The following is a 140,555-nucleotide window of genomic DNA, read 5'->3' as shown; positions in this document are numbered from 1 at the left end:
AGCATACCTATCGTTTAGCTCAAACCTGGGCAAATTACGGCCTGCGGGCCATATCCGGCCCTTTGTGCGTCCCTGTCCGGCCCGCAGGAGGCCAATCATAATTTTAAAAAAAAATAAAATTGTGTTGTGCATACAATACAACTGTTTCGCTTTTATTTTGAAAGGCGTCTCACTTCCGTGTAGCGTGCATGCATGTGAGCTGTGCGTGTAGGTGAAAAGCGCAAAGTAATGCTGCCCTCAAAATGTGTGCTAACGCGAAGAAAAGAAAAGTTGACAAGGAGCGCCATGTTTTCAACAAGACATGGACTGCCAAGTATTTCTTTACAGAAATGAAAGGTAAAGCCATGTGCCTGATTTGTGGTACACAGGTCGCTGTGTTTAAAGAATATAATTTGAGTCGCCATTACACGACCAAGCATGAAAAAAATACATGTCTGATAAACAGGGCGCATCACAGGCTAATGCATTGCTAGCAAAACTGCAAGCCCAACAAGGACTTTTTAATCAAACTTCACACCCAGAGATGGAGCGGCTTTGTCATTTGAGGAAAAGTTAAAGAAGTTAATAATAAATTGTACTGATTAATAATTGTTTTTTTATTTGACCTTTACACCACAATGTCACATAGCTTAATATAAATATAAACAGAATAATTGTATTCTTCTAATTACCAGTACCAACTATTTAAAATAAATAATTTAGTGCATTTTACAATGGAAGAAAATTGAGCAGGTTTAAGTTATCGCCCTCTCACACAACTCAGGTTTTTCATGTGGCCCCTTGTAAAAATTAATTGCCCACCCCTGGTTTAGCCTGTTGTTGCTCGTTCATGTCTGTTCTTGGTGTTGGATTTTGTCTAATAAATTTACCCTAAAATGCGACTTATACTCCGGAGCGATTTATATATCGTAATTTTCAGACTATAAGCCGCGACCTTTTTCCAAAATTTTGGACCCTGCGGCTTATAGTCAGGTGCGGCTTATAAGATTTTTTTCGTGATTTTTGTGATGACTTGATCACTTTTGCTCTTAGCACTATTATATACAGTAAAAGCTACAAAACAAACTGACAAATAACTCGTTTTCAAATCAGACGAGTAAAAACTGGTCAAATATTTAAAAAAAAAAGATATTAAAAGTGAAGACATTTTGCAATTCTAGTAATGACACACCAATTTGATGCACTATTTGTCTTCGCGGGCCACATAAAATGAATGATGTGGCGGGCCGTATCTGGCCACCGGGCCTTGAGTTTGACACCTGTGCTCTAAACCCTTTCTCTTACTCTGCCATGTCACTCAAAAACCCAATCAGCATTTAAATTCAATTCTTCTGACATTTTGCTCACCAAAAACAAGTTGTAATGAATGTGAACTTTTAATGCATTTTATTCAGAAGGTTACTTTGAACCTTAAACGGCGGCGTGGCGTACTTATGGATTTTTACGGCCTCCGGCCTCCAGGGGGCGCTCTAGCAGGAAGCAAGAGCGAGACAGGCGAAGAAGAGATAATGCGCCTAAGAAGACGTGCTAGTTTGTGTTTACATTTCGCACATCACGCAGAACGCGATCAAGACGGACATTACTGAAAGGAAGCCTTTATACACAAACCGTCATCATGGGGGACAAAAGAAATACGTATGATGCCGCTTTGAAGCCAAAGGCAGTCGATGTTGCTGACATTATCTTGCGTCTACTCTGGAGCGTACTTATGGATTTTTACGGCCTCCGGTCTCCAGGGGGCGCTCTAGCAGGAAGCAAGAGCGAGACAGACGAAGAAGAGATAATGCGCCGAAGAAGACGTGCTAGTTTGTGTTTACATTTCGTGCATCACGCACACACCCGTATTCACACAAAGACAGGAAGCTTTTATACACAAACCGTCATTATGGGGGACAAAAGAAATGCATATGATGCCGCTTTTAAGCTATACGTGTCGCTCGCTAGTTTAATGTAATTTAGCGGTTGGTGCATGAATAAGATTAGCTTGAACAGACCCTCTTCACACTCGAAGAAATGCATAAAACCGACAACGAAAGAGAGACTGAGAAAGTGTGAGGCGAAGGATATCTAACGCTATTCCAATCGGACACTAAGGAGGAAGACTTCGATGTTTTCAGTGCACAGGAAGAAGATGAAGACGGCTCTTTTTTCACTTTTACTGGTATGTTTTTTTTAACCAGCTGTGTTGCTGCTGTGTTACCGCCGCGTCTCAGTGACTTTGCTGTGTTACTTCCGTGTTGCTGCGGTATTACTGCCGCGTCACAGGCAGTGTTTGGAAAGAAATGTTAAGGTGTGTTATTAAAGCTTTACAAAAAACTTTCTGTGTCCAGTCTTTCTTTGCTAATAACTCACGTGCACACTTCCGCGTTGCTGCGGTACTACTGCTGCGTCACAGGCAATGTTTAGAAAGACATGTTCAAGTATGTTATTAAAACGTTAAAAAGGCTTTCTATGTACTGTCTTTCTTTGTAAAAAAAAAAAAACTCGTGTGCACGTGTGGCTTATGTAAGAAAAAAACTGAAATATCCCTGAATTTTAGCTGGTGCGTCTTATAATCCGGTGCGGTTTATAATTCGGCAATTACGGTATGTTTCTTTTCACGTTATTGTGCATTTTATGGCTAATGCGACCTATATTCCGGAGCGACTTTTAGTCCGAAAAATACGGTAATTTTTTTCACATTAAACTTAATTTGAGTCAGGCAAATTTTGTCTCTCTAGTCTTCTTGGTCCTGGACGACTTTAATTAGGGGGGCCCCTTGACATATTTTTGCCTAGGCCAAATGGAGGTCTGAACCGGCTCTGGGAATAAGGCCAAAGTGCTTCAGGGCTCAAATGGAACGGCAACGGGACTGTCGGCCTGCAATTTCTTCCCATGGCACTAGAGGGGGCCGCATTTATACAACCACTCAACTTCTAACCTTGGCTTTTGTTCTCTCCAAGCTAACGCTGCACAAGCAGGACGAGTGGGGGTCCACATACCTGCCAAGGATCTCCAGCAACTCTGCCACCCCGTTGAAATGCTCCGTCTCATAAACAAAACTGCAGGCGTCGGCATGAGAAGACAAGCAAAGAGAAACAAGGCAAAACCTTTGCAAATTGATCAATCACAAAATCAGGAGCATGCAAACGGGCAAACAAGACAAAAGTGTGCGCTGACCGTAGAAAAATATTATTGATCTGTTTTCGTATAAAAGCCCTCAGTCCCAGGAATTTGCCGTAGATTCTATGCAGAACCGTCTTCAGGTAGTCTCGCTCCCGAGGGTCCTCGCTGTCAAACAGCTCCAGGAGCTGGCGGGACACGGCAGAGGCAAACATTAGGCCGCCACCTGGCGAGTTGTCCGCCACTTGTGTGAGTGACATTTTGGCGACCCCGGCTCCCCATCGGGTCACACAAATGTGAAGCTTTTGTTTTTTGGATTGTGTGGATGTCAACGCGTGGCAGTGTGGATGTGGCTGGGCGCACCTGCAGGACAAACTTCTGGTCTATGTACTTTTTGGCAATGCTGGGCTGGAACTCCTGGCTCTCCAAGAAGCGGATGAAGAATTCGTAGACCAGCTGAGGACAAGGAAGACAAGGGCCGTCAGTGGCACAGACCTTGATGTAACGGAGCAGGCAGACCAAAAGCCGAGAGGCGCAGCAGGCGGAGCGAGGCCCAAAGCCAAGAGGCACAGTGGGCGAACAGGCACTCGCTCACTCACCTGTAAGTGAGGCCAGGACGCCTCCAGCGTGGGCTCGTCCTCTTCGGGGTCAAACTCATTACTGTCGCTGGGCGGGAGGGTCCGGAATATATTGTTAGACACCTGGAAGCAAAAGGGGGCCAGGTGAGGACGGGGGATGGCGCTGGCGCCGGCACTGACGGTGCTGGCTCACCATTTTCACCACTTCGGGGTAGGCCTGCTCGGTCAGGTAGCCGCGGCTGACGGTGACGTAGTCCACCAGCTCGTTGAGCGTGGAGCGCTTGTACTCCTTCATCTTCAGGTCTGACAGCGTGTCCATGAAGTCAAAGACGGTACAGCACTGCTGCAGCTTCTTCAGGAACAGCTCTGGCTGCTCCGGCGCCGGCACGTCTGCGGACGGCCAGACACACAGACAAATGTCAATCAATCAACGGGTATGCTCTTCCCAAGCGGCCACGTCGCTTCCCGACAGACAAACGGCAATTGAGCGATGGCATTCTTTATCGGGGATGCTTTCCCAAGCGGGCTTAGAGCCACGGGGAAGCCTGCATGCCGGATGTCGCTAACAGGTGTTTTAAAATGGGGGGTCGCGCCCCTTCTGGCAGGAGTGGCCTTTCCCGGTTGGCAAGCGCAGAGTGGCATAACTTTGGGGAGGCGTTGCCGCGTACGGTGCTCAGAGGATGGTAAACCACACAAGTCCATGTGCTTGACTCGCAAGCGGACCGTTCGCAAAGACATCAAGGTCGCGCCACAAAATGTCCCTTGCACAATGAGCGCAAGCCGAGCTGCGCTTTCGCCTCACTCACGGGATGAACGTTCCACTGACTGCGTCAGAAGTTCTCTTTTCCATTGAGACAGCAGCCGGGGCCATTTCAAGGTTCGGAGTGACGGGCGGGCCTGGCAGGCCGGGCTAACTTTAACACCAGGGACACCCACCTGGAGCCCCGACGCCATCGCTCCCTCGGCAGCGGCGAAATGCGGTGGTGAACGTGGCTTGGCTGCCAACATGTGGACGACAAGTTTGGCGGCGCGCCTCTTGTGGCTTGCTTGGAGCAAGTGTTGCCACCGGGGAAATGTAAAGGGAGACCCCGTGGCTCGGGTTTCTCTCGGGGGGGGGGGGGGGGGGGGGGGTCATGATGGTTGGCGGTCTCGGGCTGTCAAATGGGGCAGGTGGCCTCGCGCGTACGTCTCAATGCAGCTATTTTGAGGCCCTCTTCTTGAACCTGATGACCAAGAAGCTCAGACGGACATGGACAGGCATGGACACGTCGTGCCAAAATGTAGCCGGTGGGAAAAGGAAGATTCCCTGCAAAGTTGACAATAGAGCAGTGACTGACAGCCTCAGTCTAAGATCAAAGGTTCAAAGGTTTCTGGATGGCGAGGATCCATTCCGGACCATTGTGTGCCAAAGTCAGCGATGTTTGGATGGAGCGCTCGCAAACAGTTTTTTATAGGAGAGAGAAACGTGTTATTTGCAGAGATGACAAATGTTTTCAATACAGGCAACAAGGGTTACTGACATTAGTCCACTATGACAAAAGGAACAGTGGACAAGATTTGCGTGTGCATTTATGCGGCACTTTGCCTCTCCTGGCTGCCCAGCTGGCCATCAAGCTTTCGTGCTGATAAAAAGCGTTTGCAAAGAACATATAGAAAAAATGTTCATCATGGGAGTATGGATGAATGGATGGGGCCATCCGGGGCAACTTTGAGTGCGCTCGTAAAACCACTTTGCTGTCCCAAGAAGGCATCCGAGTCAATGAACGCAACACGCAGTCGTCTTCATCCAGATTGTCTTTGGAGTAAAATCAAAGTAAATCTTGAAGCAGTGCTCAATCATCAGCATGAAAAATGGAGAATGTTTCATATCAAGCCAGCCATACGCAGCGGCAATGTCAACGTGATGACGTGTCTTTCAGGCTCTGTTGCCATGACAACTGAGCAACGAGCGCCCTCGCTGCAAACGTCTTCAACTGCGGCACAAAAATTTAAAAGCTCTCCGGGAGCGATCCCGCTGCCGTACGGACAATCTGTTTGCAATCGCCAGGGGCCGAAAGCTTCAGAGTCATCACGCCTCGCTGGCCCCTCCAGGCAACTTCACCCTCGGCCGTTTTCCTCCTCGAGAACAGCCCAGTGGCCACATAAGGTGCCGAATCCGGCTTCATTGTGCCCTTCCCTTCCGCTATCAATACAATTGCGATGTTTTAAAAAATGACATTTTCATGCTCTACTGCAGGGGTGTCAAACTCATTTTTTTCGCGGGCCACATTGTCGTCATAGCTTCTTTCGGAGGGCCATTATGACAACCCAAATAAATGTATGAGCACCTCATATTATATACAGTAAAAGCTACAAAACAAACTGACAAATAACTTGTTTTCAAATCAGATGAGTAAAAACTGGTCAAATATATAAAAAAAAAAAAGACAATTAAAAGTGAAGACAAATGCAATTCGAGTAATGACACGAATTTGATGCACAATTTGTCTTCGCGGGCCACATAAGATGATGCGGCGGGCCGTATCTGGCCCCTTGAGTTTGACACCTGTGCTCCACTGCAAGAATTGCAATTTCCACGGCAAAATAAGCAAGCGCGACATATTCTCGGCCAGAGACGCCGTTTCACTATTTGCGTTGGACTGCGCCAATTCAGTTCAAAGTAAGCAGCCCAGGGCACGTCTTTGCGGGATGCCTCTCGCGAGACTATGTTTTGCCGACCATTTGAGTCAGTTTAATGCCTGTTTAATGCCTGTTATTTCTGCGACCGCTGCGGCTTTGCTTTACATGAACAGATAGATGGGTGCCCACCTTTTTGGGTGCTACGATGTAGCAAGATGGCGCCCTAGCAACGTCATGTCGTTGCGAGCTGGGGGCGGCCGCAACTCGGTTCGTGGGGAAAAGCTTTAGGCGAATCGATGAGCAGAACAATAAAGAGTTTGAGATTAAGAAGGCCTGAGCAGCAAGACTTGGTACGCACGTAGGTACGCATGCACGTAGGCACACGCGGCGGCGGCAGCAGCGGAGGCTTACCCTTGAGCAGCGGCAACGGCGTGAGCTCGATGGGTTTGCCCTGGGAGCGGAACTGGGACGAGCTCTGTGAGCGCTTCTGCTTGGCCTTCCTGACAGACTTGCGGGAAAAGCCATCCACTTTGTCCACCGATGGAGGCGTGGTAGCTGCCGAGGACATCGCCCTGCTAGGGAACAAGCGCGGCCACATGGATTATTGAAAGCGCACAAAAAGGACAAGCTGCGCTACGTTGAGGAGGCGTGGTGCGCTTCGACCTCAAAGTCGGCCGACAGGTTGCAAGCGCAGAGGCAATGCCGACATTGGCTCGCAAGGAGCTTCAAACGGGCCGGGACCTCAGCAAAGTGCAGCAAGGTGCGCTGACTTGCCACAGCCGCCGAGCCGTGACTTCCCCTTATTTGCATTAAAGCCCCAGACGGCAACGCAACAAGGCCTGGTCCCTTATGATATTACAACACCATCTAACACGCACTGCCAAAAAAACAGCTGCTGCTTAATCTTGAAGGACCCCCCTTCAATCCATTTTAGGGAGTGTGAGATAGCACTTTTTACCCAGACCGATAGAACGAGGACTTGAACCTTTACTAATCACCGATACCAAGTGCCCATACCATGAGTGTTTTGAACCCCCGCTAAAAAAGTGACAGATCATTTTAAATAAATACCAATATATCCAACAGCAATTTACCTTCAAATTTAAATCCTGATTGTAAATGACCACATGAGCTCAGAACTCGGAATAAACCCGGCATCTGTGCCGATACCCAATTTGATCCTTTGAAATTGTTCATACAAATCACGCAAGGAAAAAGTGTTAGGGATCCAATCCAACTGAATTTCTATTGCGCATTTTACAAACGCCACAGCTATATCAAAGCGCTTCACATTTAGCAACGGGTCAATCACTGCACACACGTGTTGATGAAACCAGGCGGCGGCGTGGAGCCCAGGAGGACGGCGCCTGAGTGTGTGACGTCACCAAAAATCTGGGATTAGCTCACAAGGCTAAGAAGGGCACCTCGCTGACGTCTTCCCAATCAAAGAGCCAAACATAGCGGCCGTCCGATGCGCCGCTAATCGGCACACGCTGTGCGTCGCCGCGGCAACAACAGGCCTTTCCTACCAGGACTGCCGCTCTGAAAAAAGACAACACCATTATCGATCCTAAAAAGATGCTGACTCATCACGCCTTGACCGTGTGGTAAATGAGACATGTACCAACGAACATCAATGCTGTGCGGCGGCAGCCATTTTGATGATATTTGCCGCCCATAGCAAAACACCGGAAGCCAATCGACAAGCTCCAATAAACTCGTGCACGCAAACTCATCATCCCGATCAAACAAACGCCCTTCGTGGCCTCACCTGTGCGGCGGAGGGGCGGCGCCCTCCCCGTGCACTACCATCCGTCCCTCGCTGTCTCCCTGACAAAAACAACTACGGTCACCGCGAGAAGCGCACAACGGCAAAATCAAGGAGAAGCAGAGGAAGGAGGAGGGGAAGCACGCAGGACGATGCGAGAGACTTTGGCTCTGGCTCTTACATAAGCAGCCTGAAAGGGGGGGGGGGGGGGCTTACAGCGGGAAAAGAAGGGGGGGCAGAGGCCCGGACGCAGAAAGACCAGAGACACAAAGAAGGGAAGAGAGGGCGAGAGAGAAGGACAGACAGAAAAGAGAGCGAGGGAGAGAAAGCAAGAGGAAGGCCTGCTCTAACAGGAAGTCACACACTCACACGCGCATGCACAGACGCGCGCGAGCCTTATTAAAGCTGCAACTCATGATTATTTGAATGACGGATTCCTGCGTCAATTGTGTTCATCGTCGATGAATGGGACAAAAAAAACTCAACTACCTTTTCAGAAATGTGTCCATTCTTTCTTTAACTTCATTTTTCATTCATTTTGTGCTTTCCTTCTCTTGATGGAGGAATAACATCAAGCAGAGTGCAGAAAAGGCACCAACGTGGCATTTTTTTTTCCAGTCTTTGCTTTCCAAGGCAAAGCGGTCGTTTGCAAATGTCCTACTTCGGCCGACAATTATTAGCACTTTTGTTTTGCTTTGTTTTCCCAGAGTGTCAAGCAAATTGTTATTCTCCCATGTCGGGCCCTAAAAATGCCAAGCAGGCAAGTGGTCTTGCAATGTTCAACTCATCACGGGGCTGTTCCTCAGCCAACCATACAAAAGTCAACATGCGCGTGCATGCAGACACACATTAGCGCGCGCGCACGCACGCACGCACGCACGCACGCACGCACGCACGCACGCACGCACGCACGCACGCACGCACGCACGCACGCACGCACGCACGCACGCACGCACGCACGCACGCACACACACACACACACACACACACACACACACACACACACACACACACACACACACACACACACACACACACACACACACACACGTTTTCCCACAGGACATGCTTCCTTTGAGCAGAGGTGGGCCACCACGCCATGTGACTGCAATGCAGGCAGGCCTGGCCCGAGAACCAATTTTTATGGATGCCCTATTTTATCGAGGGCGAAACAGTAGGAGAAGAGAAGCTGACACGGAGAACCACGTTAGGGCTGCACTACATTGAAAAAATATTGCTGCGGTGATTATTGGCCCATGCAATACGCATACTGCAAAGACAAAAGTTTCTTATGGAATCGTTTGCTTTTGTCCAAGTCGGACCGGTCAATTGTGTTCGCCGTCCAAGCGAGCGGCGTAGCCGCGGCCCGAGACAGGCGGAGGTCGATGCAGGCTAAGACACCATCATCAACGAAAACTAGGAGCTGTCCAGCCAGCGAGCGAGCGCTTTCCAACATGCAGTCACGGTTTCATGTTCAGAGGGCAGAGTGGGTGGAGCCTGCTATTTTTACAAGGATCCAACTATGCTTTGGCCATACAGAGGCCCGTTTCCTCAAAGAGGAACGTCATGCCAAGCAAACATCGGCCTGGGGGGGGCACAACCACCACAAACAGCAGAGTCGTTGCAACAGAGTCCATCTTTGAGCAAAAATCACTCGAGGACATCCTTTGACAGCGAAGTTAGCTATCAATTCTCAAACAGATTGAACATTTGCATGGAAAACAGGCGTCAAGTCAAGGCCAGAAGAATCAAACACTGCCACAATTTCAGCTTCGGCAGAGGGAAGGAGGTATTTCTTAAAAATGAGCCGCCATTGGTTGTTGGCTTTTTGGGGTGGAATGTGACGGGCAACAAACAGAAATACATTCATCTGACAGAAACACATTCATCTGACACAATACATCGTCGTGGCTGCCTGCAAATAGGTCAGCTTTGGGATCACTTGAACCTGGCCGGATCTCGCTCGGACTAAGTGAGGCGAGCTCACCGTTGCAAGACGCTACTCGGCTCCCGTCTGCGCTCAAGAACAAAACGTGAAACGAGTTCCTCGAGATTGTACGCCCTTTCCTTTGGTGCCCATGGGCTTTCCAATGGCGGCGTGAAGATTGTGAAACCCCGCCCATTCCATCCATCCATCCATCCATCCATCCATCCATCTTCTATACCGCTTGTCCCCACGGGGGTCGCAGGCTGTCCCAGCAGTCATCGGGCAGTAGGCGGGGGCCACCCTGACCTGGTTGCCAGGCACACACAGAGACTAATAACCATCCGCACGCGGACCCACACCTAGGGGCAATTTGGAGTGCTCAATCGGCCTACCAAGCAGTTTTTGGGATGTGCGAGGAAACCGGAGTGCCCGAAGAAAACCCACGCGAGCAGGGGGAGAACATGCAAACTCGACACAGGGAGGGCTGGAGGTGGAATCGAACCCACACCTTCTTAACTGTGGGGTGAACGTGCCACCTATCATGAAAGCCCGATTCAAGCAGAATACAGTCACACCCCAAACCTTGACACCAAGTGACTTTGCATTAAGACAACAGCCCGGAATCGGAGCATTTTCACAGGTAGCATTGGCAGGCGCACGGCCGGGACAAGGCGTTCTTCTTGGCTTTGGCGAGATGACACCGGATAGACTCGTGCCTCCCAATACGTGCTTTGGGGTGGCTGGTGATGGACATAATTTTAATGTTTGTGGAGACATTGCTGGCACGCAAAAGGGTTGCACGCATGCCTGACATTTGTTGCTGTCGGACTCTGTAAGTGTCCAAACAAAAAATTTATTTATTTATTTCCAATATTAAAATCATCTCTACATGTATACCAGGCCTAAGTGTTTGGAGATATAGTGGTAATTTCCCCTACCAGCAATCTTCAACCTGATGACTTTTAAGTCTTCTTACTCGTGCTGCATTCCAGACCAAGTAGCAAACTTGCGTGCATTTGTCTTTAACAACATGAGTCAGTGACGTCCCATCGCAACTGAAACCAAGGGCCCGCCTGAGCGTGACAACTGTTGACGGATCGTGTACACGTTTTCGTGACAATATCGGGAATTGTTGTAGTGGAGCTTTCCACAAGGTTAAGCAAACTGACTGCAACCGGGCTCCTTGAGGCTCTCTTTCCAGCTCCTTTCTGGCCTACCGAGCTCCAGCCTTCCAAACTTGACAGCTAGCACTTAGCCACTTGACACGGTAACCTCCCGTTTGGCTCCTTGATTGACCTGGTTGCCGTTGGCCGCAGTTTGCCGGACGCTCGATTTCCACGCGCACGCGAGACATCTGAGGGGCGTCAGGCAACTTTGATTACTTAGAGTTACCCCAAATATGGAAATGCTGCTGCTGTCTCGCAGCTAGGCGAAGCTAAGATGAGGTGAGCCGAGTGGCTAACGAGTTGGCTAGCTAGCTAGCTGTTATCGCGCTAGCACGTCGTCGTTCCCGACCAAGCATAAGACAACATCATCAGGACACGAACGAACACATGAAACACAAATCAAGTCAGTAAGGTTCTGCTGAGCCGAAACACTTTACCTGGGCGGGTTCGGACGGTCACCCATCATCCCAGACGTAAAAACCGAGGCGGAGCTAATGCTGCTAGCGATAGCTGACACACTGACGGAGGGGAGGGGGGCACTGAAGCCCAGGCTGGACGCGCCGTCCCGAGTCCCGACAAGCCGCTGTTAGCTCCACTTGGGGGCGGAGGAGAAGGAGATGGTGTGGGGGTGGGGGAGTACTTTACCTTGATCGTCTGCGCTTCGCAACGGAGACGGTGGCGAGGATTTATCCTATGTTTGGGAATCTAGCGGGGTGGGGCGGGGGGTGGGGGGGGGAGAGCGGCTAAATTGCGGGGCTACCTCCAGCTCGGTGCAGGCAGCCTTTCCCAAGCGGCGGCGGCGGCAGCGGAGTAGGAGAAGGAGTTGGAGGAGGAATGAGGCAGATTGTCGGCCTGCGGCGGGTCTCCTGCCGAGCGAACAACCCTCAAACTGCCATGGAGAAAGCCAAAGATGGCTTTTACATTCCCAGTCCTTCCGCTTTGCGTCCTGCTGCTGATGATGATTATGATGATGCTGACGCTCGCGTCCGGCTGCGAGGGTCCTTCTCCTCTCGAGTCGGAATCTGTGTTGCTGCTTTTCGGCACCTATTGTCAACACCACCGCACACACTACGCAAAGCACACGAACATGCTCGGTATCTTCCGTCGCGCCCATTGGTCACCCTGGGCGACAACCGCCATTGCAATTGGAAGACGAATGCGTCAGTCATTGGGCGGAGCGGGGCTAGGTTGTGACGTTGCGGGTCCGGCAGAGGAGGAGCCCGCAGCAAACAAGGAAAGAATAAAAGGCACTGACGCAGGCTGGGAGAGAAGGAGCTTTAAGCTCGACGTTAGTTGGCTCGGAATGAGGACAAACCTGTCCACAGCGGCCCTGCCCCTGCTGCCACCATTCTCATTCTTCAGCGCTACGAGCATTAGGCGCCAGATTAAAGCTAGCAACACGGTGACACCACTCACCACATTTGAATTTTTTTTTTTTTTTTTTTAAATGCTTTGGAAGTCACTATCGCTGGACGTGGACTTGACTTGGCAGGTTTGCCACGGTCGTGGGCGTTCACACTGGGGTCTTGACCCGGTAAATCCTGACTGGGCAAAAGGCGGGATACACCCCAGACCGGTCGCCACCCAATGTCCCGCTTACATAAGTAACGTACTGATGAGCTGAAAGCCAGGGGTGGTGAAAAATCTTGAAATGTAGTGTTAATGCATTTGAAAAATTCCACAATCAGTTCAAGATCAAATACTTTATTTTGTTGAGACTTATTGGTTCACTTTGTCAACGGTTTTCAAAGAGAAAAAACATTAAGTCAGTCAGATGCAATGGAAGTAGCATGAGGAGTTCACCACAGCCCGATATTCACTTTGTAGCTAAATCACGTCAGGTATGTGTCGCCTTGTAGAACGTTTTCTCCTGAGTTAAAAAAAGTTGTTTTTTGGGATTTTGATGCAAGTAATCCCAGGTTAAAATACAATTTAAAGATAAGTACATGTATTTTGTTATTACAGTGGCCTATTTTTGGATTTCCACTATTACGTGCGGACTCCATTTGAGTTTAAAGGCAGAAGAATTCTCGTTGTCCTCGCCTCCCCCCGGTTTCCATCGCAACAGCCGGGCATCCTCCCCACCGGTGATCAGCATCCCCCTGGCCTCGTCCCACGCGAAACACCTGACAGTGGCAGCGTGTCCCCCGCGGAGGCTCGCAAGAAGATGCAGCCCGTCGCCGTCGCACTCCATCAGGCAGATGTCGCCGCCCTTGTCCCCGCCCACCACCAGCAACTTGCCTGGTCCTTCCAGCCAAGCCCCGCCCACCAGGTAGTCCAGGCGCCGCCCGCCCGGCACCAGTTCCAGGCGGCACACGTCCGGGCAATTATAGACAGCAAGGGGTCGGTCAGTGTCCAGCTGGCGCAGGTCCCACAGGCGCAGTCCCTCGTCGGGGCTGAGGCACAGCAGGTGGCTGCCGTCAGCCTTCGCCCAGCACACGGACACCGCCGCCGAGTCGTCCTTGCATGTGCAGAGCAGCGCTTCCTCTTCTGAGCCGCGTCGCAGGTCGAACACGTTCACCAGGCCATCGGAGGAGCCCGATGCCAGCCGGTCCTTGTCGTGCGGATGGAAGCGCACCTGCGTGATGTCATCGCTGTGCGACTCAGAGTACACGCCCAGTGGGGCCGTGTTGGGCTTCCTGCTGTCCCAGAACATCAACAGGCTGTCTTCGTCCACCAGCTGAGCCACGCAAAAGACAAGGAGAAAAATCAACCGGAGACACACAAAGCTCTGACATGCTTTGCCAACCAAAACTTTCTTCTGCACATTCCCCCTTTTGGGGTGGATGGCCCCAAGACAAACTCATGTGATGAGACCAGTCCTTGAGTAATTGGAGTCATGCGCGAGGAATCTTTGATTTGATGGCCACTGTCAGGAAGACCAGCCGCAGTAACTACGGTTGCATGCTCTGCGGGACCAAGGTGATGAGAAGGCCCAATTCAGAAAAAAATCTTTGCAAAGATTACAGTCCATGAAGACTGATGCCTTGGAAGTGGTTTCTGGCAGGGCGCGGCGGCTCAATGGACCCGTCTTGCCGTCTGGTGGATACCTTGTTCATACGAGTTCAAAACCAGCAGAGAGCTTGGCTTTGTTGTTTTCCTGCTGGTCTTGCTCAAGACTCAAACCGCCAAAACGAAAATGCTGTTGGCAACAGGCAGCGAGCCAGTTTGAATTCAGGGGTGACCAACTCAAATGGAGCGCAAACTCAAAGTGGGTCCTGTGGTTCTGGCATCACTCGCTTGTGCTTAGGCAAAAAAAAAGCGAGAAATGAAAACCCACAGGCCGTTCATTTCATTCAGTGAAGCGTCTTGCTTTCTTTTGTCGTTTGTGAGGGGCAGCCCCAGAGCGGCAACTCATGACAAATGAAATGCAAACTTTCTTTCAGTTGCTTTCCCAGCATCATCTGACTGGTTGTCCACCTTTGGGCTGGTGACCAGTCCACCTTTCATCTCTGTAAGTGCCCTGGCATGAACTCACGACCATTCCATCACGTGCAAGTCCAACGTAATGCTGAGTGGCAACAGGTCTGTCCTTTGCATGCTTGTGCCCTAATATTGAGTGCGCGGTGACCAGTCCCCCTTGTTCTTATATTTTTTGCCTTTACCTGCACTCTTAATCTGTCCTATGTCCTGAACCTATGCCCCACGAGTCACCTCCTTTGTGCTCTCACGGCACGAGATGGCCCGGTCCAAGACGACGGGGTATACTGACCGAAGTGCCGGCGCAGAGCAGCACGTCGCCACAGCTAAGGTCAAAGCTACAGAAGCTGTGGGTCCGGTCGCCACGGAACACCTGGGCTGCGGCACCGCCGGGGCGGCGGACGTCCCAGGCCCGGACCGTCCCATCCTCGGACGCCGAGTAGAGGAGGTCGTGCCCCGCATGAGCAAAGGTCAGCCCGCACACACGGCCGATGTGCCCACGACACTCGCCCACCGGTCGTAGCGTGGCCTGGTCGTAAAGCCGCAGCGCCAGGTCGGAACACGATGCGGCCGAGGCGGCACCGGCCGGGTGCAGCGCCATGTCCAGGAGGTAGATGGGTTCGTCGGAAACGCACGCGAACTTCTTTGGCCACCAGGCCTCCATGCTCGCCTTGCGGCTCCGGAGAAGCACCGCGTCAAAGCGTAGGCCCACTTCACAGCTAACTGGTAGCTTGCTTGTTGCCGGATTCAAAAGAGATTATGGCCCACAAAGGGAGAACAATGGCCAAAACCTGAAACAAACAGTCGACAAAAGACACACAAATAATGCAAAAAAAGACAACAAATTTTGGATCGATTTAAAAATAGATGAAAACTACACTGACTTTTCTACATACAAACATATATATATCCATGATTTTATGTCTGTACATAAATTGTAATTTGTTAACTTGGAAGAAAACCACAAAATTCTTTAGTTTTTAGATCTGACGAAAATAGAGACGTTGAATACCACCGTGAATACCAGAACCAGTACTTAACTATTAAGTAATTTATATACCACCAAGTTGTCCTGACATAAAATGTTCCCCCAAAAACAAATTGTGGAAATTGTATGCATCAAAAGTATGAGCGGGAGCAATAACGTGGACAATTATTAGAAAATTCATTGAAATAACACTCAGTGGTGAAATAAAAAATAGTCTACAATATTAGCTGAAAATATAATAAATACGAAAAGATTAGAAATTGAGAACGCACATTTTCTTTAGCTGCAAATACAAAGAAAGTTGCAGAATGCATTTCTTTAATTAGAAAGACATAAAACAATTTGGAAAAAATTGTAAATCGCTCATTGTAAAGCGTAAGATAATAAGTGGGGGTGGTTAAATGTAAAGCTAAGTAAGCTAAGCTAGGGTACTAATAAACACGCGCAAACACACAGTCGTGCCCAGTTTGGCAGTCGTTCATCATTTCGTCCGTCAAAACTTCAACAGTCGTAACGTCCAAACATTCACACAATGAAGAACTTACTTCGAGGACTTTAGACTCGTTTCCACTCGCAGGACGACGCAAGAATGACGACTCGAACAACACACGAATCCACCAGAGATAGTGCACGCGGACGACTGTGTCACGCCGACCGGAAGCCCGGAAGCCCAAACGAACAAGGTTTCCGCTTCGCGAAAACGGCCGAAGATGATTATGATTTTTTAAAATTATGAATACTACTTGGGAATTCTACGTGGAGATTCAGTCGGACCTTAGGTCACTTCAGTTGCGCGTTCGTTTGTAAATCGTTTTCAAGTTAAGAGTTCAAGAGTTTTTTATTCGCCACGTTTGAGCGTGCCAAACAAGGAATTTGACTTCGGTAAATCACAGCCTCTGTTCAACATTTAGGTGACTAACAACAACACTCAGGACATGTGAAGAACGAAAGATATTCTCAAACATCCCCTGATCTTAAACTCCCAAGAGGGCAAGGAAAAACTCAAAACTCCAGCTAGGGGAAATGAGAAACCTTGAGAAAAGACCACAGATGGGAGGGTCCCTCTTCTAGGAGACCAGGCTGCAATGGATGCAGAGAGGACACATAGTACAAACAGTGTAGACAAAAAAGGCGTGGAAAGCAGGATGTTATTGCACAGTAATGACTTTGAGACTCTAAGAGTGGTGTGAGTTCATCAGAGCGACAGCCTGGGGGAAGAAGCTGTCTCTGTGTCTGCTGGTTTTAGTGTACAGAGCTCTATAACGGCGTCCGGAGGGGAGTAGTTCAAACAGGCTGCAACCTGGGTGCGAAGGGTCTGTTGAGATGTTACTTGCACGTTTCCTGGTCCTGGACAGGTACAAGTCTTGGATAGATGGGAGGTTGATTCCAATTATCTTTTCTGCAGTCCTTATTGTCCGTTGCAGTCTGTGCTTGTCTTGTTTGGAGGCCGATCCAAACCAGACAGTGATGGAGGTGCAGAGGACAGACTGGATGATGGCAGTGTAGAAGGTCTTCAGCAGCTCCCGCGGCAGGTTGAACTTCTTGAACTGTCTCAGGAAGTACAGCCTCTGCTGGGCCTTCTTCCGGACAGAGTCTATGTGGCCGGTCCATTTCAGGTCCCGAGAGATTGTGGTTCCCAGGAACTTGAAGGTGTCTGATGAGAGAATAGTATTACTGCGGATAGTGAGGGGTGAAGGCCCTCGCCTGAAGTCCACTGTCATCTCCACGGTCTTGAGCGGGTTCAGGTCCAGGTGGTTTTGGTTGCACCAGTGGACCAGCCGCTCCACCTCCTGACTGTACGCAGTCTCATCACCGTTCTGGATCAGTCCGATGAGAGTGGTGTCGTCTGCATACTTCAGGAGCTTCACAGAAGAGTCACTTGCGAAGAAATCGTTGGTGTAGAGGGAGAAGAGCAGTGGGGAGAGGACGCACCCCTGAGGGGCTCCAGTGTTGGTGGTCAGGGTGTCAGATGTGATGCTCCCCAGCCTCACACGCTGTCTCCTGTTGGTCAGGAAGCTGGTGATCCACTGACAGGTGGAGGCAGGCACCGCGAGCTGAATGAGCTTCTGTTGGAGGATGTCAGGAGCGATGGTGTTGAACGCCGAGCTGAAGTCCACAAACAGGATCCTGGCGTAACGCAAACGCAAATTCTGAGGTTGTGTGTGGAGAATCCAGGCGACCTCAATGTAATGGATTGTACGATTTAATTCCAACACGTGGATAAATTGGGTTGAGGTGGGTTGCGGCAGCGCCGCCGTTGTGGCGGACATCCTAGGCCCGGACCAAACATTTATGTGGACCACTGTACACTCTACTGTACAACTGGGGCAGCTAGCATGCAATCGAGCAGACCGGGCCATTGTAAAGGGTGGAAAATCACAAGGAGGAGGAATCTGTGTTTACATCTGTGACGAATGGTGTCGGGACACTGTAGTAGTATTCAAACACTGCTCGCCACTGGCGGAGTTTATGATCATAAAGTGCCGTCCTTTTTACCTGCCAAGGGAAGTTACTGCGAATCTGCTAGTCGCAATATACATCCCGCCTTCCAACATTAACAGCGACAGGAACACGGCTCTTAGTGAACTGTACCAGGCTGTCAGTGAACAACAGACGGCACATCCTGACGGTTTCACCATCTTCGCTGGGGATTTTAACCATGCAGACTGCTGGATTCTGTCCACAATTTAGGGAGCGCGTTATCTGCGCCTCACGGCAAAAGCCATTGCCAATCACCTGTTATCCAATTTGCTCACTGCGTGCTCGTTTGATTTCTTCAGATTTAGGAAAATGCTAAGACACTGAAGCACAAATTAGACTTACACAGGTTGGTTGAGTTCAATCACAATTCTTGTTCAGACAGCTCTGTTTTCAGGAAAGTACAATACAGCGCTGGGCCCTTCAAGAGCGGAAAGTCTCCATTCAGAAAAGGCAACGTCCAAGTTTCTCTGGTTAGCTTATATCAGCTGCACATGCCAGTGTGGGCCGAGTTTGATGGGTGATGAATCTTTGGGGTGGGGCAAGTTCGCCATGGGAGTGGGTGCTGGTTATGGGCGATTCGGTGTGTATGGGGGCTGTTGTCTTCCATCCCGTCTTTCGGCTTTGGCGATTATCTTTGGCCGAGTCCTTGGCTGGCTCCCTCTGGCACCTGCTGGTTTTATCTCCACGTGACCTTCCTGTGAACATTCTTCTCCAATCTTGGACATGCACTGTCGTACCTCATTCTTTCAATTTTGTCATTTTGTACGAAATTATGTTAGCTTTTGGTTGTGACATCATTAATCTATTGCTGTTCTTTTGATACATCATGTCTTTGCTTATTCTTAGTTTAATCATGCTTCCAACCGTATCTTTTCTTTGTTAGGCAAACTATTTCCCTCTGTGCAGAGCGTTCAGTAGTAATCAAAAACTGGCGTCTAGCATTAGTCAAAACATAAGATACAATCAAGTACTGAACGGTCAAGACGATTCTGGCCGTGTCCATGATTTAGAGAAAAAACATCAGGCATGCATTACACAGTTCCTTAAGGGTCATTAAGCTATTTAGGCAATATATCAAAAGTCATTTGTTATTTCAAAGTGCTCAGAAATATATATCAGATCATAAAGTTATAAAAACCTTTGCAGGAAATGGGGTCAAAATACAAAAAGTCCTGCCTAGCTACAAAAACAGATATGCTCAAACCTCATTGAATAAAGTACATAAGCAGACAAGTATATTCACATATTAAATAAATAAAAGAAACATTTTAAGCATATAATTATACCTACACACCAAATCAATAAAGAAGACATAACTAGACATTTTTGATAAGTGGTGATGAGAAAGGTTTTTATAACTTTATGATCTGATATATTTCTGAGCACCTTGAAATAACAAATGACTTTTGCCTATTTTTTTTTTTTTTTTGCCTAAATAGCTTAATGACCCTTAAGGAACTTTGTAATGCATGCCTGATGTTTTTTCTCTGAATCATGGACACGGCCAGAGTCGTCTTGACCATTCAGTACTTGATTGTATCTTATGTTTTGACTAATGCTAGACGCCAGTTTTTGATTACTACTGAACGCTCTGCACAGAGGGAAATAGTTTGCCTAACAAAGAAAAGATACGGTTGGAAGCATGATTAAACTAAGAATAAGCAAAGACATGATGTATCAAAAGAACAGCAATAGATTAATGATGTCACAGCCAAAAGCTAACATAATTTCGTACAAAATGACAAAATTAAAAGAATGAGGTACGACAGTGTATGTCCAAGATTGGAGAAGAATGTTCACAGGAAGGTCACGTGGAGATAAAACGAGCAGGTGCCAGAAGGAGCCACCCAAAGACTCGGCCAAAGATGATCGCCAAGGCCGAAAGACGGGAGGGAAGACATCAGCCCCCACCCGAGAACTCGGCCAAAGATAATCGCCAAGGCCGAAAGACGGGATGGAAGACAACAGCCCCCCTCCACACACACACACCAACAGCCCCCCACCTACACACCGATTCGCCCATAACCAGCACCACTCCCATGGAAGCAAACTCTCCTTCGAACTTGCCCCACCCCGAAGACTCATCACCCATCAATCTCGGCCCACAATGTGCTACTGAATATAAAACTGATTTAACAACCTTGGACTTGGCCTTTTCTGAATAGAGACTTTCCGCTCTTGAAGGGCCCAGTGCTGTATTGTACTTTCCTGAAAACAGAGCTTTTTTGAACAAGAATTGTGATTGAACTCAACCAATCTGTGTAAGTCTAATTTCTGCTTCAATGTCTTTGCATTTTCCTAAATCTGAAGAAATCAAACAAGCACGCAGTGAGTAAATTGGATAACAGGTGATTGGCAAAGGCTTTTGCCGTGAGGCGCAGATAACGCCCTCCCTAAATTGTGGAAAGAATCCAGCACCTTTCTCATCACCACTTATCAAAAATGTCTAGTTATGTCTTCTTTATTGATTTGGTGTGTAGGTATAATTATATGCTTAGAATGTTTCTTTTATTTATTTAATATGTGAATATACTTGTCTGCTTATGTACTTTATTCAATGAGGTTTGAGCATATCTGTTTTTGTAGCTAGGCAGGACTTTTTGTATTTCAACCTCATTCCTTCAAGACCTAAAGACTGTTTTTCCTAAGCTACACCAGCAAGTTGATTTTCCAACAAGAGGAGACAGCATCCTGGACCTGGTCTACACCACACATAAAAGAGCTTACAAAGCCACCACCCCTCCCCCACATTGGACTTTCTGACCATATCACTGATATGCTAATACCCGCATACAGACAAAGAGTGAAAGCATCCAGGCCGGTTCGCAAGCAGGTAAGAGTGTGGCCTGAGGGAGCCTCTGATGCTCTTCGAGACTGCTTTGACACAACAGACTGGGAAATGTTTAAGCAGGCAGCCACAGTCATAGAGTATGCTCTTACATCACGAAGTGCATTGTTGATGTAACCTACACACAAAATACATACCGTAATTTCCGGACTATAAGTCGCGGTTTTTTTTCCATAGTTTGGGTGGGGGGGGGCGACTTATACTCAGGAGCGAGTTATATATGTTTTTTTTCACAAATTTTTACTTGATCATTAAGACATCACTTACTTACAAGTATAGTTGACCACTTCCCATGTTATTTTTAGTATAGTTGATCAATTCACATGCTTTTATATCTTTATCTTGAACATATTCAAAACATAAAAAATAGAGAAAACATCAAATAAAGCAATTAACACTTTAAAGCACCATATCCAAGTCCACTGTCTGCTGTATGCACACTTGCTCCATTTTTGCTCCTCTTATATTTATTATTATTATTCATTATTATTTGTTTATTTATCATTTATTCAACACTCTTATTTATTCATTGTTTGTGCCTTCTTGGTTTTTTTTGTGTTGCTTGTATGCATATGTGTACGATCTCACCGAGGGATAGTGGGAACGTAATTTCAATCTCTTTGTGTGTCTTAGTATATGAAAAAAAAATCGACGATAAAGCAGACTTTGACTTTGGTAAAACAACCAAATAAACAAAACAAAAAACTACATCTGAAAAAAATTATATTTTCAGACGAAACTGGATGAGGGCGCTCTAAATTTCACCGTTGGCCGTGACTCATCAACTGGGTGGGCTGAAGAAAAATGGCACCAAAAAGAAACTCATATTTTGCAGGTTACAAACTTCAAGTTGTAAAATATGCAGCTGAAAACAGTAATCGAGAAGCAGAAAGAAAGTTTGGAGAACCGTGATGTGCCAATGGATGACGTCAGTGGCACGGCGCGGCGCGGCGGTTGTTTACATAAAGGACAAACGTACCCACGTAAGGACTACCAGCATCATTAGTGGTGATCATTTCTAAGTGACACGGAGGACAAAGAGTTTGAAGGAATTAAGGATTTGGAGTGACATAGAAGGTTTGAAAAACTAATATGGCTTTTACGCACGCCCGGTCCTACTCTACTGAGTCGGGGGCCGGCGCTCGGCCGAGTGGCTGTCCGCGAACGGTGCGTGGGGCTCGGACATGGCCATTACGCACGCCCGGTCCTATGCCATGGAGCTCTCGTGTCTGGAAGTCCACGCCGCCACACGCTTGGAAGTTTGTTTTGTTTAATAAAGAGCCATTTACCAAACCCACGTCTATCCTTGTACTTTGTTAACGCTACAATATAGTTATATACTAGATCTGTGGAATAAAGACGAGGCTGACGTCAGGGCGCACGCGCGGCGATGTTGACAATGGACGAGGAATTTGATCGATGGATTTAATGGATTTAAAGTGCACGGATGGTTTGATAATATTATTGGCTTATATTATAGTTATTTGAAATATAGTTTATCTATCGTTATATGAGCCTGTGGAATATTTTGAAGTGCAAGCGCCCTCAGCCGCGCGCACCCATTGTTGACAAAGAACGATCGATGGATTTAATGAATTGGAGTGACACCGATGGTTTTATAAACATGTTGTTCATGTAATTGTTGTCCTTAATCACTCTATATGTTACGTCACGCCCGTTCTCAGCTCTTTGTTTGTGTTTGTGACGTTAGCATATCTATCGTTTAGCCTGTTGTTGCTATTTAATGAATTGGAGTGACACCGATGGTTTTATAAACATGTTATTCATGTAATAGTTGTCCTTAATCACTCTATATGTTACGTCAGGCCTGTTCTCAGCTCTTTGTTTGAGTTTGTCACGTTAGCATACCTATCGTTTAGCCTGTTGCTATTTAATGAATTGGCGTGACACCGATGGTTTTATAAACATGTTATTCATGTAATAGTTGTCCTTAATCACTCTATATGTTACGTCAGGCCCGTTCTCAGCTCTTTGTTTGTGTTTGTCACGTTAGCATACCTATCGTTTAGCCTGTTGTTGCTATCGTTTAGCCTGTTGTTGCTCGTTCATGACTGTTTTTGGTGTGGGATTTTGTCGAATAAATTGCCCCCAAAATGCGACTTATACTCCGGAGCGACTTATATATGTTTTTTTTCACTTTTTGGGGCATTTTATGGCTGGTGCGACTTATACTCCGGAGCGATTTATAGTCCGGAAAATACGGTAATCACTCGGGCTAACTGGAAGCCATGGATGACAGGGGATATCCTCAGGCTGCTGAGGGCCAGAGACAAAGCCTACAGAGCTGGGGATGAAGCTGGCATGAGAACAGCGAGGGCCAACCTGTCCCGTAGCATCAAGGAGGTGAAAAAGGAATTAACTTGCAAGATAACCACCCACTTCAAAGACAGCAGGAACGCACGAAGCCTCTGGCAGTGTATTCAGGCCATCACGGACTACAAGCCCGCGCCACAGAGCTGTGAGAGCAACATCCCTCTGCTCAACGATCTGAAACGCTTCTTTGCTCGCTTTGATGCTCAAAACAGCACTTACCCACAGAAGACCCCTGTCCCTCCACACGAGCAGCACCTGTGCCTCTCTGCCCATAGCGTGACGAGGACACTTGCTGCTATCAACACCCGTAAGGCAGAAGGCCCAGACAACATCCCAGGTCGAGCGCTGAAGGACTGCGCTGAGGAGCTTAAGGGTGTCTTCACAGACATCTTTAACACTTCCCTGAAGCAAGCCATTGTCCCATCATGTTTCAAGGCTGCCACCATCATACCTGTGCCGAAGAAAACACCCATCATCATATCATCATGAAGTGCTTTGAGCAGCTTGTCATGACACACATCAGATCTGTTCTCCCCCCCACCTCCCCTTCCAGTTTGCATACCAAGCCAAACGGTCCACAGAGGATGCAATTTGCTCTGCCCTCCACTCAGCCCTCACCCACCTGGAAAAAAGAGACTCGTATGTGAGATTGCTGTTTGTAGACTTCAGTTCTGCATTCAACACCATTGTACCGCAACAACTCATCTGCAAACTCGACAAACTGGGACTCAGTACCTACCTCTGCAACTGGCTCCTGGACTTCCTCTGTCAGAGGCCTCAAGTAGTACGTGTTGGCGACAATATCTCAAGCAGCATCACGCTGAGCACGGGGGCCCCCCAAGGCTGCGTGCTCAGTCCGCTGCTCTTCACCCTGCGGACGCATGACAGCACTGCAACCTACAGCAAAAACCGCATAGTGAAATTTGCTGATGACACGATTCTGGTGGGTCTCATCACCAAGGGCGACGAGACTCAATACAGGTTGGAGGTCGACCTTCTGACCACGTGGTGCAGGGACAACAACCTCCTGCTGAACGTCAGCAAGACCAAGGAGATTGTTGTTGACTTCCGGAAGGGTCACACCCAACACCTGCCACTGACCACGGTGCTGTGGTGGGGAGAGTGAGCAGCACCAAATTCCTGGGGGTGCACATCAGTGAAGACCTCACCTGGACCACCAACACTGCATCACTGGCGAAGAAAGCTCAGCGTCACCTGTACTTCCTGCGGAAACTCAGGCAAGCAAGTGCTCCACCAGCCATCATGACCACGAGGCACCATTGAGAGCATCCTCACCAGCTGTGCGGGGTGGAGGCTGCACTGAATACAACAGGAAAGCCCTGCAGCGCATAGTGAACACAGCTGGAAGGATTATTGGTGCTTCACTCCCCTCCCTGGACATTTACACCTCCCACCTCACCCGCAAAGTGTCCACAATTGTGAGTGATGTGAATCACCCCGCTCACAGTTTGTTTGATCTACTGCCCTCTGGTAAGAGGTACAGAAGCCTGTGTTCCCGCACCACCAGACTCACCAACAGCTTCATACACCATGCTGTTAGGATCCTGAACTCTCTCCACCCTCGGCTGCATAACATCCTGGCCTTTTGGACCACGATGGCTGCCTTGCACTACTCCACTTGCACTACTCCACTTGTACTTTTGCGCTATTATACTGACTGTCTGCTGTATGCACAATTACACAATTTCAACCAAGTTGCCCTCATTTATTCATTGTATGTGCCTTCTTATTTTTACTTTTTATATTGTTTACTTGAATGTTTTGTTTGTCTGTGGACCGATTGGGTGTAATATGTCTTGTCTCCACCGTGGGATAGTAGGAAAGGCAATTTCGATCTCTTTGTATGTCTTGACGTGAAGAAATTGACAATAAAGCAGACTATACAAATCGGACCCATTGCCTCCCTGCTTGGCAAGGGTTGGAATTGGGAGGTCAGATCACCAAAGGATTCCCGAGCGCGATACCAGTTCTCACTGCTCCCCTAGGGGATGGGTTAAATGCCGAGGACAAATTTCACCACACCCAGATGTGGGTGTGACAATCACTGGGTCTTTACTTTTACCTTTATGTCAATCTTCTCAGGTGGTTTGGAAGAAGGGAACTTCTTTTAAATTGTTTTGGAGCAAGCAATTGGGCCATTTGAAAGCCGCCCGTCATCCACAGTGTGTGCGCACGCCACAAGGAAAAGGGTTAACAAGATATGGGCTTTTTTTTTTTTTATTTAAGTACGACACAACACAAAGACTACATTCACGTCGCCGTTTTGAATCAAAAACCCTCAAAAAAGGCTTTGGCAATTGCTTTTAGCAGTGGCCAGCAACAAGAAAAACGCTCGCAATGGCTCAGCATTGTCACAGGTGAAAGGCCGTAGCAATATTTGGACCTGTGGAGATGTAACCAAAGTAGTGGGATGGTTGTCTGTCGTCAAGCGGCGATCTCCTCCAGCCTCTGAACGACAGCGCTCGCCAGCTTCAAGTAGGACAGCGCCTGGAGCGAATGCAAACACAAAGATGGACAGGAAAGAATCGAGAAGCATCCCGCAGAGGAGGAGGAGAATCAAGAGAAGGAGGAGGGGAAGCACCTCGGGGCTGCCAGGCGAGGACACGACGACAGGCTCCCCTCTGTCGGCCGTCTGTCTGATGTGGACATGTAGAGGAATGTCACCTGAGAGCAGACACCCAATCAGGACATGGAAGGACAAGCCCAACGGGGTATCGGCCGCTTGCGACACATCGGTGCCTTGACCGACCGCCCCTATCGCTTTCCTGTGTGAAATTGAGGCTCGACCATTCATCAAATTAATCAATTATGATTTTTGGTCATCGTCCAGAGCTCGTTGAACTGGCACTTTCCCGTCCTGCGCACTGAGAATGTCTTTTTTTCCCAAATGTGATATTTGCAAGAGAAACATGGACACGCTTGCAGGTTGTCTGACATAACAAACCAGCAAGAGACTCATAATCAACACACGTTTGCACGGTTTCTGCACCCTCAACTTGAATGGGCGTGCGTTTTGGCAATAGGGCTGATTGACTCGATGATTGACCAAAGAACTGAGAGGTGAATCCATCGTTAAAGGCGTGGTGACAAGACACAAGTGGTGACACAAAAACAGAACCATGACTGTTCGTAGAGACACGCGAAGACAAAAGGCATTTGATACGGACAGAAGGCACGATGGCTAGAGAACGCTGTACCTAATAAAGCGACTCCCAGCGAGTTGGCCAGCTGCCGGGCACCGTCGGAGCCAAAGATGGCCGTCCGCTGGTGGCACCTAGGGCACTCGAATGTGCTCATGTTCTGTACCAGGCCCAGAACCTGCGGGCAGGCAGGCACACACAGGCACGTTAAGCCACGATGGTGCACAAAACGCTTTTCAGGCGACTGCCTTTTACCGGCACGTTGACTTTGCGAAACATCTGGGCTCCTCTGCGGGCATCCAGCAGGGCCACGTCCTGCGGCGTCGACACAATCACAGCGCCTGCACGCATGCACACAACGTGTGGCTCACCGGAGTGCCTCATATCAAAAGTCCACACACCCCATTGCAATTTGGCGCCACTGGTCAAAACAGGCCCCGAATAAAGTTGGGCTGTTGTTGCGAGCTGGTTTGCGGTTTCCGGATAGCCCACACGCGAGGTGACGATGATGATGATACCCCCAGCATGCTTGGGTGGAGCTCTCCTCCAAGATCAAGCACATGAGGAAGTATCTCCTCCCTCTCAAGGGATAGGAAGAGATTTTTTTCACATTTGCTTTGTGATTCGCCACCCAACCCAGTACGCCTGAAAAAGTCACACGCGCTTAAATGCAACTTTTTTTTCTCAGGGATTTTGGGCGCCTTGGACATGCTTTGGTGCCCCAATCCTCACGATGTCAGTGGAAGCCCACTAGAAGTTCACAACTTTATTCGTAGTTAGATCATCAGAGGCACTTGTGTGCGCCAAGGCATTTGAATGTGATTGTTGAATTGCAAAGGCAGGTGCAGAGACAAGGGTGTGCACACTTATGCAACCTTGTTTTGGGTGTCAGCCACATTAATGCTGGAAGATGGTTGGAAGGATCATTTTGGTGTGTTGTATTTTGGCCTTTTAATAATTATAATTGCGGAGGTGCTAACCTGCTATGGGGATGCTCTGCGTGATGGTCAGCTGTACGTCACCTGTCCCAGGAGGCATGTCAATCACCAGATAGTCCAGAGAGCCCCACTCCACCTACACACACTCACGCGCGCACGCACGCACGCACGCACGCACGCACGCACGCACGCACGCACGCACGCACGCACTCTCACACACACACACACACACACACACACACACACACACACACACACACACACACACACACACACACACACACACACACACACACACACACACACACACACACACACACACACACACACACACACACACACACACACACACACACACACACGTGTGGATATCCTGAAGACAAATCTTGGTGCACACGCAGGCAGGATGCGGGAACCTGTCTGAGCAGCTTGTCTAGAGCAGACATGACCATGAGGCCCCTCCACACGATGGGGGCATCCTCGTCCACCAGGAATCCCATCGACATGCTGACAGGAGGATGGACAGAATAGCACATGAAGCCCAACACTGCTGCCAACACTGCTGCCAACGCTGCTGCCAACGCTCTCGCCAACGTTGCTGCCAAAGCTAACATGTGGACCTTTGCCCCCCCTCCCCCCTTCTGTGGAAAGCCAAGGTCAACGCGTCCACCTAATCAGTCTTGCTTGGGACCTCTGAACCAAGCCACGGCCGTCGACTGGTAAGGGCTTCAAGCAGCCGCCAAAGGTGCACATTGAAGGCGTATGAACGGGCCAGACGGACGCATTTGGATTCCCTCATAGACTCACCAAGGAACACCGTAGTTGGTCAGCGGGAGCATGCGATTGTCTGAAGAAACCAAAACAAAATCTCTTTGAGAACATTTGTGCAAAAATATTTTGAAAATTTGAAATGAAATTCTCTCTTTCCTGCCGTGTGTGTGTTTGTGTGCGTGTGTGTGCGTGTGTGCAGCACAAGTGCGCACACCCCTTCTCTCTACGGTTTGCAAAGTTTGGCCTTACTGTCAGTGAGCTGCGGGTTTCCCTTCAGGTTCATCATCTTGGGAACAGACGGCCCATAGACGTCGGCGTCCAGCAGACCCACCGACTTGGACTGGAAGGACACATTTGATGGAGATCTACAGGCTACAAAGTGCAAAATGCGGCAGGTGTGTCCGTGACTCTTGGCCACCTGTGTGACGGGTACTTCGCTCGTGAGGACGAATGTGTTTTCACACAAAACGCAAACCCTAAGCCCGCCACCCCACCCCCGACCCCGTGTGTCTCGCCCGGTTGGTTGAGTGCCATCAGTCAAAGCAGGTCGATGCCATCAGACAGTAGAGCGTCCTCACCGGCTGGTTGGCCATCAATGCCAGCGCCAGGTTGACTGCGGAAGAAGAAGAGAGCGGTTGTACAAAAGCTGGCACGGCGGAGATGTGATGCGCTGTACCCGCAGTCGTGGACTTTCCCACGCCGCCTTTCCCGGAAGCCACGAGCAGCACCTGGCGTACTCCGGCGATGGCCTTCCGCTCGGGGAGGCTCCGAGCCATCTGCCGCTTTCGACGCTCCGCCAAGGCCTCAGCATCTGCCGACCTCTACGACGGCAACAGAAGCAGCATAGAACCTCCTCGGGTGACTCACTTCTCGCCAATGACTCCAGCGCTGTTAGATACCGGTTTAATTTGTTCCAGGAAGGACCAGATAAATATCTAAATCTTACACATTTTTTATATTCCACATTTAAGCAATGCCGTTGCCCGTTTACATTGTAAAATGACGAGTCGGTCAGTGAGCTCGCGTCGTTCAGGCATCTTGTAACACAGCGGGTCAGGCAAACGAGAATCAGGTGGCAGGCGTGGGTGCCAAAACACACAAAACTGTGAGGACTGACGATTAGCAGTTCCGTATTGGCAATGCGCGCCTCAGAGGTCTAGCACAGGGGGTGTGTGAGCGGAGACGTGACACAGCCACGCACGAAGGAAAAATGCACCGCCGTGCAGAAACAGTTAGGACAACAGCAGTGAGCATAATCGCGCACGTAGGAAAAAAGCACTGCCGTCCAAGATTTGGGACAGCGGCCGTCAATGAGCACTAAGCGCAGGACATGCCTCTGAACAATGTGTGGATGCCCTCGTGCTGGGCTGCCGGGCTGCGTCAGCCGGTCAGCACCGCAAGAGCAAAGCGGAGCCGTGACACATTTACATTTACTTTAAAATGTTTAAATGTTTAAAAATACAATAAATTATTTATGAATAAAATGAGTCTTGTGCGGATGCGCTGGGCTGCGGGGGCGCATCAATCGGCCAGCGTGCAAGAGCAGAGAGGACCCGTGACACTTCAAAATGTTTTGAAAAATGCTAAAAATACAATAACGTATTTAAAAGCACAATACAGTGTAGAAAATAAAATTATAAAAGTCTTGGGCGGATGCGCTCGCGCTGGGCCGCGTCAGTCGGGCCCGCACACGAGCAGAGGAGCCAGACACGTTTACGCTTCAAAAAAGGTTCACAAAAGTCTTGTGTGGATATTGTAACAATATATTTACTCATATCTATTTTCTTATTTAAATACATAAGAATGTTTCTGCAAGTCAGTTTGACTTGAAAACATTTACAAGTGTTTAAAAATACAAAAAGTGTTTAAAAAACAAAGTGTATAAATGTCTTGTGTGGATATTGTATATACCGTATTTGCCGGTGTATAGGTCGACTCGGTGTATAAGTCGACCCCCTAAAATTCGACGGAAATTTACGATTTTATGATATATCCTTTGTATAAGTCGAGCTCAATTGTTGCATTGTATTAAACTTCAAAATTCAATCAGAAATATGCGAAATTTATTGACGAAATGTGTTCAAATTCCGGGAGGCCGTGCGCATGCGCAGTGGCCGGAAATAACTCCAGCCGAGCGGATCGGCTGTTTATAAGCACCGCGGAGGAGATCGCGGAGCCTCATTCGACTTCCAGCGGCTGGCGAGCTCGCGCACGCCGCCCGGCACCAACGGGAGGCCGGAAATAGCTCCAAGCCGAGCGGATCGGCACTTTATAAGCACCGCGGAGGAGATCGCGGAGCCTCATTCGACTTCCAGCGGCCAGCGCACTCGCGCACGCCGCCCGGCACATCCGGGAGGCCGTGCGCACGCGCCAAGTGGCCGAAAATAGCCCCCGCCGAGCGGATCGGCTGTTTATAAGCACCGCGGAGGAGATCGCGGAGCCTCATTCGACTTCCAGCGGCCGGCGAGCTCGCGCACCCGCCCGGCACATCCGGGAGGCCGTGCGCACGCGCCAAGTGGCCGAAAATAGCCCCCGCCGAGCGGATCGGCTGTTTATAAGCACCGTGGAGGAGATCGCGGCGCCTCATTCGACTTCCAGCGGGCCGCGCACTTGCGCACGCCGCCCGGTTCAAATTTTCTAAGTGCAACGCACAATGAGATGCATGAGAAACGGCCTTGGTTACCATCACATTTGAAGCGATGAATACGAAGTTAAATTTTATGACTCGGTGTATAAGTCGAGGTCGATTTTTTTCGGTCGATTTTGGATCGAAAAAGGTCGACCAATACACCGGCAAATACGGTATTTACTCTTGTTTATTTTCTTTATTTTCCTATTTATTTAAATAAATATTTTTTTATGAAAATCAGTTTGACTTTAAAATGTTTACTAAAGTGTATAAGAAGACAAAAGACATTTTAAAGTACAATATACCGTGTTTAAAAATAGAGTAAAATACAATAAAGGTTCATAAAAGAATTTTGTGGATATTTTCACCTATCGCGGGTGGTCTTGGAACCAATTGTCCGCAATAAACGAGGGATTAACATCGTATGTTAACTTGAATTCTATCGTGACACTTCCTTTGCCATCGCTGACGAAACGTAGAGGACTTGACGTCGCCCAGCCATCTTAGCACAAAATAAATAGCGTCTGGAGAAAGTCTCAAAATACTTACGTGCCAGCGTATAAAGTGTAAATAGCAGGCAAACGCGGCTTTTTTTTGTGGTGCAGCTCGTACAACCAACGATTTGTTGGCGTGTGTGCTCATGAAAGACAAAAGTCTGCCGTAAGTGAACTGCGCCATGTTTGAGCTGCTCAAGTTGATCACTTGAAGGGCGTCAATGTTGCGCAAAATACAGATTTCAGAACATTTTCAACAAAACGACAACACGTGGTTTGTTTAGGAATTATCACGATTAAAGAATCATCTAAATGGGTGTTTTAGTACTGTATTGATTTTTCATGTGGCAAAATGATTGACAGCGATTGAAATGCGCAACTTTGAGCTTCTTAGAACAGCCGGTGTTACATGTCAAGTTGCTCCCATGTTATCTTGCACCCCGTCTCGATAAAAACGCTGAACGAAAAGTCTCGTTTGCATTTCCGACTGGCTGCAACACATAGCAAACAAAAAATATATATATAAAAGTCATAAGCGGGATTTGAACCCGAGACGCAAATATATAAAGTGCAGCGTACTAAGCACTGCCTCAAACGCTGTGCTGGCGTGATACACAGTGAATACAATAGATCATTTTTAATATAGCCAAAACTAAAATACCCGGCGAGGGTACGCGTTGATCTGATACCTTGTGTATACCCGTCCATGTTAACTGGCTCATCGAAACCAACTTGACATGGTCGCTTTCCAAAGCTTCACGCCAACCTTGCAGCAGGGCATCATGCATTTATGACATGGTCAACTTTCTAGACACATAAGGAAGTGGTTCAAGTACTAAAGCAGCGGAGTTATATTGTTCGGGTTTGCGTATTATTAGGAGTGTGGAGAGAACAGAATTTCACTAATTGTTGTCTGTTATGAGACGCGCGGAGGGTGAGCGGTGGGATATACAAAAGTAAAATTCACCTTTATTGACTTTACAGTTGTTTGTCTCTAATTATTCATCACATTTCAACGGTGCTTACACTACTATTTCAAAATCCATGCATTGACATTATGGTGGTGCAAACAAACATGAACATTGGGTGCGCGTGTATTCAGATGCTCCTAAGGACTTTTGAATGTCAACATTGTGTAAAGAGTGCTCCGATATCAAAGATAACAGAACAATAATTAATCCTTGGCCGGGGGGCTGTGCAAGTGTACCACCTTTTCAGCGGTGAACTTTCGTTCACCCTCAACGCGTCGCATGACAGACAACCATTTGTGATATTTGTTCTCTCCACATTCCTATTAATACGCAAAGCCGATAAATATAACACCGCTGCTTTAGTACTACTTGGACCCATTGCTTATGTGTCTTGAAAGTTAATCATGTCATAAATGCATGATGCCCTGCTGCGAGGTTCGCGTGAAGTTTTGGAACGCGACCATGTCAAGTTGGTTCCGATGAGCCAGTTAACATGGACGGGTATACACAAAGCATCAGATCAACGCGTACCTTCACCGGGTAATTTAGTTTTGGCTATATTAAAACTTATCTATGATGTTTAGTGTGTACCACGATAGTACAGCGGTTAAGGGGATGCCCAGTAAGCTGTGCTTTACTTCTTTGCGTCACGGGTTCCAATCCCGTTTATGATTTTTCTATTATTTATTTATATATATATATATATATATATATATATATATATATATATATATATATATATATATATATATTATTCTTTGCTATGTGTTGCAGCCAGTCAGAAATGCAAATGAGACGTTTCGTTCAGCGTTTTTATTGAGTATTTGAACAGTTTTGCAGTCAGGCAAGTTCCAAGTCGCTTGTGACGAATCTCCAGTCGCGAAACACAAAATCGCTTTACCATAACAGTCGTAACTCGAGACAGGGAGCAAGATAACATGGGAGCAACTTGACATGTAACACCGTGTGACATAACCCGGAAGTGTGCTTCAACTTTGTCAATTCCTGCTTTTCCAAACTACATCCATACACTTTGTTGAGCTAAGTGGAATGGCTGACAGGAGCGGTTGTGCGACCCCGGTGGTCCGCACAATTCTACAGCAATGTTTGCAAGCGAGGCTGCAGGTGAAGCCGCAGGACGAGCAACAACCGGCTCAATGGGTTCAGGTCAGTACAACATGCGCAGCTTCTATCCTAACGCCTGCGTCCACGCACACAAAATCATTGCTAAAGTGGCCTCGTTTTGTTTCATCAAATGGAAAAGTGAAAGCAGCTGACGGAACGGTGAATATATTTATAGTTCGAAATCAGAAACGCCCAGGTCCTCGAGAGCCCCTCTGCTATCTGTTTTGGATGTTTCTCTGCTCCAAAACACGCGACTCAAACGATGGGTGGCAAGGATGCCAGGAGCCTAAGGATCCTGGTCATTCGTCTCTAAAACAGCCTGGAGACCGGAGTGTGAAATACAGGCATTCGCACAGCCAAACACTTGCTATTTGTCTTGTTATAAACAATATAGTCAAAGTCAAAGTCAGCTTTATATGTCGCTGTGAGCTATCAGGCTCTGGGTTATCAACCACATGCATCCAAATGTATTTGCTGGCCGCCATTTGGGCGGCTGCAACATGGCTCTCTTTTAAGTTGAGCAATGCAAACCCAAGAGGACCGTACGTAGCCTTCAATGCGCAAGGGTGAACCTGACGCAAGGCAGTTAACCCGGAGCGGACTCGGAAATGAGCCGTATCACGCACTCTGGTGTCAAACGGCACTGTGATGTCTGTGTCCTTGCAGATTGAAAGAGGCATGGTGGTCTACGTTTGTTTTTTGAAAGGCGCAACAGAAGACATCCTTCCCAAGATGGGTGAGTCGCCTCCGAACCTTGCGATGGGCCGCCACCTCCGCGCCTTGCGTTCGCCCGCTGCTCACCTCGCTAAAAGTACAACGCAATTCTTCGGAAAGGATGTACATCAAACGCCATTTCATTCGACACTCAAAAATACGTGACGTATTGGCCAGCTCCTGCTTTGCTTTATTTGGGAACAACTCATTTCAGAGGGAGAGCCTGATTGGCCGTACAAGTCGAGCGACAAGTATGGTCACGTGAACTCGCTGGCCCGCCAGAGAGTTCCGGTCTCTCGGCCCCGTTGTGCAACTGTACCAAAATCCACCACACATCAACTCTGTCAGGAGACAGCAGTCACTAATTAAATTAAACTGGGGAGTCCGCATTGGGATCTGAGACATTAATTTTCCCACGCAATGTCTTCTTGCTGATGTAGTTTCCACGCTGCTCAATGTGCGCGTCTGCGAGTCGCCATCAGGGAAGATGGTTTCGCTGGCAGAGCTCCCGGGTAGCCTCCTGCTGGTCCCTCAGGCCACGCTGGGAGGCAAAGCCAAAGGCAGGACAGTGCAGTACCACGACAACATAGCCAAGGAGGACGGACTGCGGCTCTACTCCTGCTTGGAGGCTCTGTGCCGCCAGGAGGTGACGGCGCCTGGCCTGAGCGTGCAGCACGGGACGTACGGGAATAGACAGGTTCTGCACATCCAGACCGATGGACCTCACGCGCACCTGCTGGAATTCTGAGAAAGGCTCTTCATCTGTTTTGAGTTGGCTCCTCTTTTTGTCCCAAGATTAAAATTTTAAAGTAAATCAGTCGCTTGTCACACTTTCTTTGACCATAACCGTGCATCACCCACCAGGCCCAGGAGAGCCCGTACCGGATGATGGCGTCTGACGCCACCATTGATGAACGGAGGGGTGCAGTCCGTTCTTTTCTTTCAGAGGTCTTTTCTTCAGTTTGTGCCACGTGGTATATGTGGTTTGCTCGATGTTCCTGACTCTGTGCATTGCGGCAACTTGATTTGTTGACCAAGTCAATACTTATTGACTAGGAGCAGGCGGGATTGGGAGAGGGGGCTTGGGAAGATTAGTCTTGATTTTAGGTAGGAAGACAGATATGGATTTTCAGCGAGGCATTGCTTTTAAAATCATTGATTGACATACGCTGGCGCAAAATTAAAAAATCTGATGGGGACATGACTAAATTTTCCAGAATTTATCAAGTGTTAACATTCTGTATGAATTTTGTCCTTCAGAATAATCACCTTGTGCAGACCAAAAAAAATTCAAATAATTTCATGTCTTTGCTTTGTGACAACCCAATGTACAAATTCCATTCAAAAGCCTGTTTCAGATAGCCAAAATCCTTTGAAGATGCAATGTTGTTGCATCAAACTTAGTTTAATTAAAACGGTTCCTCATAAGAACAGTGTATTCACAAAAGAAAAAACGCAGTCAACATTTATCCTGATTAATTGTCTTTCGATGATTAATCTAAAAATGTCCACTTGTTACTCACACCTTGGTGACTTCCTTTGAGCCCCATGTCGAGCTCATGTCCGCTTCGTCGGTCTTGTCTAACACACAGTCAGTCATGTGGTCCTGTTTGGTCTTACCTTGTCTTGGTCTTGTCCTTTCTTGACCCATCTTGTTTTGTCCAGTCCTATCTTGTCTAAGACCGAATATGGTGTAGTCCATTTCCATTTCATCTTAATTGTTCCTTTCCTGTCTTGTTTGGGGGCAAGTCTTTTCTTGACTGGTCTGGCATTGCCCAGTCCTACACCTTGCCTTGCCTTATCCTGTCAGGCTTTGTCCATCCCTATTTCATCTTACAGTGTCTTGTCTTGTGCTGTCCAATCCATTTTTGTCTTCACACATCCTTCGTTGTGCTGTCCTGTCTTGCTTTGGCTAACAATAACGCTGTGTGGTCTAGTCCAAGCCTGTCTTATTATTCGTCTTGTGCTGCCCTTTTGTCGTTTTCTTGTATTGTCCTGTCCTGTCCTGTCCAGTCCAGTATTACTTTGCCTTATCCTGTTCAGTCAGGTCTAGTCTTGTACTTCCTGTATCCATCGTTGCTCAAGGTCTAGGTAGTCCGTTTGTCTTTGGGCGAGCTCAGGTTCAGGTCATTAACGCTCAACCACATAGTTCTTGTAAGCGCTTCACAAGGTTGTCCAAGTTCCAGGCTTCCATCAGTCTCCCTCCCAGACACAGTTACACTCTCTCAGTGGGTTACGGCGGCGCATGGCGGTCACCACTGTGATCCGGTTGGCCGACAGCTGCACCAGCTGGTCGATGAGCTCCTGGACGCAGGGGCTCGGCCACGGGTGCCCGTTCAGGTAGTCCCTCAGAATGAAGGAGCGCTCCACCAAGAGCTCCAGACGCTCCAGGTGCCGAAGACGTTGCAGGCTGAGGAGGTCCTTCTCGGGCTCGCGGCGAAAGAACCTGCAAAAGGCAGCATTATTCCTGTACTATAACCACATTGAGCAGTCCTACCTTGTATGATTCTATCATTTCGTAGCCTGTCTTGTGGATATACTTGTCTTGTTTTGTGTTGCCTCAATTTATCCTATCCTAAGCTTCTGTCTCCAGACCTGTCTTGTCTTGTATGATCTTCTCTTGCATAGTACCGTATGTTCCGGAGTATAAGTCACATTTTTTTCCCTCATAGTTTGGCCGGGGGTGCGACTTATAATCAGGAGCGGCTTGTATGTGAAATTATTAACACATTATTACTTGATCATGAACACATTACAGTAATCCCTCGTTTATCGCAGATAATTGGTTCCAAGACTACCCGCAATAGGTGAAAATCTACAATGTAGAGAAACTATATTGTTACAATAAAATATAAGACTGACGCGCCCCCACACGAGTGCATCCGCACAAGACTTTTATAATTTTATTTTTCAAACACTTTATTGTATTTTTAATCATTTGAACATTTAAACACAACTCCGCTTTGCTCTTGCGGTGCTGACCGGCTGACTAAACCCGGCAGCCCAGCGCAAGAGCATCCACACATTGCTCAGATGCATGCCCTGCACTTAGTGCTAATTGCCGCCCGCTGTCCCAAATCCTGGACAGCAGTGCTTTTTTCCTACGTGTAACGGTGCTGCTGATATGTTGAGGTAGACTGAGTAAATAAAGTGCGGGAGGCTGAGATAAAGTGTAGTTAGAACTGCTAAGCCAATCAGCTGCAAGGACACAGATCAACAAGTTCCCATTGGCCATTATATCATATGGGCAGACAAAGCCCTGCGCTCCTAGTGAAAAGCCGCGACCATCGGGGAGTCGCTGATGGTGTAAAGGTGCACTTGCCTGCCTTGTCTTGTTGCCTGGCTTGTGTGCTTCATTGCATATTACGCTCTGAATGTGTGTGTGGCAGAAAAAAAAATCTGCGATGCACCGAATTTAGCCGCAACATTTGTTTAAAAAAAAAAATTGCGATAGAGCGAGGCTGCGATAGGTGAACCGCGAAGTAGCAAGGGATTACTCTACTTACTTACAAGTAGTTTCACGTCACATGTTATTTTCGCTTTAAACTGCATGAGGGCGCTCTACCGCTCAACCAGCTCAGTGGCCTAGTGGTAGAGTGTCCGCCCTGAGACTGGAAGGTTGTGGGTTCAAACCCTGGCCGGGTCATACCAAAGACTTTAAAAATGGGACTCAGCATTAAGGGGTGGGTTATTGGGGGGTTAGATCACCAAATGATTCCCGGGCGCGGCACTGCTGCTGCTCACTGCTCCCTTCGGGGATGGGTTAAATGCAGAGACAAATTTCACCGCACCCAGTTGTGTGTGTGACAATCATTGGGACTTTAACTTTAACTTTTAGGCCTGTGGAATAATTGGAACAGCAACGGACAATGAGTCTGCATCCATCCACTGACTTCCGGAGTCAGCGGAATTCTTTATGACACAGAGGACACAGATTGACAGAGGAAAAAGATTTCGATGGATTTAATGATTTGGAGTGACAAGGATGGTTCGCCCCTCCGTGAGTCGTCACCTTATTGTGGTGGAGGGGTTTGCGTGCCCCTATGATCCTAGGAGTCATGTTGTCGGGGGCTTCATGCCCCTGGTAGGGTCACCCATGGCAAACGGGTCCTAGGTGAGGGGCCAGACAAAGCACGGCTCACAGAAGCCCCTTATGATGACTAAAATAAATGGACTTCGTTTTCCCTCGCCCGGACGCGGGTCACCGGGGCCCCCCTCTGGAGCCAGGCCTGGAGACGGGGCTCGAAGGCGAGCGTCTGGTGGCCGGGCCTTCGCCTATGGGGCCCGGCCGGGCCCAGCCCGAAAAGGAAACGTGGGTCCCCCTTCCCATGGGCTCACCACCTGTGGGAGGGGCCAAAGGGGTCGGGTGCAGTGTGAGCTGGGCGGCGGCCAAAGGCAGGGACCTTGGCGGTCTGATCCCCGGCTGCAGAAGCTGGCTCTTGGGACATGGAATGTCACCTCTCTGGCTGGAAAGGAGCCCGAGCTGGTGTGCGAGGCAGAAAAATTCCGACTAGATATAGTTGGACTAGCCTCCACACACAGTTTGGGTTCCGGTACAAGCCCTCTCGAGAGGGGCTGGACTATCTTCCACTCTGGAGTTGCCCACGGTGAGAGGCGTCGAGCAGGTATGGGTATACTTATTGCCCCCCGGCTGGGCGCCTGCACTTTGGGGTTCACCCCGGTGAACAAGAGGGTAGCCTCCCTCCGCCTTCGTGTGGGGGGACGGGTCCTGACTGTTGTTTGTGTCTATGCACCAAACGGCAGCTCAGAGTATCCACCCTTCTTGGAGTCCCTGGAGGAAGTGCTGGAGAGCGCTCCTTCTGGGGACTCCATCGTTCTACTGGGTGTCTTCAATGCTCACATGGGCAATGACAGTGAGACCTGGAAGGGCGTGATTGGGAGGAACGGCCCCCCCGATCTGAACCTGAGCGGTGTTCTATTATTGGACTTCTGTGCTCGACACGGATTTTCAATAATGAACACCATGTTCAAACATAAGGGTGTCCATGTGTGCACTTGGCACCAGGACACCCGAGGCCGCAGTCCGATGATCGACTTTGTAGTCGTGTCATCGGATTTGCGGCCGCATGTTTTGGACACTCGGGTGAAGAGAGGGGCGGAGCTGTCAACTGATCACCACCTGGTGGTGGGTTGGCTCCGATGGTGGGGGAAGATGCCGGTCCAACCTGGCAGACCCAAACGCTCTGTGAGGGTCTGCTGGGCAGAGAGAACAACACAGACTCCGGCCAAATCGGCCACTCCAAGTTAGTTAAATTTCTCATAGAAATGTGTCTTTAAACGTGTCTTAAATGTTTCTACTGAGGTAGTAGTTCTAATATCCATTGGTAGGGCATTCCAAAGCTCTGGAGCCCGAAGAGAGAATGCTCTAGAACCTGCAGACATTTTCTTGGCCCTCGGTGTAACTAAAAGACTAGAGTTTTGCGTGCTGCTGACCTCGACTCGGGACGTCGTGAGTCGGTGGGAAGAATACTTTGAAGACCTCCTCAATTCCACCTACATGCCTTCCATTGAGGAAGCAGGGCCTGGAGACTCTGAGGCGGATTCTCCAATCTCTGGGGTCGAAGTCACTGAGGTAGTTAAAAAACTCGGTGGCAAGGCCCCGGGGGTGGATGAGATCCGCCCGGAGTTCTTAAAGGCTCTGGATGTTGTGGGGCTGTCATGGCTGACACGCCTCTACAACATTGCGTGGACATCGAGGACAGTGCCTCTGGATTGGCAGACTGGGGTGGTGGTTCCCCTCTTTAAGAAGGGGGACCGGAGGGTGTGTTCCAATTACAGGGGAATCACACTCCTCAGCCTCCCCGGTAAGGTCTATTCAGGGGTGCTGGAGAGGAGGGTCTGTCGGGAGGTCGAACCTCGGATTCAGGAGGAGCAGTGTGGCTTTCGTCCTGGCCGTGGAACAGTGGACCAGCTCTACACCCTTGGCAGGATCCTCAAGGGTGCATGGGAGTTTGCCCAACCAGTCCACATGTGTTTTGTGGACTAGGAGAAGGCGTTCGACCGTGTCCCTTGGGAGGTTCTGTGGAGGGTGCTTCGGGAGTACGGGGTGCCGAGCCAACTGATAAGGGCGGTTCGGTCCCTGTATCACCGATGCCAGAGTCTGGTCCGCATTTCCGGCAGTAAGTCGGATTCGTTCCCAGTGAGGGTTGGACTCCGTCAAGGCTGCCTTTTGTCACCGATTCTGTTCATAATTTTTATGGACAGAATTTCTAGGCGCAGCCTAAGCGTTGAGGGGGTCCGGTTTGGGGACCTCAGCATCGCATCTCTGCTTTTTGTAGATGACGTGGTGCTGTTGGCTTCTTCAGGCCGTGATCTCCAGCTCTCGCTGGAACGGTTCGCAACCGAGTGTGAAGCAGTCGGGATGAGAGTCAGCACCTCCAAATCCGAATCCATGGTCCACGATCGGAAAAAGGTGGAATCCCCTCTCCGGATCGGGGATGAGATCCTGCCCCAAGTGGAGGAGTTCAAGTATCTTGGAGTCTTGTTCACGAGTGAGGGGAGGATGGAGCGCGAGATCGACAGGCGGATCGGTGCAGCGTCGGCAGTAATGCGGACCCTGTACCGGTCTGTTGTGGTGAAGAGAGAGCTGAGCCAAAAGGCAAAGCTCTCAATTTACCAGTCGATTTACGCTCCTACCCTCACCTATGGTCACGAGCTATGGGTCGTGACCGAAAGAACGAGATCCCGGATACAAGCGGCCGAAATGAGTTTTCTCCGCAGGATGTCCGGGCTCTCCCTTAGAGATAGGGTGAGAAGCTCGGTCATCCGGGAGAGACTCGGAGTAGAGTCGCTACTCCTCCACGTTGAGAGGAGCCGGATGAGGTGGCTCGGGCATCTTATCAGGATGCCTCCTGGACGCCTCCCTGGGGACGTGTTCCGGGCATGTTCCACCGGTAGGAGACCCCGGGGACGACCCAGGACGCGCTGGAGAGACTATGTCTCTCAGCTGGCCTGGGAACGCGTTGGGATCCCCCGGGATGAACTGGATGAAGTGGCTGGGGAGAGGGAAGTCTGGGAGTCCCTCCTAAAGCTGCTGCCCCCGTGACCCGACCCCGGATAAGTGGAAGAAGATGGATGGATGGAAGGATGGTTTGATAAACATATTTGTTATAGTTATGTGCTATATACCGTATTGGCCCGAATATAAGACTGTGTTTTTTGCATTAAAAAAAGACTGAAAAAAGGGGGGTCGTCTAACATTCGGGGCCTAGACATTATACCCATTCACAAGGCTAGATGGAGCCAGATATCTTTCAAGGGAATGCTGAACTTAACTCCCCAGGCCAAAGCAAACCCCTGTCACGAAGAATAAAAATAAAAATAGCTGTACCACATAGAAGAAAAATAAAAAATAGTGGTAAGAAAGAAAAGAGAAGAAAATAAGAGAAGAGATAACAGAAAATGGAGAAACGTAGCGACAATCTGGAGAAAAGTGGGTCGAAGATCTGCCAGGTTAGTTGAGGAGAAGTTGTGATGCAAACTTCAAGATGATGGTGATAAATGAGGCAGAGTCTTCAAACAATTGCAAAGCGGCTGTGAAATATGGTGTCACAGTGTAATGTACGAAGATGGAGAGCTCAAAAAGATTGCCTAAAAAATGCTCACAATAAGAGCAAAGCTTTCCGTGGTCCTCAGAGCGGCCGCTTTCAAGAGTTCGACAGGAGGGTGTGCGCGTACATGGACAGTGAACTGAGCACAGCGAGGCAGAAGATGTTTGTGAGGAGTAATGTTCTGACATGACAGATCTCAGCTTGAGAGATCAAGTTTAAACCAGTTTGCATTATTTTATTGCAATGTTTTTTCCTTATTCACATTTGTTTCAAGAATTACAGTTAGACTTCACTTTGATGGTTAATGCAGTTATTGCAATTTTGTTGTTTTGTCATAGTAGATTGGTTTGATGATGATGATGATGGAATCTCCCGTCGATCCGACGGATGAGTAGAATAACAGTTATTTCTGCAAGTCTTACCAGCACAAAGATTGATTTAGGTGTCAAGCGGCCATGCCGTCCCCTTGCCACCCTCTCGCCTACAGAGGGTCGTTTGCCCAGCAGGTGCAGGTACTGCCACATGCAGGGCGGCCCAAGAAGGTGCAGCTTTACAGCATCCCCAATCCAACCCTTAAATGCTGAGTGTCAAGCAGGGAGACATTGGGTTCCATTTTGTTTATAGTCTTTGGTATGACTTGGCCGGGGATCGAACCCACGACCTCCCAGTCTCAGGGCAGACACTCATACCACAAGGCCCACTGAGCTGGTTTAGTAGATTGGTTTATTTACATTTAAAAAACCAGAAGCCATTCATTTACAAATGTAATTGCACTTTAGTTCACATATTTACATGTTCAGATATTATGATGAAATAGACAGTTTTTGCATGATTTGAATGAGGCGAAATAACATGCTTTTTCTCTCGAATATATTGTTATAATCATTTGTTTCAGATGTACTGTCATTATTTGCTGTATATAAATTAAAACTGGTGTTCAAAAAGTATTTTTTCCAAACTTGAGTCTTGAAAAAGAGGGGGTCGTCTTATAATCAGGGTCGTCTTATATTGTGGCCAATACGGTAATTTATATATAGTTATATAGGCCTGTGGAATAATTGAAATCGCAAGTGACGATGAGTCTGACGTCAGCACCGCATGTATTTCCAGAGTCAGCAGCAGCGTTTTGTATAAGTGACACAGAGGACGAAGATTTCAATGGATTTAATGATTTGGAGTGACACGGATGGTTCAATACATTTGTTATTTATGTTGTAGTTATTTGATATATATATAGGTTATATATAGTTATATAGGCCTGTGAAATAATTGGAACCGCAACTGACAACGAGTCTGACGTCAGAGCCACATGTACTTCCAGAGTCAGCAGCAGTGTTGTTTATAAGTGACACAGAGGCAGAGATTTCAATAGATTTAATGATTTAGAGTGACATGGATGGTTTGATAAACTTGTTATTTATGTTATAGTTATTTGAATAAATGTTAATATGTTACGTCAGGCACGTTCTCAGTTCTTTGTTCGTGTTTATGTAACGTTAGCACACCATATTTTAGCCTGTTGTTGCCTACTCATGTCTGTTCTTGGTGTTGTATTTTGTAAGATAAAGTTCCCCCAAAAATGCAACTTGTACTCCAGTGCGACTTGGTTTTTTTTCTTCTTTATCATGCATTTTATGGCTCGTGCGACTTGTACTCCGGAGTGACTTGTAATCCGGAAAAATACGGTACTAGTCGTGCCTTACCTAGCCCTGCCCTTCTGTCTTCTGTTTTTCTGTCTTGTCCCGCTCTGCCTCAGCTTATCCTGTCCCGTCTTACATTCTCCTGTCTTGACTTCACCCGTCTGCCTTGTTTTACAGTCCTGTCCACGTCCATTGCCTTTCCTTGTCTCATCTCTTACTTTATCGTTACTACGTTTTCTTGTCCTGTTACGCGTGTATCAGTGGATTGTCTCTTATCATGTCCCGAAGCTGTGTGTATGAGGCTGTGTCGAGATTTCCTTTCTTGTTTTGTCCTGCGTGGATTGTCGCGGCTTGTTCATACGGTGTTTTCCTGCCTTCCCCCCGTCCCTGTGATGTGCTGGCCGTCAATGCGGCCAAGATCCACTCACCGTATGCGCAGCGTCCGCAGTTGGGGGAACAACATGGGGATGCGCCGGCACAGGCTTCCGCTGGAGCGGTTCTGCTCGATGTCCAGGTGCTCCAGGGCCAACACTTTGGGCGCAATGGAGTCCAAATCCTTCAGAGTGATGGCCACACGCAGTGTTAGCCGTGTGACGCTGGCCGGGATGGTGTTGGTGTACAGCGACAGGGAGTTCCCGCCTGCCAACAGTTATATTATAGTCATGGCAATGTTCTTTCATCCGATATTATATTTTATTGTGCTTCTGCGGCGGTACTCTGGCTGAGTTTTAGCCAATCAGTGATGATGGCTTTTTACTAGGGGTGATCTGTTTGTCTGCAATGAGAGTCATGTCACAATTTGTGGCTGGTGATTCGGTTTCAGGACAATGTATGGATTGCTCTTATGCCGTTTTTCAAAGACAGAATCTTTTTTTTTAAATTGCCATTATTTGAGGCGCCACTCACCCACTATGCTGAGGGTCTCCAAGTGCTTGAGGGGCGCCAGCCAGGACGCCAGGCGACAGTCCAGTCCATCACGGATGTAGCGGTAATGCACGGTGAGCGAGCGAAGGGAGGTCAGACTCCTAAGCGCATTGTAGGGCAAGATGGTTTCGGGGTAGTCCACCAGTTCCAGACTGCTCAGGGCTGGACCCCCGCCCGGGAAGCCTGAACCGGACGGACACGCAGACCCTTTTCAATCACGACCGCCACTCATCAACATTTGTGCAATCCACAACCGTCGTTACGAAAACAAATGAGCGTTGAGGCCTACAAGGGCCGACTCGCTCCGTGAGCTTTTCCACGTGTTCAAACATTCCAGCTGCTCTGCGAAATACACACTAGAACTCTGCCTCCATCAATCGTATGACGTCAACGACGATCCTCGCGTGTTGCGCGACTGCGAAGCGGCTGATCGACTTAATGGAGGGGGGCGAGTAAACAGCCGATTGGAATAGATCACATCGTCACGCGTCGATTTTGATTTTAATGCTTCTCATTTTAGGTTGGCTTTTCCACCTGCCCGAGGGACTGATGATTTAATTAAATCAGCTTAGTTGAGCTAACTCGGGTGCATTTACATCGTATAACGCTGATCCAAGTGCATTGCACCTTTTAAATAAAGAATCAACCAATGATTCTTGGTAAAAAAAAAAAAAGAAATTGAGTATTACTGATAAATTCTAATACATGAACTAACTTATTTTTGTTACAATGTACCACTAGTTGAATGTGGCTCAAATTTAACATTCCTTACACAACTTGCTGTCCTAAACATTGCTTGTAAAAAAAATTAAGATTTGTACATCAACAACTACCCATATCAACAACTTTCAGTGGACACAAGGTCATGCTATAGACTTTTTAGCATAACCCTCAAGGTCATGACCTTCAAGGACCTTCAGGTCACGTGGTGGTATAGTATAGAGTTATGTGTAGTGAATATAGACAGCATCACCTTGTATAGAGTATAGTATAGAGTTACGTATGTGTAGTGAATAATGAGACCAAAGTTCCCTGTGTACGACTGACACAAACGGTTAGAGAGCACTTAAAGGTTAAAGCAGTTGGCAAACATTGGCTCCGGTTGAAATCGTAGTTTGCGGCACACCCGCCTCACCACTCTTAGCACAACTGCCAACACACAATAGGTCCTCTTGAATTCAGTCCGGTTTTACACATTTCAGATGCTTGGAGCGAGATTTCTTTTTTCTAATATGGAATGAGGCCAACTGCCAGCATTTTTCGCTTTCCCGATTCGACGGCCGTCCGGTCGCTCCACCTACCCGGGCGCCACGGGTCCGGTGGACTCAGGTAGTCGTCGGGCAGGGGCTCCTGGGGCTCGCCCCTCATGCCCCACGAGAGGTGCGTGAGCTTGGGCAGGCCGGTCATCATGTGGTGGAAGTCGTCCCGGGGCACAGGGCGCACCCGGTCCAGCCCGCAGCCCTCCCCCTGCTGGTGGAAGAGCAGGTAGCGCAGGTTGCTGAGGCCGGCCAAGGCGTGGACGAAGTCGGCGGCGGAGCGCAGGCGAACGTTGCACACGCTCAGGTGGGTGAGCTGGGCGCTCAGGTGCGCGCTGAGGGCGGGGCCCAGCATGGGCTCGGACCAGGCGGCGTCTCGCACGGCCAGCTCTCGCACGTCAGAGAACTGCAGCAGGTGGTCCAGGTACTTTTGCTTGTAGACGCGGCCGCCATTGACGAAGGCGACGGCGCTGAGCGACGGCAGGAACTTTACCAGGCGCCGCCACTCCTTGCGGCGCAGGTGGCGCACAGCCACGCGGGTCAGCTTGCGCCGGCGTAGCGTGTCCCAGAAGCCGAAAGTGTAGCGGCGCAGGTCGGATAGCACCACCGTTTGGCCTCGCCAGAGGTAAGGGTGGTCGGCCAGCAGGCGCAGGGCTCGGCACGAGCAGCGCACCGCCTGCATGTCGGTGGGGCCCAGGAAGCTCAGCACCGATACCCACAGCTCCGGTGGCAGAGGCGGGAGGACAGACATCACAGGCAGCGGGCGGGCAGGGAGACTGGCAGGCGGTCAAGCGGCTACAAACCCAGGCGCGATGGCGACATTTGTCAAATTACGCCCCACGGAGTGAGGAGGCCTCGGCGGGTGCTGTCGTCGGCTAGCGCCACTCAAACGTCATCGCCGTCGTTGTCCAGTTTTAATTTTAGCTGTCGGACTTTGTGCTGGAAACCAACGTAGCGTTGGATTTTGTCTTCATTTTCTCCCTGCGAGTGGATGACATGCGTCACTTCTGGTCACAAATGGGTTGTCGGCCAATCGCGGAGCAGCTTTACGACTTCTTCGATGGGGAAAGTGGCGGAAAACATAATGAATGACCGCTTTAGCGCCCCCCCCCCCCCCCCCCAATTCAGAACTTCTCAGGGGTTAACAGACAACGAGGCAAACACGCTTATTACAGAAATATATCATGAAGAGTACATTAAGAATATTTGATTTCGTTTTCCAGCATAGCAAATTTAGGTTTCTGATTAATGAATTGACGTGTGGTGTATAGGAAATGGCATAGCTTATTACTGGCAAAATGACGTTCCTTAACATCCCTCTGTGTGCGCTGCGATTGTCTGGCAACCAGTTAAGGGTGTCCCGCCTGCTGCCCGATGACAGCTAGTATAAACTCCAGTACGCCCGCGACCCACGTAGGGACAGGCAGTACGGACGGACGGATTATTAATGAAATTGCTAAATGCAGCATGATCACACGTACACGTCCCGCTAATAGTTTATGTCACACCCAAAAGTTCACGTAATTCCGTACAAAATGACATATTGGCAGGATGATGAATGGTGGAGTGGATGTATGCAGAAGATCGGTTGTGCGAGAATGGAGGAAAAATGTTTACAGGAAGTATACTTGGAAATAAAACCAGCAGAGGTGCCAGAGGGAGCGGCAGGAGATGAACAGCCAAGAACCCGGCCAATGGGTGATCGCCATGGCCGAAAGACTGGAAGCAGGTGGATGGAAAAACAACAGCCCCCACCAATTCAATCGCCACTCACCGCACCTCCATGGAATCAGCCCCCACCATCAGCAGCCACTCCCATGGAATCAGCTCTTATCGAACTTGCCCCCACCCGATGAAATGAACCATCACTCATCAAACTCAACCCCCCCCCCCCCCCCCCCCCGGCATGTGCAACTGAATATAAGCTGACAAGGAACTTTGAACGTTGCTTGAACTTTGTATTTGGACTTTCTGCTTTTGAGCATTGTCGCACGAAAAGCCCAGCGCTCTGTATTGTATTTTTCCCGAAAACAGAGCCTTCTTAACGAGAATTGTGATTGAACTCAACCAACCTGTGTAAGACTAATTTTTGTTTCGGTGTCTTATTCTTGTCCTAAAAACTGAAGAAATAAAACAGTGAGTGAATTGGATAACAGGTGTTTGGCTATGGCTCTTGCCGTGAGGCGCGGCTAGCGCGCTTCCCAAATTGTGGATCAAATCCAACAAGAGAAATACAAATATTACTTATACAATATAAATAATACTCATATCAGCACACCAAAACAGACAGCCTGACTGAAACTTTCTTTCTCATAAGCAAGAAGGCAAGAATGCAACTTGGTATTTCATCATAAAAATATTTAGAATGAAGTTCAGGGCACCATAAACCTAGAATCACTCAGGAAGTGTCATCAAAAACGATTTCATTTTCTGATTTTTTGTCTTTCTTTCAGTATTACTGCAGCCTCAGCATACAGGTAATCATCCAAATACCCAGCTCAGTGCAATTGATTGGTTTTCAAAATGAATTTCAATGTCAGTTTTTCTTTTCCATTATTGATTCAGTTACATGAAATGATTGATGTTTAATAATTGTGTTGATATTGTGAAATTATGAAAAATAATACACAAAGCCTAACATCACGTTTGTAATAGCAAAATACAACAACCAAATTGTGCTTTTTTTTTAGTAAACAAGGGCAGTAGGAGAAAAAAAAAACAGACACTGTCGCCATCTCTGCACGCGCTCCAAATTCCACATCGGGACCCACAAGCACGCTGCTTTAAATTTTTGAACGCTTGAGTTGCGCATATTTACACTGTGTCCGACACGCTTTCTGTCACACATGCACTTGGGTTTCATTTGTCGGCTGAGGCGCTCTGGGGAAAAAAAAAAAAAATCACCAAACAGGAGCTTTTCATTTGCCGGCCAACCGGATGTCTGGTCTCAGGGGTGACCCGTCCTACTGTCTGCAGGGAGCAGGTCGGCTTCTTTGAAATGCTCAAATTGTCGGCCGGGAGGATGTTTGTGTGTCTGGACGCGCCCTGACCCTTTTTTGATGTGGGGCCGCCGGTCGCAGGCAGAAAACCACAAGCTTTTAGCGAGAAGCGGTCGATGCTGACGTGCGCACACTTTTTTCTCCTCTGACGGGTTTTTCTACTGCGCCGGCGAGAAGGTGAGGATCATCCAGCCGATGACAAAGTAGAAGAGGACGACGGGGTAGACGGCCAGGCCCTTGCGGTCGGGTGGCTGGCTGCCGACCAGGAAAGCAGCGGAGGCGAAGGCGGACCAGCCGAAGGACGCCACCACCGCAGCCAGGCGCACGGCGAAGCTGACAGCGCCCACGCTGCCCAACAGGACCAGGCGGCACACCGCCATGGCCACCGTCAGCGGCAGAATGCAGTAGCCCAGCACGCACAGACTCTGGAAGAAGGAGATGGTGCCGCCCAGAAGCTTGGAATTGAGTGTGATAACGATGGAGCCCAACCACACAATGACAAACACCTGCAGAGCAAACGCACGCTGTCAAGCCTCGGTGCCCGTTCGGAGCTTGGCGCCCGCAGAGCTAACGACCTACTGAAATTCACTTGCAGAACAATTTGGCCGAATTTCCAGACATCTAACTTTTTGTCAAGAACATTATCGCAATGCGTATTTGGCCATACGTGCAATTGTTTTAAATTGGAACATGCCCACGTCTTCTACTACAGTGTAAATCGGCCTCATCTTTTTTTGCCCATTTAAGATGATATGCTGGACTGCAATCATGTTCTGATTTGGAGCCAGTTATATTTTGGTGAGAATTGAATTGAGTCGCTGCCTTTCGGGCTGGCCTACCTCAGCGAACTGCGGCCCTCCCTGGTCGCCGGTCCGGGCCGCCGCGCCGCCCTGGAGGAGTAGCGCCAGGGTGACGCAGAGCAGCAGCGGGCCCCACAGGTCCCAGTCCCGTAGCAGATCCGAACTCTGCTTGGGGTACAGGACGTGCACAAACTTATTAGCCACGGCGCGCAGGTCCCTCAGGATGGTCTCCTTCACGGGCTCGTCCAGCGTCGACAGCTCGTCGTCGTCCGGCTGCATCGAGTCCACCGGCACAGAGATGTCGCCCTCCACAGGGGTGTCCTCCGGGACTGAGACCGACGCCAGGCCGGCGAATGGTCGGCTGATGTCCGCCATTTTACTGGGGGGCAGAAGAGCGACTCGATTCGCTTCTTTGTTGGGTTCAATTGCGCAGAACGTCGAGAAACGTCGAACGCAATGAATTGACTTATTCCACTCCCTTCGTTCGGCACCACGTCAGCTGAAGATTGTGTACTTCCGCGTACCGCTGTACCGACTGCCGTTGCTTCTTCTTCTTCTTTTGCTGATTTGATCGGCGCTTAGCAACCAACGTTAACGCGCAATACCCCCACTTAGCGGAGTGCACTGACAACCAACCAGCCATCCATCATCTGTATTGCTTGTCTCGCGGGGTTCGCGGGCGTGCTGGAGCCGTCATCGGGCAGTAGGCAGGTGACGCCCCGAACTGGTTGCATGGCACACGGAGACATACGTTCACTGATTTAACTTGTTAATTGTTTCACCTCCGCGTCAGCCGGAGATTGTTTACTTCCGCATTCCGCTTCGCAACCAGCCTGCACACGCAACACCGCTTCCAACCGGACTGGAGAAGCGGCAACCGCTACTGAACTTTGTTACGTGCGCGATAAAAAACGAACACGAAAATTATCACAAATGTAAAGCTCAAATCACACACAAACATAATTCACAATAGCTGGCTTTTTGGAGCGCCTCGAACGTTTCGGTAAAACGTTAAAATGGATGTAAAATTGAAGATTCAGACAATTTTTTTCTTTTGGTGAGAGTCGGTACAATGGCTTTCAACAATAGGCTTGTTCAATAGGCTTACTCTTTGTTACTCATTGTAACTCTGATGTTAAATATGGCTTTTTTCATAATGGTAAATTTGACTTTTTTATTAACAATATTATTTTATTGGCCAAACAATATATACACAAATGCCACTTCTTTGAAACAAAAACATTCTTCATTGGAAGAATCATCTGAAATACTACAACATTTCGTTAAAATGTATTAACATCAAGAATGCTGTAAAGATGACTTCATTTATTGAGAGGCTTTTGCTGTAAGATGTTCGCTCTGGCTATATACTCTTTGGATATTGTGGTATATTTTTATTCTGGTATCATGCAATGTATATCTCACTAGTAAGCCTAAGTGTGACCGGGTCATGTTCGGGTCAGGTTTGTGCGGGATTGTTTGGGGCTTGGTCCAGGAACGTAGACTAATTGGCACCAGACACATCTGGTTTCCATTAGCAACTGACAATATATACACTGTGTAGAGTTGGGGAGGCTGACTGGGGGGTCATAGGTCAGCCAACAGCCCCGTGTGCGCGCACCCGAGTCAAGGGAAGCGCGGGGGTATAGGTTTTAGGGCGAGAGTAGACAAAGGGACTTGACATTTTGGCTAGAGCGCGAGACACTTCTCTCTGACATCAGTTGAATAAAATCTTTCCCTAATCAGCCGTGTGTGACTGAAGTTTTCCTTCCCCAAGCCAGCCACGTTTTCACTGTTTGCTTGGAAGACCAGCTGACCACCGAAGAGAATTCACCACAATTTAATTTATGGAGTTGTGAAGGAATGAGGTCGAAATACAAAAAGTCCTGCCTCGCTACAAAAACAGATATGCTCAAACCTCATTGAATAAAGTACATAAACAGACAAGTATATTCACATATTAAATAAATAAAAGAAACATTTGAAGCATATAATTATACCTACACACCAAATCAATAAAGAAGGCATAACTAGACATTTTTGATAAGTGGTGATGAGAAAGGTTTTTATAACTTTATGATCTGATATATTTCTGAGCACTTTGAAATAACAAATGACTTTTGATAGATTGCCTAAATAGCTTAATGACCCTTAAGGAACTGTGTAATGCATGCCTGATGTGTTTTCTCTGAATCATGGACACGACCAGAGTCGTCTTGACCGTTCAGTACTTGATTGTATCTTATGTTTTGACTAATGCTAGACGCCAGTTTTTGATTACTACTGAACGCTCTGCACAGAGGGAAATAGTTTGCCTAACAAAGCAAAGATACGGTTGAATGCGGTACGACAGTGTATGTCCAAGATTGGAGAAGAATGTTCACAGGAAGGTCACGTGGAGATAAAACCAGTGGGTGCCAGAAGGAGCCACCCGAGAACTCGGCCAAAGATGATCGCCAAGGCCGAGAGACGGGATGGAAGACAACAGCCCCCTCCACACACAGACACCAACAGCCCCCCACCAACACACCGAATCGCCCATAACCAGCACCACTCCCATGGAAGCAGACTCTCCTTCGAACTTGCCCCACCCCGAAGACTCATCGCCCATCAATCCCAGCCCACAATGTGCTACTGAATATAACACTGATCTAACAACCTTGGACTTTGCCTTTTCTGAATGGAAACTTTCCGCTCTTGAAGGGCCCAGCGCTGTATTGTACTTTCCTGAAAACAGAGCTTTCTGAACAAGAATTGTGATTGAACTCAACCAACCTGTGTAAGTCTAATTTCTGCTTCAGTGTCTTTGCATTTTCCTAAATCTGAAGAAATCAAACGAGCACGCAGTGAGTAAATTGGATAACAGGTGATTGGCAAAGGCTTTTGCCGTGAGGCGCAGATAACGCGCTCCCTAAATTGTGGACAGAATCCAACAGTTGCCCTGTAATGTGTGTGTGTTTTTTTCCTGGTATCGTGTATGCTTTATTTTGTTTTTGTCTGCCTGTAGTTGTTGATATGTGCAAAGGATCTTATTATACCTAATGTGTTTGTGTTTGAATTAATGTTTGAATTAAAAAAAAAAAAAAAACACCTTGGGGTTTGGATCAAACAAAAGATCTAATCGTTTCCAGATTCTATCTTGAGAGATGATTTAAGTTTTGGTATGATCTTACAAAACAACAATGATGAACTCTGTTGTAATATAATCCTATGCTAAGCAAAATTCTTTATCCATAGAATAGGGTACTGATATCGTTCCCCAAATGTATTGTCTTCATGATTGAATTTAAAATGTATGTGAAATCTCTAAAATTTATGAAAGGCGTTAAAGCACAAAAATGTTATGATATTTTGAAAAAATTCCCTACTGAAGTGAATAGTTAACTTTAATCTAACCCCCCTCACTGTGAAACCAATGTCAGTCACTTGTTTGTATTTATTTTATTGATATGTTTATTTTATTTTTATACTTTGTGATGATTTGCAATATAATGTCAAATTGATGTTCTCTTGGAAATCTCTTGACAGTGTAAAGTTTACACTGTTTAAATCAGAAGTTCAAAGTCCGGCCCGCGGGCCAAATCCGGCCCCCGTTCAGATGTCATACGGCCCGCAGCTACGGTCTTATAATGTATTATTTATGGCCCACCTGCACTATCAAACTGAATTAAAAAAATATCTTGAAACTTTAAACTGTAATTCCTCCTATTACCAAAAAATGGCAGCACCACCCTTCTCCGCTCATTTCTGCCATGGCGACTGCAAAAAAAACGAGGAAAGTTGACATTGAGGGCCGTCGCTTTCAAATAGAATTTCAATACAATGGGAATTACAATACTTCTCAACTGAAAATCAAGGAAATTGTGTTTGTCTAATTTGTAAAGAGACAGTTACCTTGTTTAAGGATTTCAACCTAAAGATACACCGGTCCGTGGACCACTTGGTACCGGTAAGTACCAAGTGGTACCACTTGGTAAATATATATATATATATATATATATATATATATATATATATATATATATATATATATATATATATATATATATATATATATATATATATATATATATATATATATATATATTTATCAACGATCAATTAATTCAGGTCAAGACGCTCGTCCCGGTCACGAGCCCGCCCGAGGACTGCCCAAAACCGTGTTAAATGGAGAAGAGTCGTCAGTGGCCTATGCTCCAACGGAGAGCGATAGGCCTATGTAAGTAAGTATTGTGTTATTTGTTCGGTGTCTTATGCCGTATTTTGTGTTTACTGCAATGACTTGACGTTTTCTCTTTTATGTACTGCGGACACTTTACGTTGGCTTTTACCTTGTTTGCGGCAACGGGAAGTAGGAAGTAAATATAATGAAGTGCGCCAAGAAGCGCAGGTGAAAACAAATGAAAGTGTGCGAGGAACATTAAAGAAGTGAATGCCAAGCGCCACCATCGTGTCGTGTTGTGTCTGAAGGAAATGGACTACGAAGCTGCAGACCCAACAGAAGCTTTCCAAACATGTCTGTTTCTTGCTCATTTTTGCTAGCTTCGAGGGCTCGACTGGGAGGGACGAGCTTCTTGACCTGAATTAACCTGTGTCAAGAGACACAGATGCACCGACGGATGTTATTGGGAGAGAATCACCATTTTTTAAAAATATTTTTCGAAATAAATTCTTACTTATTTTTGCTAGCTTTGCGGGCTCGACTCGGGAAACATGTCACTTGACCGGGACAAGCGTCTTGACCTGAATTAATTGATCGTCGATAAAAAAAAATAAAATCTTTCTTTGCGGCTTGGCGGCCCGGTACCAAGTGACCCACGGCCCGGTACCGGTCCGCGGACCGGAGGTTGGGGACCCCTGATTTAAAAGAAATAAAGACAATTGGGACAATGAAATTTGTTTTATAACCGTGTGTATTTGCATGAAATCTTTGTAGTTAAATTTCCGAACAAACTATTGGCCCCTGGGCCCCTTCACTTGAACAAATCTGGCCCTCCTTGCAAAAAGTTTGGACATCCCTGGTTTGGTTTAAACGTATGAAAAATGTTAATTGTCATATTTGTTCAATAAAGCATTGAAAAAAAAAGATTTCTGTGCATCCTGATAATGACGTCATAGACAAGGGACCCCGGCGCACGTATGTGTCGTTTAGCCAACGTTACTGTAAATCGCAAAGCAACGCGCTGTCTTTAAATACGAAAATGAAAAGACAACTTTTTTAAAAATGTATAGTCGCCATTAGCGAGTTTTAATAATTGTAGTTTGATGATGAATTCGGCGTGGAACCAACAAGTTCGCTCGGATTGCGAGGAGCTGCTTGCGCGGTTCCAACAAACGGACTCTGTCCGCTTTGAGATTTTCTGCAAAACCTGGAGAGAAATGAAGTTTGGACACATATTTTTGTAAGTTCACTCTTAAACGCACACAAACGTGTATTCATTCCTGCGTCTGACCTCGAGAGAATGGCTGTAAATGACTTTTTTATCTTTGGTTGGAAATGCGTTCAAATAACGAAAGCTTGAAAATCTACTTCAATAGTCCAGCCCGGGTGAGTTCCATGCACTTTCTCTTGGTGCAAAATGACCAAAAGAAAATAAAAACGAGTTTGTTGTTCATAATCGTCTTCAGGAAGAAAAGGCGAACATTTGTAATTCTGAAATCGAGTTCCATACAACACGAAGCAAGATTTGTTTCAAACATTTATTTGCCCACTGCCAAACATTACGGGGCAAGAAATGTAAACTTGTCACATAGGAGCTAATGAATGTTATAGTTTCTTTTTTTTTATTAGTTTTGTTTTTGTAGTGGGGAAACCAATGTATTTGAAATAATGATACTACTCAGACGTGATCTCGTTTGCTGCCTGCCAGCAGCTAGCCAGACTTCAACTAGCAAGAAGTTGACCCAACGTAACATTTGTTGAATCCATTTTTATCTGGTAAATTGGTCACATAAATGATCGAATCCATTTTCTGTACTGCTTTGAAACCCTATAATTTTTGAGTGGATCAATGAATTGAAAACTTGAACAAAGACTCAGATGACGCAGATGAGGATTCAGCGAAGTGTTAAGGAGGACTTATCAATGTCAGATTGCTTGATTGACCGATGTATTGCTGTATTTACGTCAAGTAAGGCTCATATCGGCTCGATACCTGCTATCGGTAGTCCTCATCCCTGATGACATTAAGAGACACATATTTTGAATTGACGTGATGCGCCGTCTAATGGCAACTGCGTTTCTTTAATGGAAGGCCTGCGGAGTGTTTGACGCAGTTGTTTGTGACCTTTCAGCGGCACCGCAGGTCGCGAGAAGCGAGCGTTCAGTCGTCTGGCATTGAACGTGGCTGCCATCTACTTCCTGCCCCCCTTCAGCTTCCAGATCCGAACGGGAGGACTTTACCTTCTCTACAGCCTCTACCAGTGCCAGCGCACCTCGCCGCCCATCAGGGTGAGGATTGGGCAGCGCGTGAGCCCGCTCGTGTGCTGCTGCTGCTTGCGCTAACAGGCCGGCAAAAGGTCGGACGCTAGTTTTGCCTTTTGGTCCCATCCCTCACCAAGGTGATTTCAATTGCCAAGTTTGTTAGTTTTGCTTTGTTTTGTTGACCGTTTTGTGCTTGCATGTGCAGATCCGCCTGGCGCTGAAGGACTGGGAGGACGTGGTGACCTTCCAGAAGGAGGCGTTAGGAGCTCAGCATCTGGACGCCGTCTTTGTCCTGCATCAGCTGCTCTTCCACAAAGCCTTCCACTTCACTGCCATGCCCACATTGGTGAGTCTTTTGTGGGATTGCAACGTACAACCTCACGTACAATTACAACCCTTCTGACACCGCAAGGAGCTGAGTTGTGCTTTGCTCTGCTGCCAGCTGACCTTCAATAGGAGCAAGGAGACCACCGGTCCTCAGCAGCCCCGCAACTTTGTGGCCGGGGCGTGCGGCCCTCAGGAGCTCATCGACCGAGACGCGCTGGAGGTGAGTGGCGCTCTTTTGCAGCGGGCAGCCACTGCAGGCGGGGCCCTTTGCCGTGACGGCGCCGCTGTGCTGCTCTCAGGAGCTGTCCGACGTCCACCGCGTGTACGGCGAGCTCAAGTTGTCCGTCTACTCACAAGCACAGTTGGAACGCCTGGGCGTCGACCTACACCGGAAAAACCTGCCGGCTCTGCTCCGAGGATATGTCGTCGCTTTCCACAGCTGGCAGCAAAAGATGCGGCAGGTTGTCCTACCACCACGCTTTTGCAGAGGACCGGAAGTGGCCTAACCCTCGCCTGTACTTTGTCAGGAGGAGAGCGCCGAGGACGGGGGCGCCGGCGGCAGTGGCGAGACCACGTCGTCGCAGGCGGAGGTGTGTCTCGCCGTTGGTGGGTCTTGGCGATAAAGGGCTTCACCTCTCACTCTTTTGTTAAATGAATACCATTGTAAACGTGCTCAAAGACTCCAAATGCCTCTTACGTACAGTACAACCTGATTTATCGGCACTTAACATTGACGGCTGAGCTTTTAGAAGCGACCAATTCTGTTCCTGTTCACCGCTTGTCTTGACTTGTATGTGTGTGTGTGTGGTGTTGTATTCAGAGTTCCAGAAGAGCTCAGCTGCTGTCATTCATCAAGTCCAAAGCGTACGGTCAAGCCGCTGAGGTTTGTCATCTTCGTTACATCATCATCGGGTCCCAAGTCGACAACCGTGTGATCCCTTTGCCACGTCACCGTAATTAGTCATCTTTGGAATTTGTCGCAAAAGCGACCGCAAACGCCCTCGCCACCCTCTGCAATGATCGACACGCAAATGCGGTTGGTGGTGTCATACGTCCCAAATCCTAAAATATTCAAAGTCGCTGATGTCGTCACTGACGTGAAAATGTTTCCATTCAAATGTATGGAACTTGAGCAAAAGGGAAATCTCGGAAACCCCATATAGGTCTGGCCCCGGTCCTAATTAAGCAACGGCGCCCCTTCTGCTGCTTTTGTGGCCGTCTTGCAAGATTGCTCATTGGAATAATTGTTCTTGTTGTCTTTGCACGCGCAGGTATGCAAGTCTCGCCGACATCGCCGGGTGGACGTAGACACTGGTGAACAGTCGGGCTCCGCCTCCCCAAAAGTTCGCCGCAGGCGTGGCAAAACCTCCCTCAGAGCGAGAACCAAGAAGAATGTTTGCATCGTGGGTAAGTTGTAAGGCCGTCAAAGGTCAGTAAATTGTCCCCATCCTTCTCCAAGATGATTCAAATGCAACATGGAGCAGAAGGAAGAAGCTTTTTGAAGCCTCGCTTCCACCGTTCATCTCATCAACTATTGAGTCCAGCGGGAGCGCCTTTTGTTTGTAGAACTTGTTTTGCAGCAAAAGTACAACTCAGAATCCTTTCGACTGCATTTATTTCGTCGCCCGCCAGGCCGCATGAGCAAAGAAGCCGCCACGTCCACTCGCATCCAACGTCTGACCACCCTGGACAGCGCCGGCCCTCGAGGTATGGGCCACGCGCAATCTTGGTCGCCGGCGCGGCCTCTGACGCTTTTTCTCCGTCTTTTCAGCCAAAAGGGAAGAAAGTGCAGGGCAGTGAACTTGGACGTGAGCGCCAGACCTTCCCGCTCGGCCCCTTTCCGAACCTTGTTCTGGGCGATTTGCCGTCACTTTTGAAGCACCACATGTCAGTGCGCTTTCACCATGCTACTGGAAGAAAATGAGCCTGCTTTGTTCTGCTTTTCCTTGTGCATTAAAAAAACAGCAGCACAGTCATTTGCCTGCATTTCACTGGACAAAAGCCAACACGCCAAAAGATGAACATGTAACAACTCCTTTCTGCCCCTGATTGATTATGTGAGTGAGCTATTCAGTCTCGGAACAGATTTGATTCAAGTGTCTCAGTCTAGATTCTGCGGTAATGCAGTACTGCACAACTCTGAAGTGTCCAACAGAAAGCGCACTTGCGGCGCGACCCTGAACGACCCAAGGCCACAAGGAAAAGATGTTCTTCCTTTGGACTTTTCACTAATTGAAGTCAATTAAGTCAAAAAAGTGGAAGTGGCCATTTTGGGTGAAAATATCGAATATATGTTACAAAGAGGACGTTTGCTTCTTATTTGACTGGTAAGTACTTCTGAAAACAGAAAGTCTTTTCATCGGTAGTAGTCCATCCATCCATTTTCTATACCGCTTGTCCCCACGGGGATCGCGGGCGTGCTGGAGCCTATCCCAGCAGTCATCGGGCACTAGGTGGGGGACATTTTGAACCTGATGCCAGCCAATCGCAGGGCACATAAAAACGAACAATCATACGCACTTGCACTCACACCTACGGGATTGCTCACTCAGCCTACCATGTATGTTTTGGGGATGTGTGAGGAAACCCACACGGGTACGGGAATAACATGCAAATTCCACACAAGGAGGGCCGGAGGTGGAATCGAACCCGCAACCTCCTAACTAAGCCGGACGTGCTAACCAGTGCCCCACCATGCCGATTGGGAGTTGTAATGACAACTATTCTTTCAACACACACGATTAAACTTTTTTTTTTTTCTGTGCTATTAGCGCCCCAAAGCGGTCGCGGCGCCCTAACCTACTAACTAACTCGGCGTAGTTTAGGTTTGAGAAAAGGAGGCTAGAGTGTTCCACTTTCCCAGCGTTCATGAAGGCGTCGCTGTTGTTCAGCGCTTTCGGGTGTGCGGCTCGCGGAGGAGAGTCCCGGATGTCGGTCCTTGTCTGACGACTCTGGCCCGGAGAGACCCAACACGCTCCCTCCCGCCCGGCTGCCGTCGCCATGGCCTTTGACAGTAAGTAGCGACGAAGCAGCGGGCCGGACGCTTGTTCCCCGCCTGTCCGATTCCCGGCGTCTCTTTGCCGGTGTGGGTTCGTAATTTCGCCTCCTTACCTTGACGCGCTACCGGGCCTACTTGACGCGCGCGCACCTGCTTCAACAATTGATTGTTATGCTTTGTACGTATGATACCTACCGCTATTTTTCTTTCCTGCAGTATTTATTTTTAGCGCTGTACCATCAATGGATAATGCAGCTGCAACTCACCCTTCATTTTTTCTTTAACAATGTTGCATTTTATCCTGTATTTTGTGGTGACGCAAAAGTGGTTGCATAAGCGAAGTGGCAAGAATCGCAAGTTTTACTGGGCGCCATCGACCAAGGACACGCAACACGAGCCTGGAAATCCCGATTCAACGCTGTACCAGTGACTGACGTATATTATTCTTGCGTCACCATTTATGTTGCGTTGCTTCAAAAAGCGCAACTGTCCATTAGCTATGCGTTAGCGCGTCAGTGGCGTTTTGCATTTTTTTGTGTGCATGAAGCTAAGTTGGACTTTCCGAAGACAATAAAGCTATGTGGCTGTTTTCAATGCACGAAGTGTGCCTCGCCTGTTTCTCAAGGTGCTGAGCGCTGATGAGGCCCGTATGAGTCACGAAGTCGTGGGTGCCGGGGCGTGTACCTAATCGGGTGTCCAAAGGGTTAGAAGTCGCTCCATACCGTGCGATGCCGCTCGGTTACCGTGGTAACGCTCCTATGGACCGCCACCTCCTCAGCAGCCGCCGCTGCCTGATTGGCTGTTTCCGCCAAACCCTTCCGCTTGGGCTCGGCCGGCTGAGAGAAAGCACATTCGGCGCACTGTTGTTTGTTCTGCACTCGCTTCCTCATTTCAAGTCATTCTTGGCTCCTGTTTGCTCACAAAGCTTCAGGCTGTGCGTGTGCACGCTAACTGACGTACGTGCTCGCGCCTGCCGGCCACACCTTCCTCCTTGGCCCCACGGGAAGCACACGCATCAAGCTGGAGATCACTGACAAAGTGGAGAAAGACGTGAGACAGAAGAAAGGACTTGACAAAGAAGAGGGCAAGACGTTCGTGAAGAAGAGTCAGAAAAGTTGCAAGCAGAATACAGAGGAGAGCCCATTTCGGAGGAATTGGAGAAGTGAGGAGAACAAAGTTGTGAAGGAGAAAAAAAAGTTGTTGAAGGTGGCAGTCAAAATTGGTGTGAAAAAGAACGAGAGAAGTCATTGTGGAGGAGGAGAAGAGGACGACATGAGAGGGGCGCTCAACTTGACTGCGGCGCCGTCTTCAGATTTTGAAAGTAGGTGGAGCTTGTTGATCAGGCGACCTTCAAAACGTATTTCGTCTCTCAAAGTTGTTGAACTCAGCGGCCACATGGTTAGGTACACCTGCCGGTCCAAAACTGGTCTCCTTGGCGACATCTTTCCCTGGCAACCGTGGGCCTCACCACATCCCTATTCAAATCTTCTCGTGTCTCTTACTCTTTCCGTCACTGTTTTCTCAGCTGAAATTTTTTTAATTTCCTTCTGATGTCCAACACTTAACGGCCATTTGTTGTTGTGTTTGTGTGTGTGATACGCCATGTGCGTCTGCGTCTAGGTTGTCTGTTTGTGTGGTCTGATCAGTGTGTCATTGTGTGTCCCCTCTTCCTCCCACGACCAGTCACGGCGGAGGCGGTGGGCTTCCTGTCGGTGGTGGGCGTGTTCATCGCCGCCCTGGCACTTGTCTTCCTCTTCATCAATAAGATGCTCTGCTTCACCAAAGTGGGCAGAACTCCGTGCATGGAGCAGCAGCAGCGCCGGCGCTCAGGGAGCCAGCGGCCGCCGGGGGTCCGGCGCGGTCTCGGTGAGACACACAAACACCACGTGGCTTGTCATCTGCTGATTTCGTCGCATGTCGTGGCATCACGCAGACTCTGCAGCCGACTCCAATCGGCGCCAATCCAAATGGCTCCTATCAATCCCTTCAAATAGAAATAGATGTGAAATCGCGTGACATGTTTTGATGTCATGCCTCATTGACCCATTGACTGAAGAAAATTCACCACCGGTGACTCCTGTCTTGGAGGACTCCTAGTGCTTATGCTTGCTTGGCAAGGAGAAGACAAAATGCTACAGAAAAGATTCAAAGAAAAAAAAATGTATGAAAGAAGAAGAAGAAAAAGGTTGGTGTTTTGATCTTGATGCGGATCAACATGAGCCGTTGTTAAAGTCAACAACAGGTCAGAAGCAAACACGCCGCCAAGACACGCCGGTCCGGTCCCTGCTCAAACATGACACTAGCTGTTAGTTCGCGAGTTAGCCGGATTTCCCATGTTTGCGCTAACAAGGCTTCTTGTTGGAAGGTGAAGCTCTCATCCGCGTGAGGCGTGGTACCAAAACGGTACCAATCGTTTTGTGTTTTGTGTGCGACCAGTCAAGAGCTGGAGTGTGGATGGCAGCCAATCATCCTCAGACAGCGACAACCAGGTGATGAAGCAGTTTGAGATCTCGGTGTCGCGAGCACACAGTTTGAGTTCGGAGCGGCTGCATCCGAGAGCGGCCAGATGCTGTGACAACTTGGCTGGGTCGTCGGAGCGACAGAATGCCAACTCTCGCCCGTCCGATTGTGAAGGTATGCACTTGAAAAATTGTGTCTGGGGGGGGGGGGGGGCAGGATGACGTCAAAAAGATGTGGTTGCAGACGATTTCCCACCAGCCGTCACGGAGGCGACCGCTCAACGCAGCCTTCAGGAGGTGGCGCCAGATGGAACTCAGTCACCGCCGCAGCACTCAGAGAGCCCAACCCCCGGCGAACCGTTAATGTCGGAGGACGTGCAGGTGGGGCACCGGGACACGGCCAATGGCTCCGCCCCGTGGACGCCTCAGGTACTTACAACTTGCCATTGTCGGGCAGACTCGATCACTCTGGAATATGCTCATTAGTGGACAGGCCTTAAGCCATCATTGTGACTTGCGACAGGTTGTTTATGAAATATTCGTGTGTGTACTGTGTGTGATATAGTCACCTTTGATGAACGTAATGTTAAGCTAATATTGAGCATCCAACATTGCAGGTCCTGTCGCGGTCAACCAGAAAAGAAGAGCCAGGGGCCGGTCCAAGTGTCAGCTGCGCTCCCTTTGTGTTGCCTGCCCAGGACGAAGACACCGCCCCGCCGCCCACCTGGCCATCCCCTCCACGACGCGTCTCCAAGTGCTGCAACCTGCTGGTCTCCCTGGAGTACCGAGCAGCCAGCGAGAAGCTGGTGGTCACAGTGGTGTCGGCGCGAGACCTTCCCGACCGACGGCGGAGCGGGGCGGACAACTGGCAGGTGCACGTCGTCCTCATGCCGGCCAAGAAGCAGAGACACAAGACCTCGCTCAGTCGGGTGGGCTCCGACTTTGGTCTGGACTTTGGCCAGACCTTCGCCCTGACGCGGGTTGAGACCTCCCGGTTGGCGGCGTCGGCGCTCCGCTTCCGCATGTACGCCCTAGAAGGCAGAATACTCCGGCGGCGTATGATGGGCGAGAAGCTTCTGCCCCTGGCCGGCCTGGACCAGACGGCGGGATGTGTCGACGTGCAACTGGTGCTGGTGCCTCGCGGCAACATGGAGGTAGCCTCTGGCCGCGCTTGTGGGACCCTCTGGCGCGTTTGCTGACGTTTGCTCTGGCCAGAGCGTGGACTCAGAGCTGAGCCTGGCCGGTGATGCCGCCTCGTCCTCACATGAATGCGCCGAGCTCCTGATGGGCTTGTCCTACAGCGCTGCCACTGGGAGGATGTCGGTGGAGATCATCAAGGGCAGCCGCTTGGGGAGCATGGCCGCCGGCAGACCTCCGGGTATGTTGGCCTCCTCCTTGGCCTCCTTGGCCTTGCTCTCTGACCTCTTTGTCTTGTTGTTTTTGTGCTTTGGGTCACGTCCATCGTCATGTTCTTCACGGTGGTCTCCCGGGTGTTGTCGGTGATGGCGACCGTGTTGTGACGATGTTCTCGTTAGACACATTTGCCCGGTTGACGCTGCTCAACTCAGTGGGCCGGGAGATCTCCCGCTGCAAGACGTCGGTGCGGCGCGCCCAGCCCAACCCGGTGTTCAAGGAGACCTTCGTCTTCCAGGTAGCGCTCTTCCAGCTGTCGGACGTCACGCTCATGACATCTGTCTACGGACGGCGCAGCCTCAAGCGCAAGGAGATGATCGGCTGGGCCGCCCTGGGCCAGAACAGCAGTGGCGAGGAGGAGCGCCTTCACTGGAGGGACATGAAGGAGGCGCACGGGACGCAGGTGTGCAGGTGGCACGTCCTTCTGGATGCCTGACCGACGCAAGCTCCTTGCCTTTTGTGTGCTAATGTGCTCGGGTGGCTTTGGGCCAAGAGTAAAGTAGCACTTGCTCAAGAATTCTCTTGGATATTTCCAAAAAAAAGCTAAGCTTTTCCACATTCGCGTGTATTCCGATTAGAATGTTTCAGAAAGCCCAAACGAAGCCAAAATGCTGCAAATATCCTCATTTCCATGCAAACAATGACAAGAGGACGCAAACTTGTCTTGCATGTGTTATGGGCAACACTTTTTGACATCAACTGGGAGGGAGCTTTTTATTCGAACAAGTGTTGCTGGGAATGAGCGCTTGTGCAATCGTTGTACATATGAACCACTTGACTGGGGCCTAATTCAGCATTTCTTGTTTTCTGTTCAACTGCCCCAGAGGCAAATATTTCGACTGTGAATAGTATCATTGTGTGAAGGCGATGGCCTTCACACACGTTATTCTACTCCATTCACTTTATTATTGTGTGAAGGCGATGGCCTTCACACATATGTTATTCTACACCATTCTCTATTATTATTATTGTGTGAAGGCGATGGCCTTCACACATATGTTATTCTACTCCATTCACTTTATTATTGTGTGAAGGCGATGGCCTTTACACATATGTTATTCTACACCATTCTCTATTATTGTGTGAAGGCAATGGCCTTCACACATATGTTATTCTACTCCATTCACTTTATTGTGTGAAGGCGATGGCCTTCACACGTATGTTATTCTACACCATTCTCTATTATTGGGTGAAGGCAATGGCCTTCACACATATGTTATTCTACACCATTCTCTATTATTGTGTGAAGGCGATGGCCTTCACACATATGTTATTCTACACCAGGGGTGGGCAAACTTTTTGACTCGCAGGCCACAATGGGTTTTAAAATTTGACTGAGGGGCCGGGCAAGGTGCATTTGGAGGGAGTGTTTGGGCCGGATATACTAAAGCATTAAATGTAGTGTGTGCAAACCTCATAGCACAGTAAGAATACTACAACCCAATTTATTAACTGTCTTTCAAATGTGAAAAATAGCCCTTATCAATTAATAAATTGGTCTCAAGGAATATGCAAGATATGGCATTTACATACTATTTCGCAGATACTGTGAGGAAGAAATGTAAATAGATTAAAATAACATACGCACTTTGATTTATCAAGATTGCGTCTGTTTTTAATAAGTTTCAATCGAAGGTGCAAAGTTAAAGAAATCAACATTTATTGAAAAATGGAATCATGGATGGATTGTCCTGACCGCGCGCTCTACAAACTCGCTACGGACGCCCTCGCCTTCACGTGCAAACAGTACACGTGTATCGTTGCCAAGCACACAGACATAGGCTGTATTAAATATCCTATACTATAACGAAGATAACTATGTAACCAAGTTAACATAGATGATCAAAGTCGTTCAAACAAGGCTTCTACATGGAACTCGAGGGTTTCGTGATCGCTAGTGTTCTTAGCAAGGCAAGACGCACTGGCACTGGACACGGAGAAAGGTGCGGGTTATATGGACACAGAAGGAGGGGAACACAGGTGAAGACAGTTGGTCATTGGCCCAGGTGCACACACTTGGAATCAGGGAGTCACGTGACCGGACGCACAGGGGAAGGACACACCGACTGGAACGAGAGGAAAATTACACAATAAAACAGGAAGTGACCAGGACAACACATGACAGCATGGCATAACCCCCCCCTCTAGGGCCGGATCCCAGACGGACCCGGAGCATCGGGGTGAGCCGCGTAAAAGTCATCTAGTAGCCCGGGATCCAGGTTGTAGCTACGCGGCACCCATTGCCGCTCCTCTGGCCCGTAACCCTCCCAGTCCACCAGGAACTGCCAGCTCCGGCCCTTCCGGCGCACGTCTAGCAACTTCTTAACTGTGTAGGCAGGCCCACCTCCCACCGTCCGTGGAGGCGGGGGTGCCGCGGGAGCCGGCACCATCCCACTCTCCCTAACCGGCTTGACCTTCCCGACGTGGAAGGTGGGATGCACCGCAAGGGACCGAGGCAGACGGAGTTGCACAGCCGCCGGACCGACGACCTTGGAGATCGGGAACGGCCCCACAAAACGGGGGGCCAGCTTCCTGGAGCCCACCTGGAGGGGAAGGTCCCGGGCGGACAGCCAGACCCGCTGGCCTGGCCGGTAGACGGGCGCTGGACGTCGTCTCCGGTCAGCCATCCTCGTCGCCCTGGCGGACCAGCGTGGCCCTTGCCGCCGCCCAGATGCGCCGACAGCGTCTCACCACGGCGCGCGCCGAGGTAACTGACACCTCTGGCTCACTGTCGGGGAAGAGCGGGGGCTGGTATCCAAATACGCACATGAAGGGGGACATCCCGGTAGCCGTGGTGGGAAGGGAGTTATGCGCGTATTCTACCCAGGTCAGGTTTTGACTCCACGACGAGGGGTTCTGGGTTACCAAGCAGCGGAGGCCCGTTTCCAGCTGCTGGTTAATGCACTCTGCTTGGCCGTTCGCCTCCGGGTGGTAGCCCGAAGTGAGGCTCACCGTGGCCCCTATAAGCTTGCAGAATGCTTTCCAAAAGCGGGACACGAACTGGGGGCCCCTATCTGACACGACGTCCCGAGGAAATCCATGAATCCTGAAGACATGGTCCATGAGGACTACTGCCGTACGTTTAGCCGAAGGTAATTTGGGCAGGGCAATGAAGTGGGCCATCTTTGAGAATCTATCCACAACGGTGAGTATCGTCGTCTTACCGCTAGACACTGGCAGCCCCGTGACAAAATCCACAGAGATGTCGGCCCATGGTCGAGAGGGAATGGAGAGAGGATGCAGCAACCCCACACGGCTGCCGGGAGTGTTCTTACTTCGCGCACAGATGGAACAGGCTGCAACATACTCCCTGACGTCTGCCCCCATGGAGGGCCACCAGAATCTTTGTTGGATGACGTACAGGGTTCTTCGCACGCCCGGGTGACATGCGAGCCGGGAGGTGTGCGCCCAGTGGATCACTTGGGATCGTAGCTCGGGCGGAACAAACAGTCTATTCTCGGGACTTCCCCTAGGGGGTGGATCATCGTTGTTTGCCTGCTTCACCAAGTCCTCTATGGGCCAGGTTACGGCTCCCACCACGCAGTGAGGGGGGAGAATGGGCTCTGGCTCTGTGGACACCGGGTCTGGGCTGTAGATGCGTAACAGTGCATCTGGTTTGATGTTCTTGGCCCCCGGTCTATAAGACAAAGTGAAATGGAAACGGTTAAAGAACAGGGACCAACGGGCCTGGCGTGAGTTCAATCGTTTGGCATCCTTGATATATTGCAGGTTCTTGTGATCGGTCCAAACCAGAAAAGGATGTTGGGCTCCCTCCAGCCAGTGTCTCCATTCTTCAAGAGCTTGTTTGACCGCCAACAATTCTCGATCTCGGACGTCATAGTTCTGCTCCGCGGGGGTCAGCCGTCGGGACAAAAAGGCGCATGGATGGAGCTTGTTGTCGGCCTGGGATCTCTGAGACAGGATGGCGCCGATTCCCTGACTGGAGGCATCAACCTCCACCACAAACTGACGAGATGGGTCGGGCAAGGTGAGGATCGGAGTGGTGGTGAACCGCCTCTTCAGCTCCTGGAAGGCGGCTTCAGCCTCCGCCGTCCAGCGAAACGGAACTGTCGGGGAAGTGAGAGCGTGCAGGGGAGCCGCGGTGGCGCTGAAGCCTCGTATGAACCGTCTATAAAAGTTAGCAAATCCTAGAAATTGCTGCACTCTTTTGCGGCTATCCGGGACCGGCCATTGGGTCACCGCGCTTACTTTAGCCGGGTCCATCTGGACCTTCCCTGGGGCTATGATGAAGCCAAGGAATGATATCGTCTCGGCGTGGAACTCGCTGTTTTCGGCCTTTACATAAAGTTGATGGTCCATGAGCCGTTGCAGGACAGACTTAACATGACTCTCATGGGTCTTCAAATCTGGTGAATAAATTAAGATATCATCCAAGTAAACGAAAACAAAGTGGTCTAAGAAATCACTCAGAACGTCATTGATCATGGCCTGGAAGACCGCCGGGGCATTGATGAGGCCGAACGGCATTACCCGGTATTCAAAGTGTCCCCTGGGGGTGTTGAAGCCCGTCTTCCACTCATCACCTTCCCGAATGCGCACGAGGTGATACGCGTTACGCAAATCTAACTTGGTGAATACCCGAGCCTGCTGCAACTGATCAAACACGGCCGACATGAGTGGGAGGGGATACCGATTTTTAATAGTGATCTGGTTGAGGGGACTGTAATCTATGCAGGGGCGCAGGGTACCGTCTTTCTTACCCACAAAGAAAAAAACGGCCCCTGCAGGCGATGATGACGGCCTGATCAGACCCACTTTAAGTGACGCATCAATATAGTCATTTAAGGCCTGCTTTTCGGGGCCCGAAAGGGAATAAAGTCTCCCCTTGGGTATCGTAGCACCGGGCAATAGTTCTATGGTGCAGTCGTAAGGACGGTGGGGTGGTAAGTAGCTCGCCTTGGCTTTGCTAAATACCTCCGCGAATTGATGATAGCATACGGGCACTTGGTTTAGATCCGGAGCTTTGAACTCTGGTTCAGGAGACACAGAGTCAAAGAGAGAAGTGCGTGTAGAATCGATCGAAGGGTTTGGTTTGATACACGATTCCTGGCACTGGGATGCCCACCCCTTTATCTCCCCTGACTCCCAGTTCATGGCAGGGTTGTGATGTTTTAGCCACGGATAACCGAGGATAAGCGGATTCAGGGGGGAGGTGACTACATGCAGTCTTACTAGTTCATGATGACTCCCAAAAGACAGTGAGAGGGGTTCGGTTATATAGGATACGTCGAAAAGAGCTTGTCCATTAAGTGCCTTAGCCTTTATGGTCGTGTTCAATAGTTCGGTCTTTACACCTAAGCTGCGAGCGAAAGCCCAGTCAATCAGATTCTCATCGGCTCCAGAGTCAATCAACACTCCTAGCTTGATTACCTTGCCTTGGTAGGTTAGCGTCCCGACGGGTAGAACCCGATTCTTCTGCCGGACCACGGAGAAGGTGCTTACCCTCAGCTCCTTCCTCTCCGGGCAGGAGAGGCGGATATGTCCAAGCGCACCGCAGTAGTAGCATCTGCCCTCCTGGCGTCGATGCTGTCTTTCCTCTTCGCTCAATTTGGCCCTGCCGAGCTGCATGGGTTCTGTCCCAGCCAGTGGCAATGCCGGGGTCGATCTTTGGTGGTGCGTCTCGTGGGATGACAGCCCGCCCACTAACGCGGGAGGAGTGACGATCGCGCACTGCTTCTTCCATTCCTGTAGTCGGTTGTCTGTTCGGATGGCCAACGCGATGAGAGCGTCGAGTTCAGCAGGAAGATCGAGGGGAATGAGTTGGTCCTGGATGGTCCCGGAAAACCCCCGGAGAAAAGCATCGTACAGGGCCGTCGAGTTCCATCCGCTTTCCGCGGCCAGAGTGCGGAAGCGGATCACGTAGTCGCTGACCGTCTCTCGACCCTGGGTGATATGGCACAGCTCCCGTGCCTTCTCTCGGTCCGTGGGAACTGGATCGAACACCATGCGCAGGGCCTCGATGAATCTGGAGAATGAGTGACAGGTGGCGGAATTCCTGGCCCATTCTGCCATCGCCCACGCCCGGGCTCTTCCCGTCAGATAGGATATCATGTATGCCACCCGGGATCGTTCCGTTGGGAAGTCGCCTGGAGCTCGCTTGAACTGCATCTCACAATTAGTTATAAAGGCTCGGCTCAGCCCGGGTTCACCTGCATATCGTTCCGGGGAAGCCAGTCTGACCCCCCTCGCCATAGTAGCGGGTGCCGGGTGGTCCACAGGGGGCGCTGCTGGGGAACTGTGCGTCGCAGCCCGCCCCATGGTCAGCAGCGTGAGGACGTCTTGCATTTGACGACTCAGCGAATCCACCTGGGCGGCCACCGCCTCTCCGAAGCCTTCCTGGTTCTTCACCAGTTCTTGGACACCAACACTCAGAGCGTCTACCTGCTTCTGTCGTTGGCCCAGCTGCGACGTCTGGGAGCGTACTTGGGCGACCAGCTGCTCTGTCTCTGCCGAGTCCATGTCTGGCCAGTGCGTAATGTCAGACGCGGAGCAGGGAGAGGACTCGAATGCAGAGTTTCCAAAGTCCAAAGATGTGTTTATTTTCTCCAATGGCAGTAGTAACAAAAAGTGCCTCAATATGAGGGAAAAAGGAGGGAAACTAAGGCGCCTCGAACCGAGGGAGAAAAAGGGGAAAGCAAAGCGCCTCGAACCGAGGGAAATACTATAACGAAGATAACTATGTAACCTAGTTAACATAGATGATCAAAGTCGTTCAAACAAGGCTTCTACGTGGAACTCGAGGGTTTCGTGATCGCTAGTGTTCTTAGCAAGGCAAAACGCACTGGCACTGGACACGGGGAAAGGCGCGGGTTATATGGACACAGAAGGAGGGGAACACAGGTGAAGACAGTTGGTCATTGGCCCAGGTGCACACACTTGGAATCAGGGAGTCACGTGACCAGACGCACAGGGGAAGGACACACCGACTGGAACGAGAGGAAAATTACACAATAAAACAGGAAGTGACCAGGACAACACATGACAGCATGACAGTGCGGCGTGTTAATTAAGCTACTGTACCGCTGCTGTGCGTAAATGCGCATTGCTCTTAATTAAAAGACGCACTTCCAAACTTTCCATATGCATTTTTTCATAACACAGCAGAAAAACTTTTTTGCCAGTGCATCAAAGTCTGGAGTTAGTTTTCTTGTGGCAATTCTCAGGACAGATCTGAGGTGTTGGTCAGTTAATTTGGATCTGTGATGGGCTTTGTTGATTTTCATGACGCTAAACTTCTGCTCACACACGTAGGTCGAGCCAAACAACACCAGCATCTTCTGCGCCGACCTCCGGAGGTTTGGAAACGCGGTCTCGTTAAGTGAAGCATAAAAATCATTCAGTTTAAGAGACTTGAACTTCTCCTTTGAGACGGAGTCAGACTGAAGATCGATCAGTTCCAATTGCAGCTCCTGCGGTGCTGATTCGGGGTCTTGTGACAGGGGACAGGACACCAGTTGAAGTGACTTGTCAATTTTTTCAAAATCACAGAACCGACGGCAAAATTCTCTGTGCAGATCGTCCAGTGATTTGCAGTATTTCTTCGCATTTAGGGCGGCCTCTTTCTGCACGGCTAGTGTGGGGAAATGTGCGAAAGATTTGTTTGACATTTGCCTGGAGAATAAAACCAGCTTGGATTTGAAGGCTCTCACATTTGTGTACATGTCGTGCGCAAACTGATCTTTCTCCTGTAGCTTTTCGTTCAGCTCATTCATGTGTGAAAATATGTCCACAGCAAACGCAAAGTCACAAAGCCAGTTTGTGTCGCTCAGCTCGGGAAATTCTTCGGATTTCCCCATTAAATTTAGAAATGAGCGAATCTCGTCTTTGAGCTCCCAGACTCGTTGATACACTTTCCCCAAACTTAACCAGCGGACGCGAGAGTGGTAAAGTAGGTCCTGGTGATCTGCATTAGTTTCTTCCAGGAACGTAATGAACTGACGATGATTAAGTCCCCTTGCTCGTATGAAGTTAACAAGTTTTACAACTGGATCCACGACGTGATTAAGCTGCAATACAGACTTACACAGAGATTCCTGATGAATGATGCAGTGAAGTAAAATAACATCCTGGTCAGCGTTTTCTTCTTTCACTTTATCCTGGATTCTTTCCAGCAGCCCGATGTTTTTTCCAGTTAAATTTGGCGATCCATCCGTGGTGACATTGGTAAGTTTACTCCAAGGTAGCTTCATTCTCTCAATGACAGCAGACACCTGTTCATATAAGTCCTCTCCTCGCGTTTTCCCTTTCAGTGATTCCATGCTCATTCCAAAAATTCATGGCATGCTTGCTACCATTTTTTTTGTTGATAACATTTACCGTTTTTGTGTAATTAGCAAATTTGTGACTTTTAAATCCCCATTCATTCTTAAAGGCGATTTCAACACGAGCCACTTTCCCGCGTGGGTTCGAATTTTACATGTGTCACATCTGGCGTCTCACCATTACACAAACTCACACGACACTGGCTGCAGTTTTTTCGTCATAAACATTTATCGTTTTTGCATAATTAGTACATTTGTGGTGTAAAATGACGCATTCATTCTTAATAGCGCATTCAACATGAACATTCTTGACATTAAGCAAATTCCACCACTTCGACAAAGCAAACCAAATAGCTCAGTTAGTAAAGTGGGCCCTTCAGGTCTCTGGCCACTTCCCCGCGTGAGTTCGATTCCAACTGCGAGTACTGCTTTTTTTCCTTTTTATTCACTGCTTAATATTTTTAACGCTTATGATTTGTAACTTGTCATTTTACCATTTATTTTAATAATAATTTATTTTCCTTTTTATTCTTCCCGCTTATCATTTGTAACTCTCGTCATTTTCCCATTTATTGTATAATAATTTAATTTCCTTTATATTCTTCCCGTTTATCATTTTTATCGTTTATCATTTGTAACTTTTGTCATTTTCCCATTTATTTTATAATAATTTAATTCCCTTTTTATTTTTCCCGCTTATCATTTTTAACACATCATTTGTAACTCTCGTCATTTTCCCACTTATTTTTTTCATCATTTATTTCCCTTTTTATTTTTCCCACTTATCATTTTTCCTATTTATTTTATTTATCATCATTTATCATTATTTATTTCCCTTTTTATTTTTCCAATTTATATTTCCCATTAATTTCATTCATCATCATTTATCATCATTTATTTCCCTTTTTATTTTTTCTGCTTATCATTATAACACTCATTTTACCCATTTCTTTTATTCATCATCATTTATCATCATTAATTTCCCTTTTTCATTTTTCCCGTCTTTCATTTCGAAAAAAGTAGAATAACAATAGTGCGAAGGTCTTCGCCTTCACACGCAATTTCTCCAGAAATTGCAATTCTAGTTAGTGTGAAGGTGAAGACCTTCACACTATTGTTATTGCTGTCCTTTATTAGTGTGAAGGTGAAGACCTTCACACTATTGTTATTGCTGTCCTTTATTAGTGTGAAGGTGAAGACCTTCACACTATTGTTATTGCTGTCCTTTATTAGTGTGAAGGTGAAGACCTTCACACTATTGTTATTGCTGTCCTTTATTATTATTATTGTGTGAAGGCGATGGCCTTCACACATATGTTATTCTACACCATTCTCTATTATTGTGTGAAGGCGATGGCCTTCACACATATGTTATTCTACACCATTCTCTATTATTGTGTGAAGGCGATGGCCTTCACACATATGTTATTCTACACCATTCTCTATTATTATTGTGTGAAGGCGATGGCCTTCACACATATGTTATTCTACACCATTCTCTATTATTGTGTGAAGGCGATGGCCTTCACACATATGTTATTCTACACCATTCTCTATTATTGTGTGAAGGCGATGGCCTTCACACATATGTTATTCTACACCATTCTCTATTATTATTATTGTGTGAAGGCGATGGCCTTCACACATATGTTATTCTACACCATTCTCTATTATTATTATTGTGTGAAGGCGATGGCCTTCACACATATGTTATTCTACACCATTCTCTATTATTATTATTAGTGTGAAGGTGAAGACCTTCACACTATTGTTATTGCTGTCCTTTATTAGTGTGAAGGTGAAGACCTTCACACTATTGTTATTGCTGTCCTTTATTATTAGTGTGAAGGTGAAGACCTTCACACTATTGTTATTGCTGTCCTTTATTATTAGTGTGAAGGTGAAGACCTAAATGCAAAAGTTAGCGCCTAATGTAGCTATTTAGGGCAGTTAATGTTGAAATAAGGTCACTTCCGGTTTGATTTGGGTCACTTCCGGTCTATTTGGGTCACTTCCGGTTTGATGAGAGGCACTTCCGGTCTAGCTGAGGTCACTTCCGGTTTATTTGGGGTCACTTCCGGTTTAAAAAGGTCACTTCCGGTTTAAAAAGGTCACTTCCGGTTTGATTTGGGGTCACTTCCGGTTTACTTGAGGTCACTTCCGGTTTGATTTGGGTCACTTCCGGTTTGATTTGGGTCACTTCCGGTCTATTTGGGTCACTTCCGGTTTGATTAGAGGCACTTCCGGTCTAGCTGAGGTCACTTCCGGTTTATTTGGGGTCACTTCCGGTTTAAAAAGGTCACTTCCGGTTTAAAAAGGTCACTTCCGGTTTGATTTAGGGTCACTTCCGGTTTACCTGTGGTCACTTCCTGTTTACCTAAGGTCACTTCCGGTTCGATTTGGGGCACTTCCGGTTCATTCTAGGTTCATTGGGAGCACTTCAGGGTCAATCCAAGATGGCCGCCACACTGGAAGTGGGGGTCAAGGGTTGAATTTTGTAAGCATAGTGGAAGTGGGGGTGAAGGGGGTGAATATGGTAAGGATGAGGTGACCAAAGTGAATAAAGTTGGAATGGGTTGAATCGGTTGAAAAATGTAGAAATTAGAGTAGAAAAACCAAATTTTGTAGAATTTGGTTGAATTTCAAAATTGAAAATTTGGAAATTTTGGTAAGTGGGAAGGTGTGGAATAGGTAGGCAAAAGATGAACAGTTGAAAGTTGGAATGGGTTGAATCGGTTGAAAAACGTAGAAGTTAGAGTAGAAAAACGAAATTTTGGAGAATTTGGTTGAATTTCAAATTTGAAATTTTGGAATTTTTGGTAGGTGAGAAGTTGTGGAATAGGCAGGCAAAAGATGAACAGTTGAAAGTTGGAATGGGTTGAATCGGTTGAAAAATGTAGAAATTAGAGTAGAAAAAAAATGTTGGAGAATTTGGTTGAATTTCAAATTTGGAATTTTTGGTAAGTGGGAAGTTGTGGAATAGTTAGGCTAAAGATGAAGAGTTGAAAGTTGGAATGGGTAGAATCGGTTGAAAAATGTAGAAATTAGACTAGATAGGTATTAGGTATTCTCCACACTTTTTTGTCCCGCTTCTTCTTCCACATTCTTCATCCGATTCACTCCGTTCCACTTTTGACGTATTCCAAATATTCACGAGATGAGCGCTTCCATTTTTCTCGTTCCGAAAATTTTCCGATTTCGCAAAATTCGCGAATTTACGACAAATTTTTCCCCATTCATTCTCAATGGCAGATTCGACATTTCACATTTACGTCATTCCCCTTTTAAATTCACCTCATTCAGCACATTCAAACCACATTCGGAATGATTCTCGACATTCCCAAAATTCCCAAATTCAAAAATTTCACGTTTTCACGTTAAAAATTCCGACAAAATTTCACGAAATTTCGTTTTTCACCTCTAATTTCTACATTTTTCGACCGATTCAACCCATTCCAACTTCCAACTGTTCATCTTTTGCCTACCTATTCCACAACTTCCCACTTACAAAAAAATTCCAAATTTTCAAATTTGAAATTCAACCAAATTCTTCGTAATTTCGTTTTTCTACTCTAATTTCTACATTTTTCAACCGATTCAACCCATTCCAACTTTCAACTGTTCATCTTTTGCCTGCCTATTCCACAACTTCTCACATACCAAATATTCAAAATTTTCAAATTTGAAATTCAACCAAATTCTCCAAAATTTCGTTTTTCTACTCTAACTTCTACATTTTTCAACCGATTCAACTCATTCCAACTTTCAACTGTTCATCTTTTGCCAACCTATTCCACAACTTCCCATTTGCCAAAAATTCCAAATTTGAAATTCAACCAAATTTTTCGTAATTTCGTTTTTCTACTCTAATTTCTACATTTTTCAACCGATTCTACTCATTCCAACTTTCAAGTGTTCATCTTTTGCCTACCTATTCCACAACGTCCCACTTACCAAAAATTCCAAATTTGAAATTCAACCAAATTCTCCAAAATTTCATTTTTCTACTCTAATTTCTACATTGTTCAACTGATTCAACCCATTCCAACTTTCAACTGTTCATCTTTTGCCTACCTATTCCACAACTTCCCGTTTACCAAAAATTCCAAATTTGAAATTCAACCAAATTTTTCAAAATTTCGTTTTTCTACTCTAATTTCTACATTTTTCAACCGATTCTACCCATTCCAACTTTCAACTGTTCATCTTTTGCCTACCTATTCCACAACGTCCCACTTACCAAAAATTCCAAATTTGAAATTCAACCAAATTCTCCAAAATTTCATTTTCTACTCTAATTTCTACATTGTTCAACCGATTCAACCCATTCCAACTTTCAACTGTTCATCTTTTGCCTACCTATTCCACAACTTCCCGTTTACCAAAAATTCCAAATTTGAAATTCAACCAAATTTTTCTAAATTTCGTTTTTCTACTCTAATTTCTACATTTTTCAACCAATTCTACCCATTCCAACTTTCAACTGTTCATCTTTTGCCTACCTATTCCACGACTTCCCACTGATCAAAAATTCCAAATTTGAAATTCAACCAAATTCTCCAAATTTTCGTTTTTCTCCTCTAATTTCTACATTTTTCAACTTATTCAATTCATTCCAACTTTCAACTGTTCATCTTTTGCCAACCTATTCCACAACTTCCCATTTGCCAAAAATTCCAAATTTGAAATTCAACCAAATTTTTCTAAATTTCGTTTTTCTACTCTAATTTCTACATTTTTCAACCGATTCTACCCATTCCAACTTTCAACTGTTCATCTTTTTTCTACCTATTCCAAAACTTTCCACTAACCAAAAATTCCAAACTTTCAAATTTTAAATTCAACCAAATTCTCCAAAATTTAGTATTACACTTCTATTTTCCACATTTCTCAAGAAATTCAACTCATTTCAACATCATTCGGCATCATTCCCCAAGAAGTGATTCAAAGTCTTCGCCTTCACACGCAATTTCTCCAGAAATTGCATTTTCTAGTTGTGTGAAGGCGATGGCCTTCACACATATGTTATTCTACACCATTCTCTATTATTATTGTGTGAAGGCGATGGCCTTCACACATATGTTATTCTACACCATTCTCTATTATTATTATTATTATTGTGTGAAGGCGATGGCCTTCACACATATGTTATTCTACACCATTCTCTATTATTATTGTGTGAAGGCGATGGCCTTCACACATATGTTATTCTACACCATTCTCTATTATTATTATTATTATTGTGTGAAGGCGATGGCCTTCACACATATGTTATTCTACACCATTCTCTATTATTATTATTATTATTGTGTGAAGGCGATGGCCTTCACACATATGTTATTCTACACCATTCTCTATTATTATTGTGTGAAGGCGAAGGCCTTCACACATTGTTATTCTACTTTATTATTATTATTATTATTATTATTATTATTAAACAACTTATTCCGCCCGCTTTTTTGACACCTAACTAGTCCTACATGCTTCAACCGATTCACCCCATTCAAACTTTCACACATTCCAAAAATTCATGGCATGCTTGCTACCATTTTTTTTTTTCATAACATTAACCGTTTTTGTGTAATTAGCAAATTTGTGACTTTTAAATCCCCATTCATTCTTAATGGCGATTTCAACACGAGCCACTTTCCCGCGTGGGTTCGAATTTTACACGTGTCACATCTGGCGTCTCACCATTACACAAACTCACACGACACTGGCTGCAGTTTTTTTCGTCATAAACATTTGTTGTTTTTGCATAATTAGTACATTTATGGTGTAAAATTACGCATTCATTCTTAATGGCGCATTCAACATGAACATTCATGACATTAAGCAAATTACACCACTCCTAAAAAGCAAACCAATTAGCTCACTTGGTAATGCGGCCGCTTATTAACTCGAGCCACTTCCCCGCGTGAGTTCGATTCCAACTGCGGGTACTGGTTTTTTTCCTTTTTATTCACTGCTTAATATTTTTCACGCTTATGATTTGTAACTTGTCTTTTTACCATTTATTTTAATAATTATTTATTTTCCTTTTTATTCTTCCCGCTTATCATTTGTAACTCTCGTCATTTTCCCATTTATTGTATAATAATTTGATTTCCTTTATATTCTTCCCGCTTATCATTTTTATCGTTTATCATTTGTAACTTTTGTCATTTTCCCATTTATTTTATAATTTAATTTCCTTTTTATTCTTCCCGCTTATCATTATTCCCGCTTTTCATTTGTAACTCTCGTCATTTTCCCATTTATTTTATACATAATTTATCATTTATTTCCCTTTTTATTTTTCCCACTCATCATTTTTCCTATTTATTTTATTTATCATCATTTATCATTATTTATTTCCCTTTTTATTTTTACCACTTATTTTTCCCATTTATTTCATTCATTATCATTTATCATCATTTATTTCCCTTTTTATTTTTCCTGCTTATCATTTTAACACATCATTTTACCCATTTACTTTATTCATCATCATTTATATTCATTAATTGCCCTTTTTCATTTTTCCTATCTTTCATTTCGAAAAAAGTAGAATAACAATAGTGCGAAGGTCTTCGCCTTCACACGCAATTTCTCCAGGAATTGCAATTCTAGTTATTATTGTGTGAAGGCGAAGGCCTTCACACACTGTTATTCTACTTTATTATTATTATTATTATTATTCAACTTATTCCTCCCACTTTTTTGACACCTAACTAGTCCTACATGCTTCAACCGATTCACCCCGTTCAAACTTTCACACATTCCAAAAATTCATGGCATGCTTGCTACCATTTCTTTTTTTGATAACATTTACAGTTTTTGTGTAATTAGCAAATTTGTGACTTTTAAATCCCCATTCATTCTTAATGGCGATTTCAACACGAGCCACTTTCCCGCGTGGGTTCGAATTTTACACGCGTCACATCTGGCGTCTCACCATTACACACACTCACACGACACTGGCTGCAGTTTTTTTTCGTCATAAACATTTATCGTTTTTGCATAATTAGTACATTTGTGGTATAAAATTACGCATTCATTCTTAATGGCGCATTCAACATGAGCATTCATGACATTAAGCCAATTACACCATTTCAAAAGAGCAAATAAATTAGCTCAGATGGTGACGCGGGTGCTTATTAACTCGAGCCGTCTCCCCGCGTGAGTTCGATTCCAACTGTGGGAACTGCTTTTTTTCATTTTTTTTCACTGCTTAATATTTTTAACGCTTATGATTTGTAACTTGTCATTTTACCATTTATTTTAATAATAATTTATTTTCCTTTTTATTCTTCCCGCTTATCATTTGTAACTCTCGTCATTTTCCCATTTATTGTATAATAATTTAATTTCCTTTACATTCTTCCCGTTTATCATTTTTATCGTTTATCATTTGTAACTTTTGTCATTTTCCTATTTATTTTATAATAATTTAATTTCCTTTTTATTTTTCCCGCTTATCATTTTTAACACTTATCATTTGTAACTCTCGTCATTTTCCCATTTATTTTTTTCATCATTTATTTCCCTTTTTATTTTTCCCACTTATCATTTTTCCTATTTATTTTATTTATCATCATTTATCATTATTTATTTCCCTTTTTATTTTTCCAATTTATATTTCCCATTAATTTCATTCATCATCATTTATCATCATTTATTTCCCTTTTTATTTTTTCTGCTTATCATTATAACACTCATTTTACCCATTTATTTTATTCATCATCATTTATCATCATTAATTTCCCTTTTTCATTTCGAAAAAAGTAGAATAACAATAGTGCGAAGGTCTTCGCCTTCACACGCAATTTCTCCAGAAATTGCAATTCTAGTTATTATTATTCTTCTATTTTATTCCCGCCACTTTTTTGTCCCGCTTCTTCTTCCACATAATTCATCCGATTCACTCCGTTCCACTTTTGATGTATTCCAAATATTCACGAGATGAGCGCTTCCATTTTTCTCGTTCCGAAAATTTTCCGATTTCGCAAAATTCGCGAATTTACGACAAATTTTTCCCCATTCATTCTCAATGGCAGATTCGACATTTCACATTTACGTCATTCCCCTTTTAAATTCACCTCATTCAGCACATTCAAACCACATTCGGAATGATTCTCGACATTCCCAAAATTCCCAAATTCAAAAATTTCACGTTTTCACGTTAAAAATTTCGACAAAATTTCACAAAATTTGGTTTTTCACCTCTAATTTCTACATTCTTTGACCGATTCAACCCATTCCAACTTTCAACTGTTCATCTTTTGCCTACCTATTCCACACCTTCCCACTTACCAAAATTTCCCAAAATTTTATTTTGAAATTCACACCAAATTCTACAAAATTTCGTTTTTTCACTCTAAATTCTACATTTTTCAACCGATACAACCCATTCCAACTTTATTCACTTTGGTCACTTCATCCTTACCATATTCACCCCTTCACCCCCACTTCCACTATGCTTACACAATTCAACCCTTGACCCCCACTTCCAGTGTGGCGGCCATCTTGGATTGACCCTGAAGTGCTCCCAATGAACCTAGAATGAACCGGAAGTGCCCCAATTCGAACCGGAAGTGACCTTAGGTAAACAGGAAGTGACCTCAGGTAAACCGGAAGTGACCCCAAATCAAACCGGAAGTGACCCAAATCAAACCGGAAGTGACCCCAAATGAACCGGAAGTGACCCCAGGTAAACCGGAAGTGACCCTAAATCAAACCGGAAGTGACCTTTTTAAACCGGAAGTGACCTTTTTAAACCGGAAGTGACCCCAAATAAACCGGAAGTGACCTCAGCTAGACCGGAAGTGCCTCTTATCAAACCGGAAGTGACCCAAATAGACCGGAAGTGACCCAAATCAAACCGGAAGTGACCCCAAATGAACCGGAAGTGACCTCAAGTAAACCGGAAGTGACCCCAAATCAAACCGGAAGTGACCTTTTTAAACCGGAAGTCACCTTTTTAAACCGGAAGTGACCCCAAATAAACCGGAAGTGACCTCAGCTAGACCGGAAGTGCCTCTTATCAAACCGGAAGTGACCCAAATAGACCGGAAGTGACCCAAATCAAACCGGAAGTGACCTTATTTCAACATTAACTGCCCTAAATAGCTACATTAGGCGCTAACTTTTGCATTTATTGTCCGATTGAACCCGTTTCAACATTTTAACCCCAAAAGTGAACCTCCTGAAGCCGTTTTTTATCGTTTTGTTCCAAATTTCAAAAAATTTTGGCGCAATTGTTTTTTCTTTTAATTCCCACTCATTCTCTATGGGGATTCAAGATTTGCTCTAACTTCTACATTATTTAACCGTTTCAACCCGTTCCAACTTTCAACTGTTCATCTTTTGCCTACCTATTCCACAATCTCCCACTTACCAAAAATTCCAAACTTTCAAATTTGAAATTCAACCAAATTCACCAAAATTCTGTAGTACACTTCTATTTTCCACATTTCTCAAGAAATTCAACTAATTTCAACATCATTCGGCATCATTCCCCAAGAAGTGATTCAAAGTATTCGCCTTCACACGCAATTTCTCCAGAAATTGCATTTTCTAGTTATTATTATTCTTCTATTTTATTCCCGCCACTTTTTTGTCCCGCTTCTTCTTCCACATAATTCATCCGATTCACTCCGTTCCACTTTTGACGTATTCCAAATATTCACGAGATGGGCGCTTCCATTTTTCTCGTTCCGAAAATTTTCCGATTTCGCAAAATTCGCGAATTTACGACAAATTTTTCCCCATTCATTCTCAATGGCAGATTCGACATTTCACATTTACGTCATTCCCCTTTTAAATTCACCTCATTCAGCACATTCAAACCACATTCGGAATGATTCTCGACATTCCCAAAATTCCCAAATTCAAAAATTTCACGTTTTCTCGTTAAAAATTCCGACAAAATTTCACGAAATTTCGTTTTTCACCTCTAATTTCTACATTTTTCGACCGATTCAACCCGTTCCAACTTCCAACTGTTCATCTTTTGCCTACCTATTCCACAACTTCCCACTTACAAAAAAATTCCAAATTTTCAAATTTGAAATTCAACCAAATTCTTCGTAATTTCGTTTTTCTACTCTAATTTCTACATTTTTCAACCGATTCAACCCATTCCAACTTTCAACTGTTCATCTTTTGCCTGCCTATTCCACAACTTCTCACCTATCAAAAATTCCAAAATTTCAAATTTGAAATTCAACCAAATTCTCCAAAATTTCGTTTTTCTACTCTAACTTCTACGTTTTTCAACCGATTCAACCCATTCCAACTTTCAACTGTTCATCTTTTGCCTACCTATTCCACACCTTCCCACTTACCAAAATTTCCCAAAATTTTATTTTGAAATTCACACCAAATTCTACAAAATTTAGTTTTTTCACTCTAAATTCTACATTTTTCAACCGATTCAACCCATTCCAACTTTATTCACTTTGGTCACTTCATCCTTACCATATTCACCCCTTCACCCCCACTTCCACTATGCTTACACAATTCAACCCTTGACCCCCACTTCCAGTGTGGCGGCCATCTTGGATTGACCCTGAAGTGCTCCCAATGAACCTAGAATGAACCGGAAGTGCCCCAATTCGAACAGGAAGTGACCTTAGGTTAACAGGAAGTGACCTCAGGTAAACCGGAAGTGACCCCAAATCAAACCGGAAGTGACCCAAATCAAACCGGAAGTGACCCCAAATGAACCGGAAGTGACCCCAGGTAAACCGGAAGTGACCCCAAATCAAACCGGAAGTGACCTTTTTAAACCGGAAGTGACCTTTTTAAACCGGAAGTGACCCCAAATAAACCGGAAGTGACCTCAGCTAGACCGGAAGTGCCTCTTATCAAACCGGAAGTGACCCAAATAGACCGGAAGTGACCCAAATCAAACCGGAAGTGACCCCAAATGAACCGGAAGTGACCTCAAGTAAACCGGAAGTGACCCCAAATCAAACCGGAAGTGACCTTTTTAAACCGGAAGTGACCTTTTTAAACCGGAAGTGACCCCAAATAAACCGGAAGTGACCTCAGCTAGACCGGAAGTGCCTCTTATCAAACCGGAAGTGACCCAAATAGACCGGAAGTGACCCAAATCAAACCGGAAGTGACCTTATTTCAACATTAACTGCCCTAAATAGCTACATTAGGCGCTAACTTTTGCATTTATTGTCCGATTGAACCCGTTTCAACATTTTAACCCCAAAAGTGAACCTCCTGAAGCCGTTTTTTATCGTTTTGTTCCAAATTTCAAAAAATTTTGGCGCAATTGTTTTTTCTTTTAATTCCCACTCATTCTCTATGGGGATTCAAGATTTGCTCTAACTTCTACATTATTTAACCGTTTCAACCCGTTCCAACTTTCAACTGTTCATCTTTTGCCTACCTATTCCAAAATCTCCCACTTACCAAAAATTCCAAACTTTCAAATTTGAAATTCAACCAAATTCACTAAAATTTTGTATTACACTTCTATTTTCCACATTTCTCAAGAAATTCAACTAATTTCAACATCATTCGGCATCATTCCCCAAGAAGTGATTCAAAGTATTCGCCTTCACACGCAATTTCTCCAGAAATTGCATTTTCTAGTTATTATTATTCTTCTATTTTATTCCCGCCACTTTTTTGTCCCGCTTCTTCTTCCACATAATTCATCCGATTCACTCCGTTCCACTTTTGACGTATTCCAAATATTCACGAGATGGGCGCTTCCATTTTTCTCGTTCCGAAAATTTTCCGATTTCCCAAAATTCGCGAATTTACGACAAATTTTTCCCCATTCATTCTCAATGGCAGATTCGACACTTCACATTTACGTCATTCCCCTTTTAAATTCACCTCATTCAGCACATTCAAACCACATTCGGAATGATTCTCGACATTCCCAAAATTCCCAAATTCAAAAATTTCACGTTTTCTCGTTAAAAATTCCGACAAAATTTCACGAAATTTCGTTTTTCACCTCTAATTTCTACATTTTTCGACCGATTCAACCCGTTCCAACTTCCAACTGTTCATCTTTTGCCTACCTATTCCACAACTTCCCACTTACAAAAAAATTCCAAATTTTCAAATTTGAAATTCAACCAAATTCTTCGTAATTTCGTTTTTCTACTCTAATTTCTACATTTTTCAACCGATTCAACCCATTCCAACTTTCAACTGTTCATCTTTTGCCTGCCTATTCCACAACTTCTCACCTATCAAAAATTCCAAAATTTCAAATTTGAAATTCAACCAAATTCTCCAAAATTTCGTTTTTCTACTCTAACTTCTACGTTTTTCAACCGATTCAACCCATTCCAACTTTCAACTGTTCATCTTTTGCCTACCTATTCCACACCTTCCCACTTACCAAACTTTCCCAAAATTTTATTTTGAAATTCACACCAAATTCTACAAAATTTAGTTTTTTCACTCTAAATTCTACATTTTTCAACAGATTCAACCCATTCCAACTTTATTCACTTTGGTCACTTCATCCTTACCATATTCACCCCTTCACCCCCACTTCCACTATGCTTACACAATTCAACCCTTGACCCCCACTTCCAGTGTGGCGGCCATCTTGGATTGACCCTGAAGTGCTCCCAATGAACCTAGAATGAACCAGAAGTGCCCCAATTCGAACCGGAAGTGACCTTAGGTAAACAGGAAGTGACCTCAGGTAAACCGGAAGTGACCCCATATCAAACCGGAAGTGACCCAAATCAAACCGGAAGTGACCCCAAATGAACCGGAAGTGACCCCAGGTAAACCGGAAGTGACCCAAAATCAAACCGGAAGTGACCTTTTTAAACCGGAAGTGACCTTTTTAAACCGGAAGTGACCCCAAATAAACCGGAAGTGACCTCAGCTAGACCGGAAGTGCCTCTTATCAAACCGGAAGTGACCCAAATAGACCGGAAGTGACCCAAATCAAACCGGAAGTGACCCCAAATGAACCGGAAGTGACCTCAAGTAAACCGGAAGTGACCCCAAATCAAACCGGAAGTGACCTTTTTAAACCGGAAGTGACCCCAAATAATCCGGAAGTGACCTCAGCTAGACCGGAAGTGCCTCTTATCAGACCGGAAGTGACTCAAATAGACCGGAAGTGACCTTATTTCAGCATTAACTGATCTAAATAGCTACATTAGGCGCTAACTTTTGCATTTATTGTCCGATTGAACCCGTTTCAACATTTTAACCCCAAAAGTGAACCTCCTGAAGCCGTTTTTTTTCGTTTTGTTCCAAATTTCAAAAAATTTTGGCGCAATTGCTTTTTCTTTTAATTCCCACTCATTCTCTATGGGGATTCAAGATTTGCTCTAACTTCTACATTATTTAACCGTTTCAACCCGTTCCAACTTTCAACTGTTCATCTTTTGCCTACCTATTCCACAACCTCCCACTTACCAAAAATTCCAAACTTTCAAATTTGAAATTCAACCAAATTCTCCAAAATTTAGTATGACACTTCTATTTTCCACATTTCTCAAGAAATTCAACTCATTTCAACATCATTCGGCATCATTCCCCAAGAAGTGATTCAAAGTATTCGCCTTCACACGCAATTTCTCCAGAAATTGCATTTTCTAGTTATTATTATATTTTATTCCCGCCACTTTTTTGTCCCGCTTCTTCTTCCACATAATTCATCCGATTCACTCCGTTCCACTTTTGACGTATTCCAAATATTCACGAGATGAGCGCTTCCATTTTTCTCGTTCCGAAAATTTTCCGATTTCGCAAAATTCGCGAATTTACGACAAATTTTTCCCCATTCATTCTCAATGGCAGATTCGACATTTCACATTTACGTCATTCCCCTTTTAAATTCACCTCATTCAGCACATTCAAACCACATTCGGAATGATTCTCGACATTCCAAAAATTCCCAAATTCAAAAATTTCACGCTTTCACGTTAAAAATTCCGACAAAATTTCACGAAATTTCGTTTTTCACCTCTAATTTCTACATTTTTCGACCGATTCAACCCGTTCCAACTTCCAACTGTTCATCTTTTGCCTACCTATTCCACAACTTCCCACTTACAAAAAAATTCCAAATTTTCAAATTTGAAATTCAACCAAATTCTTCGTAATTTCGTTTTTCTACTCTAATTTCTACATTTTTCAACCGATTCAACCCATTCCAACTTTCAACTGTTCATCTTTTGCCTGCCTATTCCACAACTTCTCACCTACCAAAAATTCCAAAATTTCAAATTTGAAATTCAACCAAATTCTCCAAAATTTCGTTTTTCTACTCTAACTTCTACGTTTTTCAACCGATTCAACCCATTCCAACTTTCAACTGTTCATCTTTTGCCTACCTATTCCACACCTTCCCACTTACCAAAATTTCCAAATTTTCAATTTTGAAATTCAACCAAATTCTACAAAATTTGGTTTTTCTACTCTAATTTCTACATTTTTCAACCGATTCAACCCATTCCAACTTTATTCACTTTGGTCACCTCATCCTTACCATATTCACCCCCTTCACCCCCACTTCCACTATGCTTACAAAATTCAACCCTTGACCCCCACTTCCAGTGTGGCGGCCATCTTGGATTGACCCTGAAGTGCTCCCAATGAACCTAGAATGAACCGGAAGTGCCCCAAATCGAACCGGAAGTGACCTTAGGTAAACAGGAAGTGACCTCAGGTAAACCGGAAGTGACCCCAAATCAAACCGGAAGTGACCTTTTTAAACCGGAAGTGACCTTTTTAAACCGGAAGTGACCCCAAATAAACCGGAAGTGACCTCAGCTAGACCGGAAGTGCCTCTAATCAAACCGGAAGTGACCCAAATCAAACCGGAAGTGACCCCAAATGAACCGGAAGTGACCTCAAGTAAACCGGAAGTGACCCCAAATCAAACCGGAAGTGACCTTTTTAAACCGGAAGTGACCTTTTTAAACCGGAAGTGACCCCAAATAAACCGGAAGTGACCTCAGCTAGACCGGAAGTGCCTCTTATCAAACCGGAAGTGACCCAAATAGACCGGAAGTGACCCAAATCAAACCGGAAGTGACCTTATTTCAACATTAACTGCCCTAAATAGCTACATTAGGCGCTAACTTTTGCATTTATTGTCCGATTGAACCCGTTTCAACATTTTAACCCCAAAAGTGAACCTCCTGAAGCCGTTTTTTATCGTTTTGTTCCAAATTTCAAAAAATTTTGGCGCAATTGTTTTTTCTTTTAATTCCCACTCATTCTCTATGGGGATTCAAGATTTGCTCTAACTTCTACATTATTTAACCGTTTCAACCCGTTCCAACTTTCAACTGTTCATCTTTTGCCTACCTATTCCACAATCTCCCACTTACCAAAAATTCCAAACTTTCAAATTTGAAATTCAACCAAATTCACCAAAATTCTGTAGTACACTTCTATTTTCCATATTTCTCAAGAAATTCAACTCATTTCAACATCATTCGGCATCATTCCCCAAGAAGTGATTCAAAGTATTCGCCTTCACACGCAATTTCTCCAGAAATTGCATTTTCTAGTTATTATTATATTTTATTCTCCACACTTTTTTGTCCCGCTTCTTCTTCCACATAATTCATCCGATTCACTCCGTTCCACTTTTGACGTATTCCAAATATTCACGAGATGAGCGCTTCCATTTTTCTCGTTCCGAAAATTTTCCGATTTCGCAAAATTCGCGAATTTACGACAAATTTTTCCCCATTCATTCTCAATGGCAGATTCGACATTTCACATTTACGTCATTCCCCTTTTAAATTCACCTCATTCAGCACATTCAAACCACATTCAGAATGATTCTCGACATTCCCAAAATTCCCAAATTCAAAAATTTCACGTTTTCACGTTAAAAATTCCGACAAAATTTCACGAAATTTCGTTTTTCACCTCTAATTTCTACATTTTTCGACCGATTCAACCCGTTCCAACTTCCAACTGTTCATCTTTTGCCTACCTATTCCACAACTTCCCACTTACAAAAAAATTCCAAATTTTCAAATTTGAAATTCAACCAAATTCTTCGTAATTTTGTTTTTCTACTCTAATTTCTACATTTTTCAACCGATTCAACCCATTCCAACTTTCAACTGTTCATCTTTTGCCTGCCTATTCCACAACTTCTCACATACCAAATATTCAAAATTTTCAAATTTGAAATTCAACCAAATTCTACAAAATTTTGTTTTTGTACTCTAACTTCTACGTTTTTCAACCGATTCAACCCATTCCAACTTTCAACTGTTCATCTTTTGCCTGCCTATTCCACAACTTCTCACCTACCAAAAACTCCAAATTTTTAAATTTGAAATTCAACCAAATTCTCCAAAATTTAGTTTTTCTACTCTAACTTCTACATTTTTCAACCGATTCAGCTCATTCCAACTTTCAACTGTTCATCTTTTGCCAACCTTTTCCACTACTTCCCAGTTGCCAAAAATTCCAAATTTGAAATTCAACCAAATTTTTCTAAATTTCGTTTTTCTACTCTAATTTCTACATTTTTCAACCGATTCTACCCATTCCAACTTTCAACTGTTCATCTTTTGCCTACCTATTCCACAACGTCCCACTTACCAAAAATTCCAAATTTGAAATTCAACCAAATTTTCAAAAATTTCATTTTTCTACTCTCATTTCTACATTGTTCAACCGATTCAACCCATTCCAACTTTCAACTGTTCATCTTTTGCCTACCTATTCCACAACTTCCCGTTTACCAAAAATTCCAAATTTGAAATTCAACCAAATTTTTCAAAATTTCGTTTTTCTACTCTAATTTCTACATTTTTCAACCAATTCTACCCATTCCAACTTTCAACTGTTCATCTTTTGCCTACCTATTCCACGACTTCCCACTGATCAAAAATTCCAAATTTGAAATTCAACCAAATTCTCCAAATTTTCGTTTTTCTACTCTAATTTCTACATTTTTCAACTTATTCAATTCATTCCAACTTTCAACTGTTCATCTTTTGCCAACCTATTCCACAACTTCCCATTTGCCAAAAATTCCAAATTTGAAATTCAACCAAATTTTTCTAAATTTCGTTTTTCTACTCTAATTTCTACATTTTTCAACCGATTCTACCCATTCCAACTTTCAACTGTTCATCTTTTTTCTACCTATTCCACAACTTTCCACTTACCAAAAATTCCAAACTTTCAAATTTGAAATTCAACCAAATTCTCCAAAATTTAGTATTACACTTCTATTTTCCACATTTCTCAAGAAATTCAACTCATTTCAACATCATTCGGCATCATTCCCCAAGAAGTGATTCAAAGTCTTCGCCTTCACACGCAATTTCTCCAGAAATTGCATTTTCTAGTTGTGTGAAGGCGATGGCCTTCACACATATGTTATTCTACACCATTCTCTATTATTATTATTATTATTGTGTGAAGGCGATGGCCTTCACACATATGTTATTCTACACCATTCTCTATTATTATTGTGTGAAGGCGATGGCCTTCACACATATGTTATTCTACACCATTCTCTATTATTATTATTATTATATTTTATTCCCGCCACTTTTTTGTCCCGCTTCTTCTTCCACATAATTCATCCGATTCACTCCGTTCCACTTTTGACGTATTCCAAATATTCACGAGATGAGCGCTTCCATTTTTCTCGTTCCGAAAATTTTCCGATTTCGCAAAATTCGCGAATTTACGACAAATTTTTCCCCATTCATTCTCAATGGCAGATTCGACATTTCACATTTACGTCATTCCCCTTTTAAATTCACCTCATTCAGCACATTCAAACCACATTCGGAATGATTCTCGACATTCCAAAAATTCCCAAATTCAAAAATTTCACGTTTTCACGTTAAAAATTCCGACAAAATTTCACGAAATTTCGTTTTTCACCTCTAATTTCTACATTTTTCGACCGATTCAACCCGTTCCAACTTCCAACTGTTCATCTTTTGCCTACCTATTCCACAACTTCCCACTTACAAAAAAATTCCAAATTTTCAAATTTGAAATTCAACCAAATTCTTCGTAATTTCGTTTTTCTACTCTAATTTCTACATTTTTCAACCGATTCAACCCATTCCAACTTTCAACTGTTCATCTTTTGCCTGCCTATTCCACAACTTCTCACCTACCAAAAATTCCAAAATTTCAAATTTGAAATTCAACCAAATTCTCCAAAATTTCGTTTTTCTACTCTAACTTCTACGTTTTTCAACCGATTCAACCCATTCCAACTTTCAACTGTTCATCTTTTGCCTACCTATTCCACACCTTCCCACTTACCAAAATTTCCAAATTTTCAATTTTGAAATTCAACCAAATTCTACAAAATTTGGTTTTTCTACTCTAATTTCTACATTTTTCAACCGATTCAACCCATTCCAACTTTATTCACTTTGGTCACCTCATCCTTACCATATTCACCCCCTTCACCCCCACTTCCACTATGCTTACAAAATTCAACCCTTGACCCCCACTTCCAGTGTGGCGGCCATCTTGGATTGACCCTGAAGTGCTCCCAATGAACCTAGAATGAACCGGAAGTGCCCCAATTCGAACCGGAAGTGACCTTAGGTAAACAGGAAGTGACCTCAGGTAAACCGGAAGTGACCCCAAATCAAACCGGAAGTGACCCAAATCAAACCGGAAGTGACCCCAAATGAACCGGAAGTGACCCCAGGTAAACCGGAAGTGACCCTAAATCAAACCGGAAGTGACCTTTTTAAACCGGAAGTGACCTTTTTAAACCGGAAGTGACCCCAAATAAACCGGAAGTGACCTCAGCTAGACCGGAAGTGCCTCTAATCAAACCGGAAGTGACCCAAATAGACCAGAAGTGACCCAAATCAAACCGGAAGTGACCCCAAATGAACCGGAAGTGACCTCAAGTAAACCGGAAGTGACCCCAAATCAAACCGGAAGTGACCTTTTTAAACCAGAAGTGACCTTTTTAAACCGGAAGTGACCCCAAATAAACCGGAAGTGACCTCAGCTAGACCGGAAGTGCCTCTTATCAAACCGGAAGTGACCCAAATAGACCGGAAGTGACCCAAATCAAACCGGAAGTGACCTTATTTCAACATTAACTGCCCTAAATAGCTACATTAGGTGCTAACTTTTGCATTTATTGTCCGATTGAACCCGTTTCAACATTTTAACCCCAAAAGTGAACCTCCTGAAGCCGTTTTTTTTAGTTTTGTTCCAAATTTCAAAAAATTTTGGCGCAATTGCTTTTTCTTTTAATTCCCACTTATTCTCTATGGAGATTCAAGATTTTTTCTAACTTCTACATTATTTAACCGTTTCAACCCGTTCCAACTTTCAACTGTTCATCTTTTGGCTACCTATTCCACAACCTCCCACTTACCAAAAAATTTCAAACTTTCAAATTTGAAATTCAACCAAATTCTCCAAAATGTAGTATTACACTTCTATTTTCCACATTTCTCAAGAAATTCAACTCATTTCAACATCATTCGGCATCATTCCCCAAGAAGTGATTCAAAGTATTCGCCTTCACACGCAATTTCTCCAGAAATTGCATTTTCTAGTTATTATTATTATTCTTCTATTTTATTCCCGCCACTTTTTTGTCCCGCTTCTTCTTCCACATAATTCATCCGATTCACTCCGTTCCACTTTTGACGTATTCCAAATATTCACGAGATGAGGGCTTCCATTTTTCTCGTTCCGAAAATTTTCCGATTTCGCAAAATTCGCGAATTTACGACAAATTTTTCCCCATTCATTCTCAATGGCAGATTCGACATTTCACATTTACGTCATTCCCCTTTTAAATTCACCTCATTCAGCACATTCAAACCACATTCGGAATGATTCTCAACATTCCCAAAATTCCCAAATTCAAAAATTTCACGTTTTCACGTTAAAAATTCCGACAAAATTTCACGAAATTTCGTTTTTCACCTCTAATTTCTACATTTTTCGACCGATTCAACCCGTTCCAACTTCCAACTGTTCATCTTTTGCCTACCTATTCCACAACTTCCCACTTACAAAAAAATTCCAAATTTTCAAATTTGAAATTCAACCAAATTCTTCGTAATTTTGTTTTTCTACTCTAATTTCTACATTTTTCAACCGATTCAACCCATTCCAACTTTCAACTGTTCATCTTTTGCCTGCCTATTCCACAACTTCTCACCTATCAAAAATTCCAAAATTTCAAATTTGAAATTCAACCAAATTCTCCAAAATTTCGTTTTTCTACTCTAACTTCTACGTTTTTCAACCGATTCAACCCATTCCAACTTTCAACTGTTCATCTTTTGCCTACCTATTCCACACCTTCCCACTTACCAAAATTTCCAAATTTTCAATTTTGAAATTCAACCAAATTCTACAAAATTTGGTTTTTCTACTCTAATTTCTACATTTTTCAACCGATTCAACCCATTCCAACTTTATTCACTTTGGTCACCTCATCCTTACCATATTCACCCCCTTCACCCCCACTTCCACTATGCTTACAAAATTCAACCCTTGACCCCCACTTCCAGTGTGGCGGCCATCTTGGATTGACCCTGAAGTGCTCCCAATGAACCTAGAATGAACCGGAAGTGCCCCAAATCGAACCGGAAGTGACCTTAGGTAAACAGGAAGTGACCTTAGGTAAACCGGAAGTGACCCCAAATCAAACCGGAAGTGACCTTTTTAAACCGGAAGTGACCCCAAATAAACCGGAAGTGACCTCAGCTAGACCGGAAGTGCCTCTAATCAAACCGGAAGTGACCCAAATAGACCGGAAGTGACCCAAATCAAACCGGAAGTGACCCCAAATGAACCGGAAGTGACCTCAAGTAAACCGGAAGTGACCCCAAATCAAACCGGAAGTGACCTTTTAAACCGGAAGTGATCTTTTTAAACCGGAAGTGACGCCAAATAAACCGGAAGTGGCCTCAGCTAGACCGGAAGTGCCTCTTATCAAACCGGAAGTGACCCAAATAGACCGGAAGTGACCTTATTTCAACATTAACTGCCCTAAATAGCTACATTAGGCGCTAACTTTTGCATTTATTGTCCGATTGAACCCGTTTCAACATTTTAACCCCAAAAGTGAACCTCCTGAAGCCGTTTTTTTTCGTTTTGTTCCAAATTTCAAAAAAATTTGGCGCAATTGCTTTTTCTTTTAATTCCCACTCATTCTCTATGGGGATTCAAGATTTGCTCTAACTTCTACATCATTTAACCGTTTCAACCCGTTCCAACTTTCAACTGTTCATCTTTTGCCTACCTATTCCACAACCTCCCACTTACTAATAATTCCAAACTTTCAAATTTGAAATTCAACCAAATTCTCCAAAATTTAGTATTACACTTCTATTTTCCACATTTCTCAAGAAATTCAACTCATTTCAACATCATTCGGCATCATTCCCCAATAAGTGATTCAAAGTATTCGCCTTCACACGCAATTTCTCCAGAAATTGCATTTTCTAGTTATTATTATTGTGTGAAGGCGATGGCCTTCACACATATGTTATTCTACACCATTCTCTATTATTATTATTGTGTGAAGGCGATGGCCTTCACACATATGTTATTCTACACCATTCTCTATTATTATTATTATTATTATTATTATTATATTTTATTCTCCACACTTTTTTGTCCCGCTTCTTCTTCCACATAATTCATCCGATTCACTCCGTTCCACTTTTGACGTATTCCAAATATTCACGAGATGAGCGCTTCCATTTTTCTCGTTCCGAAAATTTTCCGATTTCGCAAAATTCGCGAATTTACGACAAATTTTTCCCCATTCATTCTCAATGGCAGATTCGACATTTCACATTTACGTCATTCCCCTTTTAAATTCACCTCATTCAGCACATTCAAACCACATTCGGAATGATTCTCGACATTCCCAAAATTCCCAAATTCAAAAATTTCACGTTTTCACGTTAAAAATTTCGACAAAATTTCACAAAATTTGGTTTTTCACCTCTAATTTCTACATTCTTTGACCGATTCAACCCATTCCAACTTTCAACTGTTCATCTTTTGCCTACCTATTCCACACCTTCCCACTTACCAAAATTTCCCAAAATTTTATTTTGAAATTCACACCAAATTCTACAAAATTTAGTTTTTTCACTCTAAATTCTACATTTTTCAACCGATTCAACCCATTCCAACTTTATTCACTTTGGTCACTTCATCCTTACCATATTCACCCCTTCACCCCCACTTCCACTATGCTTACACAATTCAACCCTTGACCCCCACTTCCAGTGTGGCGGCCATCTTGGATTGACCCTGAAGTGCTCCCAATGAACCTAGAATGAACCGGAAGTGCCCCAATTCGAACCGGAAGTGACCTTAGGTAAACAGGAAGTGACCTCAGGTAAACCGGAAGTGACCCCAAATCAAACCGGAAGTGACCCAAATCAAACCGGAAGTGACCCCAAATGAACCGGAAGTGACCCCAGGTAAACCGGAAGTGACCCAAAATCAAACCGGAAGTGACCTTTTTAAACCGGAAGTGACCTTTTTAAACCGGAAGTGACCCCAAATAAACCGGAAGTGACCTCAGCTAGACCGGAAGTGCCTCTTATCAAACCGGAAGTGACCCAAATAGACCGGAAGTGACCCAAATCAAACCGGAAGTGACCCCAAATGAACCGGAAGTGACCTCAAGTAAACCGGAAGTGACCCCAAATCAAACCGGAAGTGACCTTTTTAAACCGGAAGTGACCTTTTTAAACCGGAAGTGACCTCAGCTAGACCGGAAGTGCCTCTTATCAAACCGGAAGTGACCCAAATAGACCGGAAGTGACCCAAATCAAACCGGAAGTGACCTTATTTCAACATTAACTGCCCTAAATAGCTACATTAGGCGCTAACTTTTGCATTTATTGTCCGATTGAACCCGTTTCAACATTTTAACCCCAAAAGTGAACCCCCTGAAGCCGTTTTTTATCGTTTTGTTCCAAATTTCAAAAAATGTTGGCGCAATTGTTTTTTCTTTTAATTCCCACTCATTCTCTATGGGGATTCAAGATTTGCTCTAACTTCTACATTATTTAACCGTTTCAACCCGTTCCAACTTTCAACTGTTCATCTTTTGCCTACCTATTCCAAAATCTCCCACTTACCAAAAATTCCAAACTTTCAAATTTGAAATTCAACCAAATTCACTAAAATTTTGTATTACACTTCTATTTTCCACATTTCTCAAGAAATTCAACTAATTTCAACATCATTCGGCATCATTCCCCAAGAAGTGATTCAAAGTATTCGCCTTCACACGCAATTTCTCCAGAAATTGCATTTTCTAGTTATTATTATTATTATTATATTTTATTCTCCACACTTTTTTGTCCCGCTTCTTCTTCCACATAATTCATCCGATTCACTCCGTTCCACTTTTGACGTATTCCAAATATTCACGAGATGAGCGCTTCCATTTTTCTCGTTCCGAAAATTTTCCGATTTCGCAAAATTCGCGAATTTACGACAAATTTTTCCCCATTCATTCTCAATGGCAGATTCGACATTTCACATTTACGTCATTCCCCTTTTAAATTCACCTCATTCAGCACATTCAAACCACATTCGGAATGATTCTCGACATTCCCAAAATTCCCAAATTCAAAAATTTCACGTTTTCACGTTAAAAATTTCGACAAAATTTCACAAAATTTGGTTTTTCACCTCTAATTTCTACATTCTTTGACCGATTCAACCCATTCCAACTTTCAACTGTTCATCTTTTGCCTACCTATTCCACACCTTCCCACTTACCAAAATTTCCCAAAATTTTATTTTGAAATTCACACCAAATTCTACAAAATTTAGTTTTTTCACTCTAAATTCTACATTTTTCAACCGATTCAACCCATTCCAACTTTATTCACTTTGGTCACTTCATCCTTACCATATTCACCCCTTCACCCCCACTTCCACTATGCTTACACAATTCAACCCTTGACCCCCACTTCCAGTGTGGCGGCCATCTTGGATTGACCCTGAAGTGCTCCCAATGAACCTAGAATGAACCGGAAGTGCCCCAAATCGAACCGGAAGTGACCTTAGGTAAACAGGAAGTGACCTCAGGTAAACCGGAAGTGACCCCAAATCAAACCGGAAGTGAGCTTTTTAAACCGGAAGTGACCTTTTTAAACCGGAAGTGACCCCAAATAAACCGGAAGTGACCTCAGCTAGACCGGAAGTGCCTCTTATCAAGCCGGAAGTGACCCAAATAGACCGGAAGTGACCCAAATCAAACCGGAAGTGACCTTATTTCAACATTAACTGCCCTAAATAGCTACATTAGGCGCTAACTTTTGCATTTATTGTCCGATTGAACCCGTTTCAACATTTTAACCCCAAAAGTGAACCTCCTGAAGCCGTTTTTTATCGTTTTGTTCCAAATTTAAAAAAATGTTGGCGCAATTGTTTTTTTTTTTTAATTCCCACTCATTCTCTATGGGGATTCAAGATTTGCTCTAACTTCTACATTATTTAACCGTTTCAACCCGTTCAACTGTTCATCTTTTGCCTACCTATTCCACAACCTCCCACTTACCAAAAATTCCAAACTTTCAAATTTGAAATTCAACCAAATTCTCCTAAATTTTGTATTACACTTCTATTTTCCACATTTCTCAAGAAATTCAACTAATTTCAACATCATTCGGCATCATTCCCCAAGAAGTGATTCAAAGTATTCGCCTTCACACGCAATTTCTCCAGAAATTGCATTTTCTAGTTATTATTATATTTTATTCTCCACACTTTTTTGTCCCGCTTCTTCTTCCACATAATTCATCCGATTCACTCCGTTCCACTTTTGACGTATTCCAAATATTCACGAGATGAGCGCTTCCATTTTTCTCGTTCCGAAAATTTTCCGATTTCGCAAAATTCGCGAATTTACGACAAATTTTTCCCCATTCATTCTCAATGGCAGATTCGACATTTCACATTTACGTCATTCCCCTTTTAAATTCACCTCATTCAGCACATTCAAACCACATTCGGAATGATTCTCGACATTCCCAAAATTCCCAAATTCAAAAATTTCACGTTTTCACGTTAAAAATTCCGACAAAATTTCACGAAATTTCGTTTTTCACCTCTAATTTCTACATTTTTCGACCGATTCAACCCGTTCCAACTTCCAACTGTTCATCTTTTGCCTACCTATTCCACAACTTCCCACTTACAAAAAAATTCCAAATTTTCAAATTTGAAATTCAACCAAATTCTTCGTAATTTCGTTTTTCTACTCTAATTTCTACATTTTTCAACTGATTCAACCCATTCCAACTTTCAACTGTTCATCTTTTGCCTGCCTATTCCACAACTTCTCACCTACCAAAAATTCCAAAATTTCAAATTTGAAATTCAACCAAATTCTCCAAAATTTCGTTTTTCTACTCTAACTTCTACGTTTTTCAACCGATTCAACCCATTCCAACTTTCAACTGTTCATCTTTTGCCTACCTATTCCACACCTTCCCACTTACCAAAATTTCCAAATTTTCAATTTTGAAATTCAACCAAATTCTACAAAATTTGTTTTTTCTACTCTAATTTCTACATTTATCAACCGATTCAACCCATTCCAACTTTATTCACTTTGGTCACCTCATCCTTACCATATTCACCCCCTTCACCCCCACTTCCACTATGCTTACAAAATTCAACCCTTGACCCCCACTTCCAGTGTGGCGGCCATCTTGGATTGACCCTGAAGTGCTCCCAATGAACCTAGAATGAACCGGAAGTGCCCCAAATCGAACCGGAAGTGACCTTAGGTAAACAGGAAGTGACCTCAGGTAAACAGGAAGTGACCCCAAATCAAACCGGAAGTGACCTTTTTAAACCGGAAGTGACCCCCAAATAAACCGGAAGTGACCTCAGCTAGACCGGAAGTGCCTCTTATCAAGCCGGAAGTGACCCAAATAGACCGGAAGTGACCCAAATCAAACCGGAAGTGACCTTATTTCAACATTAACTGCCCTAAATAGCTACATTAGGCGCTAACTTTTGCATTTATTGTCCGATTGAACCCGTTTCAACATTTTAACCCCAAAAGTGAACCTCCTGAAGCCGTTTTTTATTGTTTTGTTCCAAATTTCAAAAAATTTTGGCGCAATTGTTTTTTCTTTTAATTCCCACTCATTCTCTATGGGGATTCAAGATTTGCTCTAACTTCTACATTATTTAACCGTTTCAACCCGTTCCAACTTTCAACTGTTCATCTTTTGCCTACCTATTCCACAATCTCCCACTTACCAAAAATTCCAAACTTTCAAATTTGAAATTCAACCAAATTCACCAAAATTCTGTAGTACACTTCTATTTTCCACATTTCTCAAGAAATTCAACTAATTTCAACATCATTCGGCATCATTCCCCAAGAAGTGATTCAAAGTATTCGCCTTCACACGCAATTTCTCCAGAAATTGCATTTTCTAGTTATTCTATTTTATTCTCCACACTTTTTTGTCCCGCTTCTTCTTCCACATAATTCATCCGATTCACTCCATTCCACTTTTGACGTATTCCAAATATTCACGAGATGAGTGCTTCCATTTTTCTTGTTCCGAAAACTTTCCGATTTCACAAAATTCGCAAATTTACGACAAATTTTTCCCCATTTAATCTTAATGGCAGACTCGACATTTCACATTTACGTCATTCCACTTTTAAATTCACATCATTCAGCACATTCAGACCGCATTCGGAATGATTCTCGACATTCCCAAAATTGCCAAATTCAAAACTTTCACGTTTTCACGTTTAAAATTTCGACAAAATTTCACGAAATTTCGTTTTTCACCTCTAATTTCTACATTTTTCAACCGGTTCAACCCATTCCAACTTTCAAATGTTCATCTTTTGCCTACCTATTCCACAACTTCCCACTTACCAAAATTTTTAAATTTTAAATTCAACCAAATTCTACAACATTTTGTTTTTCTACTCTAATTTCTTTATTGTTCAACTGATTCAACCCATTTCAATTTTCAACTGTTCATCTTCTGCCTACCCATTCCACAACTTCCCACTTACCAAAAATTCCAAATTTGAAATTCTACCAAATTCTCCAAAATTTCGTTTTTCTACTCTAATTTCTACACTTTTCAACCGATTCAACCCATTCCAACTTTGAACTGTTCATCTTTTTTCTACCAATTACACAACTTCCCACTAAACAAAAATTCCAAATTTGAAATTCAACCAAATTCTCCAAAATTTCGTTTTTCTACTCTAATTTCTACATTTTTCAACCGATTCAACCCATTCCAACTTCCAACTGTTCATCTCTTGCCTACCTATTCTACAACTTCCCACTTACCAAAAATTCCAAATTTGAAATTCAACCAAATTCTCCAAAATTTCGTTTTTCTACTCTCATTTCTACATTTCTCTACCGATTCAACCCATTCCAACTTTCAAGTATTCATCTTTTTTCTACCTCTTACACAACTTCCCACTTACCAAAAATTCCAAATTTGAAATTTAACCAAACTTTCCAAAATTTCGTTTTTCTACTCTAATTTCTACATTGTTCAACCGATTCAACCCATTCCAACTTTCAACTCTTCATCTTTTGCCTACCTATTCCACAACTTCCCACTTACCAAAAATTCTAAATTTGAAATTCAACGAAATTTTCAAACATTTTGTCTCTCTACTCTAATTTCTACACTGTTCAACCGATTCAACCCATTCCAACTTTCAACTCTTCATCTTTTGCCTACCTATTCCACAACTTCCCATTTACCAAAAATTCCAAATTTGAAATTCAACCAAATTCTCCCCCAAAAAAATTTCTACTCTCATTTCTACATTTCTCTACTGATTCAACCCATTCCAACTTTCAAGTATTCATCTTTTGCCTACCTGTTGGGTCTAAATACGATTAGACATTAAATCACTCGCTGGAATGAAGAGGAGAAGACAACCAGAACAGGTTTACTCGCGAGGAGAACGATAGAGAAAGCAATCTCAGTTACAACCTCCATCAGTTCTGAGTCCTTACTCCACGTGCCCCTCTTTTTAATGTTATGGTTGCCCTGGTTACAGAGGCGTTGCTACACTAAAGGGAGGGGCAATTGTGTCTGTAGCAACGCTGATTAGCAAAAGAATGTAGTGTGGTGTGAATTAGCACTTCGCTGTTGGCTCGTGACCCCCGCAGAGGCCATCCCCAGCCGTCTTCCCTCACAGTTGGCTGACTCGTCCTCGACTGTGGTCAAATACCTTGAAGCACGTTGATTGCCGCTTTGCTGTGGAACAAATGCAACTAGACCTTTGCTAACTTTATCTACTTGGTAAATTAACACATAATAATAATAAGTAACTTGTCCTAAACACTTCAACACACATTAAGCAAACGTGAGGTAACCGGTATGCAGTTCCTTAAACAAACATTGAGTAAATATGGGATAACTTTTATGCAACTACTTCTAACTGTATGTAACCTTTAACAAAGAAAAACAGGTCTGATAAACTACAAGCTATGAACCAAACCTACCGCTAAATGAAAAGGAATGAAGTTCCTGTGAATCAAACAAAGAACATGTCACCTATGCAAATAAGCCCTGCTCATTGTTAGTGAAGGCCTCTTACGGGAACGAAAACAGACAGACAACATAAGGACAGGAAGGATACAAATGGCTGACAGGGATCAAAAGACATCCCTATCACTAAAAAGGAAGAACCTAGATAAAAGGAAAGATAAACTCGTAAAGGCGAGGCCTCCAGGTCTGGCAGGCCAAAGCTTCACTTAAAATTATTCCAACACTACCTATTGCACAACTTTCCCTTACAAAAAATTCAAAATTTTCAAATTTAAAATTCAACCAAATTCTCCAAAGATTTCTACATTTTTCAACCGATTCAACCCATTCCAACTTTCAACTCTTCATCTTTTTCCTATCTATTCCCCAAATTCCCACTTACCATAAATTCCACATTTTCAGATTTGAAATTCAACCAAATTCTCCAAAATTCCGAAATTCCACCAAATTCTCCAAAATTCCGTTTTTCACCTCTGTTTTCTACATTTCTCAAGTACCGTATTTGCCGGTGTATTGGTCGACCTTTTTCGATCCAAAATCGACCGAAAAAAATCGACCTCGACTTATACACCGAGTCATAAAATTTAACTTCGTATTCATCGCTTCAAATGTGATGGTAACCAAGGCCGTTTCTCATGCATCTCATTGTGCGTTGCACTTAGAAAATTTGAACCGGGCGGCGTGCGCGAGTGCGCGGCCCGCTGGAAGTCGAATGAGGCGCCGGGAGCACCTCCGCGGTGCTTATAAACAGCCGATCCGCTCGGCGGGGGCTATTTTCGGCCACTTGGCTCGTGCGCACGGCCTCCCGGATGTGCCGGGCGGGTGCGCGAGCTCGCCGGCCGCTGGAAGTCGAATGAGACGCCGCGAGCACCTCCGCGGTGCTTATAAACAGCCGATCCGCTCGGCGGGGGCTATTTTCGGCCACTTGGCTCGTGCGCACGGCCTCCCGGATGTGCCGGGCGGGTGCGCGAGCTCGCCGGCCGCTGGAAGTCGAATGAGACGCCGCGAGCACCTCCGCGGTGCTTATAAACAGCCGATCCGCTCGGCGGGGGCTATTTTCGGCCACTTGGCTCGTGCGCACGGCCTCCCGGATGTGCCGGGCGGGTGCGCGAGCTCGCCGGCCGCTGGAAGTCGAATGAGGCGCCGCGAGCACCTCCGCGGTGCTTATAAACAGCCGATCCGCTCGGCGGGGGCTATTTTCGGCCACTTGGCTCGTGCGCACGGCCTCCCGGATGTGCCGGGCGGGTGCGCGAGCTCGCCGGCCGCTGGAAGTCGAATGAGCCGCCGCGACCACCTCCGCGGTGCTTATAAACAGCCGATCCGCTCGGCGGGGGCTATTTTCGGCCACTTGGCTCGTGCGCACGGCCTCCCGGATGTGCCGGGCGGGTGCGCGAGCTCGCCGGCCGCTGGAAGTCCAATGAGGCGCCGCGATCTCCTCCGCGGTGCTTATAAAGTGCCGATCCGCTCGGCTTGGAGCTATTTCCGGCCTCCCGTTGGTGCCGGGCGGCGTGCGCGAGCTCGCCGGCCGCGATCTCCTCCGCGGTGCTTAGAAACAGCCGTATGCGCACGGCCTCCCGGAATTTGAACACATTTCGTCAATAAATTTCGCATATTGAATTTTGAAGTTTAATATAATGCAACAATTGAGCTTGACTTATACAAAGGATATATCATAAAATCGTAAATTTCCGTCGAATTTTAGGGGGTCGACTTATACACCGAGTCGACCTGTACACCGGCAAATACGGTAATTCAACTCGTTTTAACATCATTCGCCAGCATTCCCCAAGAAGTTATTCATAGTCTTCGCCTTCACACGCAATTTCTCCAGGAATTGCATTTTCTAGTTTATCTAGAAAATTGTATATATATGTACCTCTGCATGACATTGTATCCCTCGTTGACATTAAATGAATAAAATAAAATAGAGACCAATTTACTGCAAAGAAAACCTTTATTAACCATTTTTTGACTCTCTCTGCCTTTTTTTTTTCATTCCTGCTGATTTCTCCACAGTGTCTCATCTCCTGATCTGTGTTGTGTGTGCACACCTCAGTGGGGGATTTGGAGATCCCCCTGCTCAAGGATAAGTGGAGCTCCGCCACTGGTAGAGAGGGTAAGTTGGAGAAAGAGGATGAGAGAGCGCGCGAGAGAGAGAGCAAGAGAAAGCGAGATAAAGCGAGAGTGAGAGTGAGAGAGATTCGCCGTAACTGTTGTGCAGAGGTCCCGTTGACGTCTCGTCTCGCACATCCCCCGTATGGCCTGTGGGAGGCCCAGTCGACGTTTAGTCGGACGCAGCAGCATCCACAGCAGTTCAGGCAGAGCGAGTGAGCCAGCGATCGAGCGCCACCCCCGACGCCCGTCACTGCCCCCGGGTGGAGCGGACGCGAGGACAGCGCCGGACGTGGAATGAGTGGCTCGAGTGGCTCAAGGACGCGTTTTTTTGGTTTGTTTGTTTGTTTTTAATTTTCTGCGGATTTGTCCTCCCCTCTTTTGTGCTTTGCAAGGTGGAGACGACGTTTTTTCGACGAGGAATTGGAGCGACCATGTTGTTGTTCTTCCTACTAGGTGGGTACGGAACGACGGGAATGTCTCCTGGCTGGGATTCATAAAGCTCGGGTCGCCGGGCTGTCCGGGCCGCGCCGAGCCGAGCCGAGTTCCACTGACGAGCCGAGCCGAGCAGCTCGAAGTCGATCGCGCGTCGTCGTCGGGCTGCTGGAAGCAGCGGCGAAACGAGCCCCGGGACGACGAGCTCGCTTCCTGGGCGCCAGCTAAGCTAACGAGACGAGCAGCTAGCGCCTTGCTAATGTTAGCCGGTCGCCATCGCTTGGAAAGGTGCCCACTGCCAGCCCGTGGTTTGTCTTCGCACCGTAAGAAGAGACTTTGGGAGCAGGATCGTGGTTTTTTGTTTTGTTTTGTTTGTTTGTCTGTTTGATTGTCGGCTGCTTGAAGGCTGCCCCGACGAGTGCTTGAAAAAACAACCTAAGTAGGACATGATGGAAGCTCGTTCGCGGTGCTTTGACGCATTACCGGTGTCGCCCGAATTCAGCACCTCCTCGAATTGTCCCCGCCGCATAGCGTTTAATGCCATTTGGACCAAAACTTGTGGCGGTGCCGAAACATTTGGCCATTTTGCGCATTGAAAACTTTTTGCCATTTTGCACATTGACGACCTCACGCTGAGATCGTTCTCCTTGGTTGCCTTTGATGCTTTTGGGGCTATTTGTAGCCACCGACCCTCGAGTGGTGTCACCGGTACCAACAGCACTGTAACTGTGAGGGCTGCCGCATTCCTGGGAAGCAGGAAGTCAGAGTTTTGCCCTTTCCGAGTTGGTCTTGAACTTGTGAAGTGCGATAACGTGTCTGGCATCTTCTCATCACTTTGAATTGAGGTGTCCAAGTTAGGGACTAAAAGTAGGAAAGTGGGCTCTCAAAATAACAAATAACTTTGCTGATAGATTGGTCAATTCATAGTTAATGCACAGAGACATATTTCGGCTTTGCAACTACGTAAGTGTTACCCACAAAAGGGGCACTGGAGCCCAGCGCAGTTGCAGTTTGAAGGCAAGTTGGGTTCGGGCTGCAAGCAGCGGCGACTAGTGTGATGACTGCGGCCGTTGACAAATGTGTCCAGGAAACACAGACGTGTAGATGATGCACTCAACTAAAGCACCTCCCCACAGCCAACAAGTGGCGGCAAGTTCGCCGGCATTCTTTTTCCTCTTAGCCCAAGAACAAAGCGGCTTCCATTTCTCGAAAAATAAGGCTGGCAGTCGGCACATGGCCTCCCTCGCCAAAGCAGATCCTCGGCCAGTGCAGGAACGTCATGCCGTCCGTCCGTGCTTTTTTTTGAAGGAACTGCTCTGCGGGGAATTTAATTAGCGACATGTTTGTAGGCGGTGAGCTCGGGAGGAACAAAGCAAAAAGTTGTCTTCGTTGGCCAAACATGGGAGCGGGACCCGATGGAGGACTTGCCCGCTGTCCTCAGCAGCCGATCGCAACCGCTCATCAAAACGAGGACGCACCCTCCATTGTTTGGAGGAAAAGAGTTGAATTTGGGATTGCATCGGCGACGCTCCTCTCCGGTGCGCTAATCATCAAATTTTTTATCTTCAATCAGACGCTGGCTTGACATGAGCCGATTTCTTGGTTTGAATTAATTTCTAGGACAGCGGTGGTCAAAGGGCTGCGCTGGCCTGCCATTTTTCTCTGCCTCTCCACAAATGGCGGTGAACCTCTATTTTTTTGCCACCCGGGTGGGGGGGTGCTTTTGACTTTTTTTTTTACCATGGTTAGAAAAATGACTCGCGTTGTAATGAATGTGCAATTGATCCCAATAGGCCATATGATGCTTCGGTAGCTGTGATGTCTTTTTTTCTAACTTCTGCACTGTCCGACGTTTACCGATGGACACACTGGGGCAGTGTTGGGCTACCCAAAGCTGTCCCCTACTGACGCCGGCCCAGTACGGTATACAAAAAAGAAAAAACATGCCAGTTTGGAGATGCTAAAAGGGTCGCAGAGGTTTTGCGGCTCTAGCTCGGCTGCAATTGAGCTTGGTGCGATCCGAAGGGCACCGGTGATTGAGTGGCTGATTGTTTGCGTTGAGCTAGCTCTAATGCTCAAATTGTCTTGCAGGCAGGTGATAGGAGGGGAAGCACGCCAGAGGACAGGAAAGGCGGGCGGGAGCGGCCGCTCGTCCAAAGCCCCGCACGAATGATATCCTGAGCTCAGCTCTGAGCTGGCGGTGCGCCAGTCGGCGACTAAGATGGCCAAAAACAAGGAGGCGCGGCCCCCAAGCTTTGCCGTCAGCGTGGTGGGCCTCTCTGGGACGGAGAAGGACAAGGGCAACTGTGGCGTGGGCAAGTCGTGCCTCTGCAACAGGTATGTGCGGCCAGATGCCGACGACTACTACTCGGAGCACACGTCGGTGCTGAGCACCATCGACTTTGGGGGCCGCGTGGTCAACAATGACCACTTTCTGTACTGGGGTGAGGTGGTCCACCGAGGGGAGGAGGGGCCAGACTGCAAAGTGCAAGTAGTGGAGCAGACGGAGTTCATCGATGACCAGACCTTCCAGGCGCACCGCAGCACCAACATGCAGCAGTATGGCAAACGGGCGGCGGCCACCAAGCTCCAGTCGGCTGAGAAGCTCATGTACATCTGTACCGACCAGCTGGGCCTGGAGCAGGACTTTGAGCAGAAGCAGATGACGGACGGCAAGCTGAGCGTGGACGGCTTTGTGCTGTGCGTGGACGTCAGCAAGGGCTGCAACCGCAAGTTTGACGACCAACTCAAGTTTGTCAGTGGGCTCTACTCGCAAATGACCAAGTCCAAGAAGCCCGTGGTGGTGGCCGCCACCAAATGCGACGAGCTGGTTGAGCAGCACCTGCGGGAGCTTCAGGCCTTTGCGGCAAGCAAGAAGAACTTGGTTCTGGTGGAGACGTCGGCTCGCGCCAACGTCAACGTGGAGCTCTGCTTCAACACACTGCTCCAGCAGCTGGACAGAAGCCGGGCCAAGCCCAAAGCCGTGCCCTATGCCGAGGCCCACAAGGTGCAGCGGCAGCTGGTCGCCGCCGTGACTGACCGGTTCGAGAAGCTGGTGGTGCAGACGGTCAGAGATTACCACAGCACCTGGAAAGGTGCGCTGAGCGGCGGCCTGAGGGGCCACCCCGACTTTGAGGACTTTATCGCCCTGGAGGGCTCCAAGAAGGCCCGCAACGCCTTCACCAAGCACATTGCGCAACTCAAGCGGGAGCACGTGGAGCGGCGGCGCGAGGAGTACCTGGCCACCCTGCCCAAGACGCTGAGCCACCTCCTGGGCCGGTTGGACGAGGTGGAGCACCTGACATGGGGCGAGGCGCAGAGCCTCATACGCCAGCGCCCCGACTTCCAGTGCTGGTTCGTGGCGCTGGAGCAGACGCCCTGGGACGAGTCGGACCACGTGAACCACAGCGACCGGCGTATCCCCTTTGACCTTCTGGCTATGCCTGACGCCGAGAGAATCTACCGCAACCACGTGCGGCTCCTGCTGTCGGAAAAGAGGAGGGCGGACATGAAGGAGAGGTTCAAGAAAACGCTGGAGCAGCTCCACTTGGTCGGCGCCGGACAGCCTTGGGAGGAGGTGGCGTGCTTGCTCGCCGAGGACGAAGCCTACAAGTTCATCGCCGAGTCGGACAGGAGGGACGTCTACGGTCGCCACCAGCAGGAAATAGTGGAGCGGGCCAAAGAGGACTTTCAGGAAATGCTTTTCGAGCACGCCGAGCTCTTCTACGACTTGGACTTAAACGCCACGCCCAGCTGCGACAAGATGAGCCAAATCCACAGCGTCCTCAGCGAGGAGCCCCGGTACCGGGCGCTACAAAAACTGGCCCCGGACCGAGAGTCTCTCCTGCTCAAGCACATCGGCTTCGTGTACCACCCCACCAAGGAGACGTGCCTGAGTGGCCCCAACTGCGTGGACCTGAAAGTGGAGCAGGTTCTGGCCAACCGGCTGCTCCAGCAGCAGGAGCGCGCCCGCTCCGACCTCTATCGCAACGGCACCGACGTGGACAAAATCAACCTCTGCCTCCTGGGAAAGGAGGGCCTGGCACAGGAGCTGGCCAACGAGATTCGAGCTCAGTCCACCGACGACGAGTACGCCCTGGACGGCAAGCTCTACGAGCTGGAGCTTCTCGCTGTCGATGTCAACTCCACCTTGCTCTTCAGCCACACCTGGGTGTCCAGCTTCAAGCCGCACGGCTGCTTCTGCGTCTTCAACTCCATGGAGTCCCTCAATTGCGTGGGTGACTGCGTGGGCAGGATCCGAGCCGAAATGGCCCAGAGCAGGAGAGACAAGTGCGCCGCTCCCCTCCCCTTCATCCTTATGATGGCCAATCCCAGGGATGGCGGCGCCTGCAAGAACGTGCCCATCCTTCGGCACCAGGGCCAGCAGCTGGCCAACAAGCTCCAGTGCACCTTTGTGGACATCCCCTCAGGCACTTTTGCACGCAAGTTCACTGAGTCCCAGGTCAAGCAGGGCCTGCGTGGCGTGCTGGACGGGCTCAAGCGCCACTCTGACCTCCTGGCGCCGCCACCGCTGGCGCCGCTGCTACCCTCCTCCGTCAAAGACGCGGCGTCCGAGGCCCACTTGCGGGTGGTCATGTGCGCCATGTGCTGGGACCCTTTCAGCGTTGACCTCATTCTCTCCCCTTTTCTGGAGTCGCGCTGTTGCAGCGCCGGGCAGCCCGGCCGGGCCAACACGCTGCTATTGGACAAGATTATCGGCGAGAGCCGGCGCAGGATCCAAGTCACCGTGCTCTCCTACCACTCCGCCATCGGTGTCCGCAAGGACGAGCTAGTACACGGCTACATCCTGGTCTACTCGGCCAAGCGCAAGGCCTCCATGGCCACGCTGCGGGCCTTCTTGGCAGAGGTCCAGGACGTGATCCCGGTCCAGATGGTGGCCGTCACCGACAGCCAGGCCGACTTCTTTGAAAATGATGACATCAAGGAGCTGATGACGGAAGGCGAGCACATCGCCACAGAGATCGCCGCCAAGTTCACGGCACTCTACTCGCTGTCGCAGTACCATCGGCAGACGGAGGTCTTTACGCCTTTCTTCAACCAAGTGCTGGAGAAGAAGGCCCACATCGAGAACGCTTTCATGCCAGATGGATCATCACGTGAGCGCGCCGCCGAGCTTTTCCCCAGCTCGCCGCTCAGCCGCTCGCCGGCTTATGACTCATACTACCCAGAGTCGGACGATGACAACGAAGCCCCGCCACCATACAGTCCGATTGGCGACGACGTCCAGCTTCTTCCCGCGCTCAGCGAGCGCAGCGCCAAATACCGCCACGTGGACCCAGAGGGCAACGAGTACCCGCTCCATGGTGCGCCAGCCAGCGAGCACGAACGCAACCTCAAAGTGCCGCCACCCGTTCGGCCCAAGCCGGCTCTCCCCAAGCCCAGCGTGAAAAAGTTGGACCCCAACCTGCTGAAAACCATCGAAGCCGGAATGCGAAGCAACCGGCGGATGCCGCGTGCGCCCACCTCCATGCACCCCAACGACGCCGAGGCCTCGGACGACTACGCTGAGCCCGCCGACGCCCCGACGCCCAGGACCTTCGGGCCGGACGATATTTACGTGGAGCCGGATGACGCGCGCGGCCGCCCCGCCAAGCTCCGCGACTCAGAGGACGAAAACGGCTACGAGCGCAAGTCCCGGCCGGGACGGCGGCCCTCCAAGTACAAACACCGCTCAAAAATCCTCTTCAGCAAGACCAAGGCCTACCAGAGACGCTTTCACTCGGACAGCGACGGCGAGGAGGCAGGCCACGCCACGCAGAGGAAAAAGAAGGGGCGGGCCCATCGTGGCAGCGAGGAGGACCCTCTGCTGTCTCCTGCCGACCCTTGGAAGGGCGGCATCGACAACCCCGCCGTCACCTCTGACCCTGAACAGGAAGACAAGAAGATGAAGAAGAAGAAGACTCACAAGATGCCAAAGGAAGCCAAGAAGGTGAGTCAGAGCCGGCCTTCTCTGCCAAGCTTTTTCGTCTGGCTTTTGTGCCGTCCGTGCCGAGAGCGGGAAATGCAAAACAACTTTTTGCGAGGTACCCGCGATGTTGATGTGAGGTGCGTAATAGGGAAACGCAATGCTTCATGAAAGCAAGCCCCCAAAAATCACACAAATTCATCAATTTGATGACCACAAAATTATCTTCTCGCTCGTCTCACCATTTTAAAAACAAATAACAAGAAACGCTTAGTTGCGTCATGCGGTTCTGTACAATGGGTGAGAACTGATCTGGAGCCAGCGGCAGTGGACGTGCCGCGCCGTTGGGACCCAAGCCTTGAGTAGCGTGCAAATCGCTGGACAAATTCCGCCCCTGGCGCTTGACGGCCACCTTCAATGAGCGCCATTGTGAATAGTGTCAAGTGCATTGCCAATTGTGCCGTGGGAGTTGATGCGCTCGTATGGCAGCAGCAAACTCGCGTCACAATAAGTGTCCTTTTTTTTTTTTTTTTTTTGTAGACCTTGCGTTCTTCAAACCGACCACGTTGCCTTTCCAACGGCCCACTAGCCGGTTAGCGTGTTGCAAGAGATAAAGCGGTGAAGACAAGCGCTGGCCCCAAATATCGGCGCGGAAATTAAACGTGGCCTTGTGATTGAAGAAGAAATGCTGTCGACGTTTTTTGAATGAGCGTTCCTTCACCCGAAAGAGCGAGCTTTTGAGCATTTGGCGGCCCATGCCAGGTCATTTGGGCCGCTCTCTCTCTTCCCATTGGGTGGCGCAGTCAGTAAAAGCAAACGTGCGCTTGTCAGCATTGTTCTGCTCTTCATCCTGTGGTTCCAAGGCGGCAAGTGCATTTCTTGAGCTCCAAATGGGTCCGCGGGGTTTTCGGGGACAGCCAATCGGATTGTGGTGTGGTGTCAGCTTTTGGTCATGCTGTTGTCCAGGCCAAGTCGTCCAAGGTGCCCAAGCCGTTGTACCCCCCCACGCGACGAACGTGGGAGAGCAACTACTTTGGCGTCCCACTGCACAACCTGGTCAGCCCAGAGCGGCCCATCCCGCTCTTCATTGAGAAGTGTGTCGACTACATTGAGCGCACAGGTGAGCCAGAGCCCGCTTGAGGCCGCCTTCCTTTCTTCACATGACCGCCCGCCTTGGCTTGATGTTGAATGCGTGCGTGTGTTGGCAGGTTTGACCACGGAAGGCTTGTACCGCGTGAGCGGCAACAAGACGGACCAAGACAACATCCAGAAGCAGTTTGACCAAGGTGATGTGCATGCGCCTGTCTTGTCACACACATTTGGACTCGTGCTGTGGCGTCATCTTTCTTTGGGGCGGCCCCTGACTCCCCCCCCCCCCCCCCCTTCTGCTCCGATTATTTGTCCCCAAAAGAGCCAACTTTGGCCATCGCTCTACATCTGGCTTTTCTGCTTCGCTTGGGTTCGTGTGTGAGCGATTCGAGTTAGACGGCGAGCTTGAGCCGAGGCCTGCATCCAAAGTCGGGCCCTTTGCCACCCGCGCATGTCGATGGTGGCGGCTGCGAGACGTTGACGGTGTGCCTTTGCGGGTGCAGATCCGAGCATGGACCTCCTGGAGCTGGACGTGGCCATCAATGCGGCGGCCGGCGCGCTCAAGGCCTTCTTCGCCGACCTGCCTGACCCGCTTATCCCGTACGCGCTGCATCCTGAACTGGTCCAGGCCGCAAGTAAGCAAGCACGCTCTTTGGCAGCCACTCAAGAGTCAGTCATATAAAGAACAGTCAACATAGTTATACAGAAATAAATTAGCAAAACCTAGACTGTAAAACCAGTACAGACTGGTGGCCCCCATGGAAGTGACATTGACAGCGTGACCCACTGCGTTATGGACTACATAAATTTCTGTGTGGAGACCACTGTGCCCTCCAAGTTGGTCCGGTGTTTTCCCAATAACAAACCCTGGGTGTCGTCCAAGATAAAGGCTCTGCTTAATGGGAAGAAGAGAGCCTTTGGCTCGGGGGATGTGGTGGAGCTGCGTAGAATCCAGAAGGAACTCCGGCTGAAGATCAGGCAAGGGAAGGAGAACTATGGGAGGAGGCTGGAGAAGCAGATGGAGCTTAACAACGCCAGGAACGTCTGGAGGGATCTGCAGTCCATCACGGGCCATGGTAAAGGGGCTGATCGGAAACCGGCTGATGGAGACAAGGACTGGGCGGATGAACTCAATATGTTCTTCAACAGATTTGATTCCGCCTCCCCCCCGCCCCTTCACCTCGCTCCGCACTTCATTCTGCCACCTTCGACACTCCAGCCCCCCAGCCAGCTCACCAACCCCCCGCTCATCCCCCCGGAGTCACTCTTCTGTCTCCACTCCATCACCCTGGTCTTCCGACATCCCCCTCTTCTTTACAGATCTTCAGGTGAGGAGTCACCTCAGAAAGATCAAGGCAGGGAAGGCCCCGGGCCGGATGGCATCTGGCCGAGACTGCTCAGGGACTGTGCGGACCAGCTAAGTGGTGTGGTCAGGTACCTGTTCAACCTGAGCCTGAACAAGGTCCCAGGACTGTGGAAGACCCCCTGCGTGGTCCCTGTACTGAAGGTGCCGCGCCCCAAGGAGCCTAACCACTTCAGGCCTATTGCCTTGACTTCCCACCTGATGAAGACTATGGAGAGGATCATCCTGGGTCACCTGCGTTCACTAGTGGGAGCACAGGTGGACCCTCTGCAGTTTGCTTACCGGCCTGGTGTTGGGGTGGACGATGCAGTGATTTATTTACTGCACAGAACACTGCTTCACCTGGAGGACAACAGGAGCACTGGGAGGATCATGTTCTTCGATTTCTCCAGCGCTTTTAACACCATCCAGCCGTCACTGCTTCGGGTGAAGATGGAGAAGGCGGGTGTGGCCGCAGTATGTGAGGTTACATCGCTGTGAGTCTGACGTGGTGCGCTGCAGCACTGGTGTCCCCCAGGGTGCGGTGCTCTCTCCTTTCCTTTTCACCCTGTTCACTTCAGACTTTACCCACAACACCGCTCACTGCCACATCCAGACGTTCTCCGACGACACGGCCATTGTTGGATATGTCTCTGAGGTGAATGAGCTGGAATATAGGTCGGTCATCAAGGACTTTTGTCAGCTGGTGTGAGCTCAACCAGCTTCAGCTGAAGACCAGCAAGACGAAGGAGTTGATTGTGAGCTTCGGGAGGACAGCACCCATCTTCACTCTGGTGAACATCCAGGTATCGGACATTGAGGTAGTGGAGAACTACAAATTCCTGTGTGTTCGCCTTAACAACAAACTGGACTGGACTGATCACACCCACGCCCTGTACAAAAAGGGCTAGAGTCGCCTCCACCTGCTGAGGAGACTAAGATCCTTCGGTGTGTGTGCAGGGCTTTCCTCCGGACCATCTATGACTCTGTGGTGGCCTCAGCTATCCTCTACGCTGTGGTCTGCTGGGGTGGGGGGAGTACTGACCGGGACAGGGGGAGACTGAATAAGATGGTCAGAAGAGCGAGCTCTGTCCTGGGTTGTACCCTGGACTCCTTGAGGTTGTGGGTGAGAGGAGGACGTTGATTAAGCTTAAATCCATCATGGACAACACCTCTCACCCCCTCCATGAGATTGTGCGGTCCCTGAGCAGCTCCTTTAGTGGTTTACACTCTCGGTGTAGGAAGGAACAGTTCCGCAGGTCCTTCATTCCCTCTGCTGTCAGACTTTACAACATGCATGCCACCTGATAAAATGAATGTGTTTCGTCTCTATTAGGAGCACTTGTGTTTGTCCTTGTCTATTTACCCTTTTTTGTAATTCTGACACTCGTATTATTCTTACACTCACATGCTCTGCTATGACAAGTGAATTTCCCCGCTCTGGAATGAATAAAGTTCTATCATATCATCACCATCATCACAATAAAATAACAAGTTAGAATAAATAAAAGAATATACAATTATACTATAATTATTTTATGCAAAAATTGATGGTCAGTGAGTTTTTGATGAATGGAAAATGCAATTTCGCATTTACATTTCAAATCATTCTTTGATCAATTCTAATTAATCTAATTAAAAGCAGGTGCAACAATTGTATTTCATGTTCAGTTTGGGCGCCTTTGACAAAATCGGCATTACAAATTGTTTACGCGCCGCCGAACGATTAGCCTCGAAACGTTCCGCCGCCGCTCTCAGCGGCTCCAGATGGGCCGCCGTGGCCTTTGAGTCTTTGACCTTGTGGTGTTTGCAGAGCTGACAGACTATGTGGAGCGCCTGCACGTCCTCAAGGAAATCGTCAGCAAGTTCCCCTCCGTCAACTATCACGTCTTCAAGTACATCATTACTCACCTCAACAGGTAAGACGCGCGCGCAAGGCTTCTCGGACAAGCAGGCATAGGGCACGCACGTGCGCACACACACACATAAACACACACTCACTCTGCCGTCTGTGTGTGCAGGGTGAGCCAGCACAGCAAGAGCACGCTAATGACAGCCGACAACTTGTCCATCTGCTTCTGGCCCACGCTCATGCGGCCTGACTTTGAGAACAAAGACACGCTCTCCAGCACCAAGCTCAACCAGGCCGTGGTGGAGGCCTTCATTGTGCAGAGCGATTTCTTCTTCCACGGTGGCGATCTAGTCCACGGCAGCAGCGGTGACGATGGCGGGCCGCCCCCGCCCTGCCGCGACATGGTGGAGGCCCTGCTGCCTCTGCAGCTGCCGCCCCCCCTGCAACCGCAGCAGATCCAGCGCGCACTGCCCCCGGAGCCCCTCGTCTGAGTGCCCTCGAAAAAATTGGTCATATGTGCTTTTCTGCCGCCAATTGAAAAACGGGCTGCAGGACTGACCTCACTGGCAGATGGGCCGATATCTTGTTAGTTTTTTTTTTTTTTTAAACAATCAGGGGGAGTCTCACCATGCTCCAGGGGGAACAATGCCCCCGCGGCCCCCCTCTACCACCGGCAGTGACCAACACCCACTCCCGTTCCCCCGAAAAAGGGTTGAAGTTGCCTGTGGATGGCAACAAGGCTTTTGCCGAAATTAGGCTCTTCAACTCACTTCAACATAGTTACTGGGCACCAAGATGCCACAAAACAATGCCAGGTTAGTTTTGCAGCAAAAAGCGGACTTTAAACCCTTTGGAAAAAAACATACAATCTATTAAATGGACGTGCAACTTTCAACGCCTGTAAAAAGAGTAACATTGAAATACAGTAGCGTATAGCAGGTCCAAGTGTTCAAAAGGAGGCGGAGCGTTCATTCTTCAAAAGGAAATTTCCCATAAAGTCAACACAAATGGTTCAGTTGTCAAAAGGTACACCCATCGACACGTTGCAAAAGTCTAACGTTAAATGCACGTTAGTACCCGAAGAAATGTATTCCCATGCATAACAAATGCATGCATGAATGCAGTCCTGTGGCCTGAGTTTCAATTCCCTTAACAATTTTTTTCCCTCAAAGGCAGAAATTGAGCTATGACAAATTGAGTCTTTTTTCTTACTGTGTTTTTTTGGTTTGCTGATGCAAAAGGTTGCAAAGGAACAGTTTGTACAAGGAGAACAATGACATGACTTCACTTTTTTATTTTTCAGTTTTTTTGGGGGGGAGGGGAGGGGCAACTATATGACTTATGTCCGCCCCCTCCCAAGGCTGAAAAGTCTTCCTCAAGGTCGTCACATTTCTGCACAAGAGCCTCAGCTCCATCGCACGCCGCTTTTCAATCGCTTTTTATTTTGATATCTGTCTGCTCTCATTTCTACCCTGTGTATGCGCGCGAGAACGCGCGTGGATTTAGGAGCGAAAATGTAACATTCATCGTGTGTTACATGTAGAGAAGGGACAAACTGACAAACTACTACAGGACACCGCATCCGCATGTTTGCTATTGAACGAAAACAAAGCAGGCAACCCATTCACGTTATCGTCAGTAATTCTGTTAAGAAGGGGAGGTTCTTGTTGCTGACAATGAACTATTTAGTTTCTTTTGCTTAAATGTATAGTTTTCCCCTAAATAGAGGAAATAAGTTTATAAAAGAATCACTATATAACATTCGCTTTGTTCAGCACAAACGCTGCTGATGGACTTCAGCAACGGAAGGGAAAGCCTGAAATTTCCTACTGTGTTTGCCCGCAGCACGCCCTCCGGCGGTGGGGTGTGATGCGGGGGTCGTGAAAACGGAACAAATGTCCCACGTTGGGGTGCTTGTAGACTTAGTTTTCGTTCATTTGGGCAGCAGGAAGCACTTTGTGCAAAGACGCAAGACATCACAGCAATGTTGGAATTTGGGAGCGAGCCAAACGGAAATATGAAAAGGTGGAGGGGGTGATGCAAGGCCGGCTGTTCTGACAACAAGCGGCACGCCCAAAGTGTTGTTGCGCACGAATGAGTGGCGATTGAATGTCAGCGAGCCAGTTCGTGTGATCAGATCAGAGTTGGAGTCCAAGCGTGCGAAAGTGGAGGAAAGGTGTGTGCGAGTGTTTGTCACTAGCTCGTCGCACGAGCGCACGTCCCACACCGCCTTGTTGATGGCATAGCCTGATGCTAACAAAGTGCTAGCACCGGAAACAAAATACTTGCACACTTTTTGGGGATTTGGTTTGGACTCACACTCAAATTAAGAGAGTGGAAAAATAAGCAAAGGGAAAATGTAGCAATTCATGCGGGAAAAAGTCGTGTTTTGGGGTTAGACTTTATTCCAAATAGCTGTTGACGCGTCTGGCGGGAGACGAGCGCGGCCCTTTTCTTCCGAAGGCGTTAAAGGGACAAAAACTTTGCCAACTGCATTGCGTTTGTAAATTTTTGCGACGTAGGCCAAGAAACTGAGCGTCTGCTACACCGAGAGAAAAATAAAAACACGTTTGCCTACTTACCACATGTGACAAGCTGCCGGAAACTCAAAAAAGTACATCCTGTTTCCAAATAAACTTTTTTTTCCCAGAAAACAATGATTGTTCCTCGTTGACGTCCAATTTGTTTTTGTTGCAGGGATGAGAATCTTTAGCGGATCCGCAGATTTCCGTGTTTTTGTCCGTCGGTAGTTTTCATTTTCGTGAATCGTTTAGATCCGTCGAGAAAATTGTTTTTGGGGGGGGGGGGGGGGGGTGATCGGGGATGAGTTCCTGCCCCAAGTGGAGGAGTTGGGGTCTTGTTCACGAGTGAGGGCAGGATGGAGCGCGAGATCGACAGGCGGATTGGTGCAGCGTCGGCAGTAATGCGGACTCTGTACCGGTCCGTCGTGGTTAAGAGAGAGCTGAGCCAAAAGGCAAAGCTCTCGATTTACCGGTTGATCTATGCTCCTACCCTCACCTAAGGTCACGAGCTATGGGTCGTGACCGAAAGAACGAGATCCAGGATACAAGCGACCGAAATGAGTTTCCTCCGCAGGGTGTCCGGGCTCTCCCTTAGAGATAAGATGAGAAGCTCGGTCATCCGGGAGAGACTCGGAGTAGAGCCGCTGCTCCTCCACGTTGAGAGGAGCCAGATGAGGTGGCTCGGGCATCTCATCAGGATGCCTCCTAGACGCCTCCCTGGGGAGGTGTTCCGGGCATGTCCTACCGGTAAGAGACCCCGGGGATGACCCAGGATGCGCTGGAGACTATGTCTCTCAGCTGGCCTGGGAACGCCTTGGGATCCCCCGGGATGAGCTGGATGAAGTGACTGGGGAGAGGGAAGTCTGGGAGTCCCTCCTAAAGCTGCTGCCCCCGCGACCCGACCCCGGATAAGCGGAAGAAGATGGATGGATGGATGGATGGATGGATGGATGGATGGATGGATGGATGGATGGATGGATGGATTCGCAGCAGTGTTGCGGCAACAGCCGCCTTATTTAAGACAGCATTTTGGCGCTACGTACGTTCGTCACATCATTTGCCTACTCATTTGCCTAATTAGCAAAGTTTTAGCCAGCATGGCGAAAGTTTTAGAGAAAAAAGACGATAATCGTGCAAGGAAAGAGACAAGTCGAACGAGATCAGGAACTGCTTCAGATGGGCATGGCTCGAGAGCAGCATCATCTTGCAACTCGGAACACAAAGACGCTCTTAAAGCAATGCGACAGTGAGCGCCCGACACGCTGCGGTTGCGCGATCGGACTAACTACCTGCGCACTGAGGTCCACTTAAATTTTGGAAAATACATCAGGGCTTTAAAAATATTTTCTAAATTTCAGCGACGGCTCTGTCACAACAATGCAACCAGTGCGGTGCAGTTGCGCGGTCGGCGACGACCTACGGTTGCGCGTTCGGCGGTGCGCTGCAGTTGAGCGACCGGACAAAATTAAGCTTTTTGCGCACTTAGGTCTACTTGAATTTTAGAAAGTACATCAGGAGTTTAAAAATATTTTCTAAATTTCAGTGACGGCTCTGTCACAATAATGCAACCAGCGCGTTTGGCGACGAGCTACGGTTGCGCGTTCGGTGGTGCGCTGCAGTTGCGCGATTGGACAAAATACGCAAATGAAAAAGTGCTTTAAAAAGTCTTGAAACGGATTAAAATTGTTTTCATTATTTGTAATGGGAAAAATAGAGTCGGAATTCGACCGATTCGCTTTTCGAACCGTCTTCTGGAACGGATTGTGGTCGAAAAAGCGAGGCTTGACTGTATTATATTCACCTTGGTAGCCCACCAAGCAGGAATATTTTTTTTAACAAAACTGTTGAAATTGAGTGATGAAATGAATGGTTTTGGGGTTGCTATATTGCCAAAATCGAAGAGTTTCCAGGTAGCTTTTCCCCCTGAGCCCCCTCCGGAGCGTTGCCCCTGGCCCCCTGCGGCCCCCAATGGGGGCATGTGGGCCCTGTGGTCCCCAATAGGGGTCTGTGGCCCCTGCAGCCCCCAATGGGGGCCTGTGGCCCCTGGCCCACTGTGTCCCCCATTGGCGGGGGGCTGTGGCCCCCTGTGGTAAGTGGGGGGGGGGGCACAGGTCCCCCAATGGGGGGCCTTTGGCCACCCCAGTGGGGCATGCGGCCCCCAGACCCCGGCTACTTTTCAGTGTTTTTTTTCATTTGCTGTTCTCATCCCTGTTGTTGGGAACCATTCAGTGAGTTGAGCTCATTCAGCTGTGAGAGATAACCAGACTCCATTTCCACTTTGAAATAGGACTGACTGAGGTTTTTTTAGTCATCCATGGGCTGATTTTCAGCTTTGACTGGCGATAACAAATTACAATTACTCTTGACAGTACTTGAATAGTTGTGCAAGTACTCTTTTTTTGTTCAACATTTTATTCAAACACACTAGGTATAATGTCCCATCATCTATCTACAAGCTGACAAAAGCAAAATAAAACATCCCCAATACCATATGACACAAAAAAACCAAAGCACACACACAAAAAGAAAAATTTAAAAAAATAAAATAAAAACACATTACAGGGCAACTCCATCTTTTATAGAAAGAATATACAGCCAGAGCAAACCTCTTACAGAGACAGTCTTTCAATAAATGAGGACAGTTTTATAGCATTCTTGGTGTTAATAAGCTTTAATGAATTGTTGTAGGATTTTAGATCATTCTTCCAATGAAGAATGTTTAGTTTAGTTTTATAGAAGCGCCATTTGTGTATGTATTGTTTGACCAACAAAATAATATTGTTACCGTATTTGCCGGTGTATTGGTCGACCTTTTTCGATCCAAAATCGACCGAAAAAAATCGACCTCAACTTATACACCGAGTCATAAAATTTAACTTCGTATTCATCGCTTCAAATGTGATGGTAACCAAGGCCGTTTCTCATGCATCTCATTGTGCGTTGCACTTAGAAAATTTGAACCGGGCGGCGTGCGCGAATGCGCGGCCCGCTGGAAGTCGAATGAGGCTCCGGATCTCCTCCGCGGTGCTTATAAACAGCCGATCCGCTCGGCGGGGGCTATTTTCGGCCACTTGGCGCGTGCGCACGGCCTCCCGGATGTGCCGGGCAGGTGCGCGAGCTCGCCGGCCGCTGGAAGTCGAATGAGGCTCCGCGATCTCCTCCGCGGTGCTTATAAACAGCCGATCCGCTCGGCGGGGGCTATTTTCGGCCACTTGGCGCGTGCGCACGGCCTCCCGGATGTGCCGGGCAGGTGCGCGAGCTCGCCGGCCGCTGGAAGTCGAATGAGGCTCCGCGATCTCCTCCGCGGTGCTTATAAACAGCCGATCCGCTCGGCGAGGGCTATTTTCGGCCACTTGGCGCGTGCGCACGGCCTCCCGGGTGTGCCGGGCGGCGTGCGCGAGTGTGCTGGCCGCTGGAAGTCGAATGAGGCTCCGCGATCTCCTCCGCGGTGCTTATAAAGTGCCGATCCGCTCGGCTTGGAGCTATTTCCGGCCTCCCGTTGGTGCCGGGCGGCGTGCGCGAGCTCGCCGGCCGCTGGAAGTCGAATGAGGCTCCGCGATCTCCTCCGCGGTGCTTATAAACAGCCGATCCGCTCGGCTGGAGTTATTTCCGGCCACTGCGCATGCGCATGGCCTCCCGGAATTTGAACACATTTCGTCAATAAATTTCGCATATTTCTGATTGAATTTTGAAGTTTAATATAATGCAACAATTGAGCTCGACTTATACAAAGGATATATCATTAAATCGTAAATTTCCGTCGAATTTTAGGGGGTCGACTTATACACCGAGTCGACCTATACACCGGCAAATACGGTAATAAAAAATCTAATTTACCATTATGAAAAAAAGCCATATGTAACATCTGAGATAGTAAGAGAAAAAAAGAGCAACCTGTCACGACTCGTCCCCGATCATGTCCATATTGTCATAGTTTTGTTTGTGTGCTCGCCCCTCCCCTCCTGTGTGCCCATGAGCAGTGTGATCATTCTCACCTGCCTCTCATTACCTGTCTCGTATTTAAGTCCTGTCTGCGTGTCACTCCCCTGTCGGATCATTCTTGTGTGTTCATGTCATGATGTCTTTTTGGTTCCTGTTCCTGTCATTGGTAATGTCATCCTGTCTTTTTGTTTCACGTCTTTTTGGTCAGTCATGTTCTTAGGTTTTGTTAAGTCATGTCAGTTGCCGAGTCTGTGAGTTTGCGTTCTTCAATAAACCCTGGTCCAAGCTGCACTTGGTCGTCCTGCTCCATTTCCACTCCGATCCGTGACACAACCCTTTTGAACAAGCCCATTTTTGAGAGTCAAGTCAAAAGCTTTGTACAAACTCAAACCAAAAGAAAAGATGGCCTAAATATTCAATTTCACCTTCACAAAAAACACAGCTCCCCACACCCATTTTAAATTTCATCTTGTAATGTTTCTTGGTTGGCTAAATATTAGTGAACTTATGTTATTCTACACCATTGACTTTATTATTATTGTGTGAAGGCGATGGCCTTCACACATGTTTTCTACACCATTCAGTTTATTAATGTGAAGGTGAAGACCTTCACACTATTGTTATTCCTGTCCTTTATTAGTGTGAAGGTCTTCACCTTCACACTATTGTTATTCCTGTCCTTTATTACTCACACTATTGTTATTCCTGTCCTTTATTACTCACACTATTGTTATTCCTGTCCTTTATTAGTGTGATTATTCCTGTTGAAGGAATGGGGTCGAAATACAAAAAGTGTCACGTCTCGTCCCCAACTGCTCCACTATGTGTCTGTTCTCTTGGTTTCTGTCTGTGTGCTCGCCCCTCCCCTCCTGTGTGCGCATGATCAGTGTGATTATTCCCACCTGCCTCTTGTTACCTGTCATGTGTATATAAGTCCTGTCTGCCCCTCACTCCCTGTCGGATCATTATGTGTCAACGTCATGATGTCTTTTTGGTTCCAGTTGCTGTCATTGGTAATGTCACCCGGTCATTTTGTTTCACGTCTTTTTCGGTCAGTCTTGTTGTTAGGTTTTGTTAATGAGTCATGTCGGTTGCCGAGTCTGTTAGTTTGCCTTTTTGAGTTCACCAATAAACCCTGGTCCAAGCTGCACTTGGTCGTCCTGCTCCATGCTCCACCCGACCGTGACAGAATGATCCGACCACCAAAACGACCAGCACTTGGACCCCCCTCCACCACCAGCTCCCGCTGCGACGCCCGATCGTCGTCCGACCACAGCTGCCGTCGAACTTGCTCCAGCGACGCCGGACCCGCGGCCGCCATCAGACTCGCGGCCACCATCGGGCCTCACCCCGGCGTCACTGGACCCACGGCCGTCGTCGGACTTCTTGCCAGCAACGCCAGACCCGTGGTCATCGCCGGACTTTGAGCCAGCTGCACCTGGCTCCACGCCCACTGCTGCGGCGCGTGATGGCTCCTGCCGCTACGCACAGCCACGCCTTCTGAAATGCCGCCGATCACGGTACGGACTTTCAGACTTGCCGCCGAACGCGGTACAGACTTCCGGAGTCGCAGCCAATTGCCGTACGGACTCCCAGAGTTGCCGCCGATCGCGGCACAGACTTCCAGAGTCGCCGCCAATTGCTGTACGGACTTCCAGAGTCGCCATCCGAGTGCATTTTATGTTTGGGTTGCCGCCTGAGTGCGGTTCTGTCCCCAAAGTTGCTGCCCGAGTGCGGTTCGGTTCCCCAAGTCGCCGCCCGAGTGCGGTTCGGTTCCCCAAGTCGCCGCCCGAGTGCGGTTCTGTCTCCCAAGTCGCCGCCCGAGTGCGGTTCTGTCCCCCAAGTCGCCGCCCGAGTGCGGTTCTGTCCCCCAAGTCGCCGCCCGAGTGCGGTTCTGTCCCCCAAGTCGCCGCCCGAGTGCGGTTCTGTCCCCCAAGTCGCCGCCCGAGTGCGGTTCGGTTCCCCAAGTCGCCGCCCGAGTGCGGTTCGGTTCCCCTAGTCGCCGCCCGAGCGCGGTTCGGTTCCCCTAGTCGCCGCCCGAGCGCGGTTTGGTTCCCCAAGTCGCCGCCCGAGCGCGGTTCGGTTCCCCAAGTCGCCGCCCGAACGCGGTTCGGTTCCCCAAGTCGCCGCCCGAGTGCGGTTCTGTCTCCCAAGTCGCCGCCCGAGTGCGGTTCTGTCTCCCAAGTCGCCGCCCGAGTGCGGTTCTGTCTCCCAAGTCGCCGCCCGAGTGCGGTTCTGTCTCCCAAGTCGCCGCCCGAGTGCGGTTCTGTCTCCCAAGTCGCCGCCCGAGTGCGGTTCTGTCTCCCAAGTCGCCGCCCGAGTGCGGTTCTGTCTCCAAAGTCGCCGCCCGAGCGCGGTTCGGTTCCCAGAGTCGCCGCCCGAGCGCGGTTTGGTTCCCCAAGTCGCCGCCTGAGCGCGGTTCGGTTCCCCGAGTCGCCGCCCGAGTGCGGTTCGGTTCCCCAAGTCGCTGCCCGAGTGCGGTTCTGTCCCCCAAGTTGCCGCCCGAGTGCGGTTCTGTCTCCCAAGTCGCCGCCCGAGTGCGGTTCTGTCTCCCAAGTCGCCGCCCGAGTGCGGTTCTGTCTCCCAAGTCGCCGCCCGAGTGCGGTTCTGTCTCCCAAGTCGCCGCCCGAGTGCGGTTCGGTTCCCCAAGTCGCCGCCCGAGTGCGGTTCGGTTCCCCAAGTCGCCGCCCGAGTGCGGTTCGGTTCCCCAAGTCGCCGCCCGAGTGCGGTGCGGTTCGGTTCCCCAAGTCGCCGCCCGAGTGCGGTGCGGTTCGGTTCCCCAAGTCGCCGCCCGAGTGCGGTTCGGTTCCCCTAGTTTTTTTTTTTTTTTGGGACGTCGGGAGCCGTCCCTTGTGGGGGGGGTTCTGTCACGTCTCGTCCCCAACTGCTCCACTATGTGTCTGTTCTCTTGGTTTCTGTCTGTGTGCTCGCCCCTCCCCTCCTGTGTGCGCATGATCAGTGTGATTATTCCCACCTGCCTCTTGTTACCTGTCATGTGTATATAAGTCCTGTCTGCCCCTCACTCCCTGTCGGATCATTATGTGTCAACGTCATGATGTCTTTTTGGTTCCAGTTGCTGTCATTGGTAATGTCACCCGGTCATTTTGTTTCACGTCTTTTTCGGTCAGTCTTGTTGTTAGGTTTTGTTAATGAGTCATGTCGGTTGCCGAGTCTGTTAGTTTGCCTTTTTGAGTTCACCAATAAACCCTGGTCCAAGCTGCACTTGGTCGTCCTGCTCCATGCTCCACCCGACCGTGACAAAAAGTCCTGCCTAGCTACAAAAACAGATATGTTCAAACCTCATTGAATAAAGTACATAAGCAGAAAAGTATATTCACATATTAAATCAATAAAAGAAACACTTTAAGCTTATAATATACCTACACACCAAATCAATAAAGGAGACATAACTAGACATTTTTGATAGGTGGTAATGACAAAGGTTTTATAACTTTATGATCTGATATGTATTTCTGAGCACTTTGAAATAACAAATGTCTTTTGATATATCGCCTAAATAGCTTAATGACCCTTAAGGAACTGTGTAATACATGCCTGATATTTTTTCTCTAAATCATGGACACGGCCAGAGTCGTCTTGACCGTTCAGTACATGATTATATCTTGTGTTATGACTAAACGTCATATGTCGCCTAATGCGAGACGCCAGCTTTTTTATTACTACTGAACGCTTTGCACAGAGGGAAATATTTTGCCTTACAAAGAAAAGATACGGTTGGAAGCATGATTAAACTGAGAATATAATGACGTAAGCAAAGACATGGAGTATCAAAAGAACAAACTTTGCATAGTCAGGGAACAGTAATAGATTAATGATGTCACAGCCAAAAGCTCACACAATTTCGTACAAAATAACAAAATTAAAAGAATGATGAAAGAATGAGGTGCGACAGTGTATGTGCAAGAATGGAGGAGAATGTTCACAGGAAGGTCACGTGGAGATAAAAACCAGCAGGTGCCAGAGGGAGCCAGCCAAGGACTCGGCCAAAGATGGTCGCCAAGGCTGAAAGACAGGATGGAAGACAACAGCCCCCCCACATACCGAATCGTCCATAACCAGCACCACTCCCATGGAATCAGAATCTCCTGCGAACTTGCCACACCCCCTGACTCATCACCCATCAAACTCAGCCCACACTGGCATGTGCAAATGAATATAAGCTGACCAAAAAACCTTGAATGTTGCCTTTTCTGAATGGAGACTTTCTGCTCTTGAAGGACCCAGCGCTGTATTGTACTTTCCTGAAAACAGAGCTTTCTGAACAAGAATTGTGATTGAACTCAACCAACTTGTGTAAGTCTAATTTCTGCTTCAGTGTCTTAGCATTTTCCTAAATCTGAAGAAATTAAACGAGCACGCAGTGAGTAAATTGGATAACAGGTGATTGACAATGGCTTTCGCCGTGAGGCGCAGATAGCGCGCTCCCTAAATTGTGGACAAAATCCAACAAATGGTGACCATCCGACGTGATTTCTTCAGAAGGGAAAGTGCATGCTCCAGGAACGATTCTTCCTTCTCCGCTCTTGCTCAACAATATTGCAGTCCGATCGGCACAAAAGGTAAGGGGGAACCTTTTTTTCAATAAAATCTCCCAGTTCAGCAATATTGAGGAGTGAAAGCGGAGTAAAATTAAAAATTAATAATTTCAGCTCTGTGTTCAGGAATGGTGGTTATATCGATGTGTGTGCTTGTGTGGAACTTGGTAAAAGTGATTTGTGGAAAAAAAAATAAATAAAAAAAAAAAAGGTGAAGGCATCGCTGATATAGCAGGACGGATGCCTGGCGACCTCAATAGTGCGACCTTAGAGACTTATATTGTTGTCTAGGGCGAAGGGTAACTGGGTTAACCAGGTCGCTACATAATTGTTGAAGTGTGTCTATGATGATATTGTGTGGAAAGCAGGCTTCGCTGTCAGATGGGACAGCGACGCAGCTGAAGAAGTGAGTGATTAGTTGTGGTGCTGTTCATGGGATGGAATTGATGATTTGTGGTTCATGAAGAACAATAAGTTGATCTGTATAAAATTGTTTATTTTTATTTTTATTTTGCATGTGAGTTGGAGTCAGAAAAATGGCTTAACAAGAATTTGATAAAGAATGTATATATAATTAGCATGAAGGTTATATCTCATTGTGTGGTGGGGTTAAACTGTAACCATTTTTGTTTTCAAAAGGGTGCGGCTCTAAAGTTTGGGTCAAACGGTCAGGTGGGCACAAATGCATATTTTGGACAGAGGTGGGGGGTTGCATTGTGCGACGTGGTGGTGGCGAGGCTCTCCGCACTTCAGTTGCCCCCCCCTTGTCATCAGCTGGGAAGATTGTCATGTCTATGTTGTGGGCCCGTGCGTTATCTATGTTTGTCTTTGTGTATCAGTTCGTTATAAATTATGGAATTGGGCTAAATTGGTGCACAAAAACGGTGTGCTAGAGTCTAGCAGCTAGACAATGATTTATCAGATTTGCATTGTTAAATGTAAAAATGAGGAATTATAGAATAATCTGAGGGTTGGGGCAGAAACTGGTCCAACGAGGAGAGTGCCCAGCCCTCATAAAAAATGTGAGAGTAAGAGAGAACATACATTGTAGAATTGGATAAAATTAAATTGTGATTGCAGATGTTACATTTAGGAGGAATTATTGATCGATTAGGACATTAGACTATACCAGGTGGTTACATGTAAGAATAAATCAAAGATTTGAATCACTTTGAATTAAAACCAACAAATAAAAACGACATTGCAAGGGGGCACTTTTTATTAAAAGAACACCAAGTAAAGTATTAAGCAGGGGGCATTCGTGATTGGGATTAAATTAAGGATAAAATTAGGTCAATGATTAGAAATCAATGGTGCTCTACACAAAAAGGCTAAAATTTTAATGAGGAAATATTTGGAGTACTTGGGTTTATTTTGTTTATTGTTAAGGTTTTTCTTGTGTTCCGGGGTTAGGGTTCAGGTGTTCCTTGGTATTCTTTTATCCCCTGCATTGCAAATGTCTTCTTTATGCAGATAGGTTAACAGGCTAGGAATTTAGTGTTTAGTTTACATGTTTTGAGGGACCAGAGCAACAACATTATATTTAATTTGAAGGCCATTATTTAGTATGTGATGACAGTGAAGGAGGAGGTTTGATTTGTAATCTGGAATTTGGGTGATACTTTTAAGAGTCTGTGCAGAAGCATAGATTGTTTTTGTTTGTTTTTAAAGATATATTTAACAGTTTATCTCGGTGCAGTAAGGATATAGCAATTTTGAAAGACTTAAAATTAAACGCAAAATTACATTTTAATTCTGACATATGCCAGCTAACATGAGGATGGCAAATAAATAAATGAATAAATACTAGCTCAAATGTGGCATGTGTTTTAAATTGATGTCTTGATAAGACATTCACTTTCAAACACTATCATTTAGTGCTGCTGACAACAATAACCTATGAGATGGTAAATCAAGGAGTGTCATAGTTGGAACACAGGCACTGTATGACCTATAGATTGAACAATAACATTCACCGCATATACAACCATGTTGATAGATTGTTCAATTACATTACAGTTTATTACAAAGGATTTCGGAACTTTATTTGATGATAAACACTGGAACGAGGATTTTAGCCGTGTTAACCGGTAGGGTGGATGGATTACTCAGAAGAAAAAAAAAAAAAGCATTTGATAAGGGCGGCTTGGTAGTAAGATGATGAGTGTGCGCAACTGATAGGATACAAAATGTTAATAGGAAGATTTGGGGTGGAAGGAACAAATACTACACAGGAAGACTGATAACACGAAGATAGTTTTGTGAAATTTGTGTCCCAGTGTGTTCTGCCCTAGCGCGTGACACAAGTCCTGAACTGAGTCCTTGACCTCTACTGGCTGCTTCAAAATCAACAGAGGACTATCCCTGGTCATGAGACACCTTTGACCTTTGGGAGAACAACAGGAACTATTATCATGCTTGAAGGGGGCAAGCACAGCTCTTCACAGGACAAGAACCACACTTGGTGGAATACACACAGTTGCAGATCAAAAAGAAAATGGACTGAAAGAACAAAGACAAGATGGACGCATTTGAGAATGGCGGACGACCCAGCCCTGAGTCATCATCATGAGAATCTAAGAGGAGAGGCTCCTAAAGACTTGCACGAGGCACATGAAGTCAAACTGGACACATTGCTAAAGACTGCTGAAGCATTACAAAGTTGGTGGAGTATGGGACAAAAGGGATGGAAGTGTGTTTGGGTGCTGGGGCAGAGATAACTGAGGAGTTTTGATAAAAGAGGGAATATTAAGGTTGCTTATTGACACTGAAACGGGCATAAAAATATACATCCATATGGATAGTGAAGATGCACTAGTAATAACAAGTCATACGACAGCGTGATCAGAAACTTAGCAAAGTGGACATTGATCGATAGAAATTAAATCATTTGAATCATACATTTTTATATGTAACATAGCATTTCAAGACATAATGAATCTAATTGAAATAATGAAATTTTATAATTGGACCAGTGAAAATTTGGATTCGGGCAACAGAAGGCTGAATTGCTAAACTTAATTGACCTTTATCAAAACAACAGAATTTAATTACACATCAACTGCAACTGATTTATAGGATGCATATTTGATCTTGAAGGGTTGAGGGGGCCATAAGAAAGTAGGAATTCTGGATAGTCAGCAAAATAGTAATACAGGGCACTACTTAATTAAAAAAGAGTACAGTAGGGCTTTGAATAACAAATACATTGACATGACCATTGCGACAATTGATTTAAATGGCAATTTATGATAGGCACTTGGGGTTAGGATTAACAATCCATCCATCCATCCATCCATCACTAGTGCGGCTTGTCCTTACGAGGGCCACAGAGGATTAACAATAATAACTAGAATTATTAATTTCTGTAGAAATTGCGTGTGAAGGCGAAGAGGCTGAATAAAAATTCGGGGAACGCTACAAGATTATGTTTAAATTTGGAACGTGTTGAATTGGTCAGAAAATGGATAAAAATATAGAAAGAATTTTGTAAAATTGAATTGGTCAGAAAATGGATAAAAATATAGAAAGAATTTTGTAAAATTGGGCGTGAATTTAAATGTTGAAAATTGAAATTTTCCACAAATGAGAAGTTTTGGAATAGGTAGGCATAAGATGAACAGGTAAAAATTTGAAATGGGTTGCGTCAGTTGGAAAAAAAAAAAAAAAGGAAAACTAGAAGAAATTGGAAGGGAAAAATAAAATTTTGTAAAATTTTACCGCAATGTTGGAAGTGAGGATGTGAAATTTGAATCTAGGAAGTGAAAGAAGATGAATTGAAGGTATTGTGTGGAAGTGGATAAGGGATATTGGAGGTGCCATGAAGAATGGATGGTGAAATATTGGATTGGGGTTTCTGAATTTCTCGGGGACCGTGAATGTTTAGAATATTTGGCATGGGTATGTGGAATGTGTTGGGAGTGCAATGAAGTGAATCAGATGGGTTACGTGGAAGTGGTTAAGCTATGAATAAATAAATAAATAAATAAAAAGAGGCAGAAGAAGTTGAATAATAAAGTCAAGGCAAGTCAAGTTTATTTATATAGCCCACAAGCAAGTCTCAAAGGGCTTCAACTGTACAAAAATTGCCAATTTAAAGTACAGAAACAATAAGTGTGAGGGCCACAATGATGATCATGACAGCAAGAAATATTTCTAATTGGTTTTGATAGATACAAAGGGGGAACGTGGAAGAAGGTTTTCAAAATTTGATATAGCGTGACTCCATTATCAAGAGTAAGCATTTCTTTTTAATTCTAAGAATTGGCATCAACAAAAATGAGAACGATCATCCAAGGTGATAGTGTAAGTGGCTGGAGGAAGCTGTGTATATTTTTGTTAAACATTATTTTTAGTATCATTATTTCTTAGGAGGGTCAGTAATGCTTGTGAGGAGATGAATGAAGGAACATGGTAACAGTAAAAGGGAGTGCTCTAAAAAAAATTTGGTTCTTTGCCAGAGGTAGTTACATATTTGGAGGGAGGAATTTAAACTGAAAGCAAAATGGAACTGTTTGGTGGAAGAAATATGGGAAGGTGGAAATATTGAAGTTACAGCTCAACACAAAGAGTCAAATAGTCTAAGTGTGAGATGTGAGCAAACTAAATGGGGAGTTAAATCATGTTCCAGCATTATGCATATTGGCAAACGATGAGAGGACAGGAGACCAGACAATTATATATTAATGTTGGATTTAAAATAAAAAAGGGAAATTATAATTGAGGAGAAAATTTTACGTAGGGAGGGTTCCTTTTACAATTTAATATTGTGTGTTGTGGGATGACAGTTTGTCTGTAATGCTGTATGAATGTCAAGTCTGTACTTGTGGTGTGGTGTTTGTGTATTGTGAATGGTAAACATGATTCAAGGTTGGGGTGATGTGATCACAGCAGAGGATAACATTCCTCTCACCTGAAAAATATAAAGATACTACAGATTTGAAAAAGCAAGATTGATCAGGGCTAATTTTGGACTAATTATGGCTTTAGGATTACTCTGGAGCACCATTGACAACAAAATACTTGAATGGAGAAGGCCCATTTCAAGATTATGACTAGACGTGACTATACCAGCATTGACAATCAAGACTCTGAGCCAAGACAGTGTATGTCTTACCTAATTGTATTGCAGCCTCTAACAGCAACCCAGGGAGCAGATTGTGCTCTATTTGTTAAACCCGTGTTTACTTTGCAGGTTGTCAATTGCAGTCTTGGAGAATTTTGTGTCATGTCTGTGAACATGCATTAACAACTAACCCCTTACTTATCATAACGAGTTTGTAAATGTGATCGTTCTCAGGACCGGCTCGGCAGGGTCCAGTTTTCAATTTCATACGTTTGACGTTTAACCCGTGTGTGGATTATTTTTTGTTTATCATTATGAATTTTATTTTTTGGTATTATGGATGTTTATTGTGCGGAGAGCTGCATGCACAGCTACAGGAGGGTGGTGGCTTTTGTTCATACAGCCATGTGAGATGCTGCCAGTCGAGTTTCAGGGACTGAGAATTGATGATTCCAGGCCAGGATGGCATCTGGAGGTACACCAAAGTCCAGCTGGCGATGGGCATGTTACCATGGACATTGTTATTTTTACTTTTTAACCATTGTGACACATTTTCTAGAATATGTCAAAAGGGGGAGGGAAAAAAAAAAACAAAGGGGGGAATTGTGAGATTTTAAGTGTTTTCAGAATTGATGGGTTTTAAGTCTTCAACATGCTAGACGGAGGAGAAGAAGCAGATTGGCAGAAATGAAGTAAATGGGAGACAACATCGTGAAATGGGGCCAAAGCCTGGTAACAAGTGTGGAGAGTTTTCGGTATGACTGTCACCCCAAATAAATGTGTGAGCACCTCAAATTATATGCAGTAAAAGCTACAAAACAAACAAAACAAGTAACTCGTTTTCAAATCAGACAAGTAAAAACTGGTCTAATTTTAAAAACAAAATATTATTAAAATTGAAGACAATTTGCAATTTGAGTAATGACACATGAATTTGAAGCACAATTTGTCTTCGCGGGCCACATAAAATGATGTGGTGGGCTGCATCTGGCCCCCAGGCCTTGAGTTTGACACCTGTGCCTTATACAAAGGTAAAGTAGGATTAGAATTTGATAAAACAGATATGAACATCCACATATTCCATTAGAGTTTAAATTGCTTACAATACTATTACAAATTAGTTAACACCTGTGTGATGGATGGATGGATGGATGGATGGATGGATGGATGGATGGATGGATGGATGGATGGATGGATGGATGGATTCATTGAGTGATTCATTGAGTGACTGACTGAATGACTGAGTGACCGAATGGGCAATCGTTCGATGTCTGTCTGTCTATATGTACTATGTATGTATGTATTTTGTTATTTGTTGATGTATTTTTCTCTCACATTTTCTTTCTCATCTTCCACTTCTTTCGGCTGCTCCTGTTAGGGGCCGCGACTGCAGAGCAATCGTTTCCATATCTTTCTGTCCTGTCACACCAACCATCTGCATGTCCTACAACATCTTCATCTCTGCCACACTCTCCATTATTTTGGCCAGTAGATTTTGAAGCCTCACTTCTAACATTCTTTCCGATAACTTCATGCTTTGCTTAATCAACATAACAACACCTCTGTAGCTACTACAGTTCTGCGCATCGCCGTGGTCTGAAATAAAAAATAGAAGTCAGCACCTTTCCAGGAATCTTCTTGCTTTTTAAGAATCTCCCCTGCCATCTCTCCTTGATAGTTCCATGCTGTCACTGGAATGTCGTCTAGGCCAATTGCCTTTCCACTCCCTATCTTTCACAAATGTCTGGGTATGAATTTTATCTATATTTATTTTTCTCACTCATTGGCGGCCCCACAGAGGGACTTGAAGCGGCTCCACAGAGGGAAGTGGTGTGCCAACAGAGGGACCCTGGTGGCATCAATGATTTTGGTGACCTCAGTTAAACTGAGGTCAACAGAGGGAGTGAAGGAATGGGGTCGAAATACAAAAAGTCCTGCCTAGCTACAAAAATAGATATGCTCAAACTTCATTGAATAAAGTACATAAGCAGAAAAGTATATATTCACATATTAAATCAATAAAAGAAACGCTTTAAGCTTATAATTATACGTACACACCAAATCAATAAAGAAGACATAACTAGACATTTTTGATAGGTGGTAATGACAAAGGTTTTATAACTTTATGATCTGATATGTATTTCTGAGCACTTTGAAATAACAAATGTCTTTTGATATACAGATTTTAGTTATTGATCTGACTCCAAATTGCGATCAACACTTAACACATGAGTTGCTATGTCCCAATCCACACACTGGCGCACCTAACAATTTTGCGAGTTCGTTCTGTCAAAGAGAAGACCAGTAGATCAATCAGACCAAATTTACCAATTGTTTATTCCTGACAAAGCGCACTAATACAGGCCTGGGTCCCGGGTCCCTCACACTAAAACTCGTGCGTTTTTGTGACCACCAAAAGACGACACATTCTTCCGGGTTGCCCAGTTTTGAAGAAACACAATATAAATATTAAAGCATGCAAAACATTGTGTGATGATTGGTCGATGGCCATCTCCTCCCCGTCCAGGTGTTATTGCTGAGGTCAAGCGGTTGGGTTTTCCCCGCGAAGCCCGACCACCTGGACGTGATGTTGTTCTCGTTTCTCAACGACCTTGAGGTGTTCTCGTCCGGTACTCCCTGTCTGGGCCTATTCCACAACAGTTCAGAGAACGGAGTTCAGTTCATGCAGTTTGCCTCCACATTCTTCGCCACCCACCAATCCACACGATTATAAGTTTAACACAATCTTAAAAAATATGTTTGCAAACTGCTGAAAGCACATTTCCCTTGAATATATTGCCTAAATACCTTAATGACCCTTAAGGAACTGTGTAATGCATGCCTGATGTTTTTTCTCTAAATCATGGACACGGCCAGAGTCGTTTTGACCGTTCAGTACTTGATTATATCTTGTGTTTTAACTAAACGTCATATGTCGCCTAATGCGAGACGCTTTTTAGTAAAGCCAGGGCCACTTCTCTTCCTCCACACCGGTCCTACGATTGCGCTATCGATCTGCTACCCGGCACCTTCCCTCCCAAGGGACGCGTCTACTCCCTGTCCGCTCCTGAGCGCCGGGCTATGGAGGAATACATCCGGGAGTCCCTGGCAGCCGGTATCATACGGCCGTCCTCTTCACCTGCGGGAGCGGGGTTTTTCTTCGTGAAGAAGAAGGAGGGCACGCTACGCCCGTGTATCGACTACCGGGGAATAAACGAGATCACTGTAAAGAACCGATACCCTTTGCCTCTTCTGTCTTCCGCCTTCGAGAGCCTTCAGGGTGCCACCATTTTCACAAAGCTGGATCTTCGCAACGCCTACCACCTGATCCGCATCCGGGAGGGAGACGAGTGGAAGACGGCTTTCAACACCCCGAGCGGACGCTACGAGTACTTGGTGGTCCCGTTTGGGCTCACCAACGCCCCCGCGGTTTTCCAGTCCCTGATAAACGACGTGTTACGAGACATGCTGGACAAATTCGTGTTCGTTTATTTAGACGACATCCTCATCTTCTCCCGCTCGCTCCCTGAGCACATCAAGCATGTTCGGGCGGTGCTGCGCCGTCTCCTTGAGAATTCGCTCTATGTGAAGGCAGAGAAGTGCGAGTTCCACGCCTCCTCTGTCAAGTTCCTCGGCTATGTGGTGCGTGAGGGATCCGTTGAAATGGACCCTGGGAAGGTGCAAGCGGTCACGTCATGGCCTGTTCCCGAAACACGAAAGCGACTGCAACAGTTCTTAGGGTTCGCAAACTTTTATCGCCGTTTTATCCGTGGATACAGCACGGAGGCTGCGCCCCTCACCGCCCTTACCAGCCCCGCCTCCCCGTACAAATGGACGGAACGGGCAGAACAGGCATTTCAGGAGCTTAAGAGGAGGTTCACATCCGCTCCCATCCTCAGGGTTCCCGATCCCGACAGACAGTTCGTGGTCGAGGTGGACTCCTCGAACGTGGGTGTCGGGGCGGTGTTGTCTCAACGTAGCTGCCAAGACGATCGTCTCCACCCGTGCGCCTTCTTTTCTCGCCGTCTGTCAGCCTCGGAACGAAACTATGACATCGGGAATCTGGAGCTCCTCGCCGTCAAGTTGGCCTTGGAGGAGTGGCGGCATTGGCTGGAGGGCGCCACCACTCCGTTCATCGTCTGGACCGACCACCGCAACTTGGAGTATCTGCGATCGGCCAAGAGACTGAACGCAAGACAAGCACGGTGGGCTCTGTTCTTTGACCGGGTTGAGTTCTCTCTTTCCTATAGACCGGGTTCCCGTAACGCGAAGGCGGACGCCCTGTCGCGTTTGTTTCCTGGGGGGGAGGAGGGACAGGGTCCGCCTCCCACTATCCTCCCGGTTCGGGTGGCGGCTCTTACATGGGAGATCGAACGCCAAGTGGAAGCCGCATCACGCGATCAACCCGGCCCCAGCAACTGCCCGGAGGGTCGCCTGTTCGTCCCTGAAGGCCTGCGGTCGTCCGTGCTGCAATGGGCGCACGACTCACGCCTGGCCTGTCATCCCGGCGCGGCGCGCACGAGGTACGTGGTGGCACAGCGTTTCTGGTGGCCCACCTGGCAAGTGGACACCAGCGATTACGTCAGAGCCTGCTCAATTTGTAATCGCTACAAGACGTTTACTCGTCCTCCGGCCGGGCTGCTTCAACCCTTGCCGGTTCCCCAGCGTCCCTGGTCTCACCTGTCAATCGACTTTGTCACGGGCCTCCCCCCCTCAGAGGGAAACACGGTGGTCCTCACGGTGGTAGACCGTTTTAGCAAGATGACGCATTTCATCCCTCTGCCTAAGCTCCCATCTGCGAAGCAGACAGCGTCCATCATGGTGCGGGAGGTGTTTCGTCACCACGGTCTCCCACAAGACATCGTGTCAGACCGAGGACCTCAATTCGCCGACTCCTCGGCGCCACGGCCAGCCTCTCCTCGGGGTTTCACCCTCAGTCCAACGGTAAAGCGGAGCGCCTGAACCAGGAACTGGGCAGGTCTCTCCGATGCATGGCCGCCGGGGACCAGCGCGGGTGGGTCCAACAGCTTCCCTGGGTAGAGTACGCTCACAATGCCCTCCCCAGCTCGGCTACGGGACTTTCGCCTTTCCACTGCGTCTTTGGGTACCAGCCACCCTTGTTCGCCCACCAGGAGCGTGGTGCGGCGTGCCCGTCGGCCCAGGCTTGTGTCCGTGCCTGGGCGAGGGGCCGGGTCACTCTTCTCCGCTCTGTTTCGCCCGCCAGGCAAACAAGCACCGGACACCGGCTCCGGAGTACAGAGTGGGACAACGTGTGTGGCTCTCGACGCGGGATTTGCCGCTGCGAGCAGGATCCCGCAAACTGGCGCCCCGCTTTGTTGGACCGTTCCCTATTCAGAAGGTGATTGGCCCGGCCGCAGTCCGTCTTCTCCTTCCAGAGTCCATGAAGGTTCACCCCATGTTCCACGTGTCCCGTGTGCGGCCCATCCATGAGAGCGCGTTGGCGCCGGCGCCCGTTCCGCCGCCGCCGCCCCAGCTCGTTGATGGGGGCCCGGCTTACGCTGTCCGCTCCCTGCTCCGATCGCGGCGGCGCGGTCGTGGCCTCCAATACCTCGTGGATTGGGAGGGTTATGACGACGCGCACCGCTCCTGGGTTCCGAGCCGCTGGATACTCGACCGTTCGCTCATCACGGAGTTCCATCGCTGCCATCCGGACCAACCGGGTCCTCGGCGCGGGCGCCCGAGGAGGGACGAGGGGACCAGGGGTGAGGGTCCGGGGAGGTCTTGTCCGCCGGTACCGGGGTCTGCTGCTCCCGCGTCCGTCGATCCTGCGTCTGGCGAGGTGTCGGACGTTTCGGCGGTGTGCTGACCCCCCCACCTGGTCGCCCGGGGTATTGCCTTCCTTTTTTTTTGGTTTTTGGTTCCTGGGGACGTCGGGAGCCGTCCCTTGTGGGGGTGGTTCTGTCACGTGCTGGTGCCACCGGCGACAGGACCACGCCCCCCTGTCAGTGGAATCGCCGTCACCTGCCACGGGCTCATGGACAGCGCTATATCAGCGCCGCCAGCGCAGACCTGAGTGTCAGTCTGTCCCTTGATGCTGCTTCGCTCATCAGCCCCTGAGATACTGACTCGCTTGACTATTGGAAATCCCGCAGAATCGCCTGTCCTCTCCAGCCCGATCGCCGCTCCAGCGCCAGCTGTTCCCATCATCCCCTTCCACAATAAAGTCTGTCGCTACGCACTTGGCTGTACTGTCCGTTCCCTTACAGTCACAGCCAAAAGCTCACACAATTTCGTACAAAATAACAAAATTAAAAGAATGATGAAAGAATGAGGTGCGACAGTGTATGTGCAAGAATGGAGAAGAATGTTCACAGGAAGGTCACGTGGAGATAAAAACCAGCAGGTGCCAGAGGGAGCCAGCCAAGGACTCGGCCAAAGATGATCGCCAAGGCCGTAAGACGGGATGGAGGACAACAGCCCCCACACACACCTAATTGCCCATAACCAGGACCACTCCCATGGAATCAGAATCTCCTGCGAACTTGCCACACCCCCTGACTCATTACCCATCAAACTCGGCCAACACTGGCATGTGCAAATGAATATAAGCTGACCAAAGAACCTTGAATCTTGCCTTTTCTGAATGGAGACTTTCTGCTCTTGAAGGGACCAGCGCTGTATTGTACTTTCCTGAAAACAGAGCTTTATGATTAGAATTAAGAATTATGATTGAACTCATCCAACCTGTGTAAGTCTAATTTCTGCTTCAGTGTCTTAGCATTTTCCTAAATCTGAAGAACTCAAACGAGCACGCAGTGAGTAAATTGGATAACAGGTGATTGGCAATGGCCTTTGCCGTGAGGCGCAGATAGCGCGCTCCCTAAATTGTGGACAAAATCCAACACTGTCCTTTATTATTATTAGTGTGAAGGTGAAGACCTTCACATTATTGTTATTCCTGTCCTTTATTATTATTATTATTATTATTATTATTATTATTATTAGTGTGAAGGTGAAGACCTTCACACTTTTGTTATTTCTGTCCATTATTATTAATAATATTATTATTATTATTAGTGTGAAGGTGAAGACTAATATTATTCCTGTCCTTTATTATTATTATTAGTGCGAAGGTGAAGACCTTCACACTATTGTTATTCCTGTCCTTTATTATTCTGTGAAGGCGATGGGCTTCACACATATGTCATTCTACTCCATTTTCTATTATTATTGTGTGAAGGCGATGGCCTTCACGCACATGTTAGTCTACACCATTCACTTTATTAGTGTAAAGGTGAAGACCTTCACACTATTGTTATTCCTCCATGTATCCATCCATCCATCCATCCATCCATCCATCCATCCATCCATCCATCCATCCATCCATCCATCCATCCATCCATCCATCCATCCATCTTCTTCCGCTTATCCGGGGTCGGGTCGCGGGGGCAGCAGCTTTAGGAGGGACTCCCAGACTTCCCTCTCCCCAGCCACTTCATCCAGCTCATGCCGGGGGATCCCAAGGCGTTCCCAGGCCAGCTGAGAGACATAGTCTCTCCAGCGCGACCTGGGTCGTCCCCGGGGTTTCCTACCGGTGGGACATGCCCGGAACACCTCCCCAGGGAGGTGTCCAGGAGGCATCCTAATAAGATGCCCGAGCCACCTCATCTGGCTCCTCTCGACATGGAGGAGTAGCGACTCTACTCCGAGTCTCTCCCGGATCACCGAGCTTCTCACCCTATCTCTAAAGGAGAGCCCGGACATCCTGCGGAGAAAACTCATTTCGGCCGCTTGTATCCGGGATCTCGTTCTTTCGGTCACGACCCATAGCTCGTGACCATAGGTGAGGGTAGGAGCGTAAATCGACCGGTAAATTGAGAGCTTTGCCTTTTGGCCCAGCTCTCTCTTCACCACAACAGACCGGTACAGGGTCCGCATTACTGCCGACGCTGCACCGATCCGTCTGTCGATCTCGCGCTCCATCCACCCCTCACTCGTGAACAAGACTCCAAGATACTTGAACTCCTCCATTTGAGGCAGGATCTCATCCCCGATCCGGAGAGGGCATTCCACCCTTTTCCGATCGATGACCATGGACTCGGATTTGGAGGTGCTGACCCTCATCCCGACCACTTCACACTCGGCTGCGAACCGTTCGAGCGAAAGCTGGAGATCACGGCCTGAAGAAGCCAATAGCACCACGTCATCTGCAAAAAGCAGAGACGCGATGCTGAGGTCCCCAAACCGGACCCCCTCAACGCCTCGGCTGCGCCTAGAAATTCTGTCCATAAAAATTATGAACAGAATCGGTGACAAAGAGCAGCCTTGGCGGAGTCCAACCCTCACTGGGAACGAATCCGACTTACTGCCGGAAATGCGGACCAGACTCTGGCATCGGTGATACAGGGACCGAACTGCCCTTATCAGTTGGCTCGGCACCCCGTACTCCCGAAGCACCCTCCACAGAACCTCCCAAGGGACAAGGTCGAAAGCCTTCTCCAAGTCCACAAAAAACATGTGGACTGGTTGGGCGAACTCCCATGCACCCTCGAGGATCCTGCCAAGGGTGTAGAGCTGGTCCACTGTTCCACGGCCAGGACGAAAGCCACACTGCTCCTCCTGAATCCGCGGTTCGACCTCCCGACGGACCCTCCTCTCCAGCACTCCTGAATAGACCTTACCGGGGAGGCTGCGGAGTGTGATTCCCCTGTAATTGGAACACACCCTCCGGTCCCCCTTCTTAGAGAGGGGAACCACCACCCCAGTCTTCCATTCCAGAGGCACTGTCCCCGATGTCCACGCAATGTTGTAGAGGCGCGTCAGCCATGACAGCCCCACAACATCCAGAGCCTTTAACAACTCCGGGCAGATATCATCCACCCCCGGGGCCTTGCCACCGAGGAGTTTTTTAACTACCTCAGTGACTTCGACCCCAGAGATTGGAGAATCCGCCTCAGAGTCTCCAGGCCCTGCTTCCTCAATGGAAGGCGTGTAGGTGGAATTGAGGAGGTCTTCAAAGTATTCTCCCCACCGACTCACGACGTCCCGAGGTCAGCAGCACGCCATCCCCACTGTAAACAGTGTTGACGTTGCACTGCTTCCCCCTCCTGAGACGCCGGATGGTGGACCAGAATTTCCTCGAAGCTGTCCGGAAGTCATTCTCCATGGCCTCACCAAACTCCTCCCACGCCCGGGTTTTTGCCTCAGCAACCACCAAAGCCGCGTTCCGCTGGGCCATCTGGTACCTGTCAGCTGCCTCCGGAGTCCCGCAGGCCAAAACGGCCCGATAGGACTCCTTCTTCAGCTTGACGGCATCCCTTACCGCCGGTGTCCACCAGCGGGTTCGGGGATTGCCGCCACGACAGGCACCAACGACCTTACGGCCACAGCTTCGGTCGGCCGCGTCAACAATGGAGGCGCGGAACATGGTCCACTCAGACTCAATGTCCCCCGCCTCCCCCGGGACGTGGGAAAAGCTCTGCCTGAGGTGGGAGTTGAAGCTCTTCCTGACAGGAGATTCTGCCAGACGTTCCCAGCAGACCCTCACAGAGCATTTGGGTCTACCAGGTCGGACCGGCATCTTCCCCCACCATCAGAGCCAACCCACCACCAGGTGGTGATCAGTTCACAGCTCCGCCCCTCTCTTCACCCGAGTGTCCATAACATGCGTCCGCAAATCCGATGACATGACTACAAAGTCGATCATCGAACTGCGGCCTCGGGTGTCCTGGTGCCAAGTGCACACATGGACACCCTTATGTTTGAACATGGTGTTCATTATTGAAAATCCGTGTCGAGCACAGAAGTCCAATAATAGAACACCGCTCGGGTTCAGATCGGGGGGGCCGTTCCTCCCAATCACGCCCTTCCAGGTCTCACTGTCATTGCCCACGTGAGCATTGAAGTCACCCAGTAGAACGATGGAGTCCCCCGAAGGAGCGCTCTCCAGCACTTCCTCCAGGGACTCCAAGAAGGGTGGGTACTCTGAGATGCCGTTTGGTGCATAGACACAAACAACAGTCAGGACCCGTCCCCCCACCTGAAGGCGGAGGGAGGCTAACCTCTCGTTCACCGGGGTGAACCCCAATGTGCAGGCGCCCAGCTGGGGGGCAATAAGTACACCCACACCTGCTCGACGCCTCTCACCGTGGGCAACTCCAGAGTGGAAGAGAGTCCAGCCCCTCTCGAGAGGGCTTGTACCGGAACCCAAACTGTGCGTGGAGGCTAGTCCGACTATATCTAGTCGGAATTTTTCTGCCTCGCACACCAGCTCGGGCTCCTTTCCAGCCAGAGAGGTGACATTCCATGTCCCAAGAGCCAGCTTCTGCAGCCGGGGATCAGACCGCCAAGGTCCCTGCCTTTGGCCGCCGCTCAGCTCACAATGCACCCGACCCCTTTGGCCCCTCCCACAGGTGGTGAGCCCATGGGAAGGGGGACCCACGTTTCCTTTTCGGGCTGTGTTTGTTATTCCTGTCCTTTATTATTAGAGTGAAGGTGAAGACCTTCACACTATTGTTATTCCTGTCCTTTATTCGTGTGAAGGTGAAGCCCTTCACACTATTGTTATTCCTGTCCTTTATCATTGTGTGAAGGCGATGGCCTTCACACATATGTTATTCTACACCATTCACTTTATTAGTGTAAAGGTGAAAACCTTCACACGATTGTTATTCCTGTCCTTTATTATTATTAGTGTGACGGTGAAGACCTTCACACTATTGTTATTCCTGTCCTTTATTATTATTGTTAGAAAAATGTATATATATGTTATCATGCGTTCTCTAATCAATGCTCTACCGCAATATTACTGCAATACATGCTTGCTGTTTCGCCTTGCTGTTTTTATGTTGTGCAACAGAAGAGAAAGGTTACGGCTGGGTCACGAGAGAGGTTACGGCTGGGTCAGGCAGGACGCAGCTACCAGCTGGCAACTCAGCAAAAAGAGAACATCTACCGAGACAATTCCTAGAAACAACACGCCTAACCGCAGTTTTACACTCTCAGATGGAATAGCAAGAGAACATCACGTTTCCTGTTTTGATCACAGAGACAAAGAGAGATGCTGATCGCTTAAATTGTTTTGCCGATATTGCCATATAAGTATGTAACACCTTGTGCTTTATTTTTGCTTACGAGACAAAGCCCACATGCTTTCCCCCCTCCCTTAGGGGCTTTTGTCTCACATTGTGGTTAGGACAAATCCAAATAAAAAGAGCAGGAGTGCATACAGATATTTAGTGTAGTGAGATTGTTGTAAGCTATCTGTACTGCACTCCTCACGAGCATTTGAATTAATATTCTTGTCTCATTGTGTTTTCAGCTTGCTGATTCTTTTCTCTTTACTTTATAGTACATATGTCAGTAAAATAAACCTGACAGAAATTGGGGGCTCATTCCGGGATCTCAACAGACCTGAGGGGTCCAGCGGACTCTTCGACACAGGCGAAAATCCTCGGCCGAGGTAAACAAAGCCCTTTGACGGGACTGTCTCGATCAGTCGGTTGGACACCGGAGGGGTTGACGAGATCATCCGAGGAAGAGAACCAGCAGACCGTGAGTAAGAATATTGATTCTACCAAAAGACATGAAAGAGTGGTGACAAGAGGTCACTTATGTAAAACCTTGACAATTCTAGACCCTATCAAGTGCAATTAGAAACAGTTAAATTCCGCAGGGGCGTGTGGAGCTCCCTAACTTATAGGTTGGTTAAATTCCACGGGAGGGCGGACTCCTCTGTTTTTCTAATAAAAGTACAGGTAATTGAGAGCAGTTAAATTCCGCAGGGGCGTTGTGGAGCCCCCTAACTTACAAGTTTGTTAAATTCCGCAGGAGGGCGGACTCCTCTGCTTGCCTGAAAGTCAACAAAAAGTGCGTGTTGTGTGCAAGTGTATGGTTTGACTGAGAGTGATCTCATTAGAGCTCTCCTCTATATAAAAACACAGGATTGTAAACAGTGGCTTTGTGTGGAGGCAGAGGCAAGAACTCTCCGCTCCCTTCGGGGAGGTGAAAGGAGACTTACCACACATCGAACATTTAACCACTGTCCTGTGAATAAAGTTGGCTTTTAGGACACTGTAGGTGCCATTCGAATTGCCAA

At 46.9% G+C, this 140,555-nt stretch overlaps 9 protein-coding genes, 1 long non-coding RNA gene and 1 pseudogene across 33 annotated transcripts in view; 4 read left to right on the top strand and 7 right to left on the bottom strand.

Moving 5' to 3' along the window:
• The window catches only part of ppp2r5eb (protein phosphatase 2, regulatory subunit B', epsilon isoform b), an 18,080-nt gene extending 5,833 nt beyond the window's left edge, over positions 1-12,247 (bottom strand). The window contains exons 1-7 of one of the 11 annotated variants that reach the window (XM_088399998.1): positions 11,598-12,247; positions 6,711-6,874; positions 3,874-4,070; positions 3,702-3,803; positions 3,466-3,558; positions 3,160-3,290; positions 2,982-3,041 (exon numbers count right to left, since the gene is read on the bottom strand). In XM_088399998.1, coding sequence (XP_088256124.1) covers positions 2,982-3,041; positions 3,160-3,290; positions 3,466-3,558; positions 3,702-3,803; positions 3,874-4,070; positions 6,711-6,874; positions 11,598-11,626 — 776 coding nt within the window. In that variant the 5' untranslated portion in view covers positions 11,627-12,247. Of the gene's footprint in view, positions 1-2,981; positions 3,042-3,159; positions 3,291-3,465; positions 3,559-3,701; positions 3,804-3,873; positions 4,071-6,710; positions 6,875-8,070; positions 8,950-11,597 lie in introns of those variants that run through there. The other 10 variants (XM_088399999.1, XM_088400000.1, XM_088400002.1 and 7 more) reach the window with 10 other exon arrangements.
• Positions 12,248-12,848: 601 nt separating this feature from the next.
• wdr89 (WD repeat domain 89) lies at positions 12,849-16,271 on the bottom strand. The gene is made up of 3 exons (XM_088400008.1): positions 16,114-16,271; positions 14,873-15,371; positions 12,849-13,840 (listed from the first exon to the last, which is right to left on the bottom strand). Exons 2-3 carry the CDS (start codon positions 15,242-15,244, stop codon positions 13,130-13,132), a joined length of 1,083 nt encoding a protein of 360 aa, XP_088256134.1. The 5' UTR covers positions 15,245-15,371; positions 16,114-16,271; the 3' UTR covers positions 12,849-13,129.
• A 6,581-nt stretch (positions 16,272-22,852) lies between these two features.
• On the bottom strand, positions 22,853-23,951 carry LOC148385735 (uncharacterized). Its single transcript, XR_015863490.1, has 3 exons — positions 23,794-23,951; positions 23,451-23,682; positions 22,853-23,374 (listed from the first exon to the last, which is right to left on the bottom strand). It is a non-coding gene; the product is annotated as an uncharacterized LOC148385735 (long non-coding RNA).
• A 1,502-nt stretch (positions 23,952-25,453) lies between these two features.
• On the bottom strand, positions 25,454-31,448 carry nubpl (nucleotide binding protein-like). Of its 2 annotated transcripts, none has more exons than XM_088400975.1 (11): positions 31,280-31,448; positions 28,778-28,922; positions 28,680-28,714; positions 28,351-28,441; positions 28,138-28,177; positions 27,747-27,837; positions 27,373-27,466; positions 26,648-26,733; positions 26,450-26,570; positions 25,834-25,916; positions 25,454-25,739 (listed from the first exon to the last, which is right to left on the bottom strand). In XM_088400975.1, the coding sequence occupies exons 1-11, from the start codon at positions 31,406-31,408 to the stop codon at positions 25,677-25,679; spliced, it is 978 nt and encodes a 325-aa protein (XP_088257101.1). In that variant the 5' UTR covers positions 31,409-31,448; the 3' UTR covers positions 25,454-25,676. The 2 variants fall into 2 exon arrangements, with proteins under 2 accessions (XP_088257101.1, XP_088257102.1); XM_088400976.1 differs by having other exon boundaries at positions 28,778-28,989; positions 31,280-31,445.
• Positions 31,449-33,049: 1,601 nt separating this feature from the next.
• On the top strand, positions 33,050-34,851 carry dtd2 (D-aminoacyl-tRNA deacylase 2). Its single transcript, XM_088400104.1, has 3 exons — positions 33,050-33,362; positions 33,987-34,056; positions 34,475-34,851. Exons 1-3 carry the CDS (start codon positions 33,246-33,248, stop codon positions 34,780-34,782), a joined length of 495 nt encoding a protein of 164 aa, XP_088256230.1. The 5' UTR covers positions 33,050-33,245; the 3' UTR covers positions 34,783-34,851.
• Positions 34,852-35,402: 551 nt separating this feature from the next.
• LOC148385732 (uncharacterized) lies at positions 35,403-46,469 on the bottom strand. Its single transcript, XM_088400094.1, has 4 exons — positions 45,471-46,469; positions 44,152-44,352; positions 43,674-43,884; positions 35,403-36,480 (listed from the first exon to the last, which is right to left on the bottom strand). The coding sequence occupies exons 1-4, from the start codon at positions 46,174-46,176 to the stop codon at positions 36,228-36,230; spliced, it is 1,371 nt and encodes a 456-aa protein (XP_088256220.1). The 5' UTR covers positions 46,177-46,469; the 3' UTR covers positions 35,403-36,227.
• A 1,297-nt stretch (positions 46,470-47,766) lies between these two features.
• yipf6 (Yip1 domain family, member 6) lies at positions 47,767-50,037 on the bottom strand. Of its 2 annotated transcripts, none has more exons than XM_088400103.1 (2): positions 49,264-50,037; positions 47,767-48,849 (listed from the first exon to the last, which is right to left on the bottom strand). In XM_088400103.1, the coding sequence occupies exons 1-2, from the start codon at positions 49,597-49,599 to the stop codon at positions 48,583-48,585; spliced, it is 603 nt and encodes a 200-aa protein (XP_088256229.1). In that variant the 5' UTR covers positions 49,600-50,037; the 3' UTR covers positions 47,767-48,582. The 2 variants fall into 2 exon arrangements, with proteins under 2 accessions (XP_088256229.1, XP_088256228.1); XM_088400102.1 differs by having other exon boundaries at positions 47,767-48,930; positions 49,264-50,028.
• A 3,297-nt stretch (positions 50,038-53,334) lies between these two features.
• Positions 53,335-57,951, top strand: snapc1b (small nuclear RNA activating complex, polypeptide 1b). 6 transcript variants are annotated; one of them, XM_088400099.1, is made up of 10 exons: positions 53,335-53,447; positions 55,519-55,675; positions 55,854-55,994; positions 56,061-56,195; positions 56,275-56,436; positions 56,503-56,565; positions 56,796-56,858; positions 57,247-57,382; positions 57,608-57,682; positions 57,747-57,951. In XM_088400099.1, exons 1-10 carry the CDS (start codon positions 53,392-53,394, stop codon positions 57,773-57,775), a joined length of 1,017 nt encoding a protein of 338 aa, XP_088256225.1. In that variant the 5' UTR covers positions 53,335-53,391; the 3' UTR covers positions 57,776-57,951. The 6 variants fall into 6 exon arrangements, with proteins under 6 accessions (XP_088256225.1, XP_088256224.1, XP_088256227.1 ...); XM_088400098.1 differs by lacking the exon at positions 53,335-53,447 and adding an exon at positions 54,327-54,626 and having other exon boundaries at positions 56,338-56,436; XM_088400100.1 differs by lacking the exon at positions 53,335-53,447 and adding an exon at positions 54,329-54,626 and having other exon boundaries at positions 56,091-56,195; positions 56,338-56,436.
• Positions 57,952-58,831: 880 nt separating this feature from the next.
• Positions 58,832-64,438, top strand: syt16 (synaptotagmin XVI). Of its 6 annotated transcripts, none has more exons than XM_088400154.1 (7): positions 58,832-58,988; positions 60,657-60,839; positions 61,410-61,607; positions 61,677-61,861; positions 62,050-62,586; positions 62,648-62,810; positions 62,968-64,438. In XM_088400154.1, the coding sequence occupies exons 1-7, from the start codon at positions 58,976-58,978 to the stop codon at positions 63,279-63,281; spliced, it is 1,593 nt and encodes a 530-aa protein (XP_088256280.1). In that variant the 5' UTR covers positions 58,832-58,975; the 3' UTR covers positions 63,282-64,438. The 6 variants fall into 6 exon arrangements, with proteins under 6 accessions (XP_088256280.1, XP_088256276.1, XP_088256279.1 ...); XM_088400150.1 differs by having other exon boundaries at positions 58,847-58,988; positions 60,594-60,839; XM_088400153.1 differs by lacking the exon at positions 58,832-58,988 and adding an exon at positions 59,006-60,294 and having other exon boundaries at positions 60,594-60,839; positions 63,084-64,438.
• A 5,191-nt stretch (positions 64,439-69,629) lies between these two features.
• LOC148385728 (general transcription factor II-I repeat domain-containing protein 2A pseudogene) lies at positions 69,630-71,384 on the bottom strand (annotated as a pseudogene).
• A 73-nt stretch (positions 71,385-71,457) lies between these two features.
• On the top strand, positions 71,458-115,069 carry arhgap5 (Rho GTPase activating protein 5). Of its 2 annotated transcripts, XM_088400146.1 has the most exons (9): positions 71,458-71,527; positions 101,673-101,772; positions 101,878-102,224; positions 104,295-108,153; positions 109,096-109,249; positions 109,338-109,415; positions 109,722-109,853; positions 112,374-112,479; positions 112,582-115,069. In XM_088400146.1, the coding sequence occupies exons 4-9, from the start codon at positions 104,425-104,427 to the stop codon at positions 112,901-112,903; spliced, it is 4,521 nt and encodes a 1,506-aa protein (XP_088256272.1). In that variant the 5' UTR covers positions 71,458-71,527; positions 101,673-101,772; positions 101,878-102,224; positions 104,295-104,424; the 3' UTR covers positions 112,904-115,069. The 2 variants fall into 2 exon arrangements, with proteins under 2 accessions (XP_088256272.1, XP_088256273.1); XM_088400147.1 differs by lacking the exons at positions 71,458-71,527; positions 101,673-101,772; positions 101,878-102,224 and having other exon boundaries at positions 104,317-104,540; positions 104,653-108,153.
• The last annotated feature ends 25,486 nt before the right edge of the window (positions 115,070-140,555 follow it).

The sequence above is a fragment of the Syngnathus floridae genome, chromosome 16 (genome assembly GCF_059516105.1).
Source record: "Syngnathus floridae isolate MCC-2025c chromosome 16, RoL_Sflo_1.0, whole genome shotgun sequence".
NCBI lineage: Eukaryota > Metazoa > Chordata > Actinopteri > Syngnathiformes > Syngnathidae > Syngnathus > Syngnathus floridae.
Note: the sequence above shows the minus strand (reverse complement) of the source record. Positions and strands in the feature narration are given on the sequence as shown.

Coding starts and splice junctions, on each gene's coding strand:
- LOC148385732 (XM_088400094.1), bottom strand. CDS start 46,176: ATGTCTGTCCTCCCGCCTCTGCCACCGGAGCTGTGGGTATCGGTGCTG. Junction 43,885..44,151: donor GGAGACCCTCAGCATAGTGG/GTGAGTGGCGCC, acceptor AACTGTTGGCAG/GCGGGAACTCCCTGTCGCTG. Junction 36,481..43,673: donor CTGCGGACGCTGCGCATACG/GTGAGTGGATCT, acceptor TGCCTTTTGCAG/GTTCTTTCGCCGCGAGCCCG.
- wdr89 (XM_088400008.1), bottom strand. CDS start 15,244: ATGGAGGCCTGGTGGCCAAAGAAGTTCGCGTGCGTTTCCGACGAACCC. Junction 13,841..14,872: donor TGCTCTGCGCCGGCACTTCG/GTCAGTATACCC, acceptor TGCGTGGCTCAG/CTGGTGGACGAAGACAGCCT.
- arhgap5 (XM_088400146.1), top strand. CDS start 104,425: ATGGCCAAAAACAAGGAGGCGCGGCCCCCAAGCTTTGCCGTCAGCGTG. Junction 109,250..109,337: donor CGACTACATTGAGCGCACAG/GTGAGCCAGAGC, acceptor GTGTGTTGGCAG/GTTTGACCACGGAAGGCTTG. Junction 112,480..112,581: donor ATCATTACTCACCTCAACAG/GTAAGACGCGCG, acceptor CTGTGTGTGCAG/GGTGAGCCAGCACAGCAAGA.
- dtd2 (XM_088400104.1), top strand. CDS start 33,246: ATGGCTGACAGGAGCGGTTGTGCGACCCCGGTGGTCCGCACAATTCTA. Junction 33,363..33,986: donor AACCGGCTCAATGGGTTCAG/GTCAGTACAACA, acceptor GTGTCCTTGCAG/ATTGAAAGAGGCATGGTGGT. Junction 34,057..34,474: donor AGACATCCTTCCCAAGATGG/GTGAGTCGCCTC, acceptor TTGCTGATGTAG/TTTCCACGCTGCTCAATGTG.
- snapc1b (XM_088400095.1), top strand. CDS start 54,490: ATGATGAATTCGGCGTGGAACCAACAAGTTCGCTCGGATTGCGAGGAG. Junction 55,995..56,060: donor TCACTGCCATGCCCACATTG/GTGAGTCTTTTG, acceptor TGACACCGCAAG/GAGCTGAGTTGTGCTTTGCT. Junction 57,383..57,607: donor GAAGAATGTTTGCATCGTGG/GTAAGTTGTAAG, acceptor GTCGCCCGCCAG/GCCGCATGAGCAAAGAAGCC.
- nubpl (XM_088400975.1), bottom strand. CDS start 31,408: ATGGCGCAGTTCACTTACGGCAGACTTTTGTCTTTCATGAGCACACAC. Junction 27,838..28,137: donor ACCAACTACGGTGTTCCTTG/GTGAGTCTATGA, acceptor TCCTCCTGTCAG/CATGTCGATGGGATTCCTGG. Junction 25,740..25,833: donor CCTCGCCTGGCAGCCCCGAG/GTGCTTCCCCTC, acceptor CATTCGCTCCAG/GCGCTGTCCTACTTGAAGCT.
- syt16 (XM_088400148.1), top strand. CDS start 60,246: ATGAGAGGGGCGCTCAACTTGACTGCGGCGCCGTCTTCAGATTTTGAA. Junction 62,587..62,647: donor TGCCTCGCGGCAACATGGAG/GTAGCCTCTGGC, acceptor TGCTCTGGCCAG/AGCGTGGACTCAGAGCTGAG. Junction 62,811..62,967: donor GGCCGCCGGCAGACCTCCGG/GTATGTTGGCCT, acceptor TGTTCTCGTTAG/ACACATTTGCCCGGTTGACG.
- yipf6 (XM_088400102.1), bottom strand. CDS start 49,599: ATGGCGGACATCAGCCGACCATTCGCCGGCCTGGCGTCGGTCTCAGTC. Junction 48,931..49,263: donor GAGGGCCGCAGTTCGCTGAG/GTAGGCCAGCCC, acceptor TTTGCTCTGCAG/GTGTTTGTCATTGTGTGGTT.